At 46.7% G+C, this 132,143-nt stretch overlaps 2 protein-coding genes, 1 long non-coding RNA gene, 1 other non-coding gene and 1 pseudogene across 4 annotated transcripts; 4 read left to right on the top strand and 1 right to left on the bottom strand.

Moving 5' to 3' along the window:
• The first annotated feature begins 29,962 nt into the window (after nucleotides 1–29,962).
• LOC148140792 (uncharacterized) lies at nucleotides 29,963–52,250 on the top strand. Its single transcript, XR_015753080.1, has 3 exons — nucleotides 29,963–30,048; nucleotides 43,122–43,374; nucleotides 52,136–52,250. It is a non-coding gene; the product is annotated as an uncharacterized LOC148140792 (long non-coding RNA).
• Nucleotides 39,313–55,783, bottom strand: LOC148140791 (cytochrome P450 2E1-like). The gene is made up of 5 exons (XM_087979573.1): nucleotides 55,726–55,783; nucleotides 53,750–54,502; nucleotides 49,126–49,299; nucleotides 42,997–43,138; nucleotides 39,313–39,543 (listed from the first exon to the last, which is right to left on the bottom strand). Exons 2-5 carry the CDS (start codon nucleotides 53,753–53,755, stop codon nucleotides 39,500–39,502), a joined length of 366 nt encoding a protein of 121 aa, XP_087835699.1. The 5' UTR covers nucleotides 53,756–54,502; nucleotides 55,726–55,783; the 3' UTR covers nucleotides 39,313–39,499.
• A 5,207-nt stretch (nucleotides 55,784–60,990) lies between these two features.
• On the top strand, nucleotides 60,991–76,301 carry LOC148140790 (cytochrome P450 2H2-like). The gene is made up of 5 exons (XM_087979031.1): nucleotides 60,991–61,503; nucleotides 64,545–64,707; nucleotides 66,817–66,966; nucleotides 74,944–75,104; nucleotides 76,119–76,301. Exons 1-5 carry the CDS (start codon nucleotides 61,312–61,314, stop codon nucleotides 76,299–76,301), a joined length of 849 nt encoding a protein of 282 aa, XP_087835157.1. The 5' UTR covers nucleotides 60,991–61,311.
• Nucleotides 76,302–98,248: 21,947 nt separating this feature from the next.
• Nucleotides 98,249–98,386, top strand: LOC148140789 (U1 spliceosomal RNA; annotated as a pseudogene).
• Nucleotides 98,387–101,265: 2,879 nt separating this feature from the next.
• Nucleotides 101,266–101,429, top strand: LOC148140788 (U1 spliceosomal RNA). The gene has a single exon (XR_015753156.1). It is a non-coding gene; the product is annotated as a U1 spliceosomal RNA (small nuclear RNA).
• The last annotated feature ends 30,714 nt before the right edge of the window (nucleotides 101,430–132,143 follow it).

The raw sequence follows: 132,143 nt of genomic DNA, 5'->3' as shown, positions 1-132,143 counted from the left end.
AGCGCGGGGATTATTTCTGTAGGATTGCATATTAAGTCATTTTGTGCTTCAGCATGATGTTTAAAGTACTGGGAATGCTTAGAGTTATGATGTTAGCCCTCTTAGTATTGGGATTTTGTCAAATATCCTTTTCATATGTATTATTAATGGTTCCTGAGTCTGATAATCCACAAGTAATAGATGCTGATGTATGCAGCTTAGTAAATTGTGGGGATGTAGATAATCTGAGACAGTACTGCCGCTCAGAGATACATCTTAAGTCCTATGGGGATGGCCTTGGGGATGGTACTTGGTATAATGGTCTCGTCACAGTACACCGGACCCCCTTCCAACCAGCTCGCGATTGTCCCGATAAAAAGTGTAACCCCTGATAGTAGTAGTTGGGGTATTGGTGGCCATTGGCTGTTGTATCGTACCCTGTATACGAGGGCTCACCCAAAGACTGATTGAGACAGCCTTGATGAAACAAATGCCCCTAAAAGGAAATCAGACAGAAGAACTTTATCAACTAAATATTGTGGAGATGAGTGAGACCAAGATGGATGAAATTTCCGGAATGATGCTTGCGAATTTCGGGGGCGATGCTTAAAAGAAAAATGCAGAAGATAACAAATGGTAAAGAAAGAAAAAGGGGAAATTTGTGGGATATAAAGGTAAATTAATGTTACTTCTGCAATTCTGCAATTATAATTGATTATAAAAATAAATGAACTCACATCAGTGTGTAATTGTTTCAGCCAGGAGCTGAGTCAACAAGAATGGGAACGATGTGGAGGAAATGCATAATTTTTTTTTTGTATTAGCTAAAAATGTGTGCAAGAAAGAAACGGGACTGCCAAACAATGGTAAAAAATACAGGCACTAGATAAGATGCTGTGAAGACAGGCAGTTAAACTAAATATGCCTGTATAAACAGTAGGTATAAACATCTGTTTCCCACTTTTACAGAAACACAGGAACAAACCCCAATTAAAAGGGCTTAGTGATAAGATGCTGTGAAGGGCAGCACAGATGGAGGGAGTAAATAATGGTAAGGCAAGGATGTGCCCACAGCAGGATGTGGTCAAATGGCCTTGTGAGAACAGGAATAAGCATTTTTGTCACAGACAAGGCCTGATAAGACAAGAGATAAACAGGAGTAATGGGTACTGGTCTTAGGGAAGTGGAGGATGTAAACTGGGGGGGGGAGGGGAAACAATGAAATAAGAAAAAAATATGTAGGAACCAAATTATATAAATATCGAGTATTTGTTGAATTCAGTGTGTTTTGTCCCTGCCTTGTGGACATCACACCCACTTGCAAGTGTGAAATAAAGGGCACTACTGATTCAGATCTTGTCTCGGACTGAAATTATTGCAGTGAGTGAGCTTTGTTTCTCACATTGTGAAACTAGAAGCATTTTTTAAAACCAATTTACCTCGACTTTCTACAATGTTTAGCTGCAGCTTTGCAAATCTCTCTTCAATCAGATTAGTGACTTCAGGTTGAAATCACATACAAGATTAAGGGTGCCAGGGAAACATATTTCTCAACATTATGTTGGATGAGACACAAAACTGAGACCACCACCACCTCGTCTGGCTGCACATTCCGAGCACTCACCACCCTCTGTGTAAAATAAACTGGCCTGTGATTAAAATGTAATCGTCCTTTTCTTTCGTGTCTGATTTACCTGCTGCTTTCCCTGGGGTAAAGGATTCCAAATTTAGAGGGCATAGGTTTAGGGTGAGGAGAGAAAGATTTCAAAGGGATCCAGGGGGCAACTATTTCACACAGAGGGTGCTGTGTGGACGCAATGAGCTGCCAGAGGAAGTGATGGAGGTTGGTACAAGTACAACATGCCAAAGGCATCTGAATAGGAAGGGTTCAGGGGGATAAGGGCCAAGTGCTGGCAAATGGGACAAGATTAAATTAGGATATCTGGATTACTGCGGAGCAGCTGTGCGGCAGAACAAAGTGGGCTGGAGACCTGGATCAGTGTGGAGCAGCTGAAGAGGAGACGATGGAGAGCTGCAACAGTCTCGAATGGCTGAGAGCTGGATTGGAGCGGATTAGAGGCCTGTATCAGTACAGAATGGCTGAGAGCTGGATGGGGGGGCGGATTAGAGGCCTGTATCAGTACACAATGATTGAGAGCTGGATGGGGCAGGATTCGAGGCCTGTGTCAGTACAGAATGGCTGAGAGCTGGATGGGTCCTGGATCAGTACAGAATGGCAGAGAGTTGGATTGGATGGGGCAGAACTCAAAAATTGGAGACCAATCTCACTGTTGAATGCAGATTACAAAATTCTGTCAAAGGTAATCGCCAACCGGGTCAGGTCTGCTCTGGGGTCGGTGATTCACCCTGACCAAACCTGTGCTGTGCCGGGCAGGAAGATCGCTGAGAGTCTCGCACTCCTCAGGGATACGATCGCCTACGTGCAGGACAGAGGGTTGGGCACCTGCCTGATCAGCCTGGACCAGGAGAAAGCCTTTGACAGGATATCACACAGGTATGAGAGAGATGTTGTCTCCAAAATGGGCTTTGGGAGGGAATCTGCAATTGGATCAGACTGCTCTACACCAACATTGTCAGTGCAGTCTCAATCAATGGGTGGGAATCAGATAGCTTCCCAGTCAGATCTGGAGTCAGGCAGGGCTGCCCTCTCTCTCCTGCCTTGTTTGTGTGCTGCATACAGCCATTTGCCGAGTCCATCAGGAAGGATGCGAGCCTGAGAGGGGTGACTATTCTTGGCAGCGGGGGCCTACAGGTTAAGGCCTCCCTGTACATGGATGACGTCGCCGTTTTCTGCTCGGATCCGCTGTCCGTGCGCAGACTCATGTGCATAACTGACCAGTTCGAATGGGCCTCAGGGGCCAAGGTAAACCGAGGCAAGAGCGAGGCCTTGCTCTTCGGGAACTGGGCCGACCAATTCTCGATCCTCTTCACCCTCAGGACCGACCACCTGAAGGTGCTGCGTTTTTGGTTCGGAGGGGCTGGGGCGTGCGCCAAGTCTTGGGAGGAGCGTATCAGCAAAGTGAGGCAGAAACTGGGCAGATGTGTGTGGCTGCATTAAGCTGTGCGTGGATCCCCGGTACGCAAACACCAAGTGTCACTACGTACTGAGGTTCTACCTGTCCCCGGTGTTGCGAAGGATGGGCCTGGCCTCGCTGCCGCAGAACGCTCTGAGTAATTGGACCGTTCCGTATCACCTGTCCTTCGTGGAGAAGTTTATGAAGAAAAACACCTTTGACCACAAGTCCATCAGGAAGTGGTCAGCACGTAGTGTCCTTGAGACCCTTCGGGAAAAGGAGAGGGCGGATCCTATCGAGCGGTTCCCTGAGCAGACTGTCAAAGCCATTTGGCAGAATGCCTCATCGCCAGAACTTTCCAACAAGCACCAAGACATGGCTTGGCTGGTGGTGAGAAGAGCTCTGCCTGTGAGATCCTTTATGCACGCCCGGACTCTCAGCCGCACCGCACGCTGCCCTCGAAGCGGCTGCGGGGGAGACGAGACTGTCACACACCTCCTTCTGGAATGTGCCTACGCAGAAGAAGTCTGGAGAGGAATGCAGTGGTGTTTGTCGAGGTTCGTCCCGAGCAGCGCCGTGACGCGGGACTCCGTGCTCTACGGCTTGTTCCCCGGGACGCACACCGAGATGAACATCAACTGTGCCTGGAGGATCATCAACTCGGTGAGGGACGCTCTCTGGGCGGTTGATCTTCCAGCTGAAGGAGTTGACCCCGACTGAGTGTTGCAGACTGGCACATTCCAAGGTCCAGGACTACGTGTTGAGGGACGCGGTGTAGCTTGGGGCAGCTGCCACCAAGGCGCGGTGGGGAAAGACCACTGTGTAACATCTGCCTGCCTAAAGAAGAACAGGGGGCCCATGCAGTCATTTGGGCTCTGCTGACGCCTCAGCTAAAAATGTAATCGTACAGACCTGTAAATAGGAATGATTACTCTGTTTTCGGTATGCAAACAAATGGAACGTTGACATATGTATGGCATGTCCAACTGTACAGACCATCAATGTATTTTATGAATAAAGTATATTTTTGAAATAATAAAAAAATTAAAGTACATTGCCCAGGATTTCAAGACCCACATGCGCTTCCAGAGCTCAGTCCTCATGGTCCTGCAAGAGGCTAACTCATCTTTATCTGCTGGTCCTCTTCAAGGACACCAAACTGTGCGCCTTCCAAGCCAAGAGGCTCACCATAATACCCAAGTACATCCACCTGGTCTGGCGCATCTGTGTGGAGCAGCCCTGACATTAACCTCTCCACGTCCCCCCCACTCAGAATCGACTGGAAGGGCTTTTCACAGCCACCACTACATCAAGCAGATTACTACAGTGTGTTGTGCAAGTGCCTTGCTTATTTGCACGCAGTTACAAATCACAAGCACCAGGTTGTATTATGACAGACTTACTTACAAGCACGAGTCTTCAAATTAAACCAGTTGGACTATAACCTGATATTGTGAAAGTTGGAGAAACTGAGCACTATCTGTCCCAGTCCTAAACTGGCTTCCCCCACACCATTGTCTTATTTGGCGAATTGCACCTCTGGTCAGATTGAACCTGTAATGTGCATTGCCCTTAACTCATCCGAGGTGAAAACGAGGACTGCGGATACTGGAAACCTGAACTTCATCTTGCACCTCTGAACACTTCAATCCCAGGGCATCAATGTGGACTTCACCAGTTTCCTACCCAGTTCCAGCAAACACCGTTCCCATGATCTGTCCTACGTGCCTATCTTCCTTCCCACCTATCCCCTCCATCCCACTCCCATCCACTTATTGTACTGTAAGCTACTTTCTCCCCACCCCCTCTGATTTATCTCTCCACCCAGCAGGCTTCATGCCTCTATTCCTGATGAAGGGCTTTTGCCTGAAATGGTTTTTTTTTGCTCTTTGGATGCTGCCTGAGCTGCATTGCTTTTCCAGCACTACTCTAATTCAGACTTAACTTATCCTAACTTCTTGACCCCTTGAGTTGAGGCTGTTTTGCTTGATTATAGACATGGGAGCAATTTGTTTTGGGGTTGTGTATATCAGGCTGTTGGATTATTTTGGGAGATATCTGTCCTGGCTGTTTGGAAGTTGTGCTTTGTTTGCTTCACAAATATTTATTTTGTGCTGCCAAGTTTTTCTTCTGAGACCTTAATAGGAATTTTGGTATCTTGTATAAACTGACCTGTGTTCATTCTGGGCACCAACCCTGTGGAAATGTGTTTCAGGCATCTTGTTTCATTCTTGCTTTCATAGAACATAGAACAGTACAGCACAGAACAGGCCCTTCAGCCCACGATATTGTGCCGACCATTGATCCTCATGTAAGGTCAACCTAATGTACGAACCCTCAAATTTCTGTGGTCACATGCATGTCCAGCAGTCTCTTAAATATCCCCAATGACCTCGTTTCCACAACTGCTGCTGGCAACGCATTCCATGCTCTCTCAATTCTCTGCGTAAAGAACCCGCCTCTGACATCCCCTCTATACTTTCCGCCAAACAGCTTAAAACACCCCTCGTGTTAACAATTTCTGCCCTGGGAAAAAGCCTCTCATTATCTTGTACACCTCAATGAGGTCCCCTCTCTTCCTTTTTTCCAATGAAAAAAGTCCGAGCTCAGACAACCTCTCTTCATAAGATAAGCACTCTATTCCAGGCTGCATCCTGGTAAACCTCCTCTGAACCCTCTCCAAAGCATCCACATCTTTCCTATAATAGGGCGACAAGGAGTGGACACAGTATTCCGAGTGCGGTCTAACCAAAGTTTTATAGAGCTGCAACAAGGTCTCACGACTCTTAAACTCAATCCCCCTGTTAATGAAAGCCAAAACACCATATGCTTTCTTAACAACCCTGTTCACTTTGGTGGCAATTTTAAGGGATCTATGTACCTGCACACCAAGATCCCGCTGTTCCTCCACACTGCCAAGAATCCTGCCTTTAATCCTGTACTCAACTTCCAAGTTTGACCTTCCAAAATGCATCACTTCGCATTTATCCAGGTTGAACTCCATCTGCCACCTCTCAGCCCATCTCTACATCCTGTCAATGTCATGCTGCAGCCTACAACAGCCCTCTATACTGTCAACGATACCTCCAACCTTTGTGTCATCTGCAAACTAGCTGACCCATCCTTCAATCCCCTCATCCAAGTCATTAATAAAAATTACAAAGAGTAGAGGCCCAAGAACAGAGCCCTGTGGAACACCACTCACCACTGACTTCCAGGCAGAATACTTTCCTTCCACTACCACTCGTTGTCTTCTGTCGACCAGCCAATTCTGTATCCAGACAGCTAAATTTTCCTGTATCCCATTCCTCCTGACTTTCTGAACGAGCCTACCATGGGGAACCTTATCAAATGCCTTGCTGAAGTCCAAATACACCACATCCACTGCTCGACCCTCAACAACATGTCTAGTAACATCCTCAAAGAACTCGATAAGGTTTGTGAGGCATGATCTGCCCCTCACAAGCCATGCTCTTCCTGATGGTCATAAATCCTATCCCTCAGAATCCTATCTAACACCTTGCAGATGACAGACGTGAGACTGACTGGTCTGGACTGCCGGGGATTTCCCTATTTCCTTTCTTGAGGAGTGAAATTGCATTTGCCTCCCTCCAGTCCTCAGGTACGACGCTGGTGGAGAGCGAGGATGCAAAGATCTTCGCAAGCGGCAAAGCAATCACATTTCTCGCTTCCCAAAGCAGCTGAGGACAAATCTGGTCTGGCCCTGGCGACTTGTCAATCTTAATGTTTGTCAAAATTTTCAGCACATCAGCTTCCTCAATCTCTATCTGTTCCAGCATGCTTACCTGCTCATCCATGGTTTCATTCACTACAAGGTCCTTTTCTTTAGTAAAGACAGAAGCAAAAACCTCATTTAGGGCTTCCCCTACCTCCTCATACTCTATACACAAGTTCCCTGTGCTATCCCTGTCGGGCCTACTCTTTCTTTGATCATTCTCTTATTCCTCACGAACGTGTTAAATGCCTTTGGATTCTCCCTAATCCTTCCTGCCAAGCCTTTTTCGTGCCCCCTCCTGGCTCTCCTCAGACCATTTTTGAGCTCCTTCCTCACCTGTCTGGAATCCTCTAGAGCTGAGCAAGACCCTTGCTTCCTCCACCTTACGTAAGCTGCCTTCTTTCTTTTGGCGAGAAGCTCCTCCGCTCTCGTCATCTAAGGTTCCTTTATCTTACCCCTTCCTGCCTGTCTCAGAGGAACACATTTATGCATCACTCGCAACAACTGTTCCTTAAACAGTCTCCACATGTCGATAGTGCCTTTACCATGGAACAATTGCTCACAGTCCATGCTTCCCAACTCACGTCTGATAGCATCATAGTTTCCTTTTCCCAATTAAATATCCTCCCATTGTGCCTGTTTCTCTCCTTCTCCATAGCTATGTAGAATGTGAGGCAGTTGTGGTCACTATCACCAAAATGTTCTCCCACCGCAAGATCTGACACCTGTCCCGGCTCATTGCCGAGCACCAAATCCAAAATGGCCTCTCCCCTTGTTGGCCTGTCAACGTACTGAGTTAGGAAACCCTCCTGAAAACACTTTACAAAAACAGCTCCTTCCAAACCATCTGCTCAAAGGAGGTTCCAATCAATATTGGGAAAGTTAAAGTCACCCATTACAACATCCCTACTACATTCACACTTTTCCAAAATCTGCCAACCTATGCTTTCTTCAATCTCCCTGCTGCTATTGGGGGCCTGTAGTAAACCCCTAATGAGGTGACTGCTCCCTCACTGTTCCTAATTTCCACCCATACTGACTCAGTAGGCAGACCCTCCTCGACAATGGTAACTTATGTCGCTGTGATACCCTCTCTGATTAGCAGTGCTACACCCCCTCCCCTTTTTTCCCCCTACCTATTGTTTTTAAATGTTCTAAACCCTGGAACATCCAGCAACCATTCCTGCCCCTGAGAAACCCACGTCTCTGTTATGGCCACAACACCATAGCACCAGGTACTGATCCATGCTCTAAGCTCATCACTTTTATTCCTGATACTCCTTGCATTAAAGCAAACACACTTTAACCGATCCCTTGGTTCTTTCCCAGGAAATTCCTTCCCACTGGCTGCGCTACCTCTTGCTATTGCGTCTTCTCCATCAACTCTCACCACCGGTATACAGCTCAGGTTCCCACCCCACCCCCATGAGGTTTCACCTCATAAAATACTTAAAACTGCAGCAGTTCAACCGAAGGGGACCCCAAAAGCCTACCCCCCCCCCACTCCCAATGTGGTCAAATGCAATCACTTTGTTCTTGGGTGAAACTGTTTTAAAAATTCATGCTAATCCTGCATCACAGTCTCAGTGGAGTAGTATTTTCTCCAATAGTGCTTTGCCCTTCAGTGAAATGACCTTGATGTTCTAATGTGATCTGCTCTGCTCATTTTTAAACTCGTAGTGAGGCAATGTCGAAGATTTGTTTCTTTGTACAACTCTACCGTTTGCCAGGCTAGTGTGTAAATGTGTCGCAGCCTCTTTCTAGCAGTGTGATAGGACGAGCGCACTTTGCTTGTGGATCTTGTCCGTACTCCCAGTTCTCAGCCCCTTGGCTCCCTCCACATTGACTTTCCTGTGAATCTCCCTGGGGTCAGATTTAAACCCTTGTTTCTCTGTTCACCTCCATGAAAATTTGACAGTGGTGCAAACTTATCCTCCCAATCCAAATTATTGGTGATCATCACACTCCCAGAAACCTGACCACTTCCACCTCAACACAACTGATGCAGACAGGGGCATGTCCCCCCAACCCCTCCTTGAAACTGATTACCGGCTTCTTCGTTTTGCTGACATTGGAGAGATCATTGTCTATACACCATGCCACTAAGCACTCAATCTCTTGCCTGTCCTCCCCCCCTCATGTGGGATCCAACCTGCAGTGGTGGTGGTGTCAGCAAACTTGCAAATGGAGCTGGAGTGGAACTGGGCCACAACCATGTGCAAGGAATATAGTAGGGGGCTGATATGCAGCCTTGTGGGGGCATGAGTGTTGAGGGTTATGGTGGAGAAGATGTCACCTATTCTTACTGATTGCAGTCTATGGGTCAGGAAGTTGATGGTCCAGTTTTGGGGGTGGGGGAGCTAAGACCTAGCCCTTAGAGTTTTGAGGTGAGTTTGTTTAGAATTAGGGCTGAGCTATAGTCGAAGTAAGCATGATGTAGGATCCTTGTTATCCAGATGTTCCAGGGATGTATATGTCCAGGGAGATGGATGTCTGCTGTGGGCCTCCTGTGTCAGTAGGTGAATTGCAAAGGATGACGGCAATTTGAGCCATGACTAACCTCTTGAACAATTTTATAAAGGAGGTCAGATCCACAGGGCAGTAGTCATTGACACACATTGCATGATTTCTTTTTGGTACCAGGATGAAGGGTAGTCTCTTTGAAACAGGTGGGGACCTCAGATCATAGTACGGAGAGGTTAAAGACGTCAGTGAATACTCCACACCAGCTAGTCCATACACTGAGTGCTTAGCCACGGGGTCCATCCAGGCCAATTGCTTTTTGTGGGTTCACTTTTTTGTTCCAACATGGAGGTGACTTCCTCTGTTAATTAAACCAAACACCTAGAAAAGCTCACCTCACCTTGTAATCTGTTAAAATGAGTGAGTGACCTAACTCCCAAATTCCACTATTTAAAGAAAATAACATCAATTTATTAACTCTAAAAGTGACGATTCAACAACTATTCACAACTAAACAAAAGTGAGGACTGCAGATGCTGGAGATGAGTTGAGTGCGGTCCTGGAAAAGCACAGCAGGTCAGGCAGCATCCAAGGAGCAGGAAAATCTACCTTTCCGGCAGGAGCAGACAGAAGATGGATCGACCTGAGGATCGAAAATCTGGCCTTAGGCTGTTGTCAGGTGCAACCATTTTAAGCGTGCTTGTATTTACCTAAAAATGGCTTCTTATGCAAAGTAACGTAACAGAATGGCTTCAGGCTGCAAATTAACACTATGTTTAAAATGGCTTCTCACCCGGCTATAGGCTACATTCCTGCCTTGCTGAGCTAACCAATCAAAGATAAAGCAGAAAAATGGACCCTTGACTGTATGGAATTAACTAAGCTAGATAGGACATTACTAACCATCCAAGCTAACCTTGAAATGTAGGTGGGAAGAGAATGTGTGGGGAAACAACTTTTGTCTCCCAGGAAATATCATTGGGTTAGCCTGCTGCCATGATGTCATTTTATTACACTTTACTGGATTCACTCTGCGATTAAGGCTGTACTATTCCTTAAGAAACATATAAAATCTGTCTCTGTTCCTAGTGAAATTGCGCAGTTTCTCCAAGGGACACCGAAGCTGTTAACTAGGAAGTAGTAAATGCAAAGTTAAAAATCACACAACACCAGGTTATAGTCCAACAGGTTTAATTGGAAGCACACTAGCTTTCAGAGCGGCGCTCCTTCATCAGGTGATTGTGGAAGGTTGGATCGTAACACAGAATTTATAGCAAAAATTTGCAGTGTGATGTAACTGAAATTATACATTGAAGAATTGATTGTCTGTTAAGCCTTTCATCTGTTAGAATACAGTGATAGTTTCACTTCTTTCATGTGTAAATCACAAAACCCTTTTTTTTTAAAGTTTCATTCTCGGGTTAGCTGTTAACAATGGTGATAGCTAGACAATGTGTTGAAGGTGTTAGCCCCCTGTGTTCTCTGTCTATGACCTGATGTTTAGATTGATTCCAATCTAAAAAGGGAGATAACAGAGTTTTACATAAATTCATGCAGTTTTTGAGCTCAGAGTTCGACATGAATCTATGTGGTTTATGTGAGTTCGACATGAATCTATGTGGTTTATGTGAGTTCGACATGAATCTCCAAGAAGATCACACATATCGACACAGACATCAAGTTTCTACAGGAATGCAGGCAAGCAGGAAAGATCCCGAATGGATTACGGATCACGAACCCACTTAGGTCGACCTACAACACAGACTACACAGCTTCTCCGAATCAGTAGTAAATGCAGGTACAGTTGCAACATTTAAGAGATATTTGGATAGGTACATGAATAGGAAAGGTTTAGAGGGATATGGCAAATGTAGGCACGTGGGACTGGTTTAATATGGGAAATCTGGTCAACATGGATGAGTTGGACCGAAGGGTCTGCTTCTGTGCTGTATGACTCTAAATTTAGTGGCTCTGTTCAGTGCAACATTGAGGGCCGAAGGGCCTGTTCTGTGCTGTATTGTTCTATGTTCTGTGTTGCTGGACAAACTTGCGCCTGGCGTCGTAATGAACTGTGAAATCTTGCTGGAGCAGACCGTATTCCTGTTGATTGTTTGACTGATCACAGAACTGAGACCCCCCTCCCAGGGGTGTTGAGATCTTCATATGGTACTGTGATTCGGTATGGACAGATTGTGGACAGTAGTTTAAGAGTCTTGAGTCCTCCACTAGTGAGGGTTGAGGAATTGGCCAGCCAGACGAGAGTATTTCAGATCCGATTGGTTTTCTCTCATTCAAGTAGTGGCTGACCTGATCCCTTGCTGTCTATTGTCCTAGTCCAGCCTGAAAAGGATCTGTCTTGGCAAGGATAGGGTCAGGGGGACTTATAAATGAAAAGGGAAGAAGTGAGAGAAAAGGTTAAGGACTTCTACGGAGTCGAGGACTCCACTGAAAAGAGAAGAGAAAAAGTCGAGGGCTCCACCTCAGATCAGGGATCTGAGGACACGGTTGAGAAACAGATCCGAAAAAGAGGGTCGAGGACCGTCTCAGTCGAGAAGCTCTGATACCGAAATAGCTCTGAAATAAGAAAGTATCCCGATACTTTACACAGAGTCGAGAAGGGCATGAGGAAGTCAGAAAATTGTTGTGTTGACAGGCTGTTGAAGAATAAAGGTTTTGAGTCAGGACTATAAAAGGAAATTTGTTTAAAGATGGGTAATCACGTGGACAAGATGGAAAATCCGCCTTCACCGTTAGTAAAGGTATGTGAGAAGTTTCTGGAAAAATCCAAAGGTTTTTGGAAACTTTCTGGCGCCTTAAATAAAACATTGGGTGATGAGCAGTGGCCACTAGGTGACTCTCAAAGTATTCAGTTGGTTAAATCGGCCCAACAATTGGCTCCAAAACGAAGGAACTGATTAGACTGTGGCAGCAATTTTGTGATCCAAGTCATAAAGAATCAGTTTTGTGTTCATGGCAGGATATTGCCACTAAATTGGGAACTGGATTAACTGCTGATGGTACCATGAAATCTATTAACATCCTCAAAAATGAATGTGCTTGAGCTAAACACCAACAGAAATAAAAGGAGACTTCACCACTGGCTGGTTAGCAAACAGCGCGGGATACAATGACAATTCAGATTTGGGTGAATAGTGTTCCTACCTACGCCCTCCGCTGCTGCCACCTCCTCCAGCTCTGCCCAACTTGCAAGTGCACCCTAACGCACCCCTGATTACTCCAGTTTGTCAGCTCTGCAAGTTGAGCGCTCCAAGCGCCCCCTGCCCTAAGCCCTCCCCTACAGACTGTTCAGCCTCCTGCATATCAAACTGTTGTTCTACCTAATTCTCAAATTCCCATTGTTTTCCCTACAGCCTACCCCTGTGTTCTCCCCTCCCAGTTCTAACCTTGTAAATGTTGTTCCTTCTCCCCATTCCCCAGGTTACTGTTAGCTCAGCAGCTGCAGCTCGACCTAAGATGTATGTTGCTGCCGTAGCCACCCCTGTTTCCCCCACTCCCCCTCCCTAGTTTACTGATCCTGTTGCGTATAACACTCCTAGTCAACAGAAATTCAAACAGCACCAGTCCTTTAAGAAACAACTCGTTCAGCGATTAGAAACCCCTTTAAGTTCCTCTTCTGAGGACTCAGGAGATGAAGCACCCACATTAGGCATGTTCCCGATGAGAATCCACAGGCTGGCACTCCTGGTCAAAACGCCACTATCAGTATTTACTGTCCTGGAAATCTCATGAAATTATGTCCATCCTCAGTAATGCACCGGACCGCCACAAGACTCCTCAGCAGTTTGTTGATTTTTTTAAAAAAAACACCAGAATTAAAGTTTCTGATAGCAATGCCCAGGAGCTTTGGGGCCCTTCAAGTCCTCACCTACACTGAATACGCCTGCTTTACTGAATGGATTGGTTACAATAATTTTACTGCCGTCTCTAATGCTGTAGCCCAAGATCAGCAACGACAAGATGATATCTGCCCTACTAGCAAAACTTATTGACTTGCAGTAGGGAGTCTGCTGAAGACTTCCTTGAATGTTTTTAGAGAATGTCATGAGTCCTATTCCATTGATCGGGCTTGGAATTTAAATGCTATTAATGCTCAGTACAATTCTATGCTGTTAAACTGCCTGCCGCTCTCTGTAGTCACAGCAGTCAAAACAAACAACCACGAGTGGGTTGAAGCCACTCCTCATCAACTCTATCGTTCTATTAAGGCTTTATGGAAACAGCAGAGTGAAGACAGAGCACCAATCTGTGTAAAATCAGAATTTGTAGTCCTAGAGGAGACACCTCAACAACTACCCGTGCGTCATTGTAGTGGCCCTGCACCCATTTGAGTTGTGGGTCATGGGTATGGCAGAGGGACTCCCCCTGAGGTGTCTGTCTCTGGCCTGTTTTAATTGTAACAGCCTATATCACTGGGCTCGTGACTGCCCGACTCGAAACTGCCTTACTTGCGGCAGTCCCCTCCATTGGGCCTCTAATTTCTCGAGAGGGACTACATCGGGGAACCAAGGATGTTTTCATGAGAATTACCCTCAGAACCCTCCTAAGGCAAATGGGGTAAACCTTCTGATAGGTCATCCTCCACCACAACCAAGAGGCAGAGGTCAAATCGCCAGTTTTTCACAGAATAATCCCTTTTCCCAATGACTGTGGACATTGGTAACTGTACTGCTGATGTGGCTGCAAAACAAGCCTCTCGCAACTGCCTTATGATTGTGTCTAAAATGATGAATCAGTCTGAAAGCTCTGACAAGAGTCAGTCTACCTCAGATAAACTAATTCCAACCATTCACGATGTGGTTGCCTTACAGAGGGACACCTCTGATTCTGAAAGGCAGATGTGGTCTAAAGCCGGCTGTTATTGTAATCCTGTTACTAAACTATAGCCCACTCCAGCTGGATAGATTTGTATGTCTGATGGCCTTGCTTTATGGGTAGCTGATTGTATTCATAATGCTACTCACTGTGGTGCTCGCTCGACGTCTGACCGACTTCGAACCACGTGGTGGCATCCACGCCATCAGCAGATAGCGCAGTGTGTCAGTGATAGATGCCTTATCTGCCAAGGACATAACCCGAGTAAGAGTGTTCCTTGCCCTGTGGGACAGACGCCCAACCCTGAAGGGCCCTTCCAAACCCTTCAACTGGACTTCATTGAGTTACAAAAGTGTCAAAAATATAAATATGTTTTAGTTATTGGTGATCTTTTTTCTAAATATGTTGAAGCTTATCTTACTTCTCATGCTACTGCCAAAACTCTTCCACAGGCTGCAGGGCTTGTGGAATGTTGTAACCAGACTCTGAAAACTAAACGCGCCAAATTGACTTCGCAGACAGGCCTTTCCTGGGTTAAACTATTGCCTCTGGTACTGTTTCACCTACACTGCACTCCTGCTAGTAAAACTCGGTTATCCCCTGCCAAAATAGCGTACGGTCGAGCCTTTTGCATGCCTTGGAATGATGCCACACCCCTATTCACTTTCACCACATGACATGTCCTCCAAAACCTCTCTTTAACTAAAATTCTACTAGGGCTTCACTCCCGAGTCCGTCCTGCTCACAAAATACTTCCCTCCCTTGGCGTTGTTCCCATGTTGATCCAGGCTCCTTTTGTCCCCATCAAGAATTGGACACGCCGCGGGCTCCAACCTCACTGGGAAGGACCCTTCCAGGTTCTCCTCACCACCCCAAATGCTGCTAAAGTCTCTGGGTGTTCCACCTGGGTCTACCTCCATCATTGTAAAGTCATCACACAAACCCCTCCAAAGGGGATGATGGAGATGATGGGAATGAAAGGGAACTGAGAGAGAGCAACCAGAAACAGATGAAGATATAGCTGTCTCTTTTGAATAGTAATTTTCCTTCTGTTTTAGATATCCTAATCCTTGATTCAGAAGTGACCACTACAATCAAGATCGAGCTTACCCTGCGATATGGGCTTGCCATCGCCAGCAATGCTGCACAAGAAGGGATTGTCTACCCATGCGATCCTGAGCAACCAGAGACTGTGTACCATCTGTGCCAAGATGTCCTTGTGTGCCAAGAGACTGATTCCTTCGATGTGTGGGACGTTACCAAGAATGACTGCTGCAGTGGTCATCTACATAGGTAGGAGGAGGGCTGAGGATGTTAGACAGGCTTTCAGGTAGCTAGGTTGGAAGCTCAGAGTTAGAACAAACAGAGTTGTTGTCTCTGGGTTGTTACCCGTGCCACGTGATAGAGAGTCGAGGAATAGGGAGAGAGAACAGCTAAATGCGTGGCTACAGGGATGGTGCAGGAGGGAGGGATTCCGGTATTTGGATAACTGGGGTTCTTTCTGGGAAAGGTGGGACCTCTATAAGCAGGATGGTCTACACCTGAACCTTAGGGGCACCAGTATCCTTGGTGGGAGGTTTGCTAGTGCTCTTGGGGGGGGGTTTAAACTAACTCTGCAGGGACATGGGAACCTAGACTGTAGCTTTAGGGTGCAGGACCTGGAGTGTAGGGAGGTTAGGAGCATGGCATCAATCTCAAAGGAGGTAGCCTGTAAACAGGAAAGTGGCTTGAAGTGTGTATACTTCAATGCAAGAAGTATACGAAATAAGGTAGGTGAACTTGCAGCGTGGGTTGGTACCTGGGATTTCGATGTTGTGGCTATTACGGAGACATGGGTAGAACAGGGACAGGATTGGCTGTTGCAGGTTCCAGGGTTTAAATGTTTTAGTAGGGTCAGAGGTGGGGGTAAAAGAGGGGGAGGTGTGGCATTGCTTGTCAAAGATCGTATTACAGCGGTGGAAAGGACGATGGATGAAGACTCGCCATCTGAGGTAGTTTGGGCTGAGGTTAGGAATAGGAAAGGTGAGCTCACCCTGTTAGGAGTTTTTTACAGGCCTCCTAATAGTCCTAGAAACGTAGAAGAAAGGATTGCGAGGATGATTCAGGAGAAGAGTGAAAGTAATAGGGTGGTTGTTATGGGGGACTTTAACTTTCCTGATATTGATTGGGAAAGCTATAGCTCTAGTTTGTTAGATGGGTCGGTGTTTGTCCAATGTGTGCAGGAGGGCTTCCTGACACAATATGTAGATAGGCCAACAAGAGGTGAGGCCATACTGGATTTGGTTCTGGGTAACGAACCAGGCCAGGTGTTAGAATTAGAGGTAGGTGAGCACTTTGGGGACAGTGACCACAATTCGGTGACTTTTACTCCAGTGATGGAGAGGAATAAGTGTGCACTGCAGGGCAAGAGTTATAGCTGGGGGCAGGGAAATTATGATGCGGTGAGGCATGACTTAGGATGCGTGGCTTGGAAAAGTAGGCTTCAAGGCAAGGGCGTAATTGATATGTGGAGCTTGTTCAAGGAGCAACTACTGAGTGTCCTTGATAAGTATGTACCTGTCAGGCAGGGAGGAAAGGGTCGTGTGAGGGAGCCGTGGTTTAATAAGGAATTGGAATCCCTTGTTAAATGGAAGAGGGCGGCCTATGTAAAGATGAGGCGTGAAGGTTCAATTGGGGCGATTGAGAGTTATAAGGTAGCCAGGAAGGACCTGAAGAGAGAGCTAAGAGCAGCAAGGAGGGGACATGAAAGGTCCTTAGTTGGTAGGATTAGGGAAAACCCTAAGGCTTTCTATAGGTATGTCAGGAATAAAAGAATGACTAGGGTAGGAATAGGTCCAGTCAAGGATAGTAGTGGGAAGTTGCGTGTGGAGGCTGAAGAGATTGGGGAGACACTGAATGAATACTTTTCGTCAGTATTCACTCAGGAACAGGACATTGTTGCCGATGTGAATACTGAGTCACAATTAAGTAGAATGAATGGCTTTGAGGTATGTAGGGAAGAGGTGTTGGAAATTCTGGAAAGGGTGAAAATAGATAAGTCCCCTGGGCCTGATGGCATTTATCCTAGGATTCTCTGGGAAGCAAGGGAGGAGATTGCAGAGCCATTGGCCTTGATTTTTATGTCCTCGTTGTCTACAGGAGTAGTGCCAGAAGACTGGAGGCTAGCAAATGTGGTTCCCTTGTTCAAGAAGGGGAGTAGGGATAACCCTAGTAACTATAGGCCGGTGAGTCTCACTTCTGTTGTGGGCAAAATCTTAGAGAGAATTGTAAGGGATAGGATTTATGAACATCTGGATAGGAATAATGTGATCAAGGATAGTCAGCATGGTTTTGTGAAGGGCAGGTCATGCCTCACAAATCTTATTGAATTCTTTGAGAAGGTGACTAAGGAGGTGGACGAGGGGAAAGCGGTAGATATGGTGTATATGGATTTTAGTAAGGCGTTTGATAAGGTTCCCCATGGTAGGCTACTTCAAAAAATACGAAGGTATGGCATTGAGGGTGAGTTGGAGGTTTGGATTAAGAATTGGCTGGCTGGAAGAAGACAGAGGGTAGTAGTTGATGGTAAAGGTTCATCTTGGAGTGCTGTTACTAGCGGTGTTCCGCAAGGATCTGTTTTGGGACCATTGCTGTTTGTCATTTTTATAAATGACCTGGAGGAGGGGCTAGAAGCTTGGGTGAGCAAGTTTGTGGATGATACGAAAGTCGGAGGAGTTGTTGACAGTGAGGAAGGATGTGGCAGGTTACAGCGGGATATAGATAAGCTGCAGAACTGGGCAGAAAGGTGGCAAATGGAGATCAATGTAGCAAAGTGTGAGGTGATTCACTTTGGTAAGAGTAACAAAAAGATGGGGTACTGGGCTAATGGTCGGATACTTGGTAGTATGGATGAGCAGAGGGATCTTGGTGTCCATGTACACAGATCTTTGAAAGTTGCCACCCAGGTAAATAGTGCGGTGAAGAAGGCATACGGCGTACTGGCTTTTATTGGTAGAGGAATTGAGTTCCGGAGTCCTGAGATCATGTTGCAGTTGTATAAGACTCTGGTGCGGCCGCATCTGGAGTATTGTGGGCAGTTTTGGTCGCCATACTATAGGAAGGATGTGGAGGCACTGGAACGGGTGCAGAGGAGGTTTACCAGGATGTTGCCTGGTATGGTCGGGAGATCGTATGAGGAAAGGCTGAGGCACTTGGGGCTGTTTTCATTGGAGAAAAGAAGGTTTAGGGGTGACTTGATAGAGGTGTACAAGATGATTAGGGGTTTAGATAGGGTTGACCATGAGAACCTTTTTCCACATATGGAGTCAGCTATTACGAGGGGACATAGCTTTAAATTAAGGGGTGGTAGGTATAGGACAGATGTTAGGGGTAGGTTCTTTACTCAGCGAGTCGTGAGTTCATGGAATGCCCTGCCAGTAGCAGTGGTGGACTCTCCCTCTTTATGGGCATTTAAGCGGGCATTGGATAGGCATATGGAGGATAGTGGGCTTGGTGGGTGAGGTGGGCTTGGATTGGTGCAACATCGAGGGCCAAAGGGCCTGTACTGCGCTGTATTCTTCTATGTTCTATGTTCTATCAAGATTGGATAATCCATTTACAGAACAAGTCTCAATGGTCTTTACCCTGTCAAGGTGTTGTGTGCCAGTTTGATTTCAGTTGTCCTATGGGCGACACTGGTGAGCTTTGTCCCCCTTCAAGTAGATCACGCTGCAAAAGAGGAAATGTTATCGTCCACTAATGATTTGTTTCCCTAAAGTCACAATAGAATATTTGGTAGGGATGAAGTGGTTTGTTATGCCCTAACTTCAGTAAAAGACTCCTTAACCCGTTTTTCCCCCTTCTGAATCCCAACGGAAGAGTATGGGACACTTCTAAAGTGTTTACTGGACATAATATTTCTTTTGAATATTATTTATCTCCACCTGCCAGTTGCTTATGGACTTCCTCCAATAAATCCGGAGTAGCCGATCCAAATTGCTACAATGGTAAGGGATGGGGGTGCACTTACATAAATGTGACTAAGGCTATCCCCTGTGCAATGATCAAATGTACTAGACACTTCTGTTCCCCTGAAGGACCTCGCATCTCATGCATATCCCTTGAGGAGGAGTGTGTCTCTGTTATCACTGGTATTCAGGCCCTTTGTGGAATGGGTAATAGCATCCACCTTTATTATGAGACCCCTAGTGGCAGCCCCATCTTCCCAATTGTGGGATGGAAGGAACCATTCTGGGACATTAACCGCATCTCTTACTGAAAGACCCACCTTTTTCTATTGAACAGCGTTCACCCCAAGCGCTCAGGACAGCCGTACTTTGTAGCTGTGGACTACCCATATGTTCCAGGAAGTGACAAAGCCAGGCCTGCTTCTTACTGGGAAGCTCCTTCCATTATCGATACTAAACCCACTTATTGTTTTCTCAGTCACATTAAGGCAACTAGCTTCCTTGGCCTTAATGAAATCGGTCCTCCCCATGCTGGAGCTGTAGGGACACGTGTTCCGACTACAGTTCCCTGTCCGATTACTTGGGAATGGGATCGGGATTTCCCTGTTAAATGTTCAGTCTCACCTGAGTTATGCGCACATTGGAGGAATGCTCAGACTTTGAGCTCCAACTGAGACTGACTGTCTAGGGTGTGCATTCCTTAGTACCTTTACCTTAGGAGGGTCTGCAGGCATCATCAGCCATCAAAATCGAAATGATCTGATTTGCGGTCTCACCCTCTTGGGTAACGAGACAGCCGCTGCCCTGGCAGGAATTAGGCACATGCTTTCAGAATTGCGCCTATTTTCCCAACAAAACCGGTACCGCCCTCGATTACACACTGGCAAAGGAAGTGGAGTTTCTGCCCTAGTCAAAGGCAAATGCATTATGGGGGTCACTGACCTCATCGAAAATATTACCAACCATGTAGATAACATCCACACTTTGTCAGCCAAATGACTGAAGGTGTGGGATGGGGAGATTGGGGTTTCGGCTCATGGTACAACTGGCTGATCAATATGGCTATGTATGTTGTTATTGTTTTAGTTGGTCTTTTTGTTGGTATTGCTATTGTCAATTGTATTATTGCTAAAATGCTTCTGCTCCATTCATGGGGAACATGAGGAGGTGTCATTATCTGCTCCTATTTCCTCCCTGGAGGAGGAGGAAGTAGGGCAGTCATAGAGTCATAGAGATGTACAGCATTGGAACAGACCCTTCGGTCCAACCCGTCCATGCCAACCAGATAGCCCAACCCAATCTAGTCCCGCCTGCCAGCACCCGGCCCATATCCCTCCAAACCCTTCCTATTCATATACCCATCCAAATCCTCTTCAATGTTGCAATTGTACCAGCCTCCACCACATCCTCTGGCAGTTCATTCCATACACATACCACCCTCTGTGTGAAAACATTGCCCCTTAGGTCTCTTTTATATCTTTCCCCTCTCACCCTAAACCTATGCCCTCTAGTTCTGGACTCCCAGACCCCAGGGAAAAGACTTTATCTATTTATCCTATCCATGCCCCTCATAATTTTGTAAACCTCTATAAGGTCACCCTTCAGCCTCCAACTCCAGGGCAAACAGCCCCAGCCTGTTCAACCCCTCCCTATAGCTCAAATCCTTGTAAATCTTTTCTGAACCCTTTCAAGTTTCACAACATCTTTCCGATAGGAAGGAGACCAGAATTGCATGCAATATTCCAAAAGTGGCCTAACCAATGTCCTGTACAGCCACAACATGACCTCCCAACTCCTGTACTCAATACTCTGACCAATAAAGGAAAGCATACCAAACACCTTCTTCACTATCTACCTGTGACTCCACTTTCAAGGAGCTATGAACCTGCACTCCAAGGTCTCTTTGTTCAACAAAACTCCCTAGGACCTTACCATTAAGTGTATAAGTCCTGCTAAGATTTACTTTCTCAAAATGCAACACTTCGCATTTATCTGAATGAAACTCCATCTGCCACTTCTCAGCCCAGTAGCCCATCTGGTCCAGATCCTGTTGTAATCTGAGGCAACCCTCTTTGCTGTCCACTACACCTCCAATTTTGGTGTCATCTGCAAACTTACTAACTGTACCTCTTATGCTTGCATCCAAATCATTTATGGAGAAAGTGAGTACTGCAGATGCTGGGGATCAGAGCTGAAAATGTGTTGCTGGAAAAGCGCAGCAGGTCAGGCAGCATCCATGGAACAGGAGAATTGACGTTTCGGGCATATGCCCGAAACGTCGATTCTCCTGTTCCCTGGATGCTGCCTGACCTGCTGCGCTTTTCCAGCAACACATTTTCAGCTCCAAATCATTTATGTAAATGACAAAAAGTAGAGGACCCAGCACCGATCCTTGTGGCACTCCACTGGTCACAGGCCTCCAGTCTGAAAAATAACCCTCCACCAACACCCTCTGTCTTCTACCTTTGAGCCAGTACTGTATCCAAATGGATAGTTCTCCCTGTATTCCATGAGATCTAACCTTGCTAATCAGTCTCCCATGGGGAACCTTGTCGAAGGCCTTTCTGAAGTCCATATAGATCACATCTACTGCTCTGCCCTCATCAATCTTCTTTGTTACGACTTCAAAACAGTCAATCAGGTGTGTGAGACATGATTTCCCACGCACAAAGCCATGTTGACTATGCTTAGCAGTCCTTGCCTTTCCAAATACATGTACATCCTGTCCCTCAGTATTCCCTCCAACAACTTGCCCACCACTGAGGTCAGGCTCACCGGTCTATAGTTCTCTGGCTTGTCTTTACCACCCTTCTTAAACAGTGGCACCACGTTTGCCAGCCTCCAGTCTTCTGGCACCTCACCCGTGACTATCGATGATACAAATATCTCAGCAAGAGGCCCAACAATCACTTCTCTAGCTTCCCACAGAGTTCTCGGGTACACCTGATCAGGTCCTGCTTCCATTCAATTGGACTAATCTAACCCATGTCCTCACATCCTATGATGTGGTCATGAAATGACCAAAGTGGGGAGATGAGGATCTAAAATCTGGATTTAGGCTGTTATCAAGAGTAACCATTTTATGCGTGCTTTTATTAACCACAAATGGCTTCTTATGCAAAGTAACATAACAAAATGGTTTCAGGCTGCAAATTAACACTATGTTTGAAATGGCTTCTCACCCGGCTATAGGCTACATTCCTGCCTTGCTGAGCTAACCAGTCAAAGATAAAGCAGAACAATGGATCCCTGACTGTATGGAATTAACTAAGCGAGATAGGACATTACTAACCATCCAAGCTAACCTTGAAATGTAGGTGGGAAGAGAATGTGTAGTAAATAACTTTGTTTCCCATGAAATATCATTGGGTTAGCCTGCTGTCCATTATGTCATTTTATTACTGGATTTATTCATTGGATTCATTCTGCGATTAAGGCTATACTATTTCTTAAGAACATGTAAAACGTGCCTTTGTTCCAAGTGAAATTGCGCAGATTCTCCAAGGAACACAGAAGTCTTTAACCTCTGTATTGCTGGACAAACCTGTGCCTGGCGTCATAATAAACTGTGAAATCTTGCTGAAGCAGACCGTATTCCTGTAGATTATTTAACCGATTGCGGAACCAAGAGACCCCTCCTGGGGAGGGGGTTGAGATCCTCAGGCCAGTGTGGTCAAGCTTGTGGATCTTGGGTAGGAGGTAGAACCAGGCAGTGTGGTATTCCTTAACAGCTTCCAATCTCATAGTTTGGGAACGCCACACTGGCCTGTTTTACCCCCTCCCCAAGATATACAAGCCTGACTTCACCGGCCGACCCGTTATCTCAGCCTGCTCCTGTCCCTCGGATGCTGCCTGACATGCTGTGTTTTTCCAACTGTATTCTTTGCTCCTGAGACAGTTAGCTCACCAACCTATCCCACTCCTCTAGGACTTTCTCATTATTTAATGTAGTTTGAGCCATATCAAGCTGCATGACATTTGGATTTGGTTCCTCACTCTGCGGGGCAGTAACTAATATCTGTTTCTCCAGTTCCCAATCTCTATTTTAGTAAGGTTTCAATATATTCATGTGACGTACCTGATACAGTTTTTTTTCTCTACAGATGGTTTACTTGACTCCACTTTGTCTCAGTTTGATAGTGACCACTAAACCTGGCTTTGAAGGGATTCCTACCACTGGTAACAATAGTAATAAGTCATCCCCACAGGAACATGTCTGAACAGTAGAGTTTTTTTCTATCTGCTGTTTTGGAAAATGTAGCGGGTGGTGGATTCTCAGGGGAATGTAGCACAAACAGTCAAGACTGGCTCTAATGCCATGAGAGGTTCATCTGGTTCCAAGAGATCAATTGTATTCGGGAACTCCCTAGTCCGAGGTACAGACAGATGTTTCTGTGGCCAGCAGTGAAAAATCCCAATAGCGTGTTGCTTCCCTGGAGCCAGGGTCAAGGATGTCTCAGAGAGGGTGCAGAATGTTCTCAAGAGGGAGTGGGACCAGCAGGAGGTCATTGTACACATTGGAACCAATGGCATAAGAAGGGAAAAGGCTGTAATTTTGAAGGTAGATTACAGAGAGTTCGGCAGGAATTTGAAAAGGAGGTCCTCAAGATTAGTAAAATCTGGATTACTCCCAGTGCTACGAGCTAGTGAGGGCAGGAGTAGGAGGATAGAGCAGATGAATGCATGGCTGAGGAGCTGGTGTATGGGAGAAGGATTTGAATTTTTGGATCATTGGAATCTCTTTTGGGGTAGAAGTAACCTGTACAAGGAGGACAGATTGCCCTAATTAGAAGGGGACTGATAAACTGGCAGGGAAATTTGCTGGAGCTGCTCAGGAGGATTTAAAATAGTAAGGTGGGGGAGCGGGGTGGGACCCAGGGAGATAGTGAGGAAAGAGATCGATCTGAGACTGGTACAGTTGAGAACAGAAGTGAGTCAAACAGTCAGGGCAGACAGGGACAAAGCAGAGAACAAGGTAGGACTGATAAATTAAACTGCATTTATTTCAATGCAAGGGCCTAACAGGGAAGGCAGATGAACTCAGGGTATGTATAAGAACATGGGACTGGGATATCATAGTAGTTACAGAAACATGGCTCAGGGATGGACAGGACTGGCAGCTTAATGTTCCAGGATACAAATGTTACAGGAAGGATAGGAAGGGAGGCAAGGGAGGAAGGGGGAGTAGATAAGGGATAACATCACAGCTGTACTGAGGGAGGATATTCCCAGAAATATCCAGCGACGTTATTTGGGTTGAACTGAGAAATAAGGAAGAGATGATCACTTTATTGGGATTATATTATAGATCCCCTATAGTCAAAGGAAAATTGAGAAACAAATTTGTAAGGAGATCTCAGTTATCTGTAAGGTTGGTTATGATAGGGGATTTTCACTTTCCAAACATAAACTGGGACTGCCATAGTGTTCAGGGTTCAGATGGAGAGGAATGTAAGTGTGTGCAAGAAAACTTTCTGATTCAGTATGTGGATCAGAGAAGGTGCAAAACTTGACCTACTCTTGGGAAATAAGGCAGGACAGGTGACTGAGGTGTTAGTGGGGGAGCACTTTGGGGGCAAAAACCATAATTGTATTAGTTTTAAAATAGGGATGGAAAAAGATAGACCAGATCTAAAAGTTGAAGTTCTAAATTGAAGGAAGGCTAGTTTTGATGATATTAGGCAAGAACTTTCAAAAGTTGATTGGGGGCAGATGTTTGCAAGGAAAGGGATGGCTGGAAAATGGGAAGCTTTCAGAAATGACATAATGAGAGTCCAGAGACAGTATATTCCTGTTAGGGTGAAAGGAAAGGCTGGCAGATATAGGGAATTCTGGATGACTAAAGAAATTGAGATTTGGCAAAGAAAAAGAAGGAAGCATATGTCAGGTATAGACAGGATAGATCGAGTGAATCTTTAGAAGAGTATAAAGGAAGTAGGAACATACTTAAGAGGAAAAAGGGGACATGAGACAGCTTTTGCAAATAGAGTTAAGAAGAAGACAAAGGGTTTTTCCAAGTACATTAAGGGCAAAAGGGTAACTAGGGAGAGAATAGGACACCTCAAAGAGCAGCAAGGCAGAGTTTGTGTGGAGCCAGATGAGTTGGGGGAGATACTAAATGAGTATTTTGCGTCAGTGTTTACTGTGGAAAAGGACATGGAAGATATAGAATGTAGGAAAATAAATAGTGACATCTTGAAAAATGTCCATATTACAGAGGAGTAAGTGCTGAATGTATTGAAATGCATAAAAGTGGATAAATCCCCAGGATCTGATCAGGTGTACTGTATAACTCTGTGGGAAGCTAGGAAAGTGTTTGCTGGGCCCCTTGCTGAGATATTTGTATCACTGATAGCTACAGGTGATGTGCCAGAAGACTGGAGGTTGGCGAATGTAGTGCCACTGTTTAAGAAAGGTGGTAAGGATAAGTCAGGGAACTATAGAGCAGTTGGTGGTGGTCAGGTTGTTGGAGGGAATCCTGAGGGACAGGATGTACACGTATTTGGAAAGGCAAGGACTGATTAGGGATAGTCAACACGGCTTTGTGTGTGGGAAATCATATCTCACAAACTTGATTGAGCTTTTTGAAGCTGTACCAAAGAGCATCTATGAGGGCAGAGCGGTGGACGTGATCTATAGGAACTTCAGTAAGTCTTTTGACACGTTTCCCATGGGAGACTGGTTAGCAAGGTTAGAGCTCATGGAATACAGGGAGAACTAGCCATTTGGATACAGAACTGGCTCAAAGGTAGAAGACAGAGGGTGATGATGGAGGGTGTTTTTCAGATTGGAGGACTATGACCAGTGAAGTGCCACAAGGATCGGTGCTGGGCCCACTACTTTTCATAATTTATATAAATGATTTGGATGTGAGCATAAGAGCTATGGTTAGTAAGTTTGCAGATGACACCAAAATTGGAGGTGCAGTGGACAGTGAAGAAGGTTATCTCGGATTACAATGGGATCTTGATCAGATGGGCCAATGGGCTAAAAACTGGCAGATGGAGTAATGTACCAGCCTCCACTACTTCCTCTGGCAGCTTATTCCATGCACACACCACCCTCTGCATGAAAGAGATGCCGCTTTGGTCTGAGGGGTGTAATTGTGGCCGTGACATTGATAAGGAGCAGAGACTATTGGCGGGGTGTCTGTGATAGACTATAGCGAGGCTGGAACCACCCTCCAAACGTGTCTATCCTGTATCCCACTGATTGCCACCAGAGGAGGGTGTTGTCCCCGTAAGCAGAGGGGGCCCCGATCAGATTCAGGAAGGTCGGAGGGATGTGAAAGGTCATGACAGCAGCAGAACAACATTGATGCAACCACCATTCAGCAGCGTCTGAGTCATTAAAAGGTACGGCCCTCCAGGGAATCCCACCTTTAGAATGGAAAGGAACGTGTGCACAAACCCAGCAGCCAGAGTGGCTGACCTACCGTGTGTAAAGATATGTATATAATTAAACCTGTTGGACTATAACCTGGTGTTGTGTGATTTTTAACTTTATATAAAAAAAGGCATTAAAATGCAATTCTTTCTTAGTTGAGGCCACCAGGTTCTACCGAGGACCCCAGTCAGATAAGATCGACATCAGAAAATCAAGCAAAACCAATGTAATAACTGCAAAAACAGTCAGTTGGGGACATCTGCGGCTGTGGGTTTTCCAGGTAATGCAGCAGGAATCAGTAGATGTTCTCCTTGGGGTGGTCCTCCCTTGCACTGCGTCCCCTGTGTCCATACGGCCTCCCCTTGACCTTGATCGCTGAATGGGTGACCAGCAGGACTAGGAACGGGCCTTTCCACCCAGGCTCCAATTTGCCCGGGCCTAATTCTCAGGCCTGGTGTACCTGTGAATGTAAACTTTGAAGAGTTTTGGTTAACTGATGCAAATATTTCCCACTTGTCCAACACTGTAGTGGCAGCTGTATCAGTCATTGGGATAGTTTGATTCATCTACTAAATACATCCACTGTTATTAGACAATATTCAGAACAATGTGCACGAGGCGATTCTATAAAAGCAAGTTGTGGACAAGTAAAAAGGCCCACCAGGCAAGGAAAGGGTTAACAACCGCACGGCATCCCTCTTACAGCGTGCGTCTCGTTTGTTTACAAATTAAACAACGCGTCAGCTCTTTTCCTGGCTGCTTTCTGGAAATCTGGGTGCCACCGTGTTTGTAACAGAGTATTAACCATTCCTTCCTTGCCCAAGTGTGTACAAATATGCACATAATCAACTACAATAGGCAGCAGCAACACAAACTTGTCCAGCAGGAGTCACTCACATTTTGGTTTGAGTATTGAGGGAGTACTCTATTTGAGTCCACAGTTTGTGCTGTTCAGCAGAGGGCTTCCCCTGTGATTTCTGTACCTTACCCAGGTCTGGCATACCTGTCCCCATATTGTCCCTATCTGGGTGTTGCTGGGGACCCAATGGGACCAGAGGTTTGGGGTGTAAGGCTGCATGCTGGGCAGCAGCATCTATCTGCTGATTGCTTTGGAAACTGTATCAGTTGCCTCAGTGTGAATCGAACATCTTAATAACTGCCAGACTGATTGGACAAAACAGCATTACTATAACACCATCCCGTGGGTGTTAACAATCCTTTATGTTCCCACAAGGCTCTGTAATCATGGGTCACCCCAAAAGCACAATGAGGAGTCAGTATATATTCACAGATTTTCCTTTTGCCAGGATGCAAGCGTGTCGATCCCTGCAATTGCTCCAAGGTAACATTAAGGACACATCATTCCCTCGTGGCCATATTTCCACAGTAAAGCAAGGGCCTGCCATTTGTCCCTGGGGGATTTCACTGTCTTGTTCCCAGCCTCAAAGGTGTAGCACTGGGGCCTGTCTGTCCCCATTTGCAGGGTCCCCTCGAGAACGTGTTGATCAGCTGTGGTCGCTGGGTGGGCATCCGAGGTAGATTCCTCTCCCAGTGAGTATCCTGGCACCAATTAACCCTGTCAGGGCTGGGCACACAGCACTTGGAATCGCGAGGTTGCTGGATATAATCAGTTTTACCTGTAACTTGCACCGTGGTTCAGTCTGGTTTTGGCCATCCCAATAGAAAACCACCATTTGTCTCATTGGCGACTGGAAAATCCTGGACTAGTTCATATTGTGTGTTCGGATCATGTCAGTGACACCAGGAGGAAAACATTGTAAAAGCATAGGGTTAAACAAAGGTGCATCAGCTCCTTGATTATTTTTTCAATTGTGGGCTGTATACCACTTCCATCAAACAGATGGCCACTTGTTTCAGTCCTATAACACAAGCCATTCGTATTCAGGCTGCTCCCAGAATCTCACTGTGTTTATATCTGTATCACCCTTGGACATACTGAGCAAAGTGGGCTGGTTTGTTCTTGTGGTCAGGGGCATGTCTCATTAACATTACTCTGATTCCCAGGAAGGCCCCTGGTTTAGGATGGCACAGGCCACTCATCCCCATGATATCGGCAATGAAGGCTGGATACTTCATTTTCAAAAGAGGGAAAGGTTTGTAATAAGGGTGGGGGGTGGGATCTATCAGGAGATGTTAGGGGCTCAGTAGGTATCCAGGAATAAAATCCCCATCCTCATCCCTATCAGCGTCATCCCCATCCTCAAATAGGGTCTGTATGCCAGACATAGGCTGGGGATTCCGAGTAGAATCTAAGTTCTGAATTTCACAGCATTGTTGCTTTAACCCTGTTTGTATATTCCTCAGCCTTAGTCGCCTTACACTGTTTCACATGGCCCTTTTATTTTTTTCATCTACCCATTCACAGTCAGCTATGACCACCTCCCACCTTTTGGAAGTTCCATCTACTCTCCATACCTCTGTTCCTCAATCACAAGCAGAATTCCTTCAACTGGCCAGTAAGGGATCTTTCCATTCTTTAGTTCGCAACGAATCAATGTGGCCATGCTTCAAATTACCCATGAGGCAATGAGGCAGGTCACTGACAATGTGTAAAGGAATAAAACCAAGCGATCCTGCCAATTCATTCTGATTTTGTGATTCAGGGCTCATACAATTATCAACTGGAAATTCATTTATTCAGTATTCAATATTTCAAATGAAAAATGTACACAGTTACCAACTCTGAAATCCATTATCATTACCTGGTTCTAGTCCCTTAAATTAAATCCCAGATTAGGTTCTGTAAGCAGTCCTGACCAGTCATTGCTCATTGACAATGCTATAGGCCATGAAATGTCTACAGCTGCCGTAAAGGGTCTTGTCTACTCACATGGTAACAAAAAACATCTCATGCACAAATAATGGCCGAATCCAAAGGCACAGATATTAATAATAGGATGTTAATTTTGTAACATGATTTATCACAACCTAATGTTGAACTGAAATTACAGTTGCCAGTGAGGGAGAGGAAATTGCTATGGAATAAAGCTACGACTGGCACACCATAATGACCAATGAGACACGGCAGTCTTAAAATTAAATGGAAACAAACAAGTCTGAAATAAAAATTAAATCTGCTGGCATCATTTTCTGAAACCAATGCTGTTAGTTTGAGATATTTTGGATCTATCTTTATACTTCCAGTTTTCCAAATTAAAGTAAATTAAATAAGGTTCATGCAATTCCTCCACTCACTGAGCAAATATTAAAGTCTCAGGTGATTTTCCTCAATGCCAGGCTTAGATTATAACTAAAACTGTGCAGAAATGTGCTGTCATCCTGGTACAGAATGATTCTGCACCTCAGGCCCAGATTTAGTGCTACTGCTTCACTTCCTTTAATCAATTCTATGACAACGTTCTGTGTTGAATCTGCACATATCTCTGTGCAGATCTGGACTTGGATCTCTGCTGATTCACTATTTGATCAGTAACGTAGTTGGCAATGAGGCAGCACCAAACGGTAATGAATATATATCCAGGAGCTATCTGACTGTACTGTCACACCACCCACTTCTGCACTTTGAGTTCCATTTTCCAATTGAGCAGAAACCTGCGCTCATCCCGGAACAGAATGATTCTGCAGCTGAGGCCCAGGTTTAGTGTTACTGCTTTACTTCCTTTAGTCAATTCTTTCATTCGTCCAACAGGTAGGGGTGAGACGGGTGAAAATGAACTTTGGCAGTAGAATGAAAATATGGGGAATTTGAGAGAAGGTTTATACTGATGTCAAATGGTGCAGAATCAAAGGAGAAGATTTTTTAAAAAGATTGTAATGTCGTCTTTCTCCATGTTAAACTGATTTGAAATTAACTAAGATTGGCGTTCATGTAAGCATAAAAGAGATTAGTTAGAAATTGACAGTAGCGCAGTCAAGAACAGGGGTTAATATTTCATTTCAAAATCACGGATGGATCCTTAACCTTAAAAGAAATCATCTTAAATTCCCAAAGGACAAATCAAATTCAAAACAGTCCTAGATCTGAAGCTCTAGGAACAAAACACAAACATTCAATCACCAACAAACAAATGTGCATTCAAACTGAATCACAAAGGGTTAAACTTGCTGCAAGCTGCAGGAAATCAGCACTGATTCTCTCTCTCTCTCTCTCTCTCTTTGTCTCTCACACACACACACATATGAAGATTTTAAGGGTAATGAGGCACTCACATTCCAAAATAGTTAAAGTTAAGGCGTTTAGTCTCATAAATCCTGGCTGTGGCACACAGATGCTTAACCAAGTGTGTGAGAATTGTATCATTGGCCAGCTTTCTTTTTTTTAACACGATAAAGGCAGGAACTACCCTCTCTATTCCATAAACAAAGGACAAACACCAAAACACACAGAACAAAACTATAGCAAACGAACAAGACAAAGCAGCAAAGCAAGACAAGCCAAGCCGATTAGATGCAACAGAGAAGATAATCTCGACCTAAAGCTTTCACGAAACAACAATCTGACAATGAACATCTAGACTAATGGTTTCTACAAAACACTCTCGACATTCTCTAACCCTGACAGTCTCCTTATAATATATCATGATCTTTCTTTGTTTTGTCTTTCACAGAATAATTTGGGAATTAATTTAGACAACGCCAATTTGACTGAAGTTGAGTCCCCGACTCATTTGAAGTATTTCCTTACGCAGGTCCCTGACCTGTTAGTGGGACTCTCCGACTCCCTTGAAGTCCCTGACACCTTTTTTTAAGGGTCCCTGACTCTATTTGGGCCCTGATCCGCAGGTCCCTGACCTGTCAGTGGGAGTCCCTGACTGGAAACAAAACAAATCAAACTTGTGATTTTTCAAGGTAGGTCTCCATCTGGAATCTGACTTTTCTGGTATTTCACTCAACATATCCCAAATCCAACCTTCCATTTCCCCTCCCCCCACCTTATCCCAGATCCAACCATCCATTTCCCCTCCCCCCACCTTATCCCAGATCCAACCTTCCATTTCCCCTCCCCCCACCTTATCCCAGATCCAACCTTCCATTTCCCCTCCCCCCACCTTATCCCAAATCCAACCATCCATTTCCCCTCCCCCCACCTTATCCCAGATCCAACCTTCCATTTCCCCTCCCCACACCTTATCCCAGATCCAACCTTCCATTTCCCCTCCCCCTACCTTATCCCAGATCCAACCATCCATTTCCCCTCCCCCCACCTTATCCCAGATCCAACCTTCCATTTCCCCTCCCCCACCTTATCCCACATCCAACCTTCCATTTCCCCTCCCCCCACCTTATCCCAGATCCAACCGTCCATTTCCCCTCCCCACACCTTATCCCAGATCCAACCTTCCATTTCCCCTCCCCCCCACCTTATCCCAAATCCAACCTTCCATTTCCCCTCCCCCCACCTTATCCCCGAACAAATCTTCCATTTCCCCTCTCCCCACCTTATCTCAGATCCAACCTTCCATTCCCCCCCCCACCTTATCCCAGATCCAACATTCCATTTCCCCTCCCCCCACCTTATCCCAGATCCAACCATCCATTTCCCCTCCCCCCACCTTATCCCAGATCCAACCTTCCATTTCCCCTCCCCCCACCTTATCCCAGATCCAACCTTCCATTTCTCCTCCCCACACCTTATCCCAGATCCAACTTTCCATTTCCCCTCCCCCCACCTTATCCCCAAACAAATCTTCCATTTCCCCTCTCCCCACCTTATCCCAGATCCAACCTTCCATTTCCCCTCCCCTCCACCTTATCCCAGATCCAACCTTCCATTTCCCCTTCCCTCACCTTATCCCAGATCCAACCTTCCATTTCTCCTCCCCCCACCTTGTCCCAGATCCAACCCTCCAACTAGACACCGCCCTCTTCACCTGTCGACCCTGTCCATCTCCCTTCCCACCAATCCACTCCATCCTCCCCACTGTCCTATCACCTTCACCCCCAACTTCATCGAACTATCGCATTCTCAGGTACCCTGCTCCCCGACCCCGCTCCCCGACCCCATTCCCCTCCCATTTATCTCTCAGCCCCTTGAGCTGCCTTGGGCCATAAACCTCATTCCTGATGAAGGACTGATGCTCCGAACATCGATTCTCCTGCTCCTCAGATGCTGCCTGACCTGCTGTATTTTTCCAGCACCACACTCTTTGACTCTGATCTCCAGCATCTGCAGTCCTCACTTTCACCCTGTGATCACAATACGGCAACATTCTGTGTTAAATCTGCACATATCTCTGCACAGATGTGGACTTGGATTTCTGCTGATTCACTATTTGATCAATAACGTAGTCAGCAATGAGGCAGCACCAAACGGTAATGAATACACATCCAGGAGCTACCTGACTGTATTGTCACGCCACCAACTTTGAGTTCCATTTTCCAATAATGACATTGCATTAATTGGATATAGAGCACATTTATTAGATATTTAATCATCACATCCATGATTAACTTTATTAGATATTTAAATTAATCTGAGAGTTTTCAGCTCCCTGAGGATTTGTATGTGATTGGGTAGGAGACTGACTAATGTAAGGTGGTCTCCCTAATTCAGAATCAGTGAAACGTGCTGGTTATTGTTAAAGAACAAGGTTTAACCATTCGGTAGTTGCAATATATCCATTTGAAAGCATTTCGCTAACCCGATTAAGTCAATGCTCCGTGTGTAAAGTTTTCTCAAACTGAACAAGTTGGATGGTTGAGTGGTCAGTGGACTCACGCCTCTCGATGGGATTCCAGCTTCTTTATACAAGTGGAGAAAATGTTCCTTGGAATTGTTATCATTCATGGGAAAGTATTTCGGAGACAAACTGATTCACTATTTGTGAATTACGATTTGTGCAAAAAGTAAACAATTGTGTCGCAGCTTGCATAGAGATAGGATAATCAAGTCCCACCTTTATAAAGCCAGCAGTGAAAGACCGACTGGGCCTGTCGCTGGGTCCCATCAGCGAGACACAGCACAAACTCGGGCTGGTGTCCAGGTCTGTCACGCCTGGTGGGGCCTGGAAGTGGAACTTCTGCAGCAGGGTGGTGAAGAACAGGAAAAGCTCCACTTTAGCCAGTGCCTCACCAGCGCACACCCTCCGACCTGAAAAAGAACAGGGGACGGTCAGTACCTCACCCACACACACAGACACAGACACACACACATACACACACACACAGACACACACAGGCACACACAGACACACACACAGACACACACAGCTCGTTCATAAACAGGTGGAGTCCATTCGGTCACTCGACCCCCCTGCCCCTTTCAGTAAGATCCTTGCTGATCCTTTCCCTCCACTCTGCTCTCCCACACAAACTATTATGATCCCAGCTCATGGTATTATTCCGTTAGGAAAGAAGACAGGGAAAGTGACTGAGGTGGGGGAGCACTTTGGGCTGTGTGATCGGAATTTCTATTAGTGTTAAAACAGTTATGGAAAAGGATAGAACTGATCAAAAAGTTAGAGTTCTAAACTGGAGTAAGGCCGAGTTTGACGGTATTAGACAGGAACTTTCAAACATTGATTGAAGGAGGTTATTCACAGGTAAAGGGTTAGTTGGATAGTGGGAGGTCTTTAGGAACGAGAGTTCAGAGACAGTATGTTCCTGTTATTGTGAAGGGCAATGCTGGTAGGTGTACAGAATGCTGGATGACCAGAGAAATTGAGGCTTAGCTCAAGACAAAGAACGAGGCATATTATCAGGTATAGCCAGTTGGGATCGAGTGAATCCCCAGCAGAGTATAAAGGCAGTAGGAGTATACTTAAGAGGGAAATCAGGAGGGCTAAAAGGCGACATGAGACAGCTTTGGCAAATTGAGTTAAAGAGAATCCATAAAGGCTCGATAAGTACATTAAGTGCAAAGGAGTAACTGGGGAGAGAATAGGGCCCCCTTAAAGATCAGCAAGGCCGACTATGTACAGAACCATAGGAGATGGGTGAGGTATTAAATGGAGACTTTGTGTCAGTATTTACTGTGGAAAACGACATAGAAGTGGGGGAACTCGGGGGAATAAGTAATGAAGGCTTGAAAAAAGTTCATATTACAGAAGAGGAGGTGCTGGAGGTCTTAAAACACATAAAGGGAGATAAATCCCTGGGAACTGAGCAGATGTTTCCCAGAACTTTGAGGAAAGCTTGGGAAGAGCCACTTGCTGAGATATTTGTATCATTGATAACCATGGGTGGGATGCCGTAAAACTGGAAGTTGGCTAATGTGGTGTCATTGTATCAGAAAGGCTGTAAGAAAAAGTGAATTACAGACAGGGTGAGCCTGATGACAGTGGTGGGTAAGTTGTTGGAGGGGGTTTTGAGGAATAGGATTTATATGCATTTGGAAAGGCAAGGATTGATTAGGGATAGTCAACATGGCTTTGTGCATGGGAAATCATGTCTCACTAACTTGGACACTGAGGGTCTTTTTCCATGCTGTATGACTCCAAGACTCTAAGTGAAATCCCAGGCTGAAATCATAGGAACAGCAGTGTGCCATTCAGCCCAACCAGTCTGTTCCACCATTTAATGACTGATCTATTGTCTCGCTCCATATCCCTTAGGCCCATACCCCTTCAAATCTTTGCTTAACAAAAATGTAAATATCTCAGATTTAAAACTAAAAACTGATCCAGCATCAACTGCAGTTTGTGGAAGAGAGTTCCAACCATCTCCCACCCTTTGTGTGTGGATGTGCTTCCTAATGTCTCTCCTTCAGACAATTAAGATAATAGAGAATTAACCAAGTAATTTACAAACAGCAAAAATGTAAAGGTTTTGTAAAAATCAATCCCATTTATTCCACTGACATGCCTCGACAGTACTCCCATCTGAGACAATTCCCTGCCCTGTCTGGAACTTTTAAACTAAACTCCTTAAACTGAGGTAAACTTTTTCTTAAAATTAGTACCTCCTTTCTGGGGAGCAACTGCTTTATGCATCCAACTTCAGCCAAGGCTTCAAGTGAATTGATTTTCCCAGCATCTTTAAGACCCTGATGATCTTTGCAATTGTATCTTTCTGACTTGCCGTTTCGGTCTCCTGATTTATTTTCTTCCTCACATCCTGACTCTTGCTCAGAGGCTTGTACATAACACCCATCAGGGTCTTTTAGCCTTTGCTGTTCCTTGATTCTACCCACACAGATTCTGTGCTTCTGACTCTGTATCACTACTTGCTATTGTTGTAATTTAATTTCTCATTGAGAAGGCAACCCAACCCCCTCTGCCAATCTGTCTGTCCATTCAATAGAACGTGTCTCCTTGGAGATGTAGCTCCCAGACCTGATCCCCTCACAGTTACATCTCTGTGGCACTGGCAACATCATACGGTGGCACAGTGTTTAGCACTGCTGCCTCATAGCGCCAGAAACCTGGGTTCAATTCCCACCTCAGGCAGCTATCTGTGCGGAGTTTGCACATTCTCCCCATGTCTGTGTGGGTTTCCTCCCACGATCCAAAGATGTGCAGGTTAGGTGAATTAGCCACGCTAAATAGCCTGTGGTGTTAGCTGAAGAGGTAAGTGTAGGGGAATGGGTCTGGGTGGGTTACTCTACGGAGGGTTGGTGTGGGCTTGTTGGGCTGAAGGGCCTGTTTCCACACTGTAAGTAATCTAAAAAAAAACCCCAAGTTCAATCTTTGCTACTAGCTCATTTATCTTGTTTTGTACACTGCACACATTTAACTGCAACACCTTCAGTCCTGGGTGGACCATCCCCCTTCTGACAGTTGTCCACTTACCTGCTGTGCCTGAAGTTAGATTCCCAACCTCTTTCCATACCCTCTGTCCTACTACTTGTTCAGGAAACTTTAATAACCTCTGATGAGCCCTTCTCCACCTTTAGCTAGTTGAACATTCTTGTGACCACTCTCTTTAGCCTTTCCACTGGGATCCTGGTCTTATCCCAGTTCAGGTGGAGTCTGTCCCAACAGTGCAGTTCCTTCCTGTCCCAATACTGATGCCAGTGCCCCACAAGATGGAACCCCTTTTACCCCATACCACTCCTTTAACCTTGCGTTTTCTTCCCGAATGTTTTTAATATCCATCTCAATTTGGGCTCGGGTCATAATCCAGAAATTATAACCCTCGAGGTCTCTTTTTTTTAACTGTGTTCCAAATTCCTGATATATCCAAACAGGACTTCTTGCCTATGTTACTGGTGCCAACACGGACCACAGCTATTGGATTCTCCCTCTCCCACTCCAATATCCTCTCAAACTGATTTGAGATGTCCTTTACCATGGCACTGGGCAGGTAACAAACAATGCATGACTCTCGATCCTGCTCACCAAGGATGCCATCTGTATCTCTACCGTTTTTCTCCTTTGCTCTCCCCACTTGAATGGCCTCCTATGTCCCGGTGCAGTGCCCAGTTTGTTCCTGGTAGCTGTGGAAGCACATGACAGGACTGCATCAGAGAGGAGGGAACTCCGTCCCCATGAGACAGAGGGCAGTGAGATCTTTCACCCTCTCCATCGGACAGATGCCCAGCTTGCCCTTGGCAACTTCCTGGCAATTTGGTGCCTTGGTGGTTTCAAGAGCCACCTCCTGCTCCAAGGTCATCAGTACGGTGACGCCCACCACACCACCATTGCCCCTTCTCATGCTCTGTGTGTGGGGGGGCTCTTGGTTCCCGCGACGTCAAGAGTGAGTTTGTTCAGACCACAATGCCCTCTGTCACTGCACCCCGGGGCTCTCTGTCTGTCCCACTTCCAGCCTCCAAAGCTCTATGGGCTCCTCCCTTCCTTCAAATGCTTCATGTGAGTGTTTCCATTATTCAGGAGTACAGCCAGCTCTGCAATGGAGGGGGTGGTAGGCACCACCATCATCAGCTACCAACCTGCACCTTATCCATACAGTAGTGCCCCAGGCGACCAATGCCAGCCTTACATTAATGGTTCTATGGTGGTCAAAGACATGGAGCACGGGCCATGGTCTCCTCTGTCACACAGATATACACCTTAGAAGCTGCCTGACCTAGTCACAGGGATGATAACCCCTGAGAAGGTTCGTTTGTCGGTGATGCCTCATTGGTATCGTTTTGAAGATGTGCGATCTGAAGCAGGAATTCATAACCTCAAAGGCTGGCCAAGAACAAAGGGCATTGTCTACGACAGCAAGAAAATTACACAGGACACAACCTGCTCGATTGGAGTCATTGGGCTCACCACACTTTCAGAGAGAGGCCTCATAACCCAGTTTCCGCATATGGGTCAAATATATGTACAATATATAGTGATCAGTAAAATCAACACAGATGGTCAGAGAGAGAGAGAGGGAGAGAGAGAGAGGGGGAGAGAGAGAGAGAGAGGGAGAGAGGGGGAGAGAAAGAGAGAGAGAAAGGGAGAGAGAGAGAGCCACAAAGGCAGCAGTCCTTGTCCGCTCTGTCTTTCTCTAAAACCCATCAACGATTGTGAATTGAAAGGGCACCTGCCTCCAGAAAAACAGTCTTCAACCAGCCATAACTGATCCAGGAAGAAGCCACGTGCTAACTGTTGTGGTGTTGGCCACAGACCAGTTTTTGGATGAATATGTGATTAATTATTGTACTGTTATTTGACTGAAGTGCTTCTAAGGCAACACTCATAAAAAGAAGGTTCTGCAGTTTTCTCCAATGGCTGGACCATGACATCATGAGAGTAAAAACATAGGCCATTCAGCCCATTGAGTCTGCTCTGACGGCTGGTCTGATAACCCACTCTGCTGCCTTTTCACCACCAGCTTTGATTCCCTCACTGAATAAAAATCTACCCCAGCCTTGAATAGACTTAATGACCCAACCTCTGCCACCCTCTGCAATGAAAAACTCCATAGACTCGCCACCCTCTTAACAGCAACAAAATTCCTCATCATCTCTTTGCTAAATGGGCTCCCGTTATTCCAGATTCTGCCCTCTGGTCCAGGACTCTCCTATGCCGTCAAACAGCCTCTTTGCATCTACTGCGTCTTGTGGCCTGGTGTATAAAGCAGTTCAGACCTGAAAGGGTTAATTGACATCATGGGATGTGCTCCTCCCATCTAGTTCTAAAGTGTCAGCGTTTGTACATTCAGTCACGTTGACCCCCCTGCAGTTGCTGTACTCTTAGATTGGACCCGATATCTCACAAGAGGAAATCGTAGTATCTCAGATATGATGCAACTAGTCATTCAGTAAGATGTAATAAACCTAGTTACTGTACATCGAAACTAAGGCTACCTTCTGCTCAAGACGTTGTGTCAGTCTCCTTCCCCATTGGATGCCAGTAACGCAGATGGATACCAATTAGAAGGATTGGTGGTAGTGAATCAACCCAAGATATCTCTCATGGTCCCAGCAGGAACTGGAATGTCCCAGATGGGACCAGCAACAGTAGCAGCAAGATACAAGACCACGTTCACCCTGTACAGTTTACACCCGCGGTAAATGCTAAAGCATGTCTAATTGTGACATTGTGGAGTTCCTGCCTGTTCAAAATAAAGATTGTTCTCAACAGTTCCTCATCTCACTTCAGAAATGGAAATATTTAACAACAGGAATACATGTCCCTCTCGTCCAGTTACCTGCAGGGAAAGGCATGAAGGCATCTCTCTTCACAAAATTCCCATCAGCATCCAGGAAGTGAGCCGGGTTAAACTCCTTTGGAGTTTTCCATTGAGTTTTATCACGCAGCACCGAGGTCAGGACAGGAATCACGTACATTTCCTGCAAACAAGAACAATAATTCGGAATGCGTTTCTGAGCCTGACTTCAATGGAGAGTGAATGAAGTGGGGTGTGTGAACCCAGTGTTGTACCTGATCCTGTTAGTTTCCAGTGGTCAAGGCAGGGCCCATACTTATTTTAAATGTCATTGGGATTCCTCCACTATGAAAATTGCCACCCCCGATTCACGAATTTCCAAATCAGTCCCATTTAATTCTTTTTTATTTTCTTTCTCTGTCATGTTTTATTTTAGTTTGAAGGTATTTCCAATTTCTCGCAGACACAGATTGTGAAACCCTAGCCTGGTTTATATCATTCAGAACTACCTTTGGAATGAAATGTCCTTTTACGTGTGTGTCCTCGGTTGTTGAATGAGGAAGGTTCATGGGGACGATGTTGGCAAATCTCTGGATTTCGTGAATCACAGCCTCAGTGTTAGGCATTCACTTTCAGTCTTCGGTAACAGGGGCTCATCCGGCTCCTATCACCTGATCGATTTCTTCCTGAACTTTCCCTGAAATAGAGAAAGCTTGGATTGGGGAAACTGCCATCAAACAACGGGATAGAAATTCATCAGTGACAGAAATTAGGCGCGATCAATGTGTCTTATGTTCCCCATTGGATATTCATCAACTTCAATAAACACAAAAGCCAAATACATACAACAAGCGATTGGTTGTATTTGGGTCACTGTGTGCTAACCTTCAAGATCAATTTTATCATTTTATTTTTCACTCATGGGATGGACATGTTGCTGGCTCGGCCAGCAATTATTGCCCGTCCCTAGTTGCCCCTCGAGAAGGTGATGGTGACCTGCCTTCTTGAACCGCTGCAGTCCACCTGTTGGAGTGAGACCTGCAATGCTGCTAAAGATGGAGTTCCAGGATTTTGACGCAGTGACGCTGAAGGAATGGGGATATATTTCCCAGTCAGGATGGCGAGTGGCTTGGAGGGGAACTTGCAAGTGATGGCGTTGCCATGTATCCGCTGCCCCTGTCCTTTTAGATGGACTTGGAAGGCTGTTTACAGATTTTTGGTGAATTGCTGCAGTGCATCTTATCGATGGTAGACACTACTGCTACTAAGTGCCGGTGGTGGATGGAGTTGATGCTTGTGGATGTGGTGCCAATCAAGCGGGCTGCTTTGTCCCTGGGTGGTGTGAAGCTTCATGAGTGCTGTCAGAGTTGAACTCATCCATTTACTTGTGAAGACAATTGGACAACACTTCTAAAATAATTCCATGCCAATTTTGGAGTGACAGATATTTATTACCATTGAGAAGAATTCCATTGCAAGTGAATATTTACTGAGCCTAAATTTCTATGAAAATACCTGCTCGGCTCAGAACTCACCCAAGACAGGAGGACCCCGGGTGGAAACGCTTTCGGGGTTTCCTCAAAAGCAGCCCAGAAGGGGTCAAAGGTTTCAGGCCCCTGGACTGTGACCAAGTAAATAGGAGACAGTGTGTTCAGGAAGCAAACAAACGATTCAAGAGAGGAGCAAATTCCTGCAGAGGCTGGAGTCTGGACTGAAACAACAAACGCTGGGGATCACAGCGGGTCAGACAGCAGCCGTGGAGAAAGAGGAAGCTGACTTTTCAAGTCCACATGACTCTTTGTCAGAACTGGACTGAGCAGCTCTCGACTTGAAACATTAGCTTCCTCTCTCTCCATGGATGCTGTCTGACCCGCTGTGATCCCTAGCGTTTGTTGTTCCCAGAATAATTCGAGAGAGTTCATCGGGAACATATGGAGGTGAAGTTCAAGTATCAAAGAGAACGTACAAAGAACTAAACTCTCTGACCCCTGACCCATGTGTGGCCAAGTCATCAGGTCACACATGAGACTTACTGCTGAGTTATTGAACTGGATTGACAACAAGCCATTCCAAGGGACTGCCTGTGTAAAGTGACCTATATCAACCAATGGCTTAAGGTACTGTACCGACAGTATGCATTGTATTGCAGGAAATATCTTGCCAGGTTGAATGTGAGAGAGATCATTCTGCTCTGAATTACAATGAGAGACCTTGGTGATGTCCAGGAGGCCTGCCACTGCTTGGTTCTCTCGTGCAGCATGCTTGTCTACAACCAGTTACATTGAGATCGAGATGAAGGAAATCATTTTGACATTTTCTGAAAGGTTGCCTTGCCCTTGCTTCTGAAACATGTTTATTGGTATCATTGGCCATTCTCATCTCCGCAAACCCTTCTCGCCATCAGTCCATGTGAATCTGGCTGAAAGAAGCTCAGCCAGTTCTTGTCGGGTTCCTGATATTACTGTAGAAACCCTCAGAATATTTAAGAAGTGCACATGCGATCCCCAGTGTTATGGACCACACCAAACCCGCTCAAAATATATTAAGAAGATAGCCTAAAACCCCAACATTTCCTTATTTTTAAAGGCAAGTGCATTCTGGATACAATTTGATTGGTCAAACTACCAGGCTTGTAAGCAAACACAGTTTAGGGTAGCATGGTGGCTCAGTGGTTAGCATGCTGCCTCATCGCACCAGGATCCCAGGTTCAATTACCACCTTGGGTGACTGTCTGTGTGGCGTTTGTGCATTCTCCCTCTGTCTGCGTGGGTTTCCTCCCATAGTCCAAAGATGTACAAGTCAGGTGAATTGGCCATGCTAAATTGTCCATAGTGTTAGGTGCATTAGTCAGAGGGAAATGGGTCTGGGTGGGTTACTCTTTGGAGGGTTGGTGTACTGATTGGACAAAAGGGCCTGTTTCCACACTGTGGGGAATCTAATCTTTATTCTTAAAACCCTGTTCAAATACAGACAAATAAGAAATTCTAAAAATTAATTTAACTGTGACTCTATTGAATTGCTTAATGAGATATTATATATGCTAACTACTACTGATTAGCTATTCCAAGATAATAACACCCCATAAACACACACTTGGCAAAGGCAAATTCAGTGAAACAGATTGTCTCACGCGCAACTCTCTAGTCCAGTCCATCCAGGGATAACTCTGAGAGAGAACTCTAGCGTTTTGCTTTAACAGGGAGAGATGTGTAGCAGCTTCCAAATCCCAACACGACTGAAAGTTAAACTAAAATCCTGGTTCTGTGGGAGCTTGACACCACCCCTTCAGGCTGCTTCTATTGTTCCAATATTAAAAAAAACAAAGCTCGCCGGGCTCAGAGCAGACCGCTGGGCTTTTAGTTTGCAACACTTGCTTTCAAAAGGACAAATCCTTCTTAAAGCAGCACCTCATAACATCAGGTAAACATGGCTCTGGTAATTGAGATTAGAATAATTTGGTTGCTGATTCTAACCAGCACGGACCCAAAGGACCTTTTATTGTGCTGTAGAGCTCCATGACTCTTAACTCCAATCATCTGTGCGTGAAGTAAGGTGTGTGATACAGTGTATTTGGATTTTTGAATTTTGAACCAGTGGCATTTGGATTTTCCTTGTGTCTGAAGGGGTTTAATGATTAACTTATAAGTATTTCTGTCACTGTGGTGAGTTTTCTTAAAGTACAGTATTAGAGAAAGAGAGAGACCTCCTGGAGAGTTTTATTTACCTTTGTAGAGGTTATGAGTGAACAGAATAAACAGAGTAGTATATTAGGCTTTCAGACAGAAGATTCCAGAATTTGGGAGGAGGCTTAGACGAGACATCCATAGCATGAGCTTTATGGCGGTTTTGACATTGATATCATGTTGTTATGAGTGTCACACTGGGTATAAGCTCTGAATCTGCAGTGCACGTCATGCCTGGGGGAGTTATCTTGGGTTCAACTCAATTTCAGAAAGACTCCACTTGCTGACTCACTCACCATCAGCTCTTCCTGAGACCAACCAGTTGAGGTGTTACTGATTAAAATGACCAATTTCACAGTGACCATGGGCCTAGTTCACTACTGACCTCGATAGTCCTATCCATATGCTCAAGTAACAGTTTGGACACCAACAACAACTAACAAACACAAAGTTAGTGATTCCCTTACTCTGGATATCCGGATATTTCATCATGAGAAGGATTCCCCAGCACACGGTGGTGGAAGTGGTTTCTGTGCCGGCACCAAACAGGTCAATGATTGTAATCAGCATGTCCTTTTCCTGAATTTCCAAGGCTTGGCCTTTTGATTCCTTCAAGACAAAATAGAATAAAGGAGAAGCTGCCACATTCTTGACAGAAATATTTTAGTGCAACTGGATGCAGCAGGAACAGAACCAAATAAATCCCAGATGACACAGTACAACAGCACTTCCCAGGAGGCTCCAAGGCACTGAAGGTGTCACCGAGACAGGGAACGGCACGTCAGCAAATCAACTTTCCAGCTCAGGGCGAACATACCCACAACTACGGCAGAATAAAGGAGAAGGTACCACGTTCTTGGGGGAAATATTTGAGTGTGTATATTGCTGGACGGGTGTGTCATTGGGGGCAGTGGCTGTCTTGCTCAGAGTCAGGATTTCATGAATTCAGGCCACACTTCACAAATCTGAGTGCACAACCTCAGCTGAAATTTCAGCTCAGTTCTGAGAGGGTGCTGCACTATCAGAGGTGCTGCCTTTCAGATGAACTATTTAACTGATTAAACACAGGTGTAATTCTGGTCTCCCTGCTCAAGGAAGGATGTGGTGAAACTTGAAAGGATTCAGAAAAGATTTACAAGGATGTTGCCAGGGTGGAGGGTTTGAGCTATTGGGAGAGGCTGAATGGGCTGGGGCTGTTTTCTCTGGAGCGTCGGAGGTTGAGAGGTGAACTCATCGAGGTTTATAACATCATGAGGGGTATGGATATGGTGAAAAGCCAAGGTCCTTTTCCAAGCAAGGGGAGTCCAAAAGGAAAGGGCACAGGTTTAAGGAGAAAGAGGCAAGATTTAAAAGGGACCGAAGGGGCAACTTCTTCACACAGAGAGTGGTGCGTGTGTGGAATGAGCTGCCAGACAAAGTGGTGGAGGCTGGTACAATTACAGCATTTAAAAGGCATCTGAATGGGCATATGAATAGGAAGGGTTTAGAGGGATATGGGCCAAGTGCTGGAAAGTGGGAGTTGATTAATTCAGGATATCTGATCAGCATGGACGAGTTGGAGCGAAGGATCTGTTTCGATGCTGTACATCTCCAAGACTCTGGGTACATGTAAAACATCATGTTATTAATCTAACAAGGACAGAGAAGCTCTTCACTGGTATCTTAGCCAATGTTTACACTTCTACCAAAAGAGTGATCTGGTCATTATCACTGTTATTAGTGTGGGACCTTGCTGTACACAAATTCATTAACTCATTCCCCTGTGTCACATTTTAAAAATCAGTCCTTCTCCATAGAATGCTTTGGGACATCGCAATGACATGAAAGGTAATATATTGAGGAGCAAGACTTGGGTACGCAGGCTATATTCATTACTACTTTTGTACACTTGATAGAAGTCAGCAATATATTCAGCAATGAACAAGGTATGAACAAACTTTAGGACGTCAAAGGCGGATTGGTAAAATGGACAAACGAAAGTGACCAGAAAGAATGGTGAAGTGATACACTTTTCTATGAAGAATGAGGGAAAGACAATATGGAGTCAACCATTTGATTCTAAAGTCAATGCAGAAGGAGACAGAGCAGATGGGAATCGACATTGACCACAGATACCGAGTGAAAAACCGATGGGAAACCTGAGTGGTTTTCCATCAGGAGCTATTCCATTGCAGTCAGGAGCTAACTTGGGAAGCCTCAGGCCTATGGCCCATTTCAGCCCAGGGTGGGAATGATGAACCTGCCAGCCAATCAAAGTGGTGGGCACTGCCAGTGTTACACTCAGGCCTTCACCATAGATAGTCACTGGATTGCCACAGACAGATAGTGGTGCAAGGGGTAAAGTCACTGGCCTGGTAATCCAGTTCAATGCTCTGTGAGTATGGGTTCAAATCCCACCTGTGGCTGATGGCTAAATTTTAACTCAATAAAATCTGGAATAAAGAGCTGGCCTTGCTGTGAAAGCCCACCTGGTTCCTATGTGGAAGGGAATATCTGGATTCTTACCTAGTCTCGCCTATACACAAAGGCAGAGCCACTGAAAGGTAACAAAAAAGAGAAAATGCTGGAAAATCTCTGCAGGTCTGGCAGCATCTGTAAGGAGAGAAAAAAGCTGATGTTTCGAGTCTAACTGACCCTTTATCAAAGCTTTGACTCAAAACATCAGCTCTTTTCTCTCCTTACAGGTGCTGCCAGACCTGATAAGATTTTCCAGCATTTTCTCTTTTGGTTTCAGATTCCAGCATCTGCAGTAATTTGCTTTTAGTGACTGAAAGATGGTTGACTCTTTACTGCCCTCTGGACAATTTGGGAGGGGCAATAACTAGGCAGTACAGTGGTTACCACTGCCTCCCCACAGCACCAAGGATCTGGGTTCCTTGGGTGACTGCGTGGAGTTTGCACGTTCTGCCCGTGTCTATGTGGGTTTTCGCTGGTAATTCCGGTTCCCTCCCACAGTCCAAAGATGTGCAGGTTCAGTGGATTGGCCACAGGAAATGCAGGGTTACAGGGAAGGGTAGGATGCTGTTCGGAGGGATAGCACAGACCCAATGGGCCAAATGGCCTCCATCTGCACTGTCCGGATTTGATGATTCTATCCCCCTGTGATGCCCACTGCGATTTGAAAGAGTTGATTTAGGATTGTGGGAATGGGAGAACGGAAGGGGCTGAGTGTAAGCTGATTGTTCTCAAAGCCCGATTGTGAAGTTGTGATGTTGTGGGAATGTCTCAGGGATTACTGATTCAGAACCCCAGGCTCGTATTCTGGGGGTATAACTGTGGATGCTGTAAATCTGAGAGAAGACCAGAAAGTGCTGGAGAAACTCAGCAGGTCAGGCAGCATCTGTGAAGGGTAAAACAGTGTTAACGTTTCATGTCTGGCCTGGTCCTTCTTCCAAACTAATTCGCTGGAGGAGTCCTGCCATGGCAAACTGCAAAAATTGAATTGAATGAAAATCTGGAATTAAAAGCTAATCAAATAGCAATTGTAAAACTCCTGTCATTGAAGCCAATCTGGTTCATTAATGTCCCTCCGGGAAGAAAATTGGCCATCCTTACCTGGTCTGGTCTACATATAACTCCAAACACATAGCTATGTGGTTGACTCTTAACTGCCAGTTAAATGAGCAAAAAAGCTGGCCCCATCCCATGAAGATCGAAATCACTGTAAGGATATTGTCAGCTTCTTCACAGAGAACAGTCTTCGGGAGTTATTGAAAGAAGAGTTATTGAAAGGGTGGCACGGTGGCTCAGTGGTTAGCACCGCTTGCCTCACAGCGCCAGGGACCCGGGTTCGATTCCACCTTCAGACAACTGTCCATGTGGAGTTTGTGCATTCTTCCCCGGGTTTCCTCTTGGTGTTCTGGTTTCCTCCCACAGTCCAAAGTTGTGCAGGTTAGGGTGGGTTGGCGGTGCTCAATTGCCCCGTTGTGTCCATGGATGTGCAGGCTAGGTGGATTAGCCACGGGAAGTGCAGGGATAGGGGGATGGGTCTGGGTTGGATGCTCTTTGGAGGGTTGATGTCGACTCGATGGGCCAAATGGCCTGATCTATGATTTGAACTCAAACACAAAATGAAGTGCGAGCAGACAATGGATTGGGAAGTTGAAAGCAGAGATGGGACACCTTCCTTCTCCCTATCGCTCAGAGTAAAGTCCTTTGCTTGGTCATGATGTGCCTGAGCATAAAGAATATCCCTTTCTGATATTTGTCACCCATGAGTCCCAAGGTGGAGGGTAAGGACAGACTTGGAGTTCCTGGCCTCCCAGGAGTACGATACCTGAGGTGGTGGGGTGAGGCCTTCAGCTAGGCCTTGGCTTCAGAAAGGCTCCTGTGGACAGGAACGCTGCCCTCCGACCTTCTCACCTTGAAATAAGGGGAGCCCAACTCAGCTGCATGCCCTACCATGGTGTCAAAATGTCCCACGGCCTCCAAAGGCACTTCCTGGGGTTTGGAGAGTGGGGGGGGAGGGGCACGGGGAGAGAGGTTGGTGATGATTAAATCCCACTCACCCCGGGGTCAGACTTTGGGAGGCAGCTGTTGGTCTGCACAATACCCGAAGTTGGCACAGCCAATCCAGAGGCCCCTCAGAAAAGAATCAGACAAAGTCTTTGGCTCCTTATTGTCAGGGAGTACAAGGGTGAGGAAGTGACCTTAAACCTCTATACCGGGGAAAATAAAATCTGGCATAGCTTCAGCTGGTGCACTGTATCCATTGTGACATTACACTTTGAGAAGGATTTTGGAGCTGTGCGGTGGGGGCAGAATATTCCGTGAAGAATAAATGTATTCCTGAGTGTTGTACCAATTGCCGGGATGGCAGAGAGACTGTGGGAGCTGGGGGGGTATGAGCATGGTGGAGTTTGTTTATTCCCCTCAGAATGAAGAAGGCTGAGGGGAAACTGAATGGAACCGTTCAAAGGCATGAATGGTTTTGTTTGGAAGAGTAAAGTCAAACTGGTATTGGGGGGAGGGTGGGAGGTCAGTGGACTCGGGATAACAGGTGATTTCCAAGAGACCCCGCAGAGCTGACAGGAAGGAATGTCTGTTTTACCTGCACCGTCTATTAAGTGATGGGGCTTCCACTCTGAAGACAGCGGTGGAGACAGACTCAGAGTAACATCTCGATAATGAGTGGACAGGAAGGGTCAGGGGGCTGTTGAGGCTGGATCGTTAAACATATGCAAGACTGAGATAGGAAGGTTTTGAATCAGTGAGAGGATCAAGGGTTATGGGGTAAAGAGTCAAAGGAACGTGGTGCTGGAAAAGCACAGCCAGTCAGGCAGCATCCCAGGAGCAGGAGGGTTAATGTTCGAGCATAAACTCTTCATCAGGAATGTGTGCCCTCATGCTCGAAACGTCGATTACTCTGCTCCTGGGATGCTGCCTGACCTGCTGTGCTTTCCCAGTGTCACACTCTTTGACTCCGATCTCCGGTATCTGCAGTCCTCACTCTCTCCGAGTTGATTGCGGGGTAAAGGCAGGCAAGTGGAGTTGAGGCTATCATGATCTCACCGGATGACAGAACAGATTTGATGGGCTGAAAGGCCCATTTATGCTCCTATGTCTTACGGTCTGTGGTCTTATTTGTAAGAGGTGGATAAATACTTGAAGAGAAATGAGTGATAGGAAAGAATAGGGGAGTGGGATAGCTCTACCTGGGAGCAGCCATCGATTTGATGGGCCAAATGATCTCCTTCTGTCCTGTAACACCCTACAATTCTCTGAAGGAAAGCTGTCTCTCCTGTCTAAGATCACCATTAGACTTCAATCCACTCTGGCAGCACAGCAGAGATGAAGGGCTGGTCTTAATGGATGTGAGGTTTAAATTCATTTGTCTCAAAGAGGTTGACATCCCAGACAACATGAGCAGAGGACAGCTCCAAAGCACTCAACAACACATCCAGGTGTAATTTGAGGGACGTTATTCAGGGAAAATAACGTGTAAAATAAGTAGAAGCTCCTCACCAATTATATTCTGAGAAGACATCTCTCTCACATTGTAAATTGCGAGATTAAAACTCATACATCCTTCAGGGATGTGTAATTGTAATGTCACTGGAATCATCATCCCATGCCCCTACATGTGTTCAAAACCCACCATGGCACATGGTGAAACTTGAATAAAAATCTGCAGTTTATAGCTGGTCTAATGGTGACCATGTATCAAACTGTCATTTGTTGTAAAAAATCCATCTGGTTCACTGATAACCCTTAGGGAAGGAAATCTGCCAGTCTTACCTGGTCTGGCCTACATGTGACTCCAGACCCACAGCAATGTGGGTGACTCCACTGCCCTCTGTGTAATAAATATCGGTCCAGCCCCTGTCACTCACATCCCATGTCTGAAACCAATGCTACACCCTGGACACAAACATCCACATGATGTCATGATCACTACGATGAGATAAATAATCAGATACAGTGAGCGCTTGAAGCTACACATTTGTAGTTCCATCCAGAAACTAGGGGCAGCACTGAGCGACATATTAACAGATGTTTAATACAGAATCTTCCTCCATCAAAACCCACAAAGTCCTGGTGTGGAGTCTGAAATCTGGGGAGATTCCCCTTAGTGCTGAAAAGGTGTGTCACTGTACCTGCTGATGCCTCAGAATTAAGGTTTCGTTTAGGGTCTGAATGCTGTTCTCACTCAAGGTTTCTTCAGCTGCTTTGAAGAAACTGTCGAAGATTTCCATCATCTTATCTCGATTTTCAATCAACTTCCTGTGAGCCGGAATCAGAAATCCCAGAGATGGGTAAAAATTGTACAGCTGGATTGGAACAAGAACAGAACCAATAAGTTCAGGCCTTGAGTTAATAAGTGACTGTCCGTCTGTAGTCGATGCGTTGGCCAAGTAACTTACGGTGACATAAAACAAAGAGCTGCTGGAAATCGGAAACAAAAGCAGGAATTTCTGGAGAAACTCAGTGCGTCTGGCCACATCAGTGAGAAGAAAGCAGAGTTAACATTGTGAGTCCAGTGAGGCCTTGGGATTTTTTTCAAAAATTGGAACAGGAAGGGCAAGTTACATAAACCTTGCATGACCTTGGTCAAAAAGAAAAAGGAGAAATATGTAAAGTCTGGGAGGATGGAATTAACTGATTAGCGATGAAGAAAGGTTGGATAGACTGGGTTTGTTTTCACCGGAACGCAGGAGGTTGAGGGGTTAGAATAGAGGAGTGACTTAATAGAAAATAATAAGGGGTTTGGATGGAGTGGATAGGGAGGACCCGGGTTACCTCACAGAGAGGCCAAAAATTGGGCACACAACTTTATGGTGATTGGTGGAAAGATTAAAGAGGACTCAAGGAAAAAATTTTTTCCCAGCCACAGGGTGTTGGGACTCTGGAATCTGCTGCCCAGTTTGGTTGCTGAGGTGGGAAATCGCTGGAAAGGAGCCTGAATCCGCACTGGACGCACTGTAACCTGCAAGGAAATGGACTGGATCACGGAAAGTGGAATTTGACATTATTCATCCAAGGACTGACTGGCATCGTTCTGATGTGTAACTGTTCCGAGGGGCTCCCACCTCTCACCTCGTTATTGACCTTCTGATTTATCAGTGAGGCAAGGCCGCTCTCTCGCTATCCCCACAGACTTTAAACGCCTGGCTGACCTGAGGCTTTTTCTGAAATACTGTCAAAGTGATCTGATCCCATCTTGTCACTGTCCATGGTATTGTTGGTCCTGGCTTCACAGCAATGTCTTCTGTAGTCTTTTCCCCCTTGCTTTTGGGTTTTCTATCTTTTGTTTTCAAAGTCTTGGTCTGCACCATTTGGAGTCTTCCCATTGTTTTCTCAGCTTCGCCTTTGAATCTTGCAAGGGCCTGTTTCGCTATCGAAGTCATAGAGTCATCGACGTGTACAGCACGGAAACTCGAGCTGTACAGCCCCTTCTCCCCTTTAAACAACCACCAAACCTCAAACAGATCATTGTTCGTAGCAAATTGCCCAGCTCTCAGGACAATACCATACAACCCTGTCACGGTAGATGCTGCAAGACGTGTCAGAGTGTGGACATGGATTCCACCATTACAGGTGGGGACACCTCCCACCATGTACGTGGCAGGTACTAATGTGACTCAGGTAAAAACAAGGACTGCAGATGCTGGAAACTAGATTCGAGATTAGAGTGGTGCTGGAAAAGCACAGCAAGTCAGGCAGCATCCGAGGAGCGGGAAAATCGACATTTCAGGCAAAAGCCCTTCATCAGGAAAAGAGGCAGGGTGTCTGCAGAGTGGAGAGATAAATGAGAGGGGGGTGGGGGTGGGGAGAAAGTAGCATAGAGTACAATAGGTGAATGGGGGTGGGGATGGAGGTGATAGGTCAGAAAGGAGGGTGGAGTGGATAGATGGGAAGGAAGATAGGCACGTAGGACAGGTCATGAGGGTGGTGCTGAGCTGGAAGGTTGGAGCTGGGGTGAGGTGTGGGAAGGGGAAAGGAGGAAACTGGTGAAATCCACATTGATGCCCTGGGGTTGAAGTGTTCTGAGGCGGAAGATGAGGCATTCTTCCTCCAGGCGTCGGGTGGTGTTGGAGCAGCGGTGGAGGAGGCCCAGGACCTCCCAGCAGAGTGGGAGGGGGAGTTGAAATGTTGGGCCACAGGGTGGTGGGCTTGATTGGTGCGGGTGTCCCGGAGATGTTCCCTAAAGTGCTCTGCGAAGAGGCGTCCAGTCTCCTCAATATAGAGGAGACCGCATTGGGAGCATCGGATACAATAAGTGCTTTTGGTGGATGTGCAGGTGAAACTTTGATGGATGTGGAAGGCTCCTTTGGTGCCTTGGATGAAGGTGAGGGAGGAGGTGTGGGCGCAGGTTTTGCAATTCATGCGGTGGCCGGGGAAGGTGCCAGGACGGGAGGGTGGGTTTTTGGGGGGCGTGGACCTGACCAGGTAGTCACAGAGGGAACGGTCTTTGCGGAAAGCGGAAATGGGTGGGGGAGGGAAATATATCCCTGGTGGTGGGGTCCGTTTGGAGGTGACGGAAATATCATCGGATGATGTGGTTTATGCAAAGGTTGGTAGGGTGGAAGGTGAGCACCGGGGGGGGGGGGGGGTTCTGTCCTTGTTATGGTTGGAGGGATGGGGTTTGAGGGCAGAGGTGCAGAATGTGAATGAGATGCATTGCAGGGCATCTTCAACCACGTGGGAAGGGAAATTGCGGTCTCTAAAGAAGGAGGCCATCTGGTGTGTTCTGTGGTGGAACTGGTCCTCCTGGGAGCAGATATGGCGGAGGCAGAAGAATTGGGAATAAAGCATTTTTGCAAGAGGTCGGGTGGGAAAAGGTGTAATCCGGGTAGCTGTGGGAGTCGGTGGGTTTGTAAAAAATGTCAGTGTCAAGTCGGTCGTCATTAATGGAGATGGAGAGGTCCAGGAAGGGGAGGGAGATATCAGAGACGGCCCGGGAGAACTTAAGGTCGGGTTGGTGAAGTTGATGAATTGCTCAAACTCCTTGCGGGAGCTCCCATTCACCCACTGTACTCTTTGCTACCTTTCCCCACCATCCTCCCTGACCTATCACCTCCATCCCCACCCCCATTCTCCTATTGTACTCTGTGCTACTTTCTCCCCACCCTCACCCCCCTTCTTATTTATCTCTCCACTCTGCAGGCACCCTGTCTCTATTCCTGATGAAGGGCTTTTGCCCGAAATGTTGATTTTCCCGTTCCTCGGATGCTGTCTGACTTGCTGTGTTTTTCCTGCACCACTCTAATCTAGACTTATGCGACTCAACGTTGTCTATCTGATATGCTGTTGGTAAGGATGCCCTGAGACATGGTACGCTGGTGAGACCAAGCAGAAGCCACAGTAACGGATGAATGGACACCGCACAACAATCAACAGACAGGAGTGTTCCCTCCCAGTCAGAGAACATTTCAGCGATCCGGGACATTCGACCTCAGAACTTCGGAAGACCATCCTCCAAGGCGGACTTCAGAACAGGCAACAATGAAAAGTAGCCAAGCAAAGGCTGATAGCTAAGTTTGGTACCCATGGGGAGGGCCTCAACTGGGACCTGGGGTTCATGTCACACTACAGGTGACCCCATTGCACTATACACTCACACACACACACTCACACACACAAAAACAAACACTCCGACACACACACAAACACACACAGACACTTCTACACACACACACAAATATACTCCTACACACACACAGACACTTCTACACACACACACACCACATATACTCCTACACACACGCACACACTCCTACACACGCACACATACATACTCTCTTACAGACACACACTCATGCAGACCCTATCTCATACACTCACACGTACATTCCCACACTCACAGGCGCACCCTCTCACAGACTTATACCCCTTTACACTCACACTCACACACATACACACACTCTCTCACAGACCCCCATAACATCCCCCCAATACCCACACACCCACATACACACATACACATATTAGTTTGTCGGGTGAATCTGTACTTGCAGAATTACATTTTACTTTACTCAAAAACTGCCTGAATCCATGTAAGATTGTGGAAATCTGTTTTTCAGATTAGAATCAGCCCGACCATTGTGGCACAGACAGTCTCACAGAAGGAAGCTCACACCTTCCATACATTATCTGGGCTAAAATGACACCAATTGTTAAAGTTCACTTGAGAATGTAATTTTTAAAAATGTTTTGTGATTTACATGTGTAAGAACTGAACCAACATGGTCATTCTAATAGATGAGAGACTTAACAAACAATCCAGGTCCTTTTCAATATATAATTTCAGTCACATCACACTGTAAACTTTGCTATAAATTCTGTGTGTCTTACAATCTTCTACTCCACAACCACCTGATGAAGGAGCAGCATTCCGGAAGCTAGTGTGCTTCCAAATAAACTTGTTGGACTATAACCTGGTGTTGTGTGATTTTTAACTTTGTCCACCCCAGTCCAACACTGGCACCTCCAAATTAAAAATAGTCAACTAAATCAAATATTTACTTTTCCTCTTGTGCTGCATGATTCGTTGTGAGGTGATAAAACTCTGCCATTTATTTTTTCTTTTTAATCAAAGTCTGAGCAAAGTTCAGAGACCATAGGCCCAGAGATAACAGATTCCCCGATCACGGATTCCAGATTAGCTTCGAGCTCTCTCCTTCTGTGGCTCTCTCGGTCTCTGTGAGCTTCACCTTGGGAGCTGTTCCTTCACACCGCCCCATCCCTCAGACAGTCCCCCAGTGAAGGATTCTCACTTACCCTCATGAGAGACCAGTCCAGCTTCTTGAGGTCCAGTTGGTGCAGGTTTCCGATCAGAGGAAGCGGGGTCGGTCCAGGAGGGAAATTCCTGGGAACTCTCCACCGAATAACGGACACGGCCAGGAAGAGAAAGAGGCCAGCAGCGATAGGGCCAAGGTATAGTCTGTGGGGTAGAGCTTGAGGAGAGCCATTGTGCCCAAGTGCCCACACACTAAGTGGAGTCACTGGTGTTCCTGATGTTATAATGTGGGCTGTCCTTCACTCCAACTCTCCACTTAACAGTTCCCAAAGAACCGCCTCATTTTGCTTCATCGCCTGTGACTCTTTCACCCCTACCTTGCTGTGTGCTGGGCTATTAAATTAAACAGGTCGGTGTACATTCCCGGAGCTTCAGTTTGAAGTACAGGACAGTTTCTGATAAAGGGCAGAGAAAATGGTGGTGCCCTCACCTGGAGTCCCTGGGGGGAGTGATGTTCAGGCACAGCAAGATCCCACTCAGAGGAAGTGCTGCAAACATTCACAGCTGACTCTGGCTGAGCTTGTCTGGACAGGTTAACCTGACGTGGTTTTATGGTAAGATTCTCATTCCCAGGATACAGGTTCCGATGAGAAGTAAGGATATCCAGTCACCTTCCACACATGTAGCAAAGCAGAGAATTATATCTCTGCAGGTTTGCTGTTCCAAATCACACCTTAAAGGTTATTGACATCCATGTGGTGAATCATTGCTTGGTAGTACAGTCTTGAGCATTCCTAATAAAAGAGGCATTCTACTGAGGACTTGCATCTGGTACAGGTCATAGAGTCATACAACATGGAAACAGACCCTTCGGTCCGACCAAACCATGATGAACATAATCCCAAACTAAATTCATCCTACCTGCCTGTGCTTGGCCCATATCTCTCTAAACATTTCTTTTTCATGGACTTATCTATAAGTTTTTTAAACATTGCAACTGTCTACTACTTCCCCTGGAAGTCCTTTCCGCACATGAACCCCTCTCTATGCAAAAAAGTTACCTGTCAGGTCTTTTTTAAAATTCTTTCTCCTCTCACCTTAAAAAATATGCCCCCAGGCTTAGGGAAGGGACACTGTCATTCACGATTTTATCGCTCAACCACAAGTTCATCCCTCAACCTCCTGCACTCCAGTGAGAAACAGCTCAGCCTATCCAGCCTCTCCTGATAACTCATACCCTCCATTCCAGGCAAAGTCCTGGTAAATCTCTTCTGAACCCTCTCCAGTTAAATACTAACCTTGCTATAACGGGGCGACCAGAACTGAACACGGGCCTCCAGAAAAGGCCTCACCAACATCCTGTTCAACCTCAACATGAGGTTCCCACACCTTTGTCCAAAAGTCTCAGTAATGAAGGCAAGCATGTTAAATGCTTTCTTCACCATCCTGTCTACATGTGATACATGCCAAGCAATTACGTCTATGATCTCTTCTGTTGTCCGGTCTGAGGGAACAACAGGTTGTGCTACACGCGAAGAGGTTGCTCATTCATGGGAAAATACGGTCTGACTGGGCGAGATGATTCCATGCACCAGAGAATTATTTCTTGCCAAGCATTTGGTTAAATTCAAATCAGGCTGACTCTGACTGACTAAGACATTGCCATGAGGAATACATGTTTTGCTGAGACAGCTCCACAGGGGTTGGTATCTTGTCACTGAGTCACCCTTTATTGAATGGCCCTTGACTTTAGTACTGCCTCAGTCAGAGACAGGTACTAGAGTGTCGGCATCTCATTGTCATTCTCAGTGTCTGGCCTATTCTCTTTCAATGTTCCTATTGACCCTGCTTCCACAACCCTCTCAGGTACTGCATTATAGATGGGAATGAGAGGCACTAAATGAAATCTTACCCTCTCTTCTGATTTGCTGTTAACCAATGATCCTCCCAATTCCAGTGTTTGTCCATTCATCCGGTTCACTAATATCCTTTCGGGAAGGAAATCTACCATCCTTACCTGATCTGGCCGGCATGCGACTCCAGAGCCACAGAAATTTGGTTGACTCTCAACTGCCCTCCGAACTGGCCAAGGGCATTTAAGTGTCAGTTGTATCGATCGCTAGAAAGTCACAACAGAGACCCACAGCCAGTGGACTGCAGCGATTCAAGAAGGCAGCTCACCACCACCTTCTCAATAGGGACGGGCTGTCCATGCTGGCCAAGTCCCACAAATGAACAAAAAAATTAAGATGGTCCTATGCTAAAACAAGCCAACCCAGTCAGGAGTTATGTTTGTTGACCAAACATTGACCAGCTCGAACATTTCACATGCAGGTCAATGTTCTGGCGCTTGAGCAACCTTTATGGAGTTAAAAGAATTGTTGACGCACGGGGAGGTTTGGTTGATAAAGCCCACAGAAAGTCTGGATGATTTCCAGGACTATTCCTTGTGCCAGGAATTCAATGATGAGAATTATCTAGAGCCACGTGGGAAAGGAGTGCAGTACCTTGAGTCAGCAGGGCATTGGCAATTGGCCAATCTCAACAGCAAATAAAAAGTAGGGAGGTAACTGGGTTTGATTGTCAACCCAGCAGCTTAACCAAGGGAGGGATCAGCTTGAGATCCGATTGCTGGAATTTAAATGACAAGAGGAAGCTCAATCACATTCGGGGTTTGGACGAGATGGTGATACTTTTATAGCACTTTAGCCTCTGGGTCACAAGGTTTTGGGTTCATTTTGACTCTCAGCCTGAGCATGAAAATCAGTGCTTGTGCTCCTGTGTAGGACACATTGAGTATTGCATTGTTGAGCTGCCGTGTATTATTTGAGACAAAGTCACAAACTGTCTGTTCGGGAGGATACAAACAATCATCACGACACGGTTTTGGGATGTTATTCCCAGTCACCAAGCCCACAGTCACCATCCCAGAAATCAGATTGCATGGTCATTGTCACATTGCTGTCTGCTGGAGCTCGCTGTGTGCAAATTGCCTGTCAGATATAACATGAGAAAATGTGAAATTGTCAATTTTGACAGGAAAAATCAAAGAAACCATATTTTTGAAATGGTGAGAGATTACACAGCCCTGTGGTGCAGAGGGATTGTGGGGCATGAAGCACAAAAGGTTTGTGTGCAGCTGCAGCAAGTAATTAGGAAAGCGAGTCAAATGTGATCATTTATCACACGAATAACTGAACATAAAAATGTAGGCAGGTTATGCTTCAGTTATACATGGCACAGCTGAGATCACATCTGAATTATTGCCGACAATGTTGTCACTTAATTTAAAGAAAGACGCAAAGACATTTGGAAGCAGTTCAGAGAAAGTTTCCCAGAATTATACCTCGAACATGTTAGTTTTCTGATAAGGGAAGGTTGGACAGGCTTGGCTTGTATTATAGAGGAGTGAAAGGGGATTTGATTTCACACATAAGGCCCTGACTGGTCAATGTCAGGTCATGAGATGAGATATTGTTCATCAATACAATTTTGCTGTTTCTGCTGACCCTGGATACCCAGGCGTGAGATGGTGTGTCTGAATGGAGTCTATCTTATTTAGCTCGTCAGTAATGGAACACGACATGATGGATGTTATCGTCAGCATCAAGACAGGGCTTTGTTTCTGATAGGCTGTGAGGTGGTCACATGTCCCAATGCTGTCATGGCCAGATGCATCGGCACAATGGACAGTGATGAAGATTAGGCTTATCGCTCATATTGGTTCCCTCAATCCGGCCTCAGCCACCTTGACTAGTATGGGATGCTGCCAATGCACTCATGGTGATCAACATTGAAGGTCACCATGCAAAGCACATCCTCTAGCCTTACCAACATTCCAAATGACGCCCAGCATGGAGGTGAACTGATACATTGGCTGACTATTGCTTTACCTGTCTGTGGAACAGCTTTCCCAATTTGGTTTAGCTCTCTAGGTATGGGTGCAGGGTCACTGCACAGAGAGTGCCTTTATTGTTTCCAGTAACTGCACTGGTACTGGGTGATCCATCCAGTTTGATTCATATTTCACTACTGTGTTCAGCTGATGCAATGGATTGGTGATTCATTTCAGAGGGCATTTAAGTGTCAAGCATGTGGCTGTGGGTCCAGGGTCACATGTAGCCTATTACCTCACTGTATTTGATGTAAACATACCAATTGTACAACAAGTGTTGGTGAGATATTAATTCCTTATGTAGAGATAATTGAAGAGTTCACTGGGTGAAGCACATGGGACCTGGGCTGTATTCAGAGTAATGGGACTAACTACATCACAGCTCGATGGGAGGGATTGGCAGCAGTTTGAGAAAAACACCCTGACAGGTACATGCATGTCATAGACCAGACTGGGTGGAGAGAGCAGATTGCCTCTCCTGAAGAACATTAACAGGTTTTTACAACCATCTAACATTTTTGTGATGATCACTCAGCAGACGAGATTTTATTTGAGATTTATGAACTAATTTATTTCAAATTTCCCAAGCTGCCTCGTTTGGATTTGAACTCACATCTCTGGAGCATTTGTGTAGATTTATGAACATAAGAATATGGCCACTATATTCCCATGCTCTGACATGACAAAGTACGATGAACAACTGACCCGGTATCACTCAGCATTAACACTAAAATTACCTCCTCGATCAACACAGTCCTCCCCATTTCCTAGTTAATTCCTCACCAATTTTCTTTTAAGGAAAATACATGATTTATCTTCAGGCTGAAGTCAATGCCCCCAAACTGATAGATGAGAGAACCAGAAATAATACTCACAGGCTTGACCATGACCTTTGCAGGAGGTTAGCTTACCAGATTGTCTGAATATTTAATATTTGCACTGCTTAAACCTCTTCTCTCAGAAGCAGTAGAGAGGAGAGTTGAGGGAATGGGTGGGGTATCCATTTCAACTTTCATGCAGGAAACGACTGTGGATGATCATTGAGAGGTAAGACCATTGCAGAGCTTGACAATGCAACTGCCTAATGTACAAAACCACAGTCAAATTCATCAGAGGGCAAACACCAGTCAAACGGCAGTGACTGATTACTGATTCAGGCCAATGTGGGAGGGACGAAGGTCCCAGGAGTATCCCAGAAACAGCAAATGGATCATTGCTATTCAGAAACCGAGCTGAGCTTTCTGATATCGGATATTTGTCGCAGATATATATTTCATAAAGATACCGGGGAACATCTTAGTTCAACACCATCCGAGTGAATGGGCAAATGGGTTAATCATCTTATCTCAGGCAGTCTCTTCAAGAATGTGGCACACCTATCCAATCATCTTAGACAGTCTCTTCAAGAATGCGACACACCTATCCAATCATGTCACACAAAAAACGTGTGCGTCCTTCCTGCGTGCCCACTGGTCTGCTGCAGCGCTCACATCAATAGGGACCAATAGCAGTGAGAGGCAGACAGAACATGGAAACTTTTACACAGGAGGGCTGATTGTGATAATGCAATTGATGTGGATCCAGGGACTTCCAAAAGACATTGGACAAATTGCCACATAACAGGCTTGCTGCCAGAGGAAACGCCCCATGGAGTAAAGGAGACAATGACAATGTGGAGTTTGAATGTGTGGGAAATTAGATACTGCTGCAAAATGATGTTTTGTTTTTGATTGCAGGAAGGTTTCTAGTGGGAGTTGTTCACCGGTTGGTCCTGGGAGCAATGCTTTTCTTGATGTAATTGAATGACTTATACTTAAACGGAGAGGACACAACTTAAATATATGAAGATGAATCCAAAGTTGGGAAGTATCCTGAACAGCGATGATGATAACATCAACTTCAAGAGGAGATGCAAAACAAATTAAAGGATGCAATTCTGAGGGGAGTGCAAGTCCAGAGAGACTGGGAGAACTGGGGTTAGGAACTGAAAACAACGAATGCTGGAGATCACAGCGGGTCAGATGGCATCCATGTGGAGAGAGCAAAGTAATGTTTCAAGTCTAGATGACTCTTCATCAGAGCTGACATGAAGTGGGGGGGGAGGGGGCAGCATTTATGCTATAGTTAGGTTGGGGGAGAGGGCGTGGGGCTGGCGGGGTGTAGAGTGCTGGTGGAGAAAAGATGTTGATTAATGTTTGGAAGGAGAGAATGGCAGAATAATGGTGTGTCTAACTACCAGATGGGAAAGGACAGGCTGTCCCACTGGGGTGGGGGGAGGGAACGAGAGGGCATGGCGACAGAGGATGCAACAAATAAAGCTATAAAGGAATAACTTGGAGAAGGTAACAAATAAAATAAAAGAAAAGGAAGAAGTCGGAGGTGGTTCACAATCTGAAGGTGTTGAACTCAAAAAAGAGTTGTGGGCCGGGACCAGTGTGGGACTGGAACAAGGATTGTTCCACATCCCCCAAAAAGAGGCAGGTATAACTGGAACCCATGCAGGTCCCCTTGGCCACTCCTTTGACTTGGCAGAAGTGAGATGAATTAAAGGAGAAATTGGTCAGTGAGAGAACAAGTTCAGTCAGGGGGAGGAGAGTGGCACTTAAACTAACAGGCATTTTTGCACAGTTATCTCAGTAATCCCACACACCAGACAGTGTCTCATCATCTCATTAAGGGTTATAGTCATAGGGCCATAGGGATGTACAGCACGGAAACAGACCCTTTGGTCCAACTCGTCCATGCTGATCAGATATCCGAAATTAATCTCGTCCCATTTGCCAGCACTTGGCCCATATCCCTCTAAACTGTTCTTATTCACAGACCCATCCAGATGCCTTTTAAATGCTTTAATTGTACCAGCCACTACCACCTCCCCTGGCAGCTCATTCCATATACACAGCACCATCTGTGTGTAAAAATTGCCCCTGAGGGAACTTTTGAATTTTTACCCTCTCACCCTAAACCTATGCCCTCTAGTTCTGGACTGCCCCACTCCAGGGAAAATACTTTGTCTATTTATCTTATCCATGCCCCTCATAATTTTATAAACCTCTATAAGGTCACCTTGCAGCCTCTGACGCTCCAGGGAAAACAGCCCCAGCCTATTCAACCTCTCCCTATAGCTCAAATCCTCCGACCCCAGCAACGTCCTTGTAAATTATTTCTGAACCCTTTCAAGTTTCACAACATCTTTCTGATGGGAGGGAGACCAGAACTGCACACTACATTCCAAAAGTGGCCTGGCCAATGTCCTACTGTACAGCTGCAACATGACCTCCCAACTCCGATACTCAATGATCTGACCAATAAAGGAAAGCATACCAAATGCGTTAAAATAGATTCACATGCTCCTGTCAGTCAGCCGATTATGAACGCCGTGTGACTTGTTGGCATTGTTGGTGGCACTTTCCACCTCTTTGCAGTTATCCTGGGATCCCGACCGAAGCCAAGAAACCACCTCAGGCACGTCCACCTCATGAGACAAGACAAAACAGGCTGGAGAGGGGTGTGGGAATTGACACAGCTTCCATGTAGAACTACAAGAGAGGGCAGCACCACTTCTGTGCCAAGAGGCTGTCCTATACTGAAACTCAAAAACACTCAGTGAGACAAATCAGGAAAAGGGGGCTGTTGTTTGCCAGTGGGGGACTGGACTGAAGGACATAACACACTCTAACATCACTGGTGTCTGAGCACTCTGACACAATGGCTCTCCTCAAGCTCTTCCCCACAGACTACACCTTGGCCCTATTGCTGCTGGCCTTCTTTCTCTTCCTGGCTGTGTCCGTTATTCGGTGGAGAGTTCCCAGGAATTTCCCTCCTGGACCGACCCTGCTTCCTCTGATCGGAAACCTGCACCAACTGGACCTCAAGAAGCTGGACTGGTCTCTCATGGGGGTAAGTGAGAATCCTTCACTGGGGGACTGTCCGAGGGATGGGGCGGTGTGAGCTCACAGAGACCGAGAGAGCCACAAACTGAAGCAGATCCCTAATCCCTGATCGAGGAATCTGTTAGTCCTGGGGGCTGTGTTCTGAGAATCTCTGATCTCTGATCTCTGATCGGACTTTGACTCTAAACAGAAAAAAACAAACCAATTGCAAAGTTATGGAAGCTCAGAGAGTCTGGCACAGTGGACAATCTGGGAAATGTTCAATTTAATTAACATGCAAAATTAATATGTGCCATTCCTGACGAAGCCCGAAACATCGACTCTCCTGCTCCTCAGATGCTGCCTGACCTGCTGGTCTCCAGCATCTGCAGCCCTCACTTTCTCCCAGATCCTTACAATCACATATTTAAAATATAGAGCGGATAGATATAAAATCATGGAAGAAGATCTGGGAGAATTGAAAATCTCTGGGCTTTTTTTTATGCCATTAGAACCAGAGATATTGACATTGTGAAAGATCAGGAAAACACTGGAATTCATGTCCTGATCAAAAAACCAAAGTGAGGTCAACGCAAAGGGAAGGGACTGATTTGTGAGAGTGAGTGTTCCTTTGAGGTATATCCCAGAGCCAAGTGTCCATCAAATACCTGGTGCTGGGGGAACAGAAAAAAAATCTTAAAATTCAGTCCAATAATCGTGAACAAAATGAAAGCTGATTAAAGTCACCGCTTCCCAACGCAATTTGAAGTCCATGGGTCCGTACCACCCGAGAGCGCCCAAGGTTAGGTATGGGGTGGAGTAGGTTTGCAAGGGGAGGATTGGGAAAGCAACAGCTCTAAGGAATTTGGGACTTGGGAGAAAAGGCAGGTGTTTCTGCGGCCCCAGTTGGGAATCCAGGGCAGTGTGATGTCTCTCCGGTTCCTGGTTCATGAACGTCACTGAATGCCTGCAGAACACTCAGAGGGTGAACAGCTAGTGGCTATGCACATCAATAGAAAGAGGGATGGGGCCCTGCAGTTCGAGATGAAGGAGCTGGGAATGGAAATAGCCAGCAGAACGTCAAAGGCAGCAATCTCAGGATAACTTACAGTGCTACACACCGGTCAGGAAATATTCAGTGGGATAAGCAGATAGACACATAGAGTCGTACAGTTATAGAGTCATAGAGATGTACAGCATGGAAACAGACCCATCTGTCCAACTCATTCATGCCAACCAGATATCCCAACCCAATCTAGTCCCACCTGCCACCACCCAGCCCATATCCCTCTAAACTCTTCCTATTCATATACCCATCCAGATCCTTTTAAATGCTGTAATTGTACCAGCCTCCACCACTTCCTCTGGCAGCCCATTCCACACATGTACCATCCTCTGTTTGAAAAAGTTGTCCCTTAGGTCTCTTTCATATCTTTCCCCTCTCACCCTCAACCTATCCCTACTTATTCTGGACTCCCCAACTGCAGGGAAAAGACCTTGTCTATTTACCTGGTCCATGCCCCTCATGATTTTATAAACTCTACAAGGTCACCCCTCAGCCTCTGACGCTACTGGGAAAACAGCCACAGCCTGGTCAACCTCTCCCTATAGCTCAAATCCTCCAACCCTGGCAAAGTCATTGTAAATCTTTCTGAATCCTTTCAAGTTTCAAAACATTCTTCAGATAGGAAGGAGACCATTATGCCAGGGGATATAACACAGGAGGGTGAGCTTTAGACTCCTCGGAGGTTAGTAACAATTCTGGAGCAGAATGAGATTTGTCCAAGCTGGATGGTTTACACCTGAATAGAGGCTAGACAAGCACCCTGATGGGATAGTATGTTAATGCTGTTGAGAAGGGTTCAAATTAATTTTTCGGGGGGAATGGGAATGAGGAGATAACACTAGAGAGGAAAAGCCAGGAATTGGAAGAGGCAGCTAGCAAGAGAATGAAAAAGGTTACTTACATTCTGAGTCAGAGGAACAGCAGTAAGGTCCAAAAAACAATCACTGGGCCTACCCGTGAATGCACAGAGTGTGGTCAATGATATTGGTGAGTCGCTGATGCAGATAGCCAGCCACATGGGACCATGACAACATGGAAGTAAGTTAGTGCTGAATCTACAAGGAGAAAGTATTGCTGTTCCTTCAGTGTCACTGGCTCAACAGTGGGTGTGCAAAGAGACTTGAGAGTTTGGGTGCACAGATCATTGAAATATTGTAAGTAGGTTCAGAATATAATCAAGAAAGTTGGTTGAATGTTGGCCTTCATACCTGGAATACAAAAGGATGAATAAATTATGCTGCAGTTAGACAGGACCCTGGTCAGAGCCCACGTGGAGCACTGTGAGCAGGTCTGGGCTCCACACCTCAGGAAGGATGGAATGGCCTTGGAGGGAACACAGCGAAGGTTTACAGGAATAATACATGTCCTTCAGGGGTTAGGTTATGAGGAGAGATGATCCAAATAAGGCCTGCTTTCTCTTAAATTTAGAAGGATAAGGGGTGATCTGATCAAAATCTTCGAGATTGTTAACATGAAAAGGGTGGATAGAGATAAACGATTTCCACTGTTTGGAGAGTCTCGAACGAAAGGACACAGTCTGGGCCAGACCGTTTGGGAGGGAGATATGAGAAAGGGTGGTAGAACACTCTTCCACAAATGGCAGTGGGTGTGGGATCAGTTATTAGTTTTAAACTTGAGGTAGATACAGTTTTATGAAGCAAAACCATGAGGGGATATGGGCCAAAGGCAGGAACATGGAGTTCGGCCAAAGATCATTCATGATGTCATTGAGTTGTGGAGGGAGCTTGAGGGGCTGAATGGCCTCCTTCTGTTTCTATGTTCAACATTCTGGAATTCCTTTCCCAACACCATTGAAGGTTTACCCACCTGCACTGCAGTGAGTCAGGAAGGCAGCTCACCAACACCTTCTAGAGGGAAAATACAGATGGGCATCAAATTCTTAAGAAGTGGGGATTAATATTCTTTCCTTCATTTTTCGCCCATGATTTGTGCTACAGCTGATTAGAAATAAAACCTTAATGAAATAAATCTCTCTTTGTTAGCTTGCAGAGAAATATGGCAGTGTATTTTCAGTGGAGCTCGGACCGCTGAAGGCAGTGGTGTTGACTGGTTATGATGCAGTGAAAGACGCTCTTGTGAATCACGCTGATCAATTCAGTGGGAGGCCAAACTTACCGATATATGACGCAGTTTCATTCCGAAGTGGTAATTTCCCTCTTTCATCTCTATGTTACTCTTTGATCATTTCCATCTTCAATCAACTCACCTGATCATGGTGGTCAAAGTGACACAAAATGTTATGATATTGAACTGTAGCATTTTAGCCACTATTTCCCTCAATTATCAATACCCAAGCTTTTCATTCCCAATAATCCTGGGTTAGGCCAATGTTTATCAGCGATTACAACTGAACTGGTCCTGCTCCCCTACCCTTTCCTCCACCGCTGAAAAGCTTTCCCTCGTCAGGCACTTATGCAATTCTCTTTTGAAAACTTCCATTGAATTTCCATTGATCAGGCACTTCTGATCATCACCATTCAATTTGTCTTTCCACAAACCCTCTTTGTTTCTTTTGCCAATGCTATGAGCTCTGTGCCATCTGATTCCAGCCAATGGGAAACATGCAGTGTTCACCTACTCTGACTAGATCCCTTATGATCTTAGATATCTCCATCCAAAAGCTCACACAACCTTCTCTTCTTCAAGGTGACCACCTTTGACAAGCGATCATCATTCATTCATCTGATGGCGACCCTTGCTCAAGCATTTCCCAACAATGTGGCGCTCAGAATTTAATACAATGCTCCACTTCAAGCCAAACAAGCATGTTGTTAAATTTCAATAAAACTTCCTTTATTTTTGCTGAAGAAATACACATTCTATCAATCTGTTACCTTGCATTTTGCTAGAAAATGCCAAAGTAATGTCAACCAAAATTTGTGCTGCGTGAGAGGAGGGCTACTATCAATTAAAGTCATTACATTTACACATCCACATAAATACATTGTGCAACTTCGACATCTCATTCAAAACCCCAATACACTCGAGCTTCCTGCTGTCATATTAAATGGCAGGGATCAGATCCCGAACTGCTAACAGACCTCACATCCCTCCCTTGGTTAAGCTGCTGGGTTGGCAGTCAGACCCTGTTACCTTCCTACTTTTTATTTGCTGCCAATTAACTTCTTGCCAATACCTTGCTGTCTCAAGGTACTGCATTTTTCATCACATTTCTCAAGATGGTGTTAATCATCAAATACCTGGTACAATCCCCGCGTCAATAATTTGTCTAACTCCATAAATGTTGCTCAAGCATCAGAACATTAATCTTCACGTGATATATTGTAGATGGTCAATATTAAATCAACAAATAATTTTACTGTGGGACAATCTTAAATATGAACTGACAAACACAGAAATTGGGAGGGTTATTATAGTATCATAGAGTCATAAAGCACTGAAACAGACCCTTCGGTCTAACCAATCCATGCTGAACATAATTCCAAACTAAACTAATCCCACCTGGCTGCACTTCGTCCACATTCCTCCAAACATTTCTTATTCATGTACTTATCCAAATGCCTTTTTAATGTTATAATTATATCCACTTCTACCACTTCCACAGGAAGTTCATTCCACACACAAACCACACTCTGTATAAAACAATGGTTGCCATCTCTTGTTTAAACCTTTCTCCTCACACTGAAAGAATATGCCCCTCGACTTGAAATCCTCCACCTGGGGGGAAAAGACACCTGTCATTCACCTTATCCATGTCCCTCATGATTTTATAAACTTCTACAAGGTCACCCCTCAACCTCCCACACTCCAGTGAAAAAAGTTGCAGCCTCTCCCCATACCTCATACTCTCTCATCCCGGGAACATCCTGTTGAATCTCTTCTTAACCCCATCCAGCTTAATAATATCCTCCCTGCAGAGGGAGACCAGAATTGGACAGACGACACCAAAAGAGGCCGCTTGGTTACAAAAACCAATCAGAGGGAAGATGAGATTTGGTTTTACGGCTCTCATTGTCATCTGGAATGCAGTACCTGGGATGGTTCTGGAAGCAGGGTCAACAGGAACATCCAAAGGGGAATTGAGAATGACAACATGAAGAGGAATCTTGTGAAGGGAGACCAACGGGCTAACGCCTCCAAACAGCTCTCATGGATACAATGGTATTCGTCTTGGTTTTTGTAGAATGGTGTAATTCTCAGGAAAGGAAAGGGTGTTAGAAACCTGGGGTTTGGCAGCACTCACAGCAGAACCCGTGTACAATATTTGATCAGCTTTTCGTGTGTCACTTTCAGGCGTGATATTCAGCGACGGGAAGTTGTGGCGGGAGAACCGAAAGTTTGTGATCTCAGCTCTCCGAGGATTTGGCATGGGCAAGAAATCCATTGAAGACAGGATCAATGAAGAAGCCAGCTTTCTTGTCAATGTGTTTGAGAGTCACAAGGGTGAGTGCTTGGTGGGTCATAACATGCTGGAATTCATGGTTCCCTCGAAATTGACATCTACAGAAAAGATTTTCACTTGAATAAAAGATGCCAACACCAACTTTAGATCAAGATAATGTTCCAGGGCAGCATCCACATACCAATGCTGCTGCTGCTGTGAGGATTCAGGTCTATGCTTCCCCTCAGTTTAACTCAGTCCTGCCTGATCAGCAGAGATTCTGCCACTTGTGGGGCAGGTCTGCTTGAAGAGTTCGCCACACGAGTCCTTTGACCATCGCCTCCATGTGTTGGTGACAGGCTCTCACGTATACAGCAGAGATGTGGGTGGCGAGGTACCTAGACTTGCTGAGCTACGGCGGTGGTGAGGCTCCCAGGTCAGTCACTGTAGGGGTGGCCCAATGGGGGCCCTCAGGTTCCAGGTCCCAATGCAACTTGGAGATGAGTGGAAAGCACCATTGTGGGATTTCTTATTTTAAAATGTGGGCTGGTCCGTGCACACCGATTCCCACAGGACACAACAGGCTGTGACATTGGTGCAGTGGCAAGGGAGTTTGAGGGTAATTTGAGTCCAGACTCTGGTGTGTAAGCACGGACACAACATGGTCTGTGTCTGGTTGTCTGCTCCTGCACAAAGCTTACTGAATTACTTCCATGCCTTCAGTGTGGACGGTGGTTGCTAAAAGTTAGGTGCGATGGGGTATTAACAGCCTTTCTCATGCTCTTCCCAACTCTTGGGTCAATTTAGACATTTGGTTGTTCAAACAAATGGTTCATTTCACCCCGAAGATCTGTTTGTTCCTCCTTGACCTGGTGTGACATAATTGACAGGTAAAGTCACCGCCGTCCCTCTCTCTCACTGAGTAGACATGACTGGTGCTGAGTTTAACCTTAAACATGCCTCAGGTAAGGGGTGAGGTTGAAAAGGTGGGACCTTTATTGCAACCACTGCCAGTGTGAGAATTGACACCATGCTATGTTTTCAAAATTTTACGCATGGAATTGGCACTGCTGACTGCCAGCAACATTTTTGCCCGTGTCTAGTTGCCTCCTGAGAAGGAGACGGTGAGCTGTCTACTTGAACAATTCCAGTCCAGTCCAGGTTGACCCATAATGTCCTGATGGAGGGAATTCCAGGATTTTGATTCAGTTATGCAAAATAGCCATACATTTCCAAGTGAGGATGGTGAGTGGCTTGGAGGGGAATTTGCAGGTGGTGATGTTCCCACGTATCTGCTGCCCTTGTCCTTCGAGATGGAAGTGGTCATGGGTTTGGAAGGTGCTTCAAAGGATCTTTTGTGAATTTTTGGAGTGCATCTTATAGCTTGGTTGAAGGGCGGTACGGTGGCTCTGTTGTTAGCACTGCAGCCTCACAACACCATTGACCTGGGTTTGATTCCAGCCTCTGTTGACTGTCTGTGTAGTTTTCACTCTCTCCCAGTGTCTGTGTGGGTTTCCACACCATGGTCCAGTTTCCTCCCACAGTCCAAAGTTGTGTAGGTTAGATGAATTGGCCAAGCTAAATTGCCCACAGTGTTCAGGGATGTGTCAGTTAGGTGGATTAGTCAAGGTAAATGTAGAGTTATAGGGTAGGGAAATCAGTCTGGGTGGGATAGTCTTCAGAGGGTCAGTGTGGACTTGTTGGGCCAGTTATTCCAAACTGTAGGGATTCCACGATACTAGCTACGACAGAGCATCGGTAGTGGAAGAATGGTTCGTTATGGATGTGATGCCAGTCAAATGGGCTGCTTTGTCCTGGATGGCGTCTGGCTTCTTGAGTTTTGTTGGAAATGCACACGTCCAGGCAAGTGGGGAATTTCCATCACACTCCTAATTTGTGCCTTGTAGATGGTGGACATGCTTTGGGGGATCAGGAATTGAGTTCCTCTCTGCAGTATTCCTAGCCACTGGCATGCTCTTGAAGCTACTCTGTTAATGTGACCAGTCCAGTTGAGTTTCTGGTCAATGGTAACCTCAATGAAAGTAAGGGATTCAGTAATGGTAAAAACTCCAGGAACTTCCTACGTACGTTCGAGACACCACCCACGCCCTCCACCTCCTCCAAAACTTCCGTTTCCCTGGCCCTCAATGCCTCATCTTCACCATGGATATCCAATCCCTCTACACCTCCATCCGCCATGACCAGGCCTCCAAGCCCTCCGTTTTTTTCCTCTCCCAACGTCCCCAACAGTACCCTTCCACCGACTCTCTCATTCGTTTGGCCGAACTGGTCCTCACCCTTAACAGTTTCTCCTTCGAATCCTCCCACTTCCTCTAGACCAAAGGGGTAGCCATGGGCACACATATGGGCCCCAGCTATGCCTGTCTCTTTGTTGGCTACATAGAACAGTCGATCTTCCGTAATTACACCAGCACCACTCCCCACTACATTGATGACTGCATTGGCGCCACCTCATGCTCCCGCGAAGAGATTGAACAATTCATCAACTTCACCAACACATTCCACCCTGACCTTAAATTTACCTGGACCATCTCTTACACTTCCCTCCCCTTCCTGGACCTCTCCATCTCCATTAATGATGACCAACTTGACACTGACATTTTTTACAAACCCACTGACTCCCACAGCTACCTGGATTACATCTTTTCCCACCCTGCCTCTTGTAAAAATGCCATCCCGTATTCTCAAATCCTCCGCCTCCACCGTATCTGCTCCCAGGAGGACCAGTTCCACCACAGATGGCCTCCTTCTTTAGAGACCGCAATTTCCCTTCCCACGTGGTTGAAGATGCCCTCCAATGCATCTCGTCCACATCCCACACCTCCGCCCTCAGACCCCACCCCTCCAACTGTAACAAGGACGGAACACCTCTGGTGCTCACTTTCCACCCTACCAACCTTCGCATAAACCACAACATCTGATGATATTTCCTTCACCTCCAAAAAGACCCCACCACCCCCGTCACCTTCCGCAAAGACTGTTCCCTCCGTGACTACCTGGTCAGGTCCATGCCCCCAAATAACCCACCCTCCCATCCTGGCACCTTTCCCTGCCACCGTGGGAACTGCAAAACCTGCACCCACACCTCCTCGCTCACCTCCATTCAAGGCCCTAAAGGAGCTTTCCACATCCATCAAAGTTTTACCTGCACATCCACTAATATCATTTATTGCATCCGTTGCTCCCGATGCAGTCTCCTCTATATTGAGGAGACTGGGCGCCTCTTAGCAGACCGCTTTAGGGAACATCTCCAGGACACCCGCACCAATCAACCACACCGCCCTGTGGTCCAACATTTCAACTCCCCCTCCCACTCTGCCGAGGACATGGAGGTCCTGGGCCTCCTTCACCGCCGTTCCCTCACCACCAGACACCTGGAGGAAGAACACCTCATCTTCCGCCTCGGAACACTTCAACCCCAGGGCATCAATGTGGACTTCAACAGTTTCCTCATTTCACCTTCCCCCACCTCACCCTAGTTCCAAACTTCCAGCTCAGCACTGTCCCCATGACTTGTCCTACCTGCCTATCTTCTTTTCCACCTATTCACTCCACACTCTTCCCTGACCTATCACTTTCATCCCTTCCCCCACTCACCCATTGTACTCTATGCTACTTTCTCCCCACCCCCACCCTCCTCTAGCTTATCTCTCCACGCTTCAGGCTCTCTGTCTTTATTTCTGATGAAGGGCTTTTGCCCGAAACGTCGATTTTGCTGCTCCTCGGATGCTGCCTGAACTGCTGTGCTCTTCCAGCACCACTAATCCTAAAACAAGATTCAGTAATGGTAATGATCTTGATTGTTAAGGGATAAAAATTAGATTATCTCTTATTGGTGATGGTATTAGTCTGGCATCCATGTGGCATGAATGTTACTTGTCACTTGTCAGCTCAATCCTGGATATTGTCCGGATCTTTTTGCCTGCGAACACGGACTGCTTCAGTATCGGAGGTGTCACAAATAGGTGGTGTTCTCCTGCATCACAGTCCAGCCAACTGAGTGAAACCGACCCCCAACCCTCAATTCACCAATTTACCATAAATCATTACTTTCACTGACAATGAAACTGCCCTGCTCCTTAATTTGGCAGAATCTTTGTCTTGCTCCCACACTCCACTCCCTTCGGAGATGTAGGTTTGAATCCCACCGCTGCCAAGTCATTTTTTAAACTGGAGGATCCTGAGGTGGAGGACGGGAAAAAATAGTGGCTGTAACAGCTGCTCCATAATGGAGGTATTTCAGGTTGGAGATGATTTCCTGGAATTTTTGAAGAAGTAATTACTGTTTTATAAGCTGTTGCTTTGTTTACTTTGGGAAAAAATCAAAACAACAGTGTTTAGAAAAAAGAGAATGAAGTGAGACAAAACAGAGACCACATGGGAGGTTAGAAATGGAGACATAAACCTGCAAAGTTGTGTGACCCAGCAGTGACCCTGCACAGCTGTGTGACCCAGAAGTGACCCTGCACAGCTGTGTGACCCAGCAGTTACCCTGTACAGCTGTGTGACCTAGCAGTGACACTGCACAGCTGTGTGACCCAGCAGTGACCCTGTACAGCTGCGTGAGACAGCAGTGACCCTGTACAGTTGTGTGACCCAGCAGTGACCCTGGACAGCTGTGCAACCCAGCAGTGACCCTGTACAGCTGTGTGGCCCAGCAGTGACCTTGAACAGCTGTGTGACACAGCAGTGACCCTGGACAGCTGTGTGAACCAGCAGTGACCCTGTACAGCTGTGCGACCCAGCAGTGACCCTGCACAGCTGTGTGACCCAGCAGTGACCCTGCATAGTTGTGTAACCCAGCAGTGATCCCGCACAGCTGTGTGACGCAGCAGTGATCATGCACTGCTGTGACCCAGAAGTGACCCTGCACAGCTGTGTGACCCAGCAGTGACCCTGCACAGCTGTGTAACCCAACAGTGACCCTGTACAGCTGTGTAACCCAGCAGTGACCCTGTACAGCTGTGTGAGACATCAGTGACCCTGCACAGCTGTGTGACCCAGCAGTAATCCTGTACAGCTGTGTGACCCAGCAGTGACCCTGTACAGCTGTGTGAGGCAGCAGTGACCCTGCACAGCTGTGTGACTCAGCAGTGACCCTGCAGAGCTGTGTGGCCCAGCAGTGACCCTGCACAGCTGTGTGACCCAGCAATGACCCTGCACAGCTGTGTGGCCCAGCAGTGACCCTGCACAGCTGAGTGACCCAGCAGTGACCCTGCACAGCTGTGTGACCCAGCAGTGACTCTGCACAGCTGTGTGGTCCAGCAGTGACCCTGCACAGCTGTGTGACCCAGCAGTGACCCTGTACAGCTGTGTAACCCAGCAGTGACTCTGCACAGCTGTGTGACCCAGCAGTGACCCTGCACAGTTGTGTGACCCAGCAATGCCCCTGCACAGCTGTGTGACCCAGCAGTGACCCTGCACAGCTGTGTGGCCCAGCAGTGACCTTGAACAGCTGTGTGACACATCAGTGATCCTGCATAGCTGTGTGACCCAGAAGTAACCCTGCACAGCTGTGTGACCCAGCGGTGACCTTGCACAGCTGTGTGACCCAGCAGTGACCCTGTACAGCTGTGTAACCCAGCAGTGACCCTGTACAGCAGTGATCATGCACAGCTGTGTGGGCCAGCAGTGGCCCTGCACAGCTTTGTGACCCAGCAGTGACTCTGCACAGCTGTGTGACCCAGCAGTGACCATGCACAGCTGTGTGACCCAGCAGTGACTCTGCACAGCTGTGTAACCCAGCAATGACCCTGCACAGCTGGTGACCCAGCAGTGACCATGCAGAGCTGTGTGACCCAGCAGTGACCCTGCACAGCTGTGTGACCCAGCAGTGACCATGCACAGATGTGTGACCCAGCAGTGACCCTGCACAGCTGTGTGGCCCAGCAGTGACCCTGCACAGCTGTGTGACCCAGCAGTGACCCTGCACAGATATTTGACCCAGCAATGACCCTGTAGAGCTGCCTGATTTTGCTGTTTAGTAATCAATGTATCTGGACATTGGAGTTCATTCTGACAGAAATGAACAAACAGTGAAATTCACAGTTGACCTTTGAGAAACCATGTGGGGATCTCACAACAGGGGAGCAGCGAAGTGACTAGTTTTAAAGTGTAACCTTATTGTGTTTTTTGGTAAATCTACAATTGTGAATACAATTATTTTTTGATTATATATTTTTATTGAGATCTCTCTCTTTAATATACTTTAAAGATATAAAATGTAGGTACTAAGTTATCCTTTTAGAGCAGCAAGACAGAGCTATTTTCTGTGTCTGTAGATTATTATGGTGTGAAGATGGCCTTTATTCGGGTGATGTGCTCTTCCTGTTGGATGTGGAAGATTAGGGAGAGTTTCCAAGTTACTGATGATGTAACTGAGGATTCATGAGGGCAGAGTGGTGCATGTGATCTGTATGGACTTCAGTAAGGCATTCAACAAGGTTCCGCACGGTAGACTGGTTAGCAAGGTTAGATGACATGGAATACAGAAAGAGCTAGCCACTTGGATACAGAGCTGGCTCCAAGTTAGAAGATGGAGGGTGGTGGTGGAGGGTTCCTTTTCACTGGAGGCCTGTGACTAATGGTCTGCCACAAGGATCAGTGCCTGGGTTCACTGGTTTTTGTCATTTATATAAATGATTTGGATGTGAACATAGGAATTATAGTTACTACATTTGCAGATGACACCAAAATTGGAGGTGTAATGGACAGTGAAGGAGGTTATCTCAGAGTACAATGGGATCATGATCAGACGGGCTGATGGATCAGTGAGTGGCAGATGGAGTTTAATTTCGATAAATTGGAGGTTGGAATAGCAAATCAGAGCAGACTTATACACTGAATGGAAAGGTCCTGGGGAGTATTGCTGAACATTGGAGTGCATTTTCATAGTTTCTTGACAGGATAGTGAAGAAGGTAGTTGGTCTGCTTGCCTTTATTGGTACATTGAGTATAAGAGTAGGGAGGTCATGTTGCGGCTGTACAGGACATTGGTTAGGTCACTTTTATAATACTATGTGTAGTTCTGGCCTCCCTCTCACAGGAAGGATGCTGTGAAACTTGAAATAGTGCAGAAAAGATGGAAAAGGAATTTGCCAGGTTTGGAGAGTTTGAACTATAGGGAGAGGCTGAATAGGCTGGGGCTGTTTTCCCTGGAGTGTGGAGGCTGAGGGGTGACGTTACAGAGGACGATAAAATCATGAGGGGCATTGATAGGTTAAATATACCAGGTCTTTTCCCTGGGGTGGAGGAGTCCAGAGCTAAAGGGCACAGGTTTAGGGTGAGAGGGGAAATATTTAATAGGCACCTAAGGGGCAGTGTCTTCACACAGAGGGTGGTGCGTGTGTGGAAATGTGCTGCCAGAGGAAGTGGCAGAGCCTGGTACAATTACAACATTTAAAAGGTATCTGGATGGGTACATGAATAGGAAGGGTTTAGAGGGATATGGGCCAAGTGCTGGCAAATGGGATTAGATTAATTTCAGATATCTGTTCAGCATGGGAGAGCTGGAGGGAAGGGTCTGTTTCCACACTGTGCACTTCTATGTGCACTTTGTTGTAATTTTGACTTCCTGCTTCCTGATTAATCCCAATTCTTCCCAATTCTGACAAAACTCAGCAGGTCTAACCTTTTGAGTCCCCGTCTTTAGAACAGAAACATTGAATAGAGAACTGGACAGATTCCTGAAGAAGCAGGGAATAGAGGGATATGGAGTGTGTGGAGGCAGAAGGGTTTTAGTTCAGAAAGGTTTCATGCATCAGTACAGGCTCGATGGGCCAAAGGGCCTGTTCCAGTAATGTACTGTTGTTTGTTAAAACACTAACTCTGCTTTCTCCCCAGGGATACTGCCAGATGTGCTGAGTTTCTCCAGCAATTTCTGTTGTCGCTTCAGATTTGCAGCCTCCGCGGTTCTTTGTTTTATATGAGTAACTTGTGCTTTGTAAAAGAGGACAATGATTGAAGTATTATTACTGTTTAGAGGCCTTTTTGTAATGGAATTCTGTGTTTATTCACAGGTCAGCCTTTTGAAACTGCACAGATTATGTATTTGGCTGTGAGCAATATCGTCTGTTCCATCATATTTGGAGACCGTTTTGATTATAACAATGAAGTATTTATCCATCTAACAAACATGGTTAATGAGAACACGAGACTGTTGGGAACAGCTCCAATACATGTAATTGTCGTTTTGTGGTATTGTACTCAGGCTGAGTGTTGAGGTCATTTGCAATTTGGTGTGTGTGACGGTTTCCACATCTGACTTGTTACAGGTTGAAGACTCTTGTTAACATTGTGTCTCAGCCATAAATGCTGATATGTGCGACAGGCCTACGTGGGCTAAATTGGAAAACTTTTGGTCAGAAAATAAACGTGGAAAACTATTTTAAAATAAAGCAAAGAACTGCTGGCAATCAGAAAATGGTTGGGAAGTTGCTGGAAAGACCCAGGAGGTCTGGTAGTCTCTGAGGAGAGAAAGTTTCAGGTCCAATGGCCCTCTTTCAGCACTGACAAAATTAACCTGGCCTGGCTCTGAACGTGTTGTCACCGGAATGAGTTTTCTGAACTCATTTAGAATGAAATGAGGTATTTTATAGAATCACAGAAAGATTCCCCGAAGTGGAATCATTCTCACAGACTCTTGATATGGAGAGGGAGTGGGTGGGGTCGGGGTGTGGTGGGGGCAGGGGTAATGCTTTCAAGAGATGTGATTCCCTCAGCTTCCCACATGAAGGAAAATGATGCAAGTGACCTGGGGGAGCTGGGTTCAAATCCTGCTGTGGTGGATGGCGGAATTTCAATTCGCTTTAACAATACAAATCTGGATTTAAGAGTATAATGATGAATATAATTGGCAAGAAAAGCCCAGCTGGTCCACTAATTTGGAGGAAATCTGCTGTCCTTACTTGGTCTGACCTGTATCTGAGTTTTGGAATCCATATGTAACAGATGATAGCTGATAGGTCACCCATTCTGGATGAGAGCTAAAGCATTCAAACTAAAGCTGTAAATTTGGAGGGTTTATGGGTTGGGGTGGGGGCACTGAGGAGAGGAGAGGAAGTGCGGTGTTGCCATGACAATCTCCTATCTCCCATGAAGCATCACTGAATGTAAGTAGTTGCTGCACTGACCGTGGACGAGCGATCACTGGATCCTCCAAAGGCCTGATCCTTATGTTTTTGTTCCAATCCAGCTGTTCAACTCTTTCCCATCTCTGGGATTTCTGATTCCGAGCCGCAGGAAGATTATTCAAAATCAAGTGAACATGCATGAAATCTTTGAAGGTTTCTTCAAAGCTGCCAAAGAGACGTTGAGCGAGAACAGCATCCAGACACTCAGCGAGGCCTTAATTCTGAGGCATCAGCAGGTACAGTGACACACCTCTTCAGCACTCAGGGGAATCTCCCCAGATTTCAGACTCCACACCAGGACTTTGTGGGTTTTGATGGAGGAAGATTCTGTGTCAAACATCTGTTAAAATGTCGCTCAGTGCTGCCCCTTGTTTCTGGATACAACTACGAATGTGTAGCTTCAAGCGCTCACTGTATCTGATTATTTATCTCATCGTAGTGCTCATGACATCACGTGGATGCTCAATGTGTGCAGAATATAGTCTCATGAGTAATATAACTGAGAAATATGTCTTTCCTAATTTTACACATTATTTTCCCCGAACACTGCCCTTGAAATTACACCTGGATCTGTTGTTCAGTGCTTTGGAGCCACACTATTCTCATTTTGACTCGGAAATCAATCTCTTTAATGAATTTAAACCCCACATTCATTAAGTCCTGCCCCTTCATCTCTGCTGAGCTGCCAGAGTGAATTGAAACCTAATGGTGAACTCAGACAGGAAAGGCAACTTTCCTTCAGAGAATTGGAGGGTGATACAGCAGAGGGGAAGGTCGCTCGGCCCATCATATCGATAGCTGCTCCCTGGTAGAGCTATCCCACTCCCCTATTCTTTCTCCACTGCCTTGTCACTTATTTCCCTTCAAGTATATCCCCGACTCTCGTGTGAATGTAGCTTTGTGTCTGTGTCAGGAATTCCAGTCACTCAGCATCGCATTACAGTAGAGTGCTCCTTGTTGCCCCCTCCTACTGGACTTGTCCCTTGACCCACCCTGCTCCTGCAATCAGTCTCTCCTTACTTATCCAGTCAAACCCATTCATGATTTTCAACGGTTCTATCGAATCTCCCCTTGATCTTCTCCCCTTCAGTAAATCTGCCCTGCACCCACGCCCCAGCATTGACATTTTCCCAAAAGTGTGACACCAGAACTGGATGCAATATTCCAGCTGAGGCCTCACCAGATTTTTATATATGTTTGTATATAAAACAGAATGGTGTGGGTTAACTTCCTGATGTACGTACTCAGTCCAACAAAAGCTATAAAGTTGCTTTAAAGGACTTCCCGACCTGTCCCTCCACCTTCAAATTGGTGAAGTCTATTGCCTCCCCAAAGCCTGACCATGAGTGAGTGTATTTCTCCTCCCTCCACTTCCCATTTCCCTGCATTGTATTCCATCTGCCAAGTCTGTCATTGTCATCGTGACATTCATGACCACAGGCTGGAAGGATCACTATCCTCGGGCACACATACCACTGTCCAGACATTTATGGAGCTGAATATTTTCCTGAAGGAGGCGACACACTCTCCTTTGTTTCATTTTGTCTTGAAGGAGCTGGGAGGTGAAGATTTAGAGAGTAAGAAAAAGGATATCGTGGTTACAATCACTGACCTGTTTGCTGCTGGCACAGAAACCACCTCCACTACCCTCTGCTGGGGACTTCTTCTGATGGTAAACTACCCAGAAATCCAGAGTAAGGAATCCTTCACTCTGTGTTTGTTAGATTAGATTTAGATTAGATTACAGTGTGGAAACAGGCCCTTCGGCCCAACAAGTCCACACCGACCCGCCGAAGCGAAACCCACCCATACCCCTACATTTACCCCTTACCTAACACTACAGGCAATTTAGTATGGCCAATTCACCTGACCTGCACATCTTTGGATGGTGGGAGGAAACCGGAGCACCCGGAGGAAACCCACGCAGACACGGGGAGAACGTGCAAACTCCACACTGTCAGTCGCCTGAGGCGGGAATTGAACCCGGGTCTCTGGCGCTGTGAGGCAGCAGTGCTAACCACTGTGCCATCGTGCCGCCCGTTAGTTTGGTGGTTGTGCATAAATTGGCATCTGAATCTAATATAATATTGTTGTTTGTAAAATTGTATCTTGTTGCTTGTAATGTATATAGATGGTTGGGAGGGGAATGCAGACATGGTCTGATTGATGCGTTTGTGGATGACACACAGTTCAGGGGTGCTGTGGATGGTAAGGAGGATTGTCAGAGGATACAGCAGGATAGAGATTGGTTGGAGAGTTGGGTGGAGAAATGGCAGATGGAGTTTAATCCAGACAAATGGAAGGTGATGCATTTCGGGAGATCTAATGCAGGAGGGAAGTACTGCACACAGTAAATGGCAGAAACCTTCGTAGCACCAACATACCGAGGCATTTGGTGTGCAGGGCCACAGTTCCCTGAAAGTGACAACACAAGTCGATAAGGAGGTCAAGAAGACATCTGGGCGTGCTTGCCTTCACTGGTCAGGGATAGAGGATGAATAATTAGCAAGTCATGTGGCAGTGGTGTGGTACTTTAGTGAGGCCACATTTGGAATATTGTGTACAGTTCTGATCGCCACACTACCAGAAGGATGTGGAGGCTTTGGAGAGGGTTCAGAAATGGTTGATAAGGATGTTGCCTGGTGTAGAGGGCATTAGTCATGAGGAGACAGTGGAAAAACTCAGTTGTTTTCACTATAATTTCAAAGGATGAGGGGTGACCTGATAGATGTTTACAAATTATGAGAGGCATGGATAGATGGAGTCCTTAATGACAGTTCCTGGGTGACATCAATTTAAGGTAAAAGGGGGTAAGTTTAACAAAAATATGAGAGCCAAATTTTTTTTACCCAGAGGGTGGTAAGTGCCTGGAGGAGGTGGTGGAGGTGGAGACAATAGTAACGTTTAAGAGACATCTTGACAATTGAGGAACAGGCAGGGAATAGAGGGATACTGACCACGTAGAGGCAAAAGGGTTTTAGTTAGAAAGGCATCACGTGTCAGCACAGTCTTGTTGGGCCGAAGGGCCTGTTCCTGGGCTCTACTCTCCTTTGTTTTGTTTTAGTCAGTGCTTTATGTTCCCTGAGGGAGGTTAGTTCCTGTCATGAGTGTCTTGGCACGTGGCATTTCATATCTACATCTGGTGCTCACCTCAGGGTAAAATACTGACCCCTGTAAGAATATGATTGAGAATAAGACAAGACATTGTCAGTCAGGAACCCAGTGACCATCAAGAGCAATACTGAAACAGCTCTGGGCTCAGCACGATATTGACCATCTCAATCAGAAACCCCTCCAATGGTTGGGATTAGAAAGAGCTGATCTTTAGTGAGCCAGCAAGTGGAGTCTTCCTGAGCTTGAGCCCAAGGTGACACCTCTGGGCACAGAGGAGACAACTTTCATTGCAGGTTCCGGGATGATACCCAGGGTGACATTCATAAAGACACAAAATCAATCTTGACACATCTCATCAATCCACATTTTAAATTCTGTATTTGATTTCTGCCCTGGAATTGGAGCACAAAAACTTTATTAAGTACCAGAGAAAATGCTAGACCTGGGAGTGCAGGTTTGAAAGAGAGCAGAGCTATAACCTGTTGACAGTGTGGCACAGTCATACTCCTGCATCTACACACCAATCCCACTAGGTGGAGCCTTGCAGTCCAGCACTGAGCTCCATACCTGGATCGATGTTCGGAGAATTATCCAATTTATCACAATTTTCCTGAGTTTAAGCCCAGGTGAACACCCCAGTAGCTGCACAGTGAACACTCCAATCTTGTGGATCGTTGTGGTCAAGGGGAACCAACAGCATGGAATGTGGAGACAGAGCATTGATAAGTCTCGAACAAGTTGTATGCAAGACCTCTCTTGCTCTCTGACAGAGAGACAAAGCCTCCCTCAGGGACATCGGGAATCCAACAGAACTGGCAGATCCTCTGTCAGTCTGATTCACTTGGGTAAATAATTACCTCACTGTCTGATTCCCAATTGGACTGAAGGCAAGAAGGCTTTATGTAGGTTGAGGTGAACAGTTATCCCAATAAACAGGTCACTGCAGAGGGGATGGGCCACTTGGATTGATTTGTTATACTTTCGATCTAGGTTGAGGGGGGAATACTCTGGGGGTGGCCCTAAAATGTCCCTCCTGGGATCATCCTGCCCCTGTCGAGTTTCCTGCCCAGCACTTTGTTTGTGGAAATTATGACACTCGACAAATCAGCACTTTCAATCGGAACCTTCTCACGGGTAATAAATATGAATAGTGGTATGGAATTATTTTAAATAGAGTGTCAAATTGTCCTCAGTAGTGAACAATAAAAATTTACCTTGGAGGTTAGCACACAGTGGGTGTTATCACATCAGCTGTGTGTTTGGGGCAGTTTGATGTTTATGCCTGTCAGAGTTGATGAAGCAAAGTATTGAGAGGGGAATGTACTGGCAATGGAACTGATCGAGCCTGTTCCATGTCACTCAACAACACAAAGTTCTCCACTTCAGTTCAGTCTGCTGTAAACTGTTACCCTCCATCCAAAGATCTTTACCTTTTTGTCTGTTTCAGGGAAAGTTCAAGATGAAATTGATCGGGTGATAGGAGCTGGTCGATTCCCGAGGACAGAAGACCAGAGACACATGCCCTACACTGAGGCTGTGATTCACGAAATCCAGAGGTTTGCCAACATTGTCCCGAACCTTGCTCATTCGACAACCGAGGACACACATTTCAGAGGGTATTTCCTTCCAAAGGTATCAGAGATACAAGGCTTACTTTTCACAATATGTGCCACTTGGAGCATTGTTCGAGACAAAAGAAACTGCAGAGACTGGAAACCAAAATAAACAAACAGGAGGCTGGAAGGACACAGCAAGTCAGGCAGCACCAGGAGGTGGGGAAGTGGGCGTTTCGGGTGTAACCCTCCTTCAGGACTGGGGGTGGGGGTGAGGGGATAGGGTGGGGGAGGGGGGGTCAGAGTGGTGAGGTAGGAATAGGTGAACACAGGGAGAGGGCACGATCTGGTTGGTCGATGGGAGGAATGTATCCAGTTGGTAGCCGGAAGGAAGGGTCGATCAGAGGAATGGAAGGGAGGGGGAGGGGCTGGGAAGGGAGTCAGGGGATGGAGAGGGAGGTTATTTGAAATTGGAGACCTCAACGATGAGTCCTCCTGGCCATAGGCTGCCCAGGCAGAAGATGAGGTGTTGTTCCTCCAACTTGTGGTCTGGCAATGGTAAAGGTTGAGGATGATCATATTGGAGAGGGAGTGGGAAGGGTTATTAAAATGGACAGTGACTGGGAGGTCAGGTCGGCCCCTGTGGGCCCAGCTGAGAGGTTCAGTGAACCGTTCCTTAAGTTTACATTTGGCCTCCCCAGTGTAGAGAAGACCACATTGGGAGGACCTGATACAGTAAACTAGGTTGGAAGTGAGGCAGGTGAACCCCTGTCTGACCTGGAAGGACTGTTTGGGGCCCTGGAGGGAGGTGAGGAAAGTGGTGTACCAGCAGGTTTTGCACCTTTTCCGGCTGCAGGGGAGGTACCATGGGTTGGATGTGGGGTGATGGGGAGATGTTGGTGGGAAAGTGGCACAAACCAAGGACTGTTGAAGGGAGCGTTTTTTTCCTAAGGGCAGAGAGGGGTGGGGAGGGGAAGATGATCTTGGGGTTGGGTCTAGTTGGAGTTGGCCAACCTGACCTCCCAACCACCACCTATTTCAATTCCCCTTCCCATACCCTCTCCGACATGTCCATTATCCTCCGCCTCAACATTGAACTCTCCAATTTCAAACAACCTCCCTTCCCAGACCCTCCCCCTCTCTTCCACTGCTCCCTGCCACCCGGCCCACTTCCTACCCAAAACCCTCCCCCACATCCCCCCCCCACCTTTATCTGCAGCTCCCCTCACCCCCACCCCAGTCCTGAAGAAGGGTTCTACTTGGAACATTGTCACCATGGTAATAATATGATGGTACTTTCTGAATAAATACAGGAACTGAGTTAGAAGGGAAACAAATTAAAAGGGGAAATTTCAATGTTGAGAATTGCTAATAAAAAAAGTCACATCGAAGGTTCCCATCACACAACCTCAATGGTGAAAAATGAGGCCATTTCTCCCATTTTATCTGTACTAGCTCTCTTTAGCATTTTGACAGAACCAAACGTCTGCCTTTCCCCCATAAGCCATTGGTCCTATTGAAATAATCATCAAGTGCTCTCCTGAATGCCTCATGTGACCCTGCCTTGACCATACTTCATTCCAAACCCAGTCACTAACTGTGGGAAGAGGTTTGATTTTAAATCTCACCTCACATTTGTATTTTTTAAAATGCGTCAAATCGCACCTCACACATGCTTTTTTTCAAAATGTGGTTAAAATGTGCCATCTGACTCTCAATCCTGTTACAAACACTTTGCACTCATCAATGAAAAGGGTAATATTATTGTTTTTTTTCTTTTCTTTCTTTTTTCTGTCGGGGAAGGGGATCGGGTGGCCAGTGACAAGTACTGCCCTTCACATCAAAGGGCAGTGCTGTGTGATCAAAACAGTGAAGGGGAGGGTAGGGACTAAATCAAAAAAGAGTTGGAGGGAGAAACAATGCACTCCACTCCCTGCGGCGCCCACCTCTCCCTGAACAACCCCAGAATATTGGTCGACACCGCGTGCTCCTTCTCCAAGGACACCCGGGCTCTAACATAACTGCGGAAGAGGGGCAGGTAACATTATTGTTAATGAATGAGAGGAGAGTGCTGATTGGTTGGCCAGTAGACTCTGATTAACAGAGGTCAAAGCAAATGCACCAGTTAATGATGACTGGCGCTTAACTGCCAAGCTCTGTTTAAGTTTTAAACTGGGCAGGTTGACTATGATTGCCCTGAAGAGTGAACTGGATAAAGGCAGTCACCTGTTTTATTGAATTGAACAGGCACAATCTATGTACGTGTTCCTTCTGTCAGCAAACAGCAGGGCCCTGTGCACTAATCTACCCAGCCTCCACTGCAGGTAATTATGTCCCACTGCAGGCCAAACAGCAATTTGGATTTTAGGAACTGAGTTTCTTTAATCGTGGGGAAGAGCCGTTACATTTGACAATAAGGTGGAGCCGGTTATAACCTGAGGTATCTAGTGAAACTAACAGGATCAGGGAGAAAACTGGGTTTTCCACATCCTGCATGACTCACTCTCCATTAAACACAGGCACAGTAACACATTCAGAATGACTTTCCGTGTTTTTTAGGGAACGTCTGTTATTCTTTTATTGACCTCGGTGCTGTACGATAAAACCCAATGGGAAAAGCCCCACCAGTTTAACCCGGCTCACTTCCTGGATGCTGATGGGAATTTTGTGAAGAGAGACGCCTTCATGCCTTTCTCTGCAGGTAACCGGTTGTAAAAGGGGCCGTGTGTTCCGTTCCTAAAATATTCCCATTTCTGAAGTGAGGCAACTGACTGTGGAGAGCCAGCTCTGATTTGAACTGGGAGCAAGCTCCAAAATTTCACAATGGGTTGAGCTCCCCCATTTGGCTCTTACTTCATCCACGGTATGTGGGTGTCACTGGCTGGGCCCAGGATTTATTGCCCATTCCCAAGTCGCCCCTTGAGAAGGTGGTGGTGAGCTGGTGTCTTGACCCGCTGCAGTCCGTGCGCTGGAGACAAATGCTGTTACGGAGGGAACTCCACGATTCTGAGCCAGCGACACTGAAGGAATGGGGAGATGGAAAAGGCAGGGCAGTGGATGTGAAGAATGTGGGATGAGCCATTATCCTATTGAATGGCAGAACAGTCTCGAGGGGCCGAATGGTCTGCTCCAGTTCTTATTTCTCGTGGTCTTAAGGTCAGGATGGTGAGTGGCTCGGAGGGACTGTAGTGTTTCAAGAAGCCAGCTCACCACCACCTTCCCAATGGGACAAATCAGGAATGGGCAATAAGTGCTGGGCCCAGCCAGTGATGTTCATGTTCCATGAGTGAATAAGGAAAAGGGAAGTTAAATACGAAGGCTATGACCAGTAATGTCAACTAATTCAGCTCAGGAGGTGGCACAGGTCCTGCGATCCCATAGGGGTTTGGTGGGACCACACTCAGTCACAGTTTTGGTCTCTCCACCCAAGGAAGGGTAAAGTTACCTTAGAGAGAGTCACTGAGCTGGTTCCTGGAACAGGGTCTTGGTGCTCTATTCCTTAAAGATTTGAAATAAGTATAATTCTTCAGGTCCTGGAGAGGGGATGTGTCATAGAGTCAAAGAGATGTACAGCATGGAAACAGACCCTTCGGTCCAACCCGTCCATGCCGACCAGGTATCCCAATCCAATCTCGTCCCACCTGCCAGCACCCGGCCCATATCCCTCCAAACCCTTCCTATTCATATACCCATCCAAATGCTTATTAAATGTTGCAATTGTACCAGCCTCCACCACATCATCTGGCAGCTCATTCTATACACGCACCACACTCTGGGTGAAAAGGTTGCCCGTTAGGTCCCTTTTATATCTTTCCCCTCTCACCCTAAACCTATGCCCTCTAGTTCTGAACTCCCTGACCCCATGGAAAAGACTTTGCCTATTTACCTTATCCATGCCCCTCATAAATTTGTAAACCTCTATAAGGTCACCCCTCAGCCTCCAACACTCCAGGGAAAACAGTCCCAGCCTGTTCAGCCTCTCCCTATAGCTCAAATCCTCCAACCCTGGCAACATCCTTGTAAATCTTTTCTGAGCCCTTTCAAGTTCCACAACATCTTTCAGATAGGAAGGAGACCAGAATTGCACGCAATATTCCAACAGTGGCCTCACCAAGTCCTGTACAGCACCAACATGACCTCCCAACTCCTGTACTCAATACCCTGACCAATAAAGGAGAGCATAACAAACGCCTTCTTCACTATCCTATGTACCTGCGACTCCACTTTCAAGGAGTTATGAACCTGCACTCCAAGGTCTCTTTGTTCAGCAACATTCCTTAGGACCTTATTATTAAGTGTATAAGTCCTGCTAAGATTTGCTTTCCCAAAATGCAGCACCTCGCATTTATCTGAATTAAACTCCATCATTTCTGTTCAATGGACAGTCTCACAGTAAAGGAGGGTCCATTTCGGAAGGGGAGAGGACAATGTTCTCTCACTCAGAGTGGGGTGTGTCTTTGGAATTCCCTGCCCTGAGGGTCTGTGGATGTTCAGTCATTGAGTAGATTCAGGACCAGGCTATTGGATCCGAACTAAATGGATAGGAATGGAGAAGGTTTGGGAGGGTGGGTGGAGGGAGCACATCAGCCAGGTTCTTATTGAATGAGCAAAGAGCATGAAGGGCCGAATGTACTCCCAGCTGTTCGAGTTCTGTCTGTACGGGGATAGAGAGACACACTGTGGGAATGAGATTTCTTGCAGTTGGTGACCATTGGGATGGTTTCAGCGATGGGGGTTTGGAAGATGGAGGTTTATGAACAGACTGTGTGTGTGTGTGTCTGTGTGTGTGAGTGGGTGGGTGTGTGTGGGGGAGTCAGTGTGTGTCTGAGTGTGTGTTGGTGTGTGTCTGTGTCTATGCGTGTTTGTGTGTGTCTGTGTGTGTATGTGTACGTCTGCGTGTGTGTATATGTGTGTGTATGTGTGTGTTTTTGTGTGTGTGTATATTGTGTGTATGTATGTGTGTGTCTGTGTGTGTATGTGTGTGTGTTTATGTATATGTGTGTGTGTGTGTGTATGTGTGTGTGTCTGCCTGTTTGTGTGTGCGATTGTGTGTGTGTGTCTGTGTGTGTGTGGGTGAGGTACTGACCGTCCCCTGTTCTTTTTCAGGTCGGAGGGTGTGCGCTGGTGAGACACTGGCTAAAGTGGAGCTTTTCCTGTTCTTTACCACCCTGCTGCAGAAGTTCCATTTCCAGGCCCCACCAGGCGTGACAGACCTGGACACCAGCCCGAGAATCGGCTTAGTGTCCAACCCGAAACCCCACCGGGTTTGTGCTGTGTCTCGCTGATGGGACCCAGCGACAGGCCCAGTCGGTCTTTCACTGCTGGGTTTATAAAGGTGGGAGCTGCAGCACAAAGTGTGAGGCAGCACCAGAACCGGATTACCCTGTCTCTATGTGACGTGGCACACAATCATTTACTCTTCGTACAAATCTATATCGTCCCACATTCACTTCTGTAACGATAATGTTTCCAGGGAATCAACTGACAATGTTCTCCCATTACAAAAGGAGGCAGACATTTCATTGAGGATTTGAATGCTCTTTGCAAATTAACTCAGACCCCATTCCAAACCTGTCTGACTGATTCATTTTGAGGAGAATCCTTGCTTTTTGGAGCATTACATTCATTGAGGTATTTGAACTGATGCATTGCAATGACTGAATGATTATACCATGTTCCCAAATCTTGCAATAATTCACATTTCTCTCTGAATTGTTTGTTTGGGAGGTTTCACACAGCCTAGTCAGACTGGTCGGTCTAGTTCCATACAAACCTAATTGTGCGAAAACTATCAGATTAAATGAATAACTGAATGGTTTAACCATGTTCGCTATTAGAGTCATACAGTTATAGAGATGTACAGCACGGAAACAGGCCCTTCAGTCCACCTTGTCCATGCTGACCAGATATCCCAACCTAATCTAATACCTTTTGCCCGCACTTGGTCCATATCCCTCCAAACCCTTCCTATTCATACACCCATCCAGATGCCTTTTAAATGTTGTAATTGTTCCAACCTCCACCACTTCCTCTGGCAGCTCATTCCATACACTCAACAGTCTCTATGTGAAAAAATTGTCCCTCAAGTCCCTTTTAAACCTTGCCCCTCTGACAGTAAACCTAACCCCTTGCGTTTTAGACTCCCTACCTTGCGGAAATGACATTGGCTGTTCACCCTCTCCATATCCTTCATGGTTTTTGTAAACCCCTAGAAGGTCACCCCTCAGCCTCCGACACTCCAGTAAAACCAGCCCCAGCCTGTTCAGCCTCTCCCTGTAGCTCAAATCCTCCAATCCTGGCAACATCCTTGTAAATCTTTTCTGAACCCTTTCAGGTTTCACAACATCCTTCCTATAGCAGGGAGACCAGAACTGAACACAGTATTCCAAAAGGGCCCTAACCAAGGTCCTGTACAACCACAGCATGACCTCCAACTCCTATACTGAAGTGAATTGTTAATCTGCGACAGCCCATTTTGCTCTCTGTGATAATTGAGGAGTCACAGCTGGAAAGGAAAATTGTTTCTTATTGGACACCAAAATAGAGCCACTACTTGTTTTGTATATGAGCCAGTCCCAGCCTGGGACAGACGCACCCCTGAGTCTGCAGCACGATGGTCCTGTAGTTAGCACTGCTGCCTCACAGCGCCAGGGACCCGGGTTCGATCCCAGCCTCGGGCGATTGTCTGTGTGGAATTTGCACAGTCTCCCTGTGTCTGTGTGGGTTTCCTCCCACTATCCAAAGATATGCAGGTAAGGCTGGATTGGCTGTGCTAAATTACCCCAAAGTGTTCAGGGATGTGGTTAGATGCATTAGTCAGGGGTAAATGTAGAGTAATAGGGTGGGGGAATGGGTCTGGGTGGGTTACTCTTCAGAGGGTCAGTGTGGACTTGTTGGGCTGAATGGCCTGTTTCCGTCCTGTGAGGATTCTACTCTATGAATAGTGCCCAGAGTGTGCGGCCCGGACTGGTGGCTGGTTGCTTGCTGTTTTGAGTCAGAGCATGGAGATGAGCAGGTTTGTACTTTACCTCTGTTACACAGGCTCAGGTATATCACACTGAGAGGCCACATGATAGAGAATTCATGGTGCCTTTTTGAACACCTCTGTATCCCTGGGTCTGTCGCTTAAACAGATCTCTGCTCGCAACTCACAGTGTCTCCGGGAATGGGGCAGACCAAGATTAATCTTTGTGCATTTAGGGAAGAGATAGAATCCCCATATTCGGCCCAACAGGTCCACACCAATCCTCCAAAGACCATCCTACCCACACCCATCCTCAACCCTAACCCTGCCCTCCTCGTGGCTAATGCACCATCCTGCACATCCCTGGATACTGTGGACTATTTAACACAGGCCAATCCATGCTGACCCACAGCCCTGAACACTCTGGGCAATTTACTGTGCCAATCCATCGAACCTGCACATCCCTGGACACAATGGGTAATCCACCGAAGCTGCACATCTTTGGACTGTGGGAGGAAACTGGAGCACCTGGAGGAAACCCACTCAGACACGGGGAGAATGTGCAAACTCCACACAGACAGTTGCCCGAGGGTGGGATTGAACCCGGGTCCCTGCCATTGTGAGGCAGCTGTGCTAACCACTGTGCCACCGTGCTGTCCCTTGATCTCCACTGTCTTTCTCTCCCTTCTATTTCACTTTCTCCTGCTATTGCTGAAGGCATCTCACTGACATAACAATGTAGGAACACAAGAAGTGGGAATGGGACTGACCAATTGAACCCCTTGATTGAATATGACCAAGGCTGGACTCATCTTGGCTTCAACTCCACTTTGCTGCCCACTCTCCATATCCCTTCAACCCATCACTAATTAAACATCTGTCTATCTCCTGCTCAACTTTAATCAATGTCCTGGCATCCACCACATCCGTCCACATTCAACAGAGATTTGCCTGCACTTCCACACACTACTGTGTCCGTTGCTCCTGATGCGGTCTCCTCTACATTGGGGAGACAGAATGCCAATTTGTGGAACGTTTCATGGAATATCTCTGGGATATCTGCACCAAACAACCCCACCACCCTGTGGTCGACCACTTCAACTCCCCCTCCCACTCCCGCAAGGATTTGCAAGTCCTGGGTCTCCTCCACCACCAAATTCTGGCCACCCGCTGCCTGGAGGCAGAATGCCTCATCTTCTGCCTTGGGACCCTCCAACCACATGGAATCAATGTTGATTTCACCAGTTTCCTTAATTCCCCTCCAATTCCAGATCCAACTTTCCAACTCGGCACCTCCCTCTTGAACTATTGTAACTGTCCATCTTCCTTCCCACCTATCCGTTCCACCCTCCACTCTGTCACCGTCACCCTCCCCTTCATCGACCTATCGCATTCCCAGCTGCCTTCCCCCCCACCCTCACCCACTCTCCCATTTATCTCTCAGCCCCCTTGGGCACCCCCTCTCATTCCTGTTGAAGATCTTACGCTCAAAACGTTGACTGTCCTGCTCCTCGGATGCTGCCTGACCAGCTGTGCTTTTCCATCACCACACTCTCGACTCTGATCTCCAGCATCTGCAGTCCTCACTTTCTCCTGCTGCCAGATCTGCTGCGTTTCTCCACCCAGACCCCGATGTTTGCAGCAGATTTCCAGCACACACTGTATTTGACATTACTTTTCCCAGGTCTCGGACCTCAGTGGTAATTCGAAACAGGGGCTCGGAAAAATTGCTTGAGTGAAGGAAAATGCAGAAGTGGCATTCATGGGGAGGTAATAAATGGCAGAGAGAAAATCGTACGTGTGGAGAGAATTGCAAGTAAGTCTAGGAATTATGTAGGGTAGGGACAATCACGTGGCAGTTACTGCGGTATGGAACAATGTGAAAGGGGGGAAGTGATGATTGGAAGGGGTATCTGTGGGGTGAGAGAACGAAAGCTCAATAAACATACCTTACAGAATCGTCTTCTCTGTGGATTGTAAACCAGGGGAGGGGTGGGGGGGGGTGGGTGGGATAGAGAGAAAGAAAGAGAGAGACAGGATCCACCAGTTTTGGCATCATCCGCAAACTTACTAACCATATCTCCTGTATTCACATCCACATCATTGATATAAATGATGAAAAACCATGACCTAAATGAGCAGTGGGGCAACATCTACAGGCTGAATGGTCTACTCTTGTTGTAATCTTGTGAGGGGAGCATTGTAACTGTGCAGGCAGCTGGGGTGAATATCTTCCTTAATGCTGGAAAACAGTCAGCTCCAGTCACAGTCAGCGCCACAGACCGCAGCAGATGGACCACTGCCTCCCTCTGCTGGAGTAACCCCTGCACTGCACATAACGGCCAGTTGTAGTTCCAGCACAAAAACAAGTGAAAAGCCCTTCCTCATGATTGTCCACGTGATTGTCCCTACCCTACATAATTCCTAGACTTACTTGCAATTCTCTCCACACGTACGATTTTCTCTCTGCCATTTATTACCTCCTCATGAAGGGCTTATGCCTGAAACGTCGACTCTCCTGCCCCTCGGATGCTGCCTGACTGGCTGTACTTTTCCAGCACCACACTCTTCAACTCTGACTCTCCAGCATCTGCAGTCCTCACATTCTCCTACGTTATTATCAGTACACCTCACAAACCTGATTCTGTTGTGATTACCACCTCTCATCCCCAGGGAACACAGGGACAGCAGACCATTTAGCCCGCCATTTAATGTAGCCATGGCTGATTGAACAGTTCCCATTTACTCACACTATCGCCATAGTCCCTTTTACCAACGATACCTAAAACTCTAAACTTTAAAGACAGCTAATTCCTGATTTCTTAGGATTCAAATTCCAGCATCTGTCGCAATGGGATTCGAGCTGTGGTTAGTATCAATATCCCATCGCCTCCCCAACAAGCCACACTCTTTTTCCCTTTTATGTCACGAATGGGTCAAACTTTCTGTCAAAATGATGGATGGTGACTGCTTCAAATGCTCCATTCTATGGGGAATTCCCTACCTGCAACACGACGTGGAAACAAATCCTCCAAAGTTTCATGCTCATTCCCATGCAACAATTGTAAGTGTTTCCTTTGGAGTTATCCGAAAAACAGGAATGGTTTCTGCATGCCCACTTCTTCAAATTCCTTCCCAAATTTAAAGATGTCCATTTGTTGTCCCCAACACTCCACAGTATAAAGTCTGAGATTGACATCATTTCCTGGCTGGCAGCTCCTTAACCTGAATCAATGATATGGAAACATGGGTGGTACGGTGCCTCAGTGGTTAGCACTGCAGCCTCACGGCACCAGGATCCAGTTTCGGTTCCACCCTCGGGCAACTGTCTGTGTGGAGCTTGCACATTCTCCCCGTGTCCAATAGTGTGTAGGTTAGGGTGGATTGGCCATGGGAAATGCAGGGTTAGAGGGTAGGGGGTGGGTCTGGTTGGGATGCTCCCTGAAGGGTCAGTATGGACTCGATGGGCCTAATGACCTGCTTCCACATTGTAGGGACTCTATGGTTTCTGTGCAATATTTCCCACATTTTCTCCAATGATGTCTATTTAATATGAAGATTGGGGATCCCCACTGGCAAAACACGCAATGCTGACATGAGAAACAGCACAAGTGGTTTGGATCTGGAATACATTGCCTGAGAGCACACAGGAGGCTCAATCAGTTGTGGCTTTCTGAGGAGAATTGATTAACTATCTGATGTAGAAATAGGGCAATCCTGTCTTACAGAGAGCTCTTCCTGGGGTGTAAGCACTCTCTTGATTCTCTTATTCCCCAAGTGTCATCGATGCACATTGGCACATTTTGACCTGGCGACAGAATTGGCTATTTGCCAAGAAACACCGAGTGGAGATAAGGGCTTCTTTTTCAGGTGGGTGACCTGTAACCAATGGGGTTCTCCAGAGGTCAGTGCTGGGATCACAAATGTTTCTATTAACCACTTGGAGGAAGGAAGGGGATGTACCATCACCAAACTTACAGACAACATAAAAATGGGTGGAAAGGCAGACAGTTTATGGAGGGAACTGAAAGAACTTTGGATGCTGTAAATCATAAATAAAACACCAATTGCTGGTTTCATCCCACCATCAGACTGACCATGGACTACTCCTTAGTAGCTGTCTCATTCTTCGACACATGCATCTCCATCAAGGATGTGGACCTCAGTATTCCACTCTCCCCAAACCCACAGATAATCTCGTAATGCTACAATTCTCCAGCTTCCACCCACAACATATTAAAACAGCCATCCCCTATGGACAAGCCCTACACATTCACAGGATCTGTTCAGATGAGGAGGAACATGACGGACACCTGAAGGTGCTCAAGGATGTTCGTAAAAGAACAGGGTACGATGATCAACTCATCGACTGCCAGTTCCGATGTGCCACAGCGAGTACCCGTAATGACCTCCTCAGGAGACAGATACGAGCTGCAACCAACAGTATCCTTTGTTGTTCAGTACTTCCTGGGAGCTGAAAAATGACACCATGTTCTTCACAGCTTGCAACATGTTATCAATGAGGATGAGCATCTCGCCAAGACCTTCCCTATGCCTCCAGTTCTCACCTTTAAACAACCACCAGATCTTAATCACACTGCCCAGCCTTCAGGACAACATTGACCACAACACTGTACATCCCTATCATGGGAACCCTGCAGGACGTGTCAGAGTGTGGACACGGATACCACCATTACACGTGGGGACACCACCACCATGTACTGGCTGTATCCCAATCTTTGTCTCGGCCAGCGCTGTCTACCTCATACGCTGCAGGCAAGGATGCCCTGAGGTGTGGTTCATTGGTGAGACCAAGCAGACGCTACAACAACAGATGACACCACACAACAATCACCAGGCAGGGGTGTTCCCTCCCAGTTGGGGAACACTTCAGCAGTCAGGGAAATTTGGCCTCAGATCATCGGGTGACCATCCTCCAATGGGACTTTGGGATATACAACAACTCAGAATGGCCGAGCAGAGGCTGATAACCAAGTTCGGTATCCATGGGGATGGCCTCAACTGGGACCTTGGGTTCATGTCACACTACAGGTGACCCCACTACACTACACACTCTCCCTCACACACATACACACTCTTACATACTCACACAGTCACTCAGACCCTCTCTCATACACACTCTCTCTCTCATACACACAAACATACACCTCCCACACTCACACACATTTTCACCAAGCTTTCACATATGCAAACACACTCTCTCACTTTCACTAACACTCACCTACTCACATGCACATACCAACTCTCTCTCTCTCTCAAACACATGCACACACATATTAGTCGATAGGGTGAAGTTATATCGGTAGTATTATATTTGCAGATACATTCTATTTTGCTCAATCCACAATCTGCAGGCAGTCAATACATGTATGTTTTGTAAACTCCATGTTGGAAATAGAATCAAAGCCCTTCTTCAGGAAAGGTTGGGATATAGACAGACTTTAACCTCACACCTTTAATGCATTGTCTGAGCTGAATTATCACCATTTGTTATGAAACCTTAAGTTATCTTGAAAAGGTGACTTGAAAGATATTCTGCAATTTACATATTAATGAACTGAAATATTCTAATGATGAAAGACTTAACAACAATCTCGCTTTGTTCAATATATTATTTTAGTTGCATGACACTGTAAACTTTTGCTATAAATTCTGTGTCTTATGGTCCTATTCTCCACAGCAACCTGATGATGGAGCAGCGCTCTGAAAGCACTGTCTGCTGAACACGAGCATCAGAACCTAATTTTTTTTTAATTTCAAAAATATACTTTATTTATAAAATACTTTGATGGTCTGTACAGTTGGACATGCAACAAATATGTAAACATTCCATTTCTTTGCATTCCGAAACAGAGTAATCATTCCTATTTACAGGTCTGTACGATTACATTTTTAGCTGAGGCATCAGCAGAGCCCAAATGACTGCATGGGCCCCTGTTCTTCTTTAGGCAGGCAGATGTTACACAGTGGTCTTTCCCCACCGCGCCTTGGCGGCAGCTGCCCCAAGCTTCAGCGCGTCCCTCAACACGTAGTCCTGGACCTTGGAATGTGCCAGTCTGCAACACTCAGTCGGGGTCAACTCCTTCAGCTGGAGGATCAGCAGGTTTCGGACCACCCAGAGAGCGTCCTTCACCGAGTTGATGATCCTCCAAGCACAGTTGATGTTCGTCTCCGTGTGTGTCCCGGGGAACAGGCCGTAGAGCACAGAGTCCCACATCATGGCGCTGCTCGAGACGAACCTTGACAAACACCACTGCATTCCTCTCCAGACTTCCTCTGCATCGGCACATTCCAGAAGGAGGTGTGTGACAGTCTCATCCCCCCCGCAGCCGCTTCGAGGGCAGCGTGCGGTGCGGCTGAGAGTCCGGGCGTGCATAAAGGATCTCACAGGCAGAGCCCTTCTCACCACCAGCCAAGCCATGTCTTGGTGATTGTTGGAAAGTTCTGGCGATGAGGCAATCTGCCAAATGGCTTTGACAGTCTGCTCAGGGAACCGCTCGATAGGATCCACCCTCTCCTTTTCCCGAAGGGTCTCAAGGACACTACGTGCTGACCACTTCCTGATGGACTTGTGGTCAAAGTATTTTTCTTCATAAACTTCTCCACGAAGGACAGGTGATACGGAACGGTCCAACTACTCAGAGCGTTCCGCGGCAGCGAGGCCAGGCCCATCCTTCGCAACACCGGGGACAGGTAGAACCTCAGTACGTAGTGACACTTAGTGATTGTGTACAAACAAGGCAGGAGAGAGAGAGGGCAGCCCTGCCTGACTCCAGATCTGACTGGGAAGCTATCTGATTCCCACCCATTGATTGAGACTGCACTGACAATGTTGGTGTAGAGCAGTCTGATCCAATTGCAGATTCCCTCCCCAAAGCCCATTTTGGAGAGAACATCTCTCATATACCTGTGTGATATCCTGTCAAAGGCTTTCTCCTGGTCCAGGCTGATCAGGCAGGTGTCCAACCCTCTGTCCTGCACGTAGGCGATCGTGTCCCTGAGGAGTGCGAGACTCTCAGCGATCTTCCTGCCCGGCACAGCACAGGTTTGGTCAGGGTGAATCACCGACCCCAGAGCAGACCTGACCCGATTGGCGATTACCTTTGACAGAATTTTGTAATCCGCATTCAACAGTGAGATTGGTCTCCAATTTTTGAGTTCTGCCCCATCCAATCCAACTCTCTGCCATTCTGTATTGATCCCGGACCCATCCAGCTCTCAGCCATTCTGTACTGATACAGGCCTCTAGTCCGCCCCAATCCAGCTCTCAGCCATTCTGTACTGATACAGGCCTCTAATCCGCACCCATCCAGCTCTCAGTCATTCTGTGCTGATCCACGCCTCGAATCCGCTCCAATCCAGCTCTCAGCCATTCGAGACTGTTGCAGCTCTCCATCGGCTCCTCTTCAGCTCTCAGCTGCTCTGCACTGTTCCAGACCTCTGGCTCAAACTGTTCTTACTCACATCTGCTCTGCACTGACCCAGGCCTCCAGCCCACTCTGTTCTCTCAGCCACTCTCAGCCTCACCACACCACACCAGGCCTCCAGTCCACTGTGTGCTGCCTCAAGGATAGATTACCTATTTGTGTCCCAAATGCTCTCAGTCAGATTCACCGACGTCAAGCTGGTGTTCTTCTCCGACCACTGCCTCCTGCTGGCCGACTGTCACCTACAGGACGAGCAGCAGGCTGGTAAGGGAACGTGGAAGCTGAACACCAAGCTGTTGACCCCGGGAAACATTGAGGAGCTCAAGAGGGACTACGCAGGTTAGAGAACCGTGAAGCCCCTCTTTGAGTCCCCAGCGGACTGGTGGGAAACAGTAAAAGGGAACATCAAGAGGTTCTTCATCCTCAAAGGTGTTCAGGAGGCGAGAGAGAGGCGGGGAAAACTGTCCCAGCTCCAGGAAAGTATGCAGAACCTGCTCCTGCTGCAGACGATGGGGGTGGATGTCACGGAGGACCTCAAGGAGGTGAAGGGCCAGCAAGCCTCGCTCTTTGCCTCGGAGGCCTCCAAGATAATCTTCCGGTCCAGGGTCCGCTCGGTGGAGCAGGACGAGACGTGCTCACGTTTCTTCTTCCAGAAGGTGCACAAAGAGAGCTCTGTGCTCAGCAGCCTGAAGGAAGAAGATGGCTCAATAACGTCATCTCAGGCTGACGTCATGAGGATCAGTAAATCCTTCTATGCCAGTCTGTATGACCAGAAGCCGACCGACAGCGCGGCCTCCCAGTTGTTCCTGTCCTCTATCACGGAGGTCTTAGACGACAGAACACGCGAGACGCTGGACCAGCAGCTATCTCTGGACAAGCTGACCAAAGCCCTTGAGTCCTTCGAAAAGAATAAAACTCCCGGGAGTGACGGCTGACCGGTCAAGCTCTATTCCGCTCTGTGGGACTTGATTGGCCAGGACCTGCTGGAGGTGTATGTCAGTATGCTTCGGGCAGGTACCATGAGTGAATCCATGAGGAAAGGCATCATCACCCTCATCTACAAGCGGAAGGGGGAGAGGGAGGAACTCAAAAATTGGAGACCAATCTCACTGTTGAATGCAGATTACAAAATTCTGTCAAAGGTAATCGCCAACTGGGTCAGGTCTGCTCTAGGGTCGGTGATTCACCCTGACCAAACCTGTGCTGTGCCGGGCAGGAAGATCGCTGAGAGTCTCGCACTCCTCAGGGATACGATCGCCTCTGTGCAGGACAGAGGGTTGGACACCTGCCTGATCAGCCTGGACCAGGAGAAAGCCTTTGACAGGATATCACACAGGTATATGAGAGATGTTCTCTCCAAAATGGGCTTTGGGGAGGGAATCTGCAATTGGATCAGACTGCTCTACACCAACATTGTCAGTGCAGTCTCAATCAATGGGTGGGAATCAGATAGCTTCCCAGTCAGATCTGGAGTCAGGCAGGGCTGCCCTCTCTCTCCTGCCTTGTTTGTGTGCTGCATAGAGCCATTTGCTGAGTCCATCAGGAAGGATGCGAGCCTGAGAGGGGTGACTATTCCTGGCAGCGGGGGCCTGCAGGTTAAGGCCTCCTGTACATGGATGACATCGCCGTTTTCTGCTCGGATCCGCTGTCCGTGCACAGACTCATGTGCATATGTGACCAATTCGAATGGGTACTCGGGGGCCAAGGTAAACCGAGGCAAGAGCGAGGCCATGTTCTTCGGGAACTGGGCCGACCAATCCTCGATCCCCTTCACCGTATTTGATTCGGGGGGGCTGGGGCGTGTGCCAAGTCTTGGGAGGAGCGTATCAGCAAAGTGAGGCAGAAACTGGGCAGATGGAAGCTACAGTCGCTCTGCATCGCGGGAAAAAACCTGGTCATCAGGTGTGAGGCAATGTCATTGCTGTTATACGTGGCACAGGTCTGGCCTATTCCCAGAACCTGTGCCGCTGCAGTCACCCGGGCCAACTTCCAGTTTATATGGAGGTCAAAGATGGACCGGATCCGAAGGGTCTCACTGTATAAAGATCTGGGCAACAGGGGAAAAAATACACCCAATGCCACCCTCACCCTGATGGCCACCTTTGTGTGTGGCTGCATCAAGCTGTGCGTGGATCCCCGGTACGCAAACACCAAGTGTCACTACGTACTGAGGTTCTACCTGTCCCCGGTGTTGCGAAGGATGGGCCTGGCCTCGCTGCCGCGGAACATCCGAGTAGTTGGACCGTTCCGTATCACCTGTCCTTCGTGGAGAAGTTTATGAAGAAAAACACCTTTGACCACAAGTCCATCAGGAAGTGGTCAGCACGTAGTGTTCTTGAGACCCTTCGGGAAAAGGAGAGGGCGGATCCTATCGAGCGGTTCCCTGAGCAGACTGTCAAAGTCATTTGGCAGAATGCCTCATCGCCAGAACTTTCCAACAAGCACCAAGACATGGCTTGGCTGGTGGTGAGAAGGGCTCTGCCTGTGAGATCCTTTATGCACGCCCGGACTCTCAGCCGCACCGCCCGCTGCCCTCGAAGTGGCTGCGGGGGAGATCGAGACTGTCACACACCTCCTTCTGGAATGTGCCTACGCAGAGGAAGTCTGGAGAGGAATGCAGTGGTGTTTGTTGAGGTTTGTCCCGAGCAGCGCCTTGACGCGGGACTCCGTGCTCAACGGCCTGTTCCCCGGTACGCACACCGAGACGAACATCAACTGTGCCTGGAGGATCATCAACTCGGTGAAGGACGCTCTCTGGGTGGTCCGAAACCTGCTGATCTTCCAGCTGAAGGAGTTGACCCCGACTGAGTGCTGCAGACTGGCACATTCCAAGGCCCAGGACTACGTGTTGAGGGACGCGCTGAAGCTTGGGGCAGCTGCCGCCAAGGCGCGGTGGGGAAAGACCACTGTGTAACATCTGCCTGCCTAAAGAAGAACAGGGGGCCCGCGCAGTCATTTGGGATCTGCTGACGCCTCAGCACAATGTAATCGCATCAACCTGTAAATAAAAATGATTACACTGTCTCGATACGCAAAGAAATGGAATGTGTACATGTGTGTAACATGTCCAGTTGTATAGATCAAAGTATTTATGAATAAAGTATATTTTTGAAATAAAAAAAGGGTGGCGATCCCAGTATGAGGCTATCCCATTGCACTTCGGGTGTGCTGACGCCTGCGATGTCCCCAAATGCGGGATACTCGACTGCAAAATTTGTGGTAGTGGGGGACTGCGTTCGCGCTCTCCCCTGATTTACAAACCAATGGCAGAATCAGAATTGCGGTTTTTCTGGAGGCAGTGCTGTTATGCTGTGACTTGTCTTGTCACTGCTACGTTAACACCCAAGTTTGCTCGGGCAGTCTTTGGTATACCTTTCTTCCCTCTCCAAGCAAGAGCCGTCCTAACTTTAAAACCGTTAAGCCCACCAAACCTCTGCTGCATATACGACCATTTCCCTCTATTTCCTCACTATATCTCTCAACATGGTGCTTAACCACCTTCCCTCTTAACTGCTCTCAGTCACCATCTGCTCCATGTCTTACCACCGTTTGCTTCTTCGCCAACCTATCAAGCCAGGGCACCAACACCCTGAGCTACAAAGTGCAAAATCCAGCCCACCTCACGCCTGGGGGGAGCAATGCCTCATCTTCCGCCTTCGGACCCTCCAACCACACAGCATCAATGTTGACTTCACCCGTTTCCTCATCTTCCACCCCCCCCCTCATCTCAGACCCGATCCTCCACTTGACTTGTCCCACCTGTCCATTTCCTTCCCACCTATCCACTCCACACTGACCTATCCCCATCAATGCTCCCCAACCCCCACCCACTTGCATGTACCTATCACCTTCACAGCAAGCTTCCCCCAGCTCCACAACCACCTCCAGTCCAATTACCGCTTTCGCTCCGCTCCAAGTCTCCAGTCTGCTCCAATTCAGCTCCCAGCCTTTCTGTACTGATCCAGGCCTCAGCCATCCTGTACTGATCCAGGCCTCGAATCCTGCCCCAACCAGCTCTCAGCCATTCTGTACTGATCCAGGCCTCAGCCATTCTGTACTGATACAGGCCTCTAATCCACTCCAATCCAACTCTCAGCCATTCTGAACTGATCCAGGCCTCTAATGCAGCCTCATCCAGCTCTCAGGCATTCTGTACTGATCCAGGCCTCGAATGCCGTCTCATCCAGCTCTCAGGCATTCTGTACTGATCCAGGCCTTAATCCGCCCACATCCAGCTCTCAGCCATTCTGTACTGATACAGGCCTCTAATCCGCCGCCATCCAGCTCTCAGATATTCTGTACTGATCCAGGCCTCTAATCTGCCCCCATCCAGCTCTCAGTCATTCTGTAGTGATCTAGGCCTCTAATCCATTCCAATCCAGCTCTCAGTCATTCTGTACTGATACAGGCCTCTAATGCCACCTCATCCAGCTCTCAGCCATTCTGTAATCATCCAGGCCTTAATCCGCCCCCATCCAGCTCTCTGCCATTCTGAACTGATACAGGCCTTAATCCGCCCCCATCCAGCTCTCAGCCATTCTGTACTGATACAGGCCTCTAATCCACTCCAATCCAACTCTCAGCCATTCTGTACTGATCCAGGCCTTAATCCGCCCCCATCCAGCTCTCAGCCATTCTGTACTGATACAGGCCTCTAATCCACTCCAATCCAACTCTCAGCCATTCTGTACTGATCCAGGCCTTAATCCGCCCCCCGCCATCCAGCTCTCAGCCATTCTGAACTGATACATGCCTCTAATCCGCCCCCCTCCCCATACAGCTCTCAACCATTCTGTAGTGATCCAGGCCTCAAATCCACATCAATCCAGCTCTCAACCATTCTGTCCTGATATAGGCCTCTAATCCACTTCAATCCAGCTCTCAGTTATCCTGTACTAATTCAGGCCTCGAATCCACTCCAATCCAGCTCTCAGCCATTCGAGACTGTTGCAGCTCTCCATCGGCTCCTCTTCATCTCTCAGCTGCTCCGCACTGATCCAAGCCTCTGGCTCACTCTGTTCTGCCTCACATCTGCTCCACACTGATCCAGGCCTCCAGCCCACCCTGTTGTGCCTCTCAGCCTCTCCACACCACACTAGGCCTCCAGCCCACTCTGATCTGCCTCTCAGCCTCTCCACACCACACTAGGCCTCCAGTCCACTGTGTGCTGGGTCACAGCAGCCCCGCACTGATCCAGGTCTCCAGCCCACTTTGTTCTGCCGCACAGTTGCTCCGCAGTAATCCAGATATCCTAATTTAATCTTGTCCCATTTGCCAGCACTTGGCCCTTATCCCTCTGAACCCTTCCTATTCAGATGCCTTTGGCATGTTGTACTTGTACCAACCTCCATCACTTCCTCTGGCAGCTCATTGCGTCCACGCAGCACCCTCTGTATGAAATAGTTGCCCCCTAGATCCCTTTGAAATCTTTCTCTTCTCACCCTAACTATGCCCTCTAAATTTGGAATCCAGGGAAAGCAGCAGGTAAATCAGACACCGAAGAAAAGGACGATTACATTTTAATCACAGGCCAGTTTATTTTACACAGAGGGTGGTGAGTGCTCGGAATGTGCAGCCAGACGAGGTGGTGGTGGTCTCAGTTTCGTGTCTCATCCAACATCATGTTGAGAAATATGTTTCCCTGGCACCCTTAATCTTGTATGTGATTTCAACCTGAAGTCACTAATCTGATTGAAGAGAGATTTGCAAAGCTGCAGCTAAACATTGTAGAAAGTCGAGGTAAATTGGTTTTAAAAAGTGCTTCTAGTTTCACAATCAAAGATTGTAAGTTGCTTTTATTCGCGTTGACATCAAATTCGGACGAGTGTTTGAAAACAAAGTTGGAACTTTCCCTCCTGTTTTTCCGCGAATCAGGAGGCAGCCTGAAGGAAACAGGGGCGGGGCGCGTCCTTTTAAGGGATAGATGCAGATAAGCAGCGCAGGCGCAGCCGTGGGTGGTATTTGAGTAAAACGGGAGTCCTGGAGACATTCGGTGATCCATTTGAAGAATGAAGCTGATCGACAGGCAGGGCAGGTTGGGGAAGTGAATGTTCGATGTTGCAAAAGTGAGTGAGTGTGAGAGTGAGAGGGAGCGGCTGTTGTGGGGTGTGAGTGAGTGTGAATGCTGACCATACTTACCTGGCAGGGGAGATGACATGGTCATTGCGGTGGCGCTTTCAGGACGGGACTATCCCATTGCACTTCGGGTGTGCTGACGCCTGCGATGTCCCCAAATGCGGGATACTCGACTGCAAAATTTGTGGTAGTGGGGGACTGCGTTCGCGATCTCCCCTGATTTATAAACCAATGGCACGATCTGAATTGCGGTTTTTCTGGAGGCAGTGCTGTTATGCTGCGGCTTGTCTTGTCACTGCTACGTTAACACCCAAGTTTGTTCGGGCAGTCTTTGGTATACCTTTCTTCCCTCTCCAAGCAAGAGCCGTCCTAACTTTAAAACCGTTAAGCCCACCAAACCTCTGCTGCATATGTGACCATTTCCCTCTGTTTCCTCACTATATCTCTCAACATGCTGCTTAACCACCTTCCCTCTTAACTGCTCTCAGTCACCATCTGCTCCATGTCTTACCACCGTTTGCTTCTTCGCCAACCTATCAAGCAAGGGCATCAACACCCTGAGCTACAAAGTGCAAAATCCAGCCCACCTCACGCCTGGGGGGAAGCAATGCCTCATCTTCCGCCTTCGGACCCTCCAACCACACAGCATCAATGTTGACTTCACCCGTTTCCTCATCTTCCCACCCCCACCTCTTCTCAGACCCGACCCTCCACTTGACTTGTCCCATCTGTCCCAAAACAGCTGTTATTTTATCTCTAATATTTCGTACAAGGTTCCAGAAACTTCCTCACGTGCCTCCTTTAGCGTTCTGGGATATTTCCCCATCAGATCCGGGGGACCTGTCCACCTTAATGCTTTTTAAAGGCCCCCAACCCCACCTGTTGTTTAATGTTGTGATGCCCGGAGTACCAACATACCTGTCCCTAAACTCCCCATCCACCATGCCCTTCTGCTTTGTGAATACTGGTGCAAAGTATTCGCCACCAACATCACTCACTTCCACCAACCCCACACATAGATTTAGGTTCTGTTGTGTCACGTGTACTCAAGTACAGGAGTACGGTGGAAAGTATATAATGTCGCCACACACGGGGTCACCTTCCAAATAAACTTTAGTACTAACTATTAAAAGTTTAAACGAAAAACACCACCCAACACCAGGTTATAGTCCAACAGGGTTTATTTGGTTTCAATTTGCATCTGGACAACATTATCACGGACGCACTGCTCGAGTAACTAACGTAACTAACTCAGTCAGAACAGAAAAGTGTAGTTCAGTTGGAAACTCCCGACTCGAAACCGGTTACTTTCTGAGCTAACCTTTCAAAAAAAAAGGGGAAGTAAGATGGAAGAGAATGGCAGAAGATAGGGTAGAAGTAGCAAGGTAGAGATTGACAGCCGAAAGAGGGAAGGAATGAAGGTAGTCCAAGTGAAGAGAGCGCTTAGCTTGGGAAAAGCCTTTGCTTGATGCAGCCGTCCGAGTGGTTGGTGTCCTCGAAGAGTCCCAGCAGGCAAAGTCTGGCTGGCCTCTTGCAGGACCATGGGGGCCGAGCTCTGGAAGCGCGGGTGGGTCTTGAAGCCCTGGGCGATGTCCCGTAGCGGGCGCTGGAAGGGCAGCTTGCGGATCAGCAGCTCGGTGGGGTTCTGGTAGCGGCGGATCTCTGGCAGTCCCACGGTCCTTTCCCTCCCAGTGAACTTCCGCGCCGTCTGCTTCGTCCTCGCCCATCCCCACTCTCTCCCATCCCCATCCTCTCCCCCTCATCCTCACCCACTCTCTCCCCTTCTCACCCACTCTCTTACCCCCCTCCCCGCCCAGACTCTCTCACTCTCTCACACACACACACTCACCCATCTCCCCCGCCCCTCCTTTTATACTGTCCTGAGCCACTGGCGGCTGTCGCCCGGCGTTTTCTGAATGGTCCAGTAAAGCTCGCGTCTGATTGGCGCATAAAGCACCCTCGCTGATCTCACTGATTGGTTGATATTGCGCTTTGTGATTGGACGGTTTGACAATCCGGGAACAATCACCCCCATATTTGGGAAACACAAAGTTTGAGCTTTAACCTCTGTGTTGCTGGACAGAATTGCATCAGGCTGCCTTATTAGGTTATGATGCTCGTGTTCAGCACAGGGTGCTGTTGTTTTGAGCGCAAAACTTTTTTTTCTATTTGTATGCTTTGTTCACACAAATCTTTGTTACATTCACAGCTGATGGTGCCATTCACATTCAGAGAACAGATTCCGTCGTTGATTTCACTGGATTAAATGCCCATCCTCTTGGCTTCAGCTTGGGTCACTCAGCACATCGTCCTGGACCTTGGAATGTGCCAGTCTGCAACACTCAGTCAGGGGCTGGGAGATTTGTCATAACCAAAGCAATCATTTTGTCACAAACTAAAAGCCTGGAAACCATTTTGAATCTTATGTTAGTGTCTGTCTGTCATACGTTCCCTGGCTCAGTGACGTGGTTGAACTTGCAGCTGCACAAATACCTAACAGTGAAGTCTTTCCCAGCTCTTCCTTCACAAGAACCTCTTGTATACAGACACTTGCTTATCAGCTACTAACCAACACTGTCCAGACACTATGTGACTGAGGCTAGTGACTGGGCAAAGTGCCTGAACTCGCCTTATCCTGCAATTAACAGTTGATGCTGCTCGATTAGCAGAGCGCATGATGTGGGAGGAGGAGGTCTTGGGCTGGGATGAACAAAGTTAAAAATCACACAAGCCCAGGTTCTGGTCCAAGAGGTTTATTTGGATCACTAGCTTTCAGAGTGCTGCTCGATCATCAGGTTGCTGTGGAGAATAGGACCAAGACACATAACTTATCGTGAAGGATTACAGTGTCATGCAACTGAAATGATATGTTGAACAAACCTGGATTGTTGTTAAGTCTTTCATCATTTAGAATATTTTGATTCATTAATACGTAAATCCCAGAACTTCTTTTAAGTCACCTTTTCAAGTTAACTTAAGGTTTCATAACAAATGGTGATAATTCAGCTCAGACAACGCATTAAAGGGGTGAGGTTAGAGTCTGTCTGTATCCCAACCTTTCCTGAAGAAGGGCTTATGCCCGAAATGTCGATTCTCCTGCTCCTCGGATGCTGCCTGACTTGCTGTGCTTTTCCAGCACCACACTCTCGACTCTGATCTCCAGCATCTGCGGTCCTCACTTTCTCGCATATATCCCAATTTTGAGTCAGACTGGTTCTATTTCCAAAGTGGAATTTACAAAATGTTACATATATTGACTGCCTGCAGATTATGCATTTTGTGAGCAAAATAGAATGTATCTGCAAATATAATTCTGCCAATACAAATTCACCCCATCGACTAATATGTGTGTGCACGTCTTTCAGAGACAGAGAGCGCGAGGGTATGTGCGTGTGAGTGGGTGAGTGTGAGTGAAAGTGAGAGAGTGAGTTTGCATGTGTGAAAGCTTGGTGAAAGTGTGTATGTGGATGTGATGGAGTATAACTGAAAGGGTGTGAGTATGGGAGGTGTATGTTTGTGTGTATGAGAGAGAGCTTGTGTATGAGAGAGGATCTGCATGACTGTGTGAGTAAGTAAGAGTGTTTGTGTGTGTGTGAGCGAGTGTGTATCGTGTAGTGGGGTCACCTGTAGTCCAGTTGAAGCCATTCATATGGGTACCGAACTTGGTTATCAGCCTCTGCGAGGCCACTCTGATTTGTTGTAGATCCCAAAGTCCTCCTTGGAGGATGTTCACTCGATGATCTGAGGCCAAATTTCCCTGACTGCTGAATTCTGGGAGGGAACACCCCTGCCTGGTGATTGTTGTGCGGTGTCATCTGTTGTTGTAGCGTCTGCTTGGTCTCACCAATGAGCCATGCCTCAGGGCATCCTTGCCTGCAGTGTATGAGGTAGACAGCGCTGGCCGAGACAAAGATTGTGATACAGCCAGACCTGCTGCGTACACGGTGCGTGGTGTCCCCACGTATAATGGTGGTATCCGTGTCGACACTCTGACATGTCTTGCAGGGTTGCCATAATAGGGCTGTACAGTGTTGTGGTCGATGTTATCCTGCAGGCTGGGCAGTTTGCTGTGAATAATGGTCTGTTTAAGGTTTGGCAGTTGTCTAAAGGTGAAAAGTGGTGGCGTAGGGAAGGTCTTGGTGATAACGTGTTGCAAGCTGTGAAGAACATGGTGTCGTTTTTCACCAGCCTGAAAAAGAAGCCCTTAACTCCACTCGTTGTTTCTTACCCAATAGTCAATTCTGTAGCCAGGTCAAAATGCATCGATGAGAGCATCCTAACCAAACCCACCCCCTACCTACACTATAACCCTGCATTTCCCAGTTGCAATGCACCCTAACCCTGCACGTGTTTGGACTGTGGGAGGAAACCCACACAGACACAGGGGGAAAGTACAAGCTGCACACAGACAGTTGCCGGAGGGTGGAACCGAACCTGGATTCCTGGCGCTGTAAGGCTGCAGTGCTAACTACTGAGTCACTGTACCACCCGGGTTTCCATATCATTGATTCAGGTTAAGGAGCTGCCACAGCCAGGAAATGATGTCAAGCTCGGAGTTTATACTGTGGAGTGTTGGAGTCGGACAACTCCAGAGGAAACCCGAACAATTATTGCTTGGGAAAGAGCATGGAACTTTGGAGGATTTGTTCCCACGTCGTGTTGCAGGGAGGGAATTCCCCACAGAATGGAGCGTTTGAAGCAGTCTCCATCCATCCTTCTCACAGAAAGTTTGATGCATTCGTGAGGGAAAAGGGAAAAAGAGCGTGGCTTGTTGGGGAGGCGATGGGATATTGGTACTAACCACAGCTCAGGAAATGTTCTGAGGCGCAGGTTCCAATCCCCTTGTGACAGATGCTGGCATTTGAATCCTAAAAATAAATCAGGAATTAGATGTCCTTAAAGGTTAGGTTTTGAAGTATCATTGTTAAAGGAATTATGATGGTAGTGCGAGTAAATGGGAACTGTTCAATCAGCCATGGCTACATTAAATGGCGGGCTAAATGGTCTGCTGTCCCTGTGTTCCTGGGGATGAGAGGTGGTAATCACAACAGAATCAGGTTTGTGAGATGTTCAGAGAACAACGTAGGAAAACGTGAGGACTACAGATGCTGGAGAGTCAGAGTTGAAGAGTGTGGTGCTGGAAAAGTACAGCCAGTCAGGCAGCATCCGAGGGGCAGGAGAGTCCACGTTTCAGGCATAAACTCTTCATGAGGAAGGGCTTTTCACTTGTTTTTGTGCTGGAACTTCAACTGGCCGTTATGTGCAGTGCAGGGGCTACTCCAGCAGAGGGAGGCAGTGGTCCATCTGCTGCGGTCTGTGGAGCTGACTGACTGGAGCTGACCGTTTTCCAGCATTAAGGAAGATATTCACCCCAGCTGCCTGCACAGTTACAATGCTCCCCTCACAAGGTAGCAACAAGAGTAGACCATTCAGCCTGTAGATGCTGCCCCACTGCTCATTTAGGTCATGGCTTGACATCATTTCTCTCAATGATGTGGATATGAATTTAGGAAATATGGCTAGTAAGTTTGCAGATGATGCCAAAATTGATGGTACAGGGTAACTTTCTCTCCCTCCCTCCCCTGGTTTACAAGATTTGGGCTGACAAGTGACAAGTAACATTCACACCACACAAATGCCAGACTATGACCATCACCAATGCGAGACAATCTAACCACGCCCCTTCACATTCAATGGTGTTACCTTCCCTGAATCCCCCACTATCAACATCCTGGGGGTTATCATTGACCAGACACTCAACTGGGCTTACCACATAAACACAGCGGCTACAGGAACAGGTCAGAGGCTAGGAATATTCTGGCGAGTAACACATCTCTTGAGTCCCCAAAGCCTGTCCACCACCTACAAAGTGCAAGTCAGGAGTGTGATGGAATACTCCCCACTTGCCTGGATGGGTGCAGCTCCAACAACACTCAAGAAGCTTGACACCATCCAGGACAAAGCAGCCTTCGCTTGTTTGGCACCACATCCACAAGCATCCACTCCCTCCACCACCGATGCTCAGTAGCAGTAGTGTGTACTATCTACAAGATAGAACATAGAACATTACAGCGCAGTACAGGCCCTTCAGCCCTCAATGTTGCGCCGTCCTGTCATACCAATCTGAACCCCATCTAACCTACACTATTCCATGTACGTCCATATGCTTGTCCAATGACAACTTAAATGTACTTAAAGTTGGCACTGCAGAAATTCACCAAAGATTCTCAGACAGCACCTTGCAATCTCGACTACCTCTATCTAAAAGGACAAGGACAGCAGATACATGGGAACACCACCCCTTGCAAGTTGCCATCCAAGCCACTCACCATCAAGAAGGGATTAGATTAGATTAGATTCCCTACAGTGTGGAAACAGGCCCGTTTGCCCAACAAGTCCACACCGACCCTGTAACTCAGACAGACCCATTTCCCTCTGACTAATGCACCTAACACTATGAGCAATTTAGAATGGCCAATTAACCTGACCTGCACATCTTTGGACTGTGGGAGGAAACCGGAGCACCCGGAGGAAATCACGCAGACACAGGGAGAATGTGCAAACTACACACAGACAGTTGCCCATGGCTGGGATTGCACCTGGGTCTCTGGTGTTGTGAGGCAGCAGTGCTAACCACTGAGCCACCATGTTATCCTCATGGGGCTAGGTAGGATGCTGTTCGGAGGGTTGGTGTAGATCTATTGGGCTGAATGGCCTGTTGCCACACTGTGGAGATATATCGCCGTTCCTTCACTGTCACTGGGTCAAAATCCTGGAATTCCCTCCCCACAGCAGGTGGGCAGCAGTGATTCAAGAAGGCAGCTCACCACCATCTTCAGAAGGGGGCAACTAGGGACGGGCAGTGGCTGCTGTGCCCAGACAGTGATGCCCATGTCCCATGAGAGAATGAAATAAAATTGAGACCAAGAGGTATCCAATTTAAAAGAGTAATGAGGAGGAAGTGTTGTGAATTGATGGTCATAGTCTGGCATTTGTGTGGTGTGAATGTTACTTGTCACTTGTCAGCCCAAATCTTGTAAACCAGGGGAGGGAGGGAGAGAAAGTTACCCTGTACCATCAATTTTGGCATCATCTGCAAACTTACTAACCATATCTCCTAAATTCATATCCACATCATTGAGAGAAATGATGTCAAGCCATGACCTAAATAAGCAGTGGGGCAGCATCTGCAGGCTGAATGGTCTACTCTTGTTGCTACCTTGTGAGGGGACCATTGTAACTGTGCAGGCAGCTGGGGTGAATATCTTCCTTAATGCTGGAAAACGGATGCCAGGAGATTGATTAAAGTTAAGGAGGAGATAGACAGATTTTTAATTAGCAATGAGTTGAAGGGATATGGAGAGTGAGAAGGAAAGTGGGGTTGAAGCTGAGATGAGATTAGCTTTCGTCATATCAAATGGTGGAGCAGGCTCAAGGGGTTCAATTGGTCAGTTCCGCTCCCACCTCTTGAGTTCCAACATTTTTATGTAAGTGAGATGCTTCAGCAATAGCAGTAGAAGGTGACATAGAAGGGAGAGAGAGAGAGAGAGAGAGAGAGAGAGAGAGAGAGAGAGAGAGAGAGAGAGAGTGGGGTGGCACGGTTACTCAGTGGTTAGCACCAATGCCTCACCGCGCTAGTGACCCTGGTTCAATCCCAGCCTCGGGCAACTGTCTGTGTTGAGTTTGCACATTCCCCCTGTGTCTGCGTGGGTTTCCTCTAAGTGCTCCGGTTTCCTCCCACCATCCAAACATGTGCAAGTTAAGTGGATTGGCCACAGTAAATTGCCCCATAATGTCCTGGGATGTGCAGGTTATGGGTGGAATGGCCCACGTGCAGGCTAGGTGCATTGGCCATGAGGAGGACAGGGTGTGGGTGGGATGCCCTTTGGAAGGTTGGTGTGGATCTGTTGGGCCAAATGGCCTGTTTCCACACTTGTGCGGATTCTATCTCTTCTCTAAATGCACAAAGATTAATCCTGGTCTGCCCCATTCCTGTGGACACTGCAAGTTGCAAGCAGAGATCTGTTTAAACGACAGACCCAGGGATACATAGGTGTTCCAAAAGGCACGATGAATTCTCTATCATGTGACCTCTCAGTGTTGTATACATGAGCCTGTGCAACAGAGAGAAAGTACAAACCTGCCCATCTCCACGCTCTGACTCAAAACAGCAAGCGACCAGCCACCAGTCCAGGCCCCACACTCTGGGCAGTGACAGGCATTGGGTGATACAGTTGGAACGCATCAACGGAGCCCTTTACAAAGCAGACTCAGGGATGGGTCTGCAGAACTGTCTGCCCCAGGTTGGGACTAGCCCATATACAAAACAAGTAGTGGCTCTGTTTTGGTGTCCAACAAGAAACTATTTTCCTTTTCAGCTGTGATTCCTCAATTATCACAGAGAGCAAAATGGGCTGTCGCAGATTAACAGTTCACTTCAGTATAGGAGTTGGAGGTCATGTTGTAGTTGTACAGGACGTTGGTTAGGGCCCTTTTGGAATATTGCGTTCAGTTCTGGTCTCCCTGCTGTAGGAAGGATGTTGTGAAACTTGAAAGGGTTCAGAGGGATATGGGTCAAATGCTGACAAAAGGGAGTTGATTAATTTCGGATATCTGGTCAGCATGGAGGAGTTGGACTGAAGGGTCTGTTTCCATGCTGTACATCTCTGAGACCCGATGACCTCATACACATTACATCTTGTTCTGAATCACTGGGGTAGCTGGTAGTCAAGAAGTATTCCCCAGTTTCCCCGACTTTCTGATAGAAATCACAGACCAGGTTTCTGCATTGAACAAGAATCGATGTTTATTACAAGAAATTAGTCTCTAACTTCAGGTAACCATGACGTGGAGGAGCTGGTGTTGGACTGGGGTGGACCACGTTAAAAACCAAGCAACACCTGGTTATAGTCCAACAGGTTTATTTGGAAACACTAGCTTACTTCCCAAGAAGCCTTTTGGACTATAACCTGGTTCCACCGGCATATAATTACTAACTTCTAATCCCCTTCGAAACTCCCCTGTCACACACATACACCCACAGACAAATGAGAGGGTAAAACAGATTGATCACAGGAAAGACTGGAAAGACAGTTCAATAGTGTTCATTCCCAGATTCTGTTGTCAAAATGATCTCATAGATTCACAGAGTCATAGACATGTCCAGCATGGAAACAGACCCTTCGGTCCAACCCGTCCATGTCGACCAGATATCCCAACACAATCTGGTCCCACCTTCCAGCACCCGGCCCATATCCCTCCAAATCAATCCTATTCATATACCCATCCAAATGCCTCTTAAATGTTGTAATTGAACCAGCCTCCGCCACTTCCTCTGGCAGCTCATTCCATACACATATCACCCTCTGTGTGAAAAAATTGCCCCTTAGGTCTCTTTTATATCTTTCCCCTCTCACCCTAAACATATGCCTTTTATTTCTGGACTCACCCACCCCAGGGAAAAGACTTTGTCTATTTATCCTATCCATGCCCATCTTGATTTTGTAAACGTCTACAAGGTCACCCTCAGCCTCCAACGCTCCAAGGAAAACAGCCCCAAGCCTGTTCAGCCTCTCCCTACAGCTCAAAACCTCCAAACCTGGCAACATCCTTGTAAATCTTTTCTGAACCCTTTCAAGTTTCACAACATCTTTCCGATAGGAAGGAGACCAGAATTGCAAGCGATATTCCAACAGTGGCCTAACCAATGTCCTGTACAGCCGCAACATGACCTCCCAATTCCTGTACTCAATACACTGACTAATAAAAGAAAACATACCAAACGCCTTCTTCACTATCCTATTTACCTGTGACTTCACTTTCAAAGAGCTATGAACCTGCACGCCAAGGTCTCTTTGATCAGCAACCCTCCCTAGGACCTTACCATTAAGTGTATAAGTCTTTCTGCTGGCCAACACATTGCAGTACTCCTTACTCTGAATGCTTGCAGAGGCAGCAGATGGCTGGTACCACATAAAAAATGCCTCTGACTTATCAGTTACAAGCTACAACTTACAACTATTGATGCAGGAAAGATAAGACCATAAGACATGGAGCAGAAATTAGGCCATTCAGCCCATCGAGTCTGCTCCACCATTCAGTCATGTCTGATAAGGTTCTCAATGCCATTCTCCCCATAACCCTTGATCCTCATGATACTCAAACTGCTTTTCATCAGGTGCTTAGACTGCAGTGAACAGAGAGACCACTCCTGAGCTGAGCAAGTACTGTACTCCCCTCTTTCTCTTTGAAATTTTTTCCCAGCTTCAGGCTTTCCAGAGACCTGAGAACCAATCACTCAGTTGTTGCCAGGCAGAACAGTCTCTGTGCGGGAGAAGGGAATACAATTTTGCCTACTGACCACTTACTTACAGAAAACATGTTTGGCTCTCGCGAAAGAGGGCCTACCCACAATGCCATTGGTACCTCAAATTAGCTATACTCAGGAACTAACAGTAAAAGAGCCAATACCTGAGCCATTACCTAATCGGAGGAACATGTTTTCTAAACAACCCGCTAATGGGATTCTCGACCTCACAATGGCACTGCACCTCCAGAATCCACAAAGGCTCTCTCTGTCTCCCCAGGAGTCCAGCCGACACAATGCCCCCACAGACTAAATGGCACCAGGGTATTCCATATGGATGACCACTGTCCTATGGAACTATTGTGAACAGGATGCTACCCCTTACTGTTTCATTGCCTTTAGATTAGCTAACCTCCTGTGGGCATTGTTTACCTGACAGATACTGCTGGACACGCAGCATTGATTCAACAATCTCAAACTATCAACTGTAATCAGAACGGTATTGTCCTGTAATTAACTTTATTTTTATTTCAGAAATATACTTTATTCATAAAATAATTTGATGGTCTGTACAGTTGGTCATGCCATACATATGTAAACATGTACATACAGAGATCAGAATTTATCATTTTTATACCGGTCTGTACATGTATCAATCATATGTCCATATAATTAGCTGAGGCGTCAGTGGAGCCGAAACGACTACGCGGGCCCCCTCTTCTTTGTTAGGTAGGCAGACGTTACACGGTGGTCTTTCCCCACCGCGCCTTGGCGGCAGCTGCCCCAAGCTTCAGCGCGTCCCTCAACACGTAGTCCTGGACCATGGAAGGTGCCAGTCTGCAGCACTCAGTCGGGGTCAACTCCTCCAGCTGGAAGATCAACAGGTTTCGGACCGCCCAGAGAGCGTCCTACACCGAGTTGATGATCCTCCAGGCACAGTTGATGTTCGTCGCGGTGTGTGTCCCAGGGAACAGGCCGTTGAGCACAGAGTCCCGCGTCACGGCGCTGCTCGGGACGAACCTCGACAAACACCACTGCATTCCTCTCCAGACTTCTTCTGCATAGGCACATTCCAGAAGGAGGTGTGTGACAGTCTCGTCCACCCCGCAGCTGCTTTGAGGGCAACGTGCTGAGAGTCCGGGCGTGCATAAAGGATCTCACAGGCAGAGCCCTTCTCACCACCAGCCAAGCCATGTCTTGGTGCTTGTTGGAAAGTTCTGGCGATGAGGATTCTGCCAAATGGCTTTGACAGTCTGCTCAGGGAACCGCTCGATCGGATCCGCCCTCTCCTTTTCCCGAAGGGTCTCAAGGACACTACGTGCTGACCACTTCCTGATGGACTTGTGGTCAAAGGTGTTTCTCTTCATAAATTTCTCCACGAAGGACAGGTGATACGGAACGGTCCAACTACTCGGAGCGTTCCGCGGCAGCGAGGCCAGGCCCATCCTTCGCAACACCGGGGACAGGTAGAACCTCAGTACGTAGTGACACTTGGTGTTTGCGTACCGGGGATCCACGCACAGCTTGATGCAGCCACACACAAAGGTGGCCATCAGGGTGAGGGTGGCATTGGGTGTATTTTTTCCCCCGTTGCCCAGATCTTTGTACATTGAATCCCTTCGGATCCGGTCCATCTTTGACCTCCATATAAACTGGAAGATGGCCCGGGTGACTGCAGCGGCACAGGTTCTGGGAATAGGCCAGACCTGTGCCACGTATAACAGCAATGACAGTGCCTCACACCTGATGACCAGGATTTTTCCCGCGATGGAGAGCGACCGTAGCTTCCATCTTCCCAGTTTCTGCCTCACTTTGCTGATACGCTCCTCCCAAGACTTGGCGCACACCCCAGCCCCTCCGAACCAAATACCCAGCACCTTCAGGTGGTCGATCCTGACGGTGAAGGGGATCGAGGATTGGTCGGCCCAGTTCCCAAAGAGCCTGGCCTCGCTCTTGCCTCGGTTTACCTTGGCCCCCGAGGCCCGTTCGAACTGGTCACATATGCACATGAGTCTGCGCACGGACAGCGGATCCGAGCAGAAAATGGCAATGTCATCCATGTATAGGGAGGCCTTAACCTGCAGGCCCCCGCTGCCAGGAATAGTCACCCCTCTCAGGCATGCATCCTTCCTGATGGACTCGGCAAATGGCTCTATGCAGCACACAAACAAGGCAGGAGAGAGAGGGCAACCCTGCCTGACTCCAGATCTGACTGGGAAGCTATCTGATTCCCACCCATTGATTGAGACTGCACTGACAATGTTGGTGTAGAGCAGTCTGATCCAATTGCAGATTCCCTCCCCAAAGCCCATTTTGGAGAGAACATCTCTCATATACCTGTGTGATATCCTGTCAAAGGCTTTCTCCTGGTCCAGGCTGATCAGGCAGGTGTCCAACCCTCTGTCCTGCACGTAGGCGATCGTATCCCTGAGGAGTGCGAGACTCTCAGCGATCTTCCTGCCCGGCACAGCACAGGTTTGGTCAGGGTGAATCACCGACCCCAGAGCAGACCTGACCCAGTTGGCGATTACCTTTGACAGAATTTTGTAATCCGCATTCAACAGTGAGATTGGTCTCCAATTTTTGAGTTCCTCCCTCTCCACCTTCCGCTTGTAGACGAGGGTGATGATGCCTTTCCTCATGGATTCACTCATGGTACCTGCCCGAAGCATACTGACTGACACCTCCAGCAGGTCCTGGCCAATCAAGTCCCACAGAGCGGAATAGAGCTCGACCGGTAAGCCGTCGCTTCCGGGAGTTTTATTCTTTTCGAAGGACTCAAGGGCCTTGGTCACCTCGTCCAGAGATAGCGGCTGGTCCAGCCTCTCCTGTGTTCTATCGTCTATGACCTCCGTGATAGAGGACAGGAACGACTGGGAGGCCGCACTGTCAGTCGGCTTCGCGTCATACAGACTGGCGTAGAAGGATTTACTGATCCTCATGACGTCAGCCTGAGATGACGTTATCGAGCCACCTTCTTCCTTCAGGCTGCTGAGCACAGAGCTCTCTTTGTGCACCTTCTGGAAGAAGAAAAGTGAGCACATCTCGTCCTGCTCCACCGAGCGGACCCTGGACCGGAAGATTATCTTGGAGGCCTCTGAGGCAAAGAGCGAGGCTTGCTGGCCCTTCACCTCCTTGAGGTCCTCCATGACATCAACCCCCATCGTCTGCAGCAGGAGCAGGTTCTGCATACTTTCCTGGATCTGGGACAGTTTTCCCCGCCTCTCTCTCGCCTCCTAAACACCTTTGAGGATGAAGAACCTCTTGATGTTCCCTTTTACTGTTTCCCACCAGTCCGCTGGGGACTCAAAGAGGGGCTTCACGATTCTCCAACCTGCGTAGTCCATCTTGAGCTCCTCAATGTTTCCTGGGGTCAACTGCTTTATGTTCAACTTCCACGTTCCCTTACCAGACCGCTGCTCGTCCTGTAGGTGACAGTCGGCCAGCAGGAGGCAGTGGTCAGAGAAGAACACCGGCTTGACGTCGGTGGATCTGACCGAGAGCGTTCGGGACACAAACAGGTAATCTATCCTTGAGCGGATAGACCCGTCTGCCCGTGACCAGGTGTTTCACACTTAGGATGATCCTAGTTTCCTAATGTTCCCATTTCAAATGCCAATCGCCTGGTCAGACTCACACTCAGAATGATCCCGTTTGAATCAGATTCAAACACAGACTCAGACTGTCCTGGTCGGATCACGTTCAGAATCATTCCAGTGTAGACAGATTTGTACTAATCACGGCTGGTCACATTCACACTCAGAACGATTGTGCTCTGGTCTGATTCACACTCAATCATTTGGCACTCGTCAGACTCACTATCAGAGTGATTCTAGAGGAGTCACATTCACACTCAGAATGGGAATCCTCTCATCAGATTCACACTCAAACTTCATCCAGTTTTATCAGACTGAGCCGAAGAGTGATTCCAATCTGTCAGAGTGCCATTCAGCATCATTCTGTGATCCTCAGATCCACTCTCAGGATGCTGCAGGCCTGTCAGATTGACACACAGATTGGTTTTCTGTTCAGGTCATAGTTAATCCAGTGAATCAGATTCACATTTGGAATGATTCCAGTCTACTCCGATTCACACTCAGCCTGATTCTGACCAAGTCAGACTCACACTCGGAATAATTTTGCCCAAGTTATATTCTCACTGTGAATGTTTCTGGTGGAATCATGGTCTCACTGAGCATGATTCTGGATGAGTCAGAGTGAAACTGGGAATGTTTCCGATCCAAAAAAACCAAGTTGGAAACCTGAGACAAAACCAGAAATTGCTGGAAGATCTCAGCAAGTGCTTCAGCATCTATGGAGAGAAATCAGAGTTAATATTTTGGGTCCAGTTACTCTTCTCCCGAACTGACAGTAGTTGGGAAACAGACCCTTCCTTTCAACTCATCATGCCAACCAGATACCCTGAACTGATCTAATCCCATTTCCCAGCATTTGACCTGTATGCCTCTAAACCTTCCTGCCCATGTGCTGGTCCAGATGCCTTGTAAATGTTCTATTTTCACACATCTCCATGACTTCCTCTGGCAGTTCATTCCATCCACCGAACACCCACCGAGTGAAAATGTTGCTGTTCAGGTCCCTTTTCAAGCTTCCCCCTCCTCCCTTAAACCTATGCACCTCGAGTTATGGACTGCACCAACTTGGGGGAAAAATTACTTTGGTTATTCATCCTATCCAAGTCTCTCATGATTATATGAGCCTCCATAAAGTCAATCCTCAGCCTCTGATTCTCCAGTGAAAAAGGCCTCAGCATATTCAGCCTCTCCCTGTATCTCAAACCCGCCTCAATCCTGGCAACATCCTTGTAAATCTTTTGTGAACCCTTTGATGTTTGATAACATCCTTCCTGCAGCAGGGAGACCAGAATTGAATGTAATATTGTAAAAGTGGCCAAGCCAATGTCTTGTACTGCCACAACATGACCTCCCAACTCCAATACTCAATGCTCTGACCAATAAAGGAAAGCATACCAAATGCCTTCTTCACTATCCTATCTACCTGCGTCTCCACTTTCAAGGAGCTATGAACCTGCACTGACAGCATCCTTCCTATAGCAGGGAGAATTGAATGTAATATTGTAAAAGTGGCATAACCAATGTCCTGTACAGCCAGAAAATGACATCCTAACTCCGAAACTCAATGCACTGATCAATGACGGCGGGGTCTCCCAGTGCCTTTTTCACCACCCTGTCTCCTCGTGACTCCACTTTTAAGGAACTGAACTTCCAGCCCTCAGTCTCTTTGTTCAGCAACACACCCCAGGGCCCTAACGTTATCTGGATAAGTCCTCTGCTGATTTGCCTAAGAAAAATGCAACACCTCACATTTACCTCAAAACGACCTTGTCATTTGTGAGGACAGCGTGGAACAGGCGGATACACTTGAACAGGTTGATGTAAAGACTGAGGATATGCTGGAAAGTTTGAAAAACATGAGGCTAGGTAAGTCCTCTGGGCCAGACGGAATATATCCAAGGTTACTAGGAGAAGCAAGGCAAGAGCCTGCTGTTCCTTTGGCGATGATCTTTGCACCCTCACTATCCACTGGAGTAGTGACAGATGATTGAAGGATGGCACAAATTATTCCCTTGTTCTAGGAAGGGAATAGGGATAACCCTGGGAATCAAAGAGAATCAGTCTTATATCAGTGGTGTGGAAAGTATTGCAGAGCATCCTGAGAAACAGGATTTATCATTATTTGGAAAAACACAGCTTGGTTAAAGATGGTTAGCATGGTTTTGTGAGAGGCAGGTCATGCCTCACAAGCCTTATTGAATTCTTTTGAGGATGTGACAAGAATGAACCAGATTTGGAGGGAGGTGAGCACTTTAGTGATAGTGACCACAATTCATTTACACTTACAATCGCAATGGAAAGGGATATATATATATATAGCGCAAGGCAAGTGTTATAGTTGGGGGAAAAGCAATTATAATGAGATTAAGCAAGATTTAGGATGTATAGGATGGGGAAGGAAACTGCAGGGGATGGGCACAATTGAAATGTGGAGCTTATTCAAGGAACAGCTACTGCATATCCTTGATAAGTATGTACCTGTCAGGCAGGGAGGAAATGGTCGAGCGAGGGAACTGTGGTTTACAAAAGAAGTTGAATCTCTTGTCAAGTGGGAGAAGGAGGCTTCTGCTAAGATGAGGTGTGAAGGCTCAGCTAGGGTACTTGGGAGATACACGTTAGCCAGGAAGGAGCTAAAGAGGGAGCTAAGAGGAGCCAGGAGGGGACAGGAGAAGTCATTGGCAGGAAAACCCTCAAGCTTTTTATAGGTATGTCAGGAAGAAAGTAATGACTAGAGTTCGATTAGGGCTAAAAATGTGTTGCTGGAAAAGCGCAGCAGGTCAGGCAGCATCCAAGGAGCAGGAGAATCGACGTTTCAGGCATGAGCCCTTCTTCATTCCTGAAGAAGGGCTCATGCCCAAAATGTCAATTCTCCTGCTCCTTGGATGCTGCCTGACCTGCTGCGCTTTTCCAGCAACACATTTTCAGCTCTGATCTCCAGCATCTGCAGTCCTCACTTTCTCCTCGAAGAGTTAGATTAGGGCCAGGTGAAAATGAGGACAGCAGATACTGGAGAATAGAGTCGAGAGTATAGTGCTGGAAAAGCACAGCAGGTCAGGCAACATCCAAGGATCAGGAAAATCGACAAAAGCAATTAATCAGGAATGAGGCTGGGAGCCTCGGGGCTGGAGAAATAAATGGGAAGGAGGTGGGGCTCAGGGAATGGTAGCTGACAGTGCAATTGGTGGATGGAGGTGGGGGTAATGGTGACAGGTCGGAGCAGAGGGTCGAGCAGATAGGTGCGAAAGAAGATGGACTGGTGGGACAGGTCATAGGGTGGTGCTGAGCTGGAAGGTTGGAACTGGAGTAATGTGGTGGCAGGGGAAAGGAGGAAATTGGTGAAATCCACCAAGGCGGAAGATGAAGCGTTCTTCCTCCAGGCATCGGGTGGTCAGGGAGTGGCAATGGAGGCCCAGGAGCTGCATGTCCTTGGTGAAGTGGGAGGGGGAATTGAAGTGTTTGGCTGCGGGACAGTGGGGTTGATTGGTGTGGGTGTCCCGGAGATGCTTTCTGAAGCGTTCTGTGACTAGGCGTCTTGTCTCCCTAATGTAGAGGAAAGCACATTGGGAGCAACAGATACAGTGAATGACATGTGTGGAGGTGCAGGTAAAATGCTGATGGATGTGGGGCCTTGGACAGGGGTGAGGGGGGAGGTGTGGGTGCAGGTTTTGTACTTCCTGTGGTGGCAGGGGAAGGTGGCAGGATGGGAAGGGTGGGTTGTTGGCGGGCTTGGACCTGGCCAGGTAGTCGCCAGGGTTTTTACAAATCCATTAAGGACAAAAGGGTAACTGGGGAGAGAATAGGGCCCCTCAAAGATCAGCAAGGTGGCCTTTGCGTGGAGCCACAGGAGACGGGGGAGATACTAATTGAGTATTTTACATCAGTGTTTGTTGTGGAAAATGACATGGAAGACATAGAACGTAGGGAAATAATTCGTGACATCTTGAAAAATGTCCATATTACAGAGGAGGAAGTTCCGGATGTTTTACAACACATAATAATGACCCGATTAGGTGTGTCCTAGAACTCTGTGGGAAGCTAGGGAAGTGATTGCTGGGCCTCTTGCTGAGATATTTGTATCATCGATAGTCACAGGTGAGGTGCTGGAAGACTGGAGGTTGGCAAACGTGGTGCCACTGTTTAAGCAGGGTGGTAAGGACAAGCCAGGGAACTACAGACCAGTGAACTTGCCGTTGGTGGTGGGCAAGTTGTTGGAGGGAATGTTGAGGGACAGGATGGACATGTATTTGGAAAGGAAAGGACTGGTTGGGGATAGTCACATGGCTTTGTCCGTGGGAAATCATGTCTCACAAACTTGATTGAGTTTTTGTGAAGAAGTAACAAAGAGGATTGATGAGGGCAGAGCGGAGAGCGTGATCTATATGGACTTCAGTAAGGCATTCAACAAGGTTCCCCATGGGAGACTGATTAGCAAGGTTAGATCTCATGGAATACATGGAGAAGCAGCCATTTGGATACAGAACTGGTTCAAAGGTAGACGGCAGAGGGTGGTGGTGGAGGGTTGTTTTTCAGACTGGAGGCCTGTGACCAGTGGAGTGCCACAAGGATCGGTGCTGGGTCCACTGCTTTTCATCAGTTACATAGATCAGTTGCAGATATGGGCGGAAAAATGGTAGATGGAGTTTAATCCAGGTAAGTGTGAGGTGCTGTGCTTTGGGAGATCACACGTTAAGGAACAGGATACAGTTAATGGCAGGACTCTGAACAGCATTGATAGACAGAAGGATCTTGGGGTTCAAGTCTATAGTTCCCTGAAAGTGACCACCCAAGTAGATAGGGTGGGAAAGAAGGCATATGGCATACTGGCCTTTACAGTCGGGGAATTGAGTAAAAGAGTCAGGATGTCATATTGCAGCTTTGTAAGATTGCTACTGTAAATATATGACTTACTTATAAATATATGGCTGGCTGTGAGTGTAAATATACTCGGCATTCGAAAGCCTTTGGGGGTGCTCCGTTATGCGTGCGCGCAGAACAAGGTCACGTGATGCTCCGATTCACGCGCCGGAGGCGTGCAGGGGGTCACATGGTTCTCCGTTTCGCAGGCAAAATAACGTCACGTGGGGTCGGACATCCGGGAACGTAAGGAGGCGGAGAATGGAGTCAGATCAACAGCCAATCAGAAGATAATCCCATGATGTTTTTTATTACATAAAAAGACTGGATCAGCACAGAAGTGTGTGTATTTTTCTGAACTGACACACTGTATAGTTTGTCAGGGACAGAAAGGTTTAGACCCAGAGCTCTGTATGCTTTATCCACTTACTGTGTAAAATAAATTAAGAGTGTGAGACCGAATATCTTCTCCTATTGCTGCATTTAAAGAACACGCAGGACTTGGCTCATACATAGAAGAAAGTAAATTGGTAGATTGAGCCAAAGTCCGACACGACACTTAGGCCACACTTAGAGTATTGCATTCAATTCTGGTCGTCACATTACCAGGCCCCTCTCCCTGTTCAGACTTTTCCTGCACCATTACATCAAACAGGGTGTCCGCTAACTGAACTTCAACTCCTTCATCTTTCTCTTTAGTTTTTCCTTTGTGCTATGAATTATGATGGTGGGACCTTGTTACTACACAGTCTGGGAAGTTTCCAGGGTATTTTTCTTTTAACTCCTCAGTTCCCTGGTCTTCCTTTGGTTTCTCCACAACAAGGGGTGTCACTCCCACCTTGGATCCTGCTAGATCGTTCCCAAGAACAATCTATATTCCTGGAACTGACACTCTGTCAATCACTCCCACTGTTACTTCCCCAGTCTTGATTTGGCTCTCCAACCTGATCTTACACTGGAGAACACGAAATGTCCATCTATTCCACAAATTACCACTGTCTCAGGTCACATGTCAGAAAGAGCACAAATACAGTCATCTCTTTCTATTAGAGTCTGATTGAATTCCTTATCTTTCAAAATTTTAACATCTTTGCCTTCTCCCCCCTTCTTTCTGAATAAACTTTACCCATGGAGGTGATGTCTTTATAGAGATCAGGCATTAACTCAGTCCCCAGCCCGTGCCTAGGCCGTGCACTCTCCTGCAGATCCTCGACTTCTCTTGGGGTTTCCTTCACTACTTTCACTAATGCCACTGGCTTCGCCTCCTTTACCACATTTTTTCCCACAGTGCCTTTCTTCAACAAACAGCACTGTGACTTCCCATGTCCCACCTTCCCATGTCCCGCCTTTCACCTCCTTTCCACCCTTTTGGGCTTCTTTTTTCACCTGTGGTAAACTATTCCCAGTGTGCTCTACTCTTTGTTGTGTAGTGTCGGATCTCCCCTTCTCCCAGTTTCTATCTCTCACAGGATGAAATGCTTGCCGGAAGCTGAAATTTGCGTATGTACCAACGCATATTCATCTGCCATCTCTGCTGCTCTTCTCACTTTTTGCACTCTCTGTTCATCCACATAAATTCTTATCATCTCTGGACATGAGCTTTTAAACTCCTCCAGCAAAATAATCTCTCTTACAGCCTCACAGGTCTTATCTATTTTTAAGGCCTGCACCCATCTATCAAAATGACCTTATTTAATTCTTTTGAACGCAGTGTAAGTCTGACCTGGTTCCTTCTTTCTGTTTCTGAACCACTGTCTATATGTTTCTGGCACCAATCCATGAGCTCTCAAAATAGTCTGTTTGCCATCTGCATGATCTCTTGACCCATCATCTGACAGCGTTGCCTATATCTCACTCGAACTGCCTACCAGCTCAGTCTGAACGAGCATTACCCACAAGTTCTCTGACCACTCCATCCACCACACCAATTTTTTAAATGAAATAAAGGTGGCTTCGACATCTTTCTCACCAAAATGTAGCAATGTTTAAACACTTTTTAAAACTCCATTTGCAGAATTTGGGTGTTGCTGGCTGGGTCAGCATTGATAGCCCATCCCTATTTACCCTGGAGAAGGTAGTGGGGAGCTGCCTTCTTGAATCGCTGCAGTCCACGTGCTGTGGGTTAACGCACAATGTCGGTAGGGAGGGAATTCCAGGATTTTGACCCAGTGACTGTGAAGGAACGGCGGTATTTTCCAAGTCAGGATGGTGAGTGGCTTGGAGGGGAACTTGCAGGTGGTGGTGTTCCCAAGTACCTTCTGCCCGTGTCCTTCTAGACGGAAGTGGTCATGGGTTTGGAAGGTGCTGTTTAAGGATCTTTGGTGAATTTCTGCAGCGCATCTTGTAGATAGTACACACGCTGCTACTGAGCACTGGTGGTGGAGGGATTGAAGGTTTGTAGATGTGGTGCCAATCAAGTGGGCCGCTTTGTCCTGGATGGTGTCAAGCTTCTTGAGTGTTGTTGGAGCTGCACCAATCCAGGCAAGTGGGGAGGATCCCATCACACCCCTGCCTTGTGCCTGTAGATGGTGGATCGACTTTGGGGTGTCAGGAGGTGAGTTACCTGCTGCTGTGTCACTTGTCTCTGACCTGCTCTTGTAGCCACTGTGTTTATGTGGTGAGTCCAGTTGTGTTTCTGGTCAATAGTGACCCCAAGGATGTTGACAGTAGGGGATTCAGTGATGGTAATACCATTGAATGCCAAGGGGCAGTGGTTAGAGTGTCTCTTATTGGTGATGGTCATTGTCTGGTATATTTGTATGATTTTGGTTACTTGTGGTTGGTTAAATTAAAAATGAGGGAAACAGCTCTTAAGAATTGCAGAAGAGGTTTGTCCTTCCACTATCTTTCTAAATGGTGCGAATGTTACTTGTCACTTGTCAGCCCAGCCTGAATATTGTCCAGGTCGTGTTGCATTTGAGCACAGACTCCTTCAGTACTTGAGGAGTCGCGAATGATGCTGAACACTGTGCAACCATCAGCGAACATCCCCCCTTCTGACCTGATGACAGAGGGAAGGTCATTGATGAAGCAGCTGAAGATGGTTGGGCCTAGGACACTACCCTGAGGGACTCCTGCAGAGATGTCCTGGAGCTGAAATGACTGACTCTCCACAACCACAACTCCATTTGTATGTATCACTACCTTTTCTCTGCATCTCCATCCTTTTAATTTGATTTTCCTGACTAATTCACAACTTCTGAAGTTCAAATTCTCTCTCCTTTCTCTTCCTATTTGTTCAGCTTTTTCTTTCTTTTTCCCCTCTCTCTCTCTCTCTCTCTCTCTCTTTCTTCTCTCATGGCTCTTCTTCTCTTCCTTTATCATCTAACTCCATTTGTCTCAATTGCAATTTAAGTTTTTCTAACTCTACTGCACTGGTCTGTTTCTCTGAGACACCAAAGTGCTTGACCAACTCCATGACAATTTCACCTTTACTTTTGTCCCTGGTTAAACCCAATTCTAACCTACTTGCTAATTTTTAAAATATGTCCTTCCACTATCTTTCTAAATGTTTTTGGCAAATTTGGGAAACAAGTTTTCTTCAAACCCCAGAACCTCCTCTGCAATTCTTAAGAGCCATTTCCCTCACTTTTAATTGAACCAACCACAAGTAACCAAAATCATATAAATTGCCTCACCTACCATTTAGTTAAAAATCCAGGAGATTAATCAGCAAATGGTTAAATCTGCTGGGATCTTTCAAACCCCAAATCTGTTCAAATCTGTCCTAATCTCAGACTGGATTTGTCTAAACCTGTCCAAATCACAGACCCAAGCCCCCAGACTGTTAGGACATGGGGTAAACTCTTCTGCTAATTAAACCAAACACACAGAAAAGCTCATCTCACCTTGTAATCTGTTAAAATATGAGTGACAGAGAACTCACAAATTTCACTATTTAAAGAAAATAACGTCAGTTTATTTTTTTAATTCTAAAAGTGAATATTAACCAACAACTGTTCACAACTCTGAGCCCCCCTTTCTCATATCTGTTTATTACCTGCCTCCAACTGTATAACAATATACTGTTCCAGTAAGACACTTATTAAAATTACATCAACTTAATTTCAAAACCACAAAACAGCTGTCGTCATCGGTGTCTTTCTTCTTCTGGATGACGATCTCCCTGGGTCATCATCTTTCTTTATCCTTTGATCATGCTTCATATGAAAAGGTACCTTTGATAGATAGTGTTTCCTAATTTCTTGGATCTGTGTTGATGGCAGTTGCTCTGTCTGATTTTCAAAATGCCTGCCTTTTTTATATTCCCAATATTGGATCGTCTCATTGGGTCAACGTTCACAAGACAATAAATTGAAACTTGATTATGTTTTAGTATCCTGGGGCATAATTTAACCTGATTGATTAAATTCAAATTGCTGTCAAAACAGCAATCGCACAGCTAATTGATGCATGTTTCAATTTCAGAATTGCCTGTAATATGCATCTGCTTATTAACTCAGTCTCTGTGTTAAACGTTAAGCTTAGATAAGCACTTTATCTCTTAATGGGACCACACACTCTTTTCTCTTATCATTTTAACAAACAAATTCCATTTCACTTCAGGAGTACTCTACACAACTTCATAATAATATATTAGTAATTATTTCTGATACCGGCACTTGGAATTCAGATGATCTACCTAATTTTGTCCAAATGCCTGAGGGCACAGGACCAGAACTAGATCATCCAGCTCATTAGTTCCTGCTCCATGATTTGATTAAATCGTGGCTGATCTGATAATCTTACAGCTGCATTTTCCTTCCTGACCCTGACTGATTAAAATCTGTCTGTCTCAGCCTTGAAAATACTTAATAAACAAGCCTTGAAGGCCCAATGTGGTACAGAATTCCAGAGATTCATCCCCCCAAAAAACACTCCTTAAATAGCTAACCCCTTACTCTGGGTTTAAGCTTCTTCTCTTCAACTCTTCTACAAAGAGAAATAACCTTTTCCCATCTCCCCGTCTAATTTCTAAAAACATTCTGGTGATCTGAATACTGACTGATGCCAGTGCCATTCCTGAAGGACATTCTTCATTTGGCCAAGCACTGTCAGCCTGGAGATTTCCTGACTGCTTTCTGAGATCTTCCCCGGCCATGGCATACAGGGGACATTTTGTGTCCCACTTTGTGGACAGGTACCTGGAGGCCCTACTGAGCAGGGTGATGCAGAGGAGGGGTGTCCTCTTTCCTCAGGACCACAGAGAATGCTATGGGAATAGATCCGGCCAGTCTGCCCTGACATTGCCAGTCAGGTCAGTGCAGTGTCGGCTGATTGGAGGAATGTCCAGCAGTGTAGGAAGGGGATCAGTGACAATGTCCACTCAGACAGTGTGGGGGTCACCATTTCACTCCAACACCTCACGGTCACTCTATCTCTGCAACTGGACCCAGCTCCCACCAAGGCTAAATTCCACCCACCCTCACTTTTGCATGCAACATCTTCCCCCAGTCGTTCCCACCGACCCCAACATCAGAAACCCTGAATGCCCCCTCTGCGCTGCCTGCTCAGTGCTTGGGACAACTCCCCACTTGCCCCCACCTGCACCAGCACCAAGAGCTGTACAACCCCCTTCTATCTCCTTTAATAACTCCCTTTCTCCCATCCCCAGGGTAAAACGCCCACTGTCGGGCAGGAAGAACCGAGACAGGCAGTGGCCTGTCTGACATTCAGTTCCTCACCCTTCATGGGGAAAGTATCTGACGGACTGAGTATACTTCACAGGGAAATCAGGAAGGCAGAAAGGGGACATGAGGAAGCTTTGGCAAACGGGATTAATGACAATCTAAAGGGGTTCTGGAAATACATTAAGGACAAAAGGAGAGAACAGAGTCCCTCAAAGATCAGCAAGGACACCTATGTGTGGAACCACATGAGATGGGGGAGATACTAAATGAGTTGTATCAGTGTTTATTGTGAGGAAGGATATGGAAGATCGGGGCCATGAGGAAATAAGTAGTGACAACTTGAATAATGTTCATATTACATCCTTCCGACAGCAGGGAGACCAGAATTGCACACAGAATTTCATAAGTAGGCTCACCAATGTCCTGTACAGCCACAATAGGACCTCCCAGCTCATGTACTCAATACTTTGACCAACACGGTGAACATACCAAATGCCTTCTTCACTATCCTATAAACTTGCAACCCCACATTTGAGGAACTATGAACCAGTACTCCAAGGTCTCTTTGTTCAGAATCACTCCTCAGATCATACCATGAAGTGATAAGTCCTGCCCTTTCCAAAATCAGCACCTCGTATTTATGTAAATCAAGCTCCATCTGCCAGTCCTCACCCCACTGGCCCATCTGATCAAGACCCCATTGTACTCTGAGGTCACCTTCTTCACTGTCCACTCCACCAAAACTGTTGGGGTCATCTGCAAACTTACTAACCACACCCTGCGATGTTCTCTTACCATTTTGGGAATACTCGACACACCCCTTTTTCCTGACAAAGCGGGTAATCTCCCATTTTCCACATCCCATTCCTTTTCCTCCTGATTTTCCTCAGATATTGCATTCCCAGTCATGGTTGCCATGTAATCATTGTTCCTGTCATTTAGGTCATTCCAAAGCCTTCAGTTGAGCCTTCCGTTGTTTACCTCATTGTGAGTGTTACATACATCCAAGTGGGGACACCTGAACTTGCTCTTTTTGACACCATTCCATTTCCCAAGCACACTGGATGCTCCACTTTCTTCCCTCGGCCTTCTAGACTTCCTCATGGCTTTTTAACTCACTGTCACCAACTTTACTTCCTTCAGTTTGGTTCCCATCCATCTGCACTCATCTCATCAGCATCAGCAAATCTCCACACAGGCATTTCACTTCCAGTCCCAATAGGGTGTAACCAAGTGGTAGTGTCCCTACGCTAGACCGCGAGGCCTGGTTCCAGTCCTACCTGCTCCAGAGGTGTGGAACAACATTCATTAGGAAAATGGGTAAAATAAAACAAAAGTTCCCCTTGACAAGTCTCACCTTCCCCAGGATTAGATTGAATTCCTCGGAAGTCTCATGCCGTCCCTCAGCATTGCTTCTCTCACCATGGATTGAAACAACTGATCCTCCTGTTCTTATACTCACTTCTTACTTTGGATTGTTTCATGTCCTATTCTTTAATCAGCCGAAACCTCATGCTACAACGATCACCGTCCTTTAAACATTCCCTGCTAATTTGGTGCCTCCCTCATTCCTGAGAACAAAGTCTCACAGTGTCTCCTCTCTGACTAAACTGGAAGCATGTCAGAGTCAGAGAGTCATAGAGATTTACAGCATGGAAACAGACCCTTCGGTCCAATCCGTCCATACTGACCAGATATCCCAACCCAATCTAGGCCCACCTGCCAGCACCCGGCCCATATCCCTCCAAACCCTTCCTAAACATATACCCATCCAAATGCCTTTTATATGTTGTAATTGTACCAGCCTCCACTACTTCCTCTGGCAGCTCATTCCATAGACATACCACCCTCTGCATGAAAAAGTTGACCCTTAGGTCTCTTTTATTCTTTCCCCTTTCGTCCTAAACCTATGCCCTCTGGTTCTGGACTCCCCGACCCCAGGGAAAATACCTTGGGTATTTACCCTATCCATGCCCCTCATGATTTTGTAAACCTGTATAAGGTCACCCCTCAGCCTCCAACACTCCCTGGAAACATCCTTTTAAATCTTTTCTGAACTCTTTCAAGTTTCACAACATCCTTCCGATAGGAAGGAGACCAGAATTGCAGACAATATTCCAACAGTGGCCTAACCAATGTTCTGTACAGCCGCAACATGACCTCCCAACTCCTGTACTCAATACTCTGACCAATAAAGGCAAGCATTCTAAACACCTTCTTCACTATCCTATCTACCCGTGACTGTACTTTCAAGGAGCTATGAACCTGCACTCCAAGGTCTCTTTGTTCAGCAACACTCCCTAGGACCTTACCAATAAGTGTATAAATCCTGATAAGGTTTGCTTTCCCAAAATGCAGCACCTCGCATTTATCTGAATTAAACTCCATCTGCCACTGCTCAGCCCATTGGCCCATCTGGTCAAGATCCCATTGTAATTCGGGGTAACCCTCTTCGCTGTCCATTACACCTCCAATTTTGGTGTCATCTGCAAACTTACTAACTGTACCTCTTAAACTCACATCCAAATCATTTATATAAATCATTTATATGAAACGTAGTGGGCCCAACCCTTGTGGCACTCCACTGGTCACAGGCCTCCAGTCTGAAAAACTACCCTCCAACACCACCCTCTGTCTTCTACCTTTGAGCCAGTTCTGTATCCAAATGGCTAGTTCTCCCTGTATTCCATGAGATCTAACCTTGCTAATCTGTCTCCCATGGGGAACCTTGTCGAATGCCTTACTGAAGTCCACATAGATCACGTCTACCGCTCTGCCCTCATCAATCCTCTTTGTTACTTCTTCAAAAAACTCAATCATGTTTTGAGACATGATTCCCATGTACAAAGCCATGTTGACTATCCCTAATCAGTCCTTGCCTTTCCAAATATATGTACATCCTGTCCCTCAGGATTCCCTCCACCAACTTGCGCACCACCGACGTCAGGCTCACTGGCCTACAGTTCCCTGGCTTGTCCTTACCACCCTTCTTAAACAGTGGCGCCATGTTAGCCAACCTCTAGTCTTCCGGCACATCACCTGTGACTATCGATGATACAAATATCTCAGTAAGAGGCCCAGCAATCACTTCCCTAGCTTCCCACAGAGTTCTAGGGTACACCTGATCAGGTCCTGGGGAGTTATCCACTTTTATGCGTTTCAAGAAATCCAGCACTTCCTCCTCTGTAATATGGACACTTTTCAAGATGTCACCATCTATTTCCCTACATTCTGTATCTTCCATGTCCTTTACCACAGTGAATACTGATGCGAAATACTCATTTAGTATCTCCCCCATCTCCTGCAGCTCCACACATGGGAGAAAATCTCCTTCAGCACACTCTCACACTCCTGGGCTTTACTATTCTGGATACTCCTGATATTCCCGTTTGGCTTAGTTCCTAATTTTGTTTGTTTAAATACCTTTCCCCCCGTCCCACACTTCATATCATGGAAAACGAGAGACGCTTTATGGCTGATTTCTTTACCCAGCCGTCTATACGGTGGGGACTATCCCCTCCCAAGGTCACAGGGGAGTGGTGCACGGACACACTGACAGCCAATGTTTGGAGCATGCCTAGTGCGAGCAGTATACAAACACCAGCACATCTTGTTCCCTGTCTGATCTTCCTTTGTGTGATCGGCCCAGACCAGGTCTAATATTGATCATTAAACCCATCACACACACTCTCATCCTCACTGACTGAATATTGATGGGATGGGAGAGATCTCCAGAGTCTCCATAAGGTGTAAGGATGGAGGGGAGTGTGGGAATGAGGATTTCTGACACAGTCTCCATCCCCTCACACTTGTTGTGTTCTCACTCTCTGAGAATGGATCATTCCCCATCCTCATGGACATTTATTTTGTTTCTGCAGGTTCTCCAAGTGGGACCTACACAACAGCTCCCAGTGAGTGACTGAGGGGACAGAGTGTTGGGAATGGTGGGAGAGGGATTGGAAGGTGGAGAATTAAACTTCCTGGGAATTACTCAGTAGTGGAATCCTCAACATCCAGATCCTCAGCCTGCAGTTGCTCCTTCTTTCGCCCTTGCTCTTCAATCTCTCTTCCTCAATCATTTTTCATCCACTTGCTCACTGTCCAGGTCTCTCAGCATCCTCCCCTCAGCCGCAGCCCTCCCCACCCTCTCCCTCACCATGTTCTGGTGTATGTGAGGTGTGACAGTGCTGTGCCTTTAAGAGATGTGTTTTGTCCTGTTTCTCTTGCAGAGGGGTGTTGTCACACTGGGACCTAAATGTCTCATTCAGACAAGCAGGTGGTGAACAGCTTTGAATCATGAGTGGGTGGGGTCGGGCTGCATGGGGTGGGTTTGGTGAAATCTTTGCTGGCTGCTGGAGCTGAAAACCTGAGTTCTCTGCTGCTGGAGTGAAACCTTCGACAGAGAGGCTTCCTTTCAGGAATCAACATGGGCAAATGTTTATTTGGGTGTTTCCTACAATTGAGCTGGAGAGAGATAGCATGTGAGAATAATAACTTCTGCTGAATTTCATTTGGCAAGAGTTTAAGGGATACTTTTAAGTATATCAATAGGATTAAAGTTATGTCTTTCTATTGTATTTTAACTGCACTGTAAAAATAAAGTGTGTTTTGTTTAAAGTCTAGCGATGGGCCAGTCAAATCACATCTGGATAACAGCACCTTGACTTGCCTTTCAATAAATATAAAAGTTAGGGTCGAGGCAATTTCCATCATATACTTAGTGAGGGAACTGGTGTGATCTGTAATAAATTGGGACGTCTGGTCTGGGATCAGAACCACCAACTCCAGGTTGGGTTCAGGAGGATTGTCCTCAAAGGCAGCAAATGGGGAGCGTTGGTATTCTCTTTTGGTGTGTTGCAATCAGTTGGTTTGAATAGGGGTGTGTTGTATAATGGCTGTTCTCAGAGGTTAAACGTTTCTGGGCTGCGGGGTAAGTAGTCACTTGGGGTGGATTGCAGGTGGTGAATAATGGAAAGCTTTTGGAGTTGACAGATGAGCTCCAGTTACCTGCAGATGTGAGGAAAGTGGGAGATAATGGCAGTGAGAGCTCTGCATTTCTGGCAAATGTAGGTGCTCTCAGAATCGTTGGAAATGGCTAAACTTCAATTGCACATGAAGGATCTAATAATCGAGGCAACAGTAAAGGAGAGAGAGAATTGCAGTAGAACAAAGAGCAAAAGAATTAGAACAGCTTGAATATGAAAAGGAAATGAAACAGTTTGCTTTACAATTGCAAGCAGAACAAAGAGAGAAAAAGAATATTGTCTTTTATAACTGATGACTGAAAATGTAAAATACTATGATCAACATATTTAAACTCTATTGTCTTTACTAATGCTGACTGGTTTATAGAGTCATAGAGTCATCCAGATGTACAGCACGGAAACAGACCCTTCAGTCCATGCTGACCAGATATCCCAACCCAATCTAGTCCCACCTGCAGCACCCGGCCCATATCCCTCCAAACCCTTCCTATTCATGTACCCATCCAAATGCCTCTTAAATGGTGTAATTGTACCAGCCTCCACCACTTCCTCTGGTAACTCATTCCAGCTTGATGTGAATTTGTATTATTTTCTCTCGTTATTTGGAGATAGAATACAGTTGCGTGTATGAATCAGTGTGTATGAATGCCAAAAGGAAATCAATAGCTAACTGTTGAAATAAATAGAAACTGTACCAGTCTTCTGTGTAATACAGACAGGTAAAACATAATTTGAACATTTGTACAGGACTATTCAAACAGATTTATTAGCATTTTACAGGTCTTATGTTTTCTCCAAATTAGTTTGCAGATTATCAATGATGTCACAAGTGCCCAATAAGTGGACAATATGTGACCTGTGACAACGTTATCTTGTTAACCTCAGAAATCATTATGCAAAACAATCTGACAGCAATTATTCAAAATTCCAATTCCAGTCAACAAATCCTAAATGGCTACAATTAGTTAAACATTCTATAAGATCTACAGTCTATTTTCTATGTCCTCTTACTGAAACGGAATGAATTTTATTCAGTTGACAATAAAATAGCTTATTTCATCCAGTTTATTTTGATCTTTGCAAACAATTGAATTCCTGAATAAAGCAGTGCAGAGTCAGGCTTGTGGTTTTGGGTGAGTCAAACATGATCAAGTAACAACTATAATAACTCTTTTTTTTATTCAGACTGTTTAATTGGCCAGTTTAATTTTTTTACTAAATATAGTAATTGGTTTCCTCTATGGGCAGTATCTACATGGACAGAAAATCTGATCATTGAAATGATGTTTAAAAATATTTAATGAACCAACTTTGATTCTACAGGTATTGAACAAGAATCTTACCAAAGGTCCTCACTAAATATAATGTTCTCCACCAAAATGTGCTGAGGGGCTAGGGTGAGGATTGAAAACATTGGAGGGCAGAGGAGGTGGAAGCCATAGCATTTGCAAGGGAGTGAAGGAGTGCAGGCTTAGAAAATCAGCAGATACAATCGATAAAGTTGCAAGTTAGGAATATGAGGATAAGGAAAGGAGATGAAGGAGCAGCAGTCGAAAGCTAGT

Source organism: Chiloscyllium plagiosum, unplaced genomic scaffold (genome assembly GCF_037043375.1).
Source record: "Chiloscyllium plagiosum isolate Xiang-an unplaced genomic scaffold, Cpla_swu_hap1 HiC_scaffold_35, whole genome shotgun sequence".
In the NCBI taxonomy this organism is placed as follows: Eukaryota; Metazoa; Chordata; class Chondrichthyes; order Orectolobiformes; family Hemiscylliidae; genus Chiloscyllium; species Chiloscyllium plagiosum.
The sequence above is the reverse complement of the archived record's forward strand: the minus strand, read 5'-3'. Positions and strand labels throughout refer to the sequence as shown.

What these genes read in the sequence shown, in the direction of transcription:
- LOC148140790 (XM_087979031.1), top strand. Translation starts at nt 61,312, where the DNA reads ATGGCTCTCCTCAAGCTCTTCCCCACAGACTACACCTTGGCCCTATTG. An exon ending in CGCAGTTTCATTCCGAAGTG is followed by an intron (nt 64,708 to 66,816) that starts GTAATTTCCCTC and finishes TGTCACTTTCAG; the next exon opens with GCGTGATATTCAGCGACGGG. An exon ending in TGTGTTTGAGAGTCACAAGG is followed by an intron (nt 66,967 to 74,943) that starts GTGAGTGCTTGG and finishes GTTTATTCACAG; the next exon opens with GTCAGCCTTTTGAAACTGCA.
- LOC148140791 (XM_087979573.1), bottom strand. An exon ending in TAATTCTGAGGCATCAGCAG is followed by an intron (nt 43,139 to 49,125) that starts GTACAGTGACAC and finishes TTTGTCTTGAAG; the next exon opens with GAATCAAAAGGCCAAGCCTT. An exon ending in GAAATATCCGGATATCCAGA is followed by an intron (nt 39,544 to 42,996) that starts GTAAGGGAATCA and finishes TCTCTATTTCAG; the next exon opens with GGAAAGTTCAGGAAGAAATC.